This window comes from Neolamprologus brichardi, chromosome 11, assembly GCF_056152115.1.
Source record: "Neolamprologus brichardi isolate AB-2024 chromosome 11, ASM5615211v1, whole genome shotgun sequence".
Taxonomy (NCBI): Eukaryota; Metazoa; Chordata; class Actinopteri; order Cichliformes; family Cichlidae; genus Neolamprologus; species Neolamprologus brichardi.
The window spans coordinates 30637584-30781762 of record NC_142114.1 but is presented as its reverse complement, the minus strand read 5'-3'; the positions used below and the strand labels follow the sequence as shown (position 1 = coordinate 30781762).

Below are 144179 nucleotides of genomic sequence, written 5' to 3'. Positions count from 1 at the left end.
GTGTATTTTTTTTTTTTTTTTTTTTTTTTTACATACAGGTATAACAGAATAGCTTTAGTGTTGTTATTTATTTAAACTTGAGTATAAACTTATACAAAATGCAGCAAGATATTAAAAAAACGTTTTATTGATTAAAAACACTATATCGGATTCATATCGGTATCGGCAGATATCCAAATTTATGATATCGGTATCGGACATAAAAAAGTGGTATCGTGCCATCTCTAATTGAAACTAAAACAAACCGTGTCGCCTCAGTGAGTCTGTGTTTACAGCCTGATGCAAAAACTGTTCCAGACTAACAGCTGAGCTCAGAACAGGCTGCAGCTCGTGCAGGGCTTTGCTTGGACAGTGCTCCATGTGGGAGCGATGAAAGCATGATTGGAGAGCCTGAGAGTGATGGCCGGGGTCAGGAGGATCCTCAGTGAGGCAGAGCTGGAGACACTTTTGATATTTGTCTATAGTACTGTCAGACTTGATGTCAAAGATTTACAAACAGCATCATGTTGAACTGAATCTTCTGTTTTTCAGGATTTCAGAGCTTCCCCTCCCTGCTGTACAGACACTCTTTACACTGCCTCAAGAGATTCCGGTTAAATGACACCAAAGGTACGAACACCTCGATAAAAGCAGAGGTTGGTGTTGATGATTTAGGCTTCTGACCCAGAATCTACAGCCTGGCAAATTCAACCAAAGCTCAGACTGTGCAACGCTCCATCTCAGACTCTACGGGCCTCAGTTGGCACGTTAAAGGTTAAAGTTCATCACACAGCAACAGGAAAAAGCCTGAACAAGTGTGGCTTGTTTGGAAGGGCTGCAAAAAACCCCTCTTCTCTCTAAAACGCACATGGCAGCATGGATTAAGTTTGCAAAGTTGCACCTGAACAAAGACTTCTGGAACAAACGAGACCAGAGTGGAGATGTTTGGCGATAATGTACAGCAGCACAGTCAGATACAACCAAACATCATAGCAGCACAAACACCTCACACCAACTACAGCACGGTGATGCAGTCACAGCGTGACCGCGTGAGGCCGTCTGTCTGCTGAAGCGTGGACTGAACTGGGTCACCACGATGACCCGAGCACAGCAGCAGATCTGCAGCAGAATGGAGCTGCTGCAGTGGTGCAGTCAGAGTGTGGGATGCTGTGGTGGGACCTTCACAGAGCTGTGCATGAATAATCTTGCAAACCTCAGTGAGCTGAAGCAACGCTGTAAAGAAGAGTGGGTCAAAACTCTCCACAGTGATGTGAGAGACCGATAGTCACACAGGAAACTCCGAGTTACTGCTGCCGCTGCTCTACGAGCTCTGTCCACATTTACACTGTGTGTCTAATAACGGAGCAGTTTGACACAGGAAATCACACCACTGAGCTCATTTTAGTAGGAAACACAAGTCATCATGAAAAACACTATTCTTGCTTACCCAGTGTTTATTTAACTTAATGAAAATAAAAGGAGGAAGTGGGAGTTTGTTGGCAAAGACACCGAGCCCACACTGCATCAGTGTGTGCTGCAGATGCTGCAGGTTCATTTCAAGCAGAAGCTTCTGATCATCAAAAGCAGATAAATGTTTCCAATAAAAAAGCAACAGTGTGTGAGTGCACAGTGCGTCTCTCATGTTCACAGCCATGTTTGTCTGCTGCTCGTCCCTCACTGCGCGTTTGACTACAAACGCATTAAATTCACCATCTCAGTGTCAGTCTGTCCATCACCACAGTTTGAGTAAAAATAATCCAGTCAACTCATGAAACTAACAAAAACACAGAGACGCGTCTGTCTGTGAAAACGTTTTCACTTTTCTTTGGTTCACTTTGGTCTAACGGCTTCACCTCGTGCAGATCTGCAGGTATGATTTTTGAATTTTAAACAAAAAATACAGAGTTTGGCTCAAAGTCATATTTCAAATCTGCAGGAGAGACATCAGTGCCTCTGTGTGTGTGTGTGTGTGTGTGTGTGTGTGTGTGTGTGTGTGTGTGTGTGTGTGTGTGTGTGTGTGTGTGTGTGTGTGTGTGGGGTTACTGAGAACAGTGAGCGTGTGTGGCTGGAGTGTTGGTTTTACTCATCGTGTGCAGTGAAGTTTATTCTCCCATCAAACATGTGATGGTAGAATGAAGCTGTCAGCTTACACAGGAACATTAATAGTTAGCATGCGTCTGTTTACAGCTTACATCACATCAGCAAAGAGGTGGAACCTAACTTAACGTGGATGAAATGATAAATATGGCGAGGGTCCATGTTATTGGTCATTCTGCTGCAGCTGATTGGACCTGAGCCAGGTGAGAGTTTCTGCTTCTGATGTCAGAGGCGTGGAGCAGCAGACTCGTTCCCACCTGCAGAGGTGAGAGAGAACATTGGGGAGTCTGTTGGCCCTGAGCGTTGGTCAAACACATCTCACAGTACAGATACAGGAAGTGACTTGCAGGTGTTAGAAGAAAACTTGAAATACGTAATGAAAACCTTTATCCATCTCTTTCATCGTGGTTCCTACCAAAAGATCAAAAGGTCGATAATATCATAAGATTTTTAATTTGACATCTAAAAATGAGCAAAAACACTTTTTTGGCCTAAAATTCAGGAGTGAAAATGTGTTTGAATCGTTTCAGGTTTGAATGAAGAACTAAGCAAAAATTTAAAACATCATTTTCAGTTTCAGTGACCAAAAATTAGTCAAGTATGGAGCTTTGTGTCTGTGAGGATGAGCAAAAATGGGCAAGGGTCAAGTATTTGGAGATCATTTATCTGAATTTCAGGAACATGACTAGGGATGGGTACCGGTATTGTAACCAGACCGAAAAGCAGCGCACATTTCGGTGCTTCATTTCCTGAGATATCATACCCTTTGGATTCTAACCAATCATTTTACGTTTCCGAGGATAGTAGGCGGGTCCAGGTACGTACGTTCTTTTAGAGCAGAGCTAAAATGCCCAAGGTGAAGCGGTCAAAAGTCTGGCTGTACTTCACAGCAAAAGATGCAAACTCAGCAGCTGCAACAAGTGCTTTAAGCTGATACTGTGATGCTGTCAAAGGAGGTAACACCTCAAATCTGATGAAACACCTGGCGACGCATAGCGTTTTTTTAAAAGCCGAGAAATGCGCCGTATTTGATAGCTTGCTGCGAGACCTCACACCGAGCACATCTACTGCGGGTGTGGTGCCTGTTATCGACCCGGAGTTAGCAACATCCCCCAAAAACCCGAAGAGGAGAGTCCTGGCCCCTAGCCCTGCCAGTGTAGCAGAAATGATGAGGATGATGATGCAGCAGCAGCCGTTCTTCTCTGCGTGAGTAGCTTAATGTTGTTCGTGTGTAATTTACGTTGAGTAGGCTAACCACGTTATTACATTAATGCATGTAAGGTGAACTAGCAAACACCATCATAGCTACATGCAGCTGTCTTCTTGTTTGATGGCAGATACTCCCTTCACCCTGGACAAAAAGGCTAAAATGACCAAAGAAAAAGTGGAAAACAGTTAAACATGAGAGGTTTTTGGACAAAGTTTGTGTTTTTTCCATTGTTTAAGCTGCTTCCAGCCAAGAGTGATACCATATATGCCCCATAGCTGCAGAAAAGGCTAACATTGTTATCTTTTTACAAAAAAACAGTTAAACATGAGAGGTTTTTGGACAAAGTTTGTGTTCTCCATTCTTTAAGCACCGGCACCGTTTCAAAAGTACCGCTTTGGTACTGGTATCAGATAAAACCTAAACGATACCCATCCCTAAACATGACCACACCTCCATACATGCCTCTCTATATGTAACCTCCCACACACCACAGGCTGTCCGATCTGTTTTACGTGCCCCCCTTTTCAGTTCATTCTCTCCGCATTAGTACCTGGGGATCTGGCCCTGAGCTGCTGCCATGCTCCTCTGAGACCTTCCCCAGACCGCAGCCTCGATTCATGTTCAAGCCGTCTGCAATCATCTGCTGGAAACGCTGTCAAACCTGAATAAGGATGTGGTCCAAGCAAGTGAACCGATACTTGTGTGCCTGTTTAGCAAACCTAACCATATAGTCAATGCTCATTGACTATATGGGTCCTGGGTTAGGTCTGACTCAGAGCCTTCACTGCATGTTTCCAATGTTGAACAAATAAAGACTAACATCCATCCATTTTGTTCTTCAGTTTAGGGTCACAGAGGGGTTGGGTCTTATTCCAGCTTTCACAGGACGTGAGGTGGGGCACACCACGGTGTAAAAATAGGAGACAGATTTAGAAGAACTAATTACCCAACCTAGAAAGAACATGCAGACTCCACACGGAAAGGATTCAAACTCAGGACCTTCTTACGGTGAGCCGACAGTGCTAACCCTCTCGTCGCTATCCTTCCTGCACAAAAGCTAATGTTTACGCTGCACACAGAGTCTGCTGGGGCTTTACCTCCAACAACAAAGGAGGACCACAGAAACGAGCAGGCGTCTGAAGTGAGAGAGCGGCAGTCAGCACAAAGTTACTGAGATCAAAGTTACATCCACGTAGTTTATAATGAGAACAGTTTTTTTAAACAAAATAAATACAGGATTAAACAGCAGCGCGTTGAAGAGCACCTGACACTAAAAACACTTTGTGAGTCTCAAACTTGTGGGCACGGACACTTTTGACATCACCATCTGCATGTCCATCTTCAGTCTTTTCTGTGGTCTTTTTCTTCTTCCTGGCAGTTGTACCTCTTGTCCAACAGATCTACTCTCCCTCCTCTGCACATCTTCAAACCATCTCAGCCTCACCTGCCGCTCTGATCTACTCATTTCTAATCCTGCCCGTCCTGGTCACGCCCAATAAAGATCTCCAGCTCCACTTCCTGTCTGGTTTTTTTTTACTCCCTGCACTCCCATCTAGTTTCTTCATGTCTTGACTACCCCACTTTTCTTTGCTAACCTCTTTAGAATAATCAGTGCATTTACATATTACACAGATTCCAACTTCTTCAAAATTGTTGTAACATAAAATTAGGAAAGATATATATACGCTTCCTGTCTGACAGGAAGAGGGGCAGCTGCAGTGAAGCTTTAACATTTACTTCCTCCTCACTATGCTAGATTCCTTGATTGGATCAACACTCAGCACTGCTGTAATTTGCTTTTTAATAAGTCAATTGTAGACCAGGACGCATGACGCAGGAACTAAACTCAAGAAAAGGCTTTTAATGCTGCGAGTTTAGTTTTCCCTTTATTGTCTAACTCTGTGTCAGCTGTGAAACAGCTTTTAACAAAAGAAAAAAGGGAGGAAGTATTGACCACAGAGACATTAAACTCACCACCTCAGTGTGTGCTTGGTCACTCTGATGGTCACAGTGTCACTTCCTCACAGCTCATGGCCATGGCTGAAGGATAGAAACGTTCAATTTCAATTCAGTTTTATTTATTCAGCTGTTGTTAGAATTTATTTAATATTAATTTCTAGTATCAGCTGATGTTTGCTGGAGCCACAGCTGTAAAGCTGCTGGTCATGATGGTTTGGATATGTGGTGAGAGGGAAACATGAAACCAGGAGATGTCCTTACTGAATCATCAGAGCTGAACAGGTGATGGAGAAACAGGTTTACCTTTTAGGTGACATGAATGAGTTGAAGTTATGAAGTGTTTCTGAGACACAAATAACACCAGGATCCTTTTCTAAGCAGCTGACAGCTGGTAACTGTGCAGGGGCGGGTCTAGCAAAGCTTTTGCCAGGGGGGCAGGTAGGGCTTTAACAGGGAGAGGGGGGCACAAAGAAATACTTTTCTTTCTTATTCTCATTTAAAATGTCTCACTTTTATTAAATAATTATCTGAATCTTTCAACCAAAGTTTTTATCTGATGTAAAATGTATAGAAATCATACATATACCAACAAGACAGACATCACTGTCACAACAGCGTCTGTTTTCATTCAAAGGCTTTATGGCTTTTCCTATAATACCTGGTGGATGCAGTTTCCACTTTACCATCACGCTCTCGTCCTTTTGTACAATGAAAATACAGTAAATTAATACGATGAATACATGAATGATGAGATGATAGGTGATAGATGGACAAGCAGACTAACAATTCCAAGGAACAGTAGAAACGGTTCTCTACAAGAACTGGTCAGTATTTATTTTGACTCTCTCTCTCAGGTCAATCTTTCAGAACAAACTTCAGTTATTACTTCCTTCGTTGTTCTCTTGCACCCATTCCTACTTCCTAATGTTGTAGAGTTTTAACTCTCAAAGTGTCTTGAGCTGACTGTTGCTGTGATCTGATGCTATAAAAATAAAATTGAAAATAAAATGGACTTTTCACTGATAAATCGTGGCCAAACACACATGTAAAATATACTATGAAACATTTCAACAACATTTTTTATTTTTTATTGAAAATTAAACTGTTCTTCTTGTTTCTGCTCAGGAAATATTGTTAGCAGGTCAGCAGCAGAGAGCTGGAGATGTCTGGAAGCTCAGTTGAGTCACAGTATTGCACAGGTATAAAACACTCAGTGCAGTGCTTCTTCTTTTACATTTGTTCGCTAACTTGTTTAACTAAAACTCTGATTTATAAACTCCTTTGTTGGAAATTCAGAGCTGCAGTGTTTCTCCCTGCAGGCTGGAGCTGTGTCTCCCCCTTCTGGCAGTGAGAGTAATTACACAAACACTGTCAGTGCTGAGGATGAGAAAAAGCCTCACCAACGGTCACAGATGGCTTTCTCTGTCAGACTGTCATCCTTCTCTGTACACCGAGTCTCTTTTTATCTGAATCATCACAAACTTTTCTCTGTTTGCATCACTTGTCATGATTTGGAGTTTGAGCCTGTTTATCAGCACTGACCTGTCTGCTGCTGTCTTCTTCTCTTCCTCGTTATCTCATCGCTGCTGTTTGAACTCTGCTTCCTCTTGTAGCCTCCAGACGTCACTGAGGACCAATGAAGAAGAATGAGGCCAACGCCACTATCACCTGTAATATACCTGCTGCAGTCTCTTTTTATCGTAATCATCACAAACTGTTTTTCTTCACATTTGCTCTGTTCTCCTTGTTCTTTCAAAATAAATGAACACTCCTGCCACCATCAAAATAATAAAACTTAATTTAAAGGTTCTCCTCACAACCTTGTGTGTTCTGTAACTCCTCAGTAAGTCCGGCTGAAAATGAGCCCTGTCTGCTCCTTTCTGATTCAAAACTCTCACTGTGCCTCTTTAGTAAATCCCAACTGTAGCTTTTTAACTCTAAAAGTTGACTTGCACCTGCTGCAAAGCGTTAGGAAATCTGGCCATATTCCAACTCCAGTATGAAGAAGTGAAATTTTCCATCCATCTGCAGTCTAAGCAGCAGGGAGAGCAGGGTGATCCCAGCCAAGCAAAGAGCCAGATCTCTCCAGCGTGTCCTGGCTCTGCCCCGGAGCCTCCTCCCTGTAGGACATCCCTAGAAGACGTCACTTAAGTTAACCAGGATGCCAGTGATAGAGACAAATGACAGAGCTCCTCCAGTCTCTAAGACAAAGACCAGCGACACTCCAACCAAAGCTCATTTCATCTCACCCCGTGGAGATTTGCCCCGTCACTGTCACAACTACTACCATGACCTCACCTGCAGTGATGGGTGAGTCCTTCTCCTCTTCCCCGGATTCGATGTTCTCTGTGGAAGGCGTGGCAGTGGCCACTACCTTCTCCTCTCAAATCAAGTTACAGTTTGCTAGAATCATTTCAGGGACAGCTAAAAGTCTTGCTTCATGTCCTGTCCAAACTCCTATTGAATTTTCCTTTCAGCCGCTGCCTGGGCCACACTGGTCCATGTTGAGGCTGCAGCTCATGCTTCCACCATGTGGAAGAGGCCTCTGAAAGACCCTCCCGGGACATATATGTTTAGAAAACGCCAGGTCTGTCGGGAACCAAGCACCTGATTCAAGTCACCACCAAGTGCTGATCAGCTGAGCTTCTCTCTCTTCACCCGTGTGTCCAAGAAACTGCAGATCTGATGGTATGATGACAAAATCAACCACTGACCTGTAACTGAGAGTCCCGTTCAACACCATCAGTCACTGAATCATACACGCTCTCTTTCTAAGGAGTGCTGGAACATCACATTTTCTCTCTGCACTCATGTTAAAGTCAACTTTAACAGTTAACACCTGTTAATGTCGGTGTAAACCTGCCTCCACTGGTTTACACCGACCTCAGCAGGCATTTCCAACCTGCTAATCTCTGCTCTAAATCAGATTCCATAACAAAGTGGTTGAGTCGCAGCTTTGTGATTAAGTCTGCACAGTGTAGTGTTTCAGCTGTCGTCACATGCAAAGTGCCCACTCAGAGAGAAGGTTATAACCTACATGTGGCTGAAGCTTCCTGTTGGTGACCCATATTTGTCAGTAAACAGCTAACCACAGGAAGCTGCAGGCTGAATATTGCTCCATTACTTTATTACCTGCTGTCATAGAGCAGATATATTGACTGGACCCTTGATTAGCGATGCCCTGCTATTATCGGCTTGGACCCTTTTTGTATTCAGAGCTCTCATAGTCCTGAGATTCAGTAAGATGCTGGAAACATTCCTCAGAGACGTTAGTCCATAAGGACAGATAGTGTCATGAAATCAATATCCTTAGTGTCCTTATTTTCCTATTATATTGTTTTATGTACTTTAATAATAAAGGCTTGTAGAGCAAGGCCACTTTTGACTCACAAACTAAGTGCTCAGCCAGACTGAAAGACAGGAAGTTTTAGTGCACAGCCATATTAATGGATAAGACACAGAAAAGAGGAACTTTTCCATATAAGCAATGTTTGAGACTGTGTGACGTGTAAAGTAAAAAATAAAACCTATATGAGGCACAGTTTATGATTCTAATGTTAGAGCTCTTGCAACTGGCGTTTGGGCTGTGCAGGGGTCTCTCTTCCAGAAGATTATTGAATAAAAAGAAATATAAATGTTTTAACACACTATGAGTCGGTTTTCTCTGTTCTGTCATGGGGACAAAAGAATCGGGGTTAATAATAGCATCACACAAAGGCTGCAGGTCGCTGATGTGAATCTTCTGCTCCACCATATTTCAAAAGTGCTCTACTGGGCTGAAATCTGAATCCAGATCTCAGTTACTTGTCCAACAAGTAACCAGTTTGAGATGTTTGTAGCTTTGTGACATGTTACATGTCTGTTGAAAGGTTTTAGGCAGGTGAGAAAAAACGCTGTAAAGAAAGAACACTTTCAGAAATGGAAGTGCTAATCATTTATTATTATCAATCAGCAAAATGCAGTGAATGAACAAAAGAGAAATCACATCAATATTTGGTGGGACCAGCCTTTGCCTTCTTTTAGGTCCACTTGCACACAGTTTTTGAAGGAGCTCGGCTGGTAGGTTGTTCCAAACATCCCGGAGAACTAAGCACAGATCTTCTGTGGATGAAGGCTTCCTCACATCCTTCTGTCTCTTCCCTGAGTAAATGTGGTTATTCCGGCTGGACTTCTGTCAAAGCTGGGAAGGCGCCTAAAGAAAGCTCCAGCTGATCCAGGAGAGAAGGACAACCGAACCGAAGCAAAAACCTGTAGTGATCTCATGTGTCAGCAGTATCGGAGCAGTTGAGACGCATTTTTTCTAAACACCGGGTCTCTGTGGCTTTCAAACCCCAAAACACGCTGCGCCAAAAACTGGTCCACCCCAAGGATCGGGTCCCCCGACACAAACAGAGTAACATTAAGTGCCAGGATTTATACATCGGGGAAACCAAACAACCTCTGGCTACAACACAGAAGAGCGACCTCGTCAGGCCAGGACTCTGCAGTCTATTCACACCTACAGGCCAGTGGACACTCTTTCAATGATGAGGATGTAACATCCTGGACAGGGAGGGACGCTGGTTTGAGGGCGGAGTCAAGGAGGCCATTTACATGAAAAGGGAAAGACCATCTCTGAATCGAGGAGGGGGCCTAAGGGTCCATCTGTCACCATCTTACAATGCTGTGATTGCAGCCATTCCCCAACTCTCTGTGAATGGGACTCATGGCTCAACTTTTATATTTCTGAAAGCTTTCTTTGTTTGCAGCATTCTTCACACCTGCCTAAAACCTTGCACAGAGTACTCAAGGAGGCTGTGATGTTTGAATAACGCTCAGATGGTACTGATGAGCCCAAAGTGTAGCGTGAAAATGTCGAGACTCATCAGACCAGACTGTGAACTGTCGCCTCAGTTTCCTGTTTTTATCGGTGTTCAGAGATGCGTCTGCAAAGTGTGCAGGCGGCAATTTAAGATACTGTTTCCTTCTCGTGAGCTCAAAGCAGACCAAGCATTCCCTCAGTACCCCAAAGCATTTTCACCCAGAAAACTGTTACTCAATGGGTGTTTTCTATTTTAGGACTATGAGTACCTAATGAAGTGATCATTGAGTACATATACAGCACTATGGAAAGTGTAAAGTAACCACACATTTCTTTATAGTTTGCTTCCAGGGAGCCAGAGTTTCTTAATAGTTCTCCAGGATTCACAAACGTTTTTCTGTGTCGCCTAAACATCATTTGTTCTCAGCTGAACTCTTCGACTGTTTCTTCAATTAAATCTACAACAAATAGCAAAAATAATCACCAATAAGTTGATTCCTAAAGAGCTATGAGCAGACTACCTGAGATATTTCAGCACTGACAGAAACACAGAGCTGGAGATGGCAGAGCTGAAGTCGTTAAGATTTTCACTGGAGGTGATCCGATTGGACAGCAATTAGAAATGAGGAGATGAGAGGGACAGCTGAGCGGTTTGGAGACATGAGGCTGAGGTGTTATTGAGGATTTCCTAACCTAAGATTAGACAGGACAAGAGAGGATCCTGAAGTTTGGGAGGATTTAGTCGCGTCACACCAAATAACAAACAATACGTTCTGCACTAACCTGTGAATCACTCATGTAAATAAAGGCACTTAGCTCAGGGGCGTTTACCATAAACACCACTTCCTCCTCTTAGTAGGTGAGAGGCCACCTCCTGCAGCTGTAATGCAACACCTTTGACCAAAAACCACAGCCGGCCACTTGTCTCGATCTGTTTTCCACTCATACCTGTGAAGTAAGAAGGCTGCTAGTCATTGCTTTGACTTCTTCCCTCCAACCTTTACTTTTCTACCATGCGGTCTATAAATAGAAACATCAAAACAGTTTCCTGTAGAACACAGCTGTCCAACTCCAGGCCTCGAGGGCCGGCGTCCTGCAGGTTTTAGATGTGGGCTTGATCCATCACAGCTGATTTAAATGGCTACATTACCTCCTCAACATGTCTTGAAGTTCTTGAACTAACCATATGATTCAGGTGTGTTTACCCAGGCTGAGATCTGAAACCTGCAGGACACCGGCCCTCGAGGCCTGGAGTTCAAAAGCCCTGCTGTAGAAGATTCCTGGTTAGCTAACATCTGTAACACGACGCACTCCAAAAACAAAAAGCAGACAAACATACAGGTCTGCTGTGGTGTGTGAGAGGACACAACAAAGGCTTCTGTGCTGAGACCAGTTCTGTTTACATTATACAGAATATACAGTGGGGCAAAAAAGTATTTAGTCAGCCACCGATTGTGCAAGTTCCCCCACTTAAAATGATGACAGAGGTCAGTAATTTGCACCAGAGGTACACTTCAACTGTGAGAGACAGAATGTGAAAAAAAAATCCATGAATTCACATGGTAGGATTTGTAAAGAATTTATTCGTAAATCAGGGTGGAAAATAAGTATTTGGTCAATAACAAAAATACTACTCAATACTTTGTAACATAACCTTTGTTGGCAATAACAGAGGTCAAACGTTTACTATAGGTCTTTACCAGGTTTGCACACACAGTAGCTGGTATTTTGGCCCATTCCTCCATGCAGATCTTCTCAAGAGCAGTGATGTTTTGGGGCTGTCGCCGAGCAACACGGACTTTCAACTCCCGCCACAGATTTTCTATGGGGTTGAGGTCTGGAGACTGGCTAGGCCACTCCAGGACTTTCAGATGCTTCTTACGGAGCCACTCCTTTGTTGCCCGGGCGGTGTGTTTTGGATCATTGTCATGTTGGAAGACCCAGCCTCGTTTCATCTTCAAAGTTCTCACTGATGGAAGGAGGTTTTGGCTCAAAATCTCACGATACTTGGCCCCATTCATTCTGTCCTTAACACGGATCAGTCGTCCTGTCCCCTTGGCAGAAAAACAGCCCCATAGCATGATGTTTCCACCCCCATGCTTCACAGTAGGTATGGTGTTCTTGGGATGCAACTCAGTATTCTTCTTCCTCCAAACACGACGAGTTGAGTTTATACCAAAAAGTTCTACTTTGGTTTCATCTGACCACATGACATTCTCCCAATCCTCTGCTGTATCATCCATGTGCTCTCTGGCAAACTTCAGACGGGCCTGGACATGCACTGGCTTCAGCAGCGGAACACGTCTGGCACTGCGGGATTTGATTCCCTGCCGTTGTAGTGTGTTACTGATGGTGACCTTTGTTACTTTGGTCCCAGCTCTCTGCAGGTCGTTCACCAGGTCCCCCCGTGTGGTTCTGGGATCTTTGCTCACCGTTCTCATGATCATTTTGACCCCACGGGATGAGATCTTGCGTGGAGCCCCAGATCGAGGGAGATTATCAGTGGTCTTGTATGTCTTCCATTTTCTGATGATTGCTCCCACAGTTGATTTTTTCACACCAAGCTGCTTGCCTATTGTAGATTCACTCTTCCCAGTCTGGTGCAGGTCTACAATTCTTTTCCTGGTGTCCTTCGAAAGCTCTTTGGTCTTGACCATGGCGGAGTTTGGAGTCTGACTGGTTGAGGCTGTGGACAGGTGTCTTTTATACAGATGATGAGGTCAAACAGGTGCCATTCATACAGGTAACGAGTGGGGGACAGAAAAGCTTCTTACAGAAGACGTTACAGGTCTGTGAGAGCCAGGGATTTTCCTTGTTTGAGGTGACCAAATACTTATTTTCCACCCTGATTTACGAATAAATTCTTTACAAATCCTACCATGTGAATTCATAGATTTTTTTTTCACATTCTGTCTCTCACAGTTGAAGTGTACCTCTGGTGCAAATTACTGACCTCTGTCATCATTTTAAGTGGGGGAACTTGCACAATCGGTGGCTGACTAAATACTTTTTTGCCCCACTGTATTTAGATGATATCCAACTTCATCTGTCTGTGAATCACCACGACACAAATCTCTGTCACCCTGAGGCGAGTGTTGCTCTGTTTAACTATATAAATGTCCAATACTGAAATTGATTTAAATGTGTTTTCTGTCTTTTGAGGTTTGTTATATTTACCCAGGTTCTTTAACAGCACCTAAAATGCTTTTCTTTGTTGAAGGACTCATGAGGCTTCCACATATTTTTAGCGAGGTTTCTTCAGCAGAATGAGAGCATGAGCATGAAGGTAAATGCCAAAAGCATGATAATAATTAGTGACATGAAACATTAAACATGTGAAAGTAAAAGTAAAGCCCTTCTTGTTTCCCCCTCTCTTCAGCTGTCTGCACTTCTAGCAGTGAAGCTCTAACTTGTTGTTTTCTCCTCCCTGTACTTCAATAGTACTGTAACAGTAAATGTAGGAGCCAATTAAAGGTTAATTTTATTGGTACTGGTAAAATGATTAGAGGAGAAATATACATGTTTGATGTTAAGAATATAATTTCTAGTTAATTTCAAAATTCTGTTTTGTTAAAGGTGTAGAATATAGAAGTGTGACATTTTAATGCACTTTTTAGTATTTTGGGCTTCCGGCACACTGTAATTACGTAGTTGGGGAGTCGAATAAGCTGGAAGCAACACAGTTTTTTGACCGAGTCTTGCCATGTAAATTAAAAGTTTCAATAAACATCTTTTTTGCAAGAAAAGTACCTGGACTTGCTCGTGTTTCAAATGCATGTTGCCGGACTGACTCCTAAAGGTGGTACAGAAGAGTGAAACAGAGACGGAGTGCCGCCACTACAGTAAAGCTTTGAACAAACAGAGGAAGTGAAACACTGACCACAAAGACAAACCAGTGTCTCAGTCTGTCTGTCAGTGTCTTCATCAGCTCTGCTGCAGTTTGATTGCACGTTTAAAGAAGGAGTCATTCAGTCGGCTCATTAAAACGTAAGGATGGCAGTTTGGGACAAAAACAGTCTGTGGGGGCTCCTGTTCCTGCTGGCAGGTAAGACTCTGACTGTGATGATGATGAAGCTTCTGTTTTCACATCAAACTGTTGTTAAAGAACAAACTCCACTGTGACTGAAGCCTTTTTCGTGATATTTTGATTGTTTCACGTGTATGAAATGTTATCACTCTCAGAAACAACAGAACGAGAACACAGAATCAAAGACGTTTGAATCTTTAAATCTGAAGTTGATCTGGGGACACTTTTTGATTGCGTTTGATTCCAGATTCAAAGATCTGATTGTTTGAACTGAAACTTTGTTTTAGAGCTTCACACACAGCAGTCTGTATTTTCTGTCTCTAAACTGAGTCACTGTGTTCGAATCTCAGCTCTGTGTTTGCTCTTCTTTAGGTGCTGTGGGTCAAACTGTGATCTTTCCTTTCACGTCTACCTGTGCTGTCAGAGGATCCACTGTCACCCTCCCCTGCACCTTCACACCTCTGAAGTCTTTCAGTGATGGTCGGAAAGAAGTTCCACCAGAGCTCATCAGAGTCCTCTGGTATCAGAGCCAGCAGCATCAGCTCTGTCAGCTCACCAAACCATTTGTGTACGACAGTGATTCAAAAAATCACAAACAACGCTTTGAATATCTGGGAGACAAGAAGACAAACTGCACTTTACAGATCAGAGACGTGCAGCAGAGAGATCACGCAACCTTTTGCTTCAGTATGGAAGTCGATCACACAAAAGTACATTTTAATATCAGCAGAGGAGTGACTGTCAGAGTTGTTGGTAAGAACATGTTGTGCCAGCACAAACATCTGCTGTATAAATTATATTAGGAATCTACAGACGCAATTATATTTATCTTGTTGGTGATCTAAAGAACACCTCGCTGACTTTAGTCTGTGTTATAACCTCCAGAGATGTATCTGATCTAACAAGCGTCATAGAGTCAAACACCAGCAGTAATGAAGAACTTATAATAAATCATCACAAGTTTAACAAACAAAAGTTAAGTATCAGCAGTCCCTACATGAGTGAAACTTCATCTCTTAATAAAAAAATATCATTGAATAGAACAGAATTCAACTTTATTGTCATTGCACATGTCACAAGTACAAGGCAATGAAATGCGGTTTGCATCCATCCAGAAAGTTCTTTAGCCACAATATAGATATATTGCAAAATCTGGGTCTGTTATGGGTCTGTTACAATGTACATGGTATGAAGGTATGTTATGAATATGCTGTGACTATAAGTATGTACAGGCTGTAGTGAGTATACAAGCTATAAATATGAAAACTATACAGAAATATGAAATATGAACATACAAGTTATAAACAGGTGTAGAATTATAATTATCATATTGTAAAGAATGATTGTTTATACAGAATCATACAGTAGTGCAGTTAAGATCAGTGAGATATGTGGATAATTTCTACAGAGGCTATAAAGTGCTAGTGGTTGTGAGTGGTGGTTCAGTCCATGTTGTTATTGTGTGTTTGAGGGTACAGTTGTCCATTGTGTGTGTGTTCAGTTATAGGTGGTTGTGGGTGTGTGTATGTTCAGTCCATGTGTTAACGTGGGTCAGATGTCAGGAGGCAGAGTTCAGGAGTCTGACAGCTGTGGGGAAGAAGCTGTTCCGGTACCTGGTGGTCTTAGTCCGGAGGCTCCTGTAGCGCCTCCCAGAGGGCAGGAGGGTGAAGAGTCCATGTGATGGGTGACTGGGGTCTCTGATGATTTTCCCAGCCCTTTTCAGACACCGCTTCCTGTAGATGTCATTTATGGCAGGAAGTGGTGCTCCGGTGATGCGCTGGGCAGTTTTCACGACCCTCTGCAACGCCTTCCGGTCCGAGGCAGAGCAGTTCCCGTACCAGACTGTTATACAGTTGGTCAGGATGCTCTCGATGGTGCAGCGATAGAAGTTCACCAGGATGTCTGAGGACAGGTGGGTCTTCCTCAGAGTCCTCAAGAAGAAGAGGCGCTGGTGAGCCTTCTTGACCAGCTTGGAGCAGTTGGTCGTCCATCGAGATCCTCGGAGATGTGGACTCCCAGCCGTCCCCTTAATGTGGATGGGTGGATGTGGGTCAGCATTCCTCCTGTAGTCCACGATGAGCTCCTTGGTCTTCTCGGTGTTGAGCAGCAGGTTGTTTCTGTCGCACCACTCAGCCAGACGATCCACCTCCTCCCTGTAGGCGGCCTCAATCACCGTGGTGTCGTCTGCACACTTAATGATGATGTTGGCACCATCGGCAGGTCTGCAGTCGTGGGTGATCATACATGTGTGCACAGCTCACATGTCAGATGTTAGAGTGATTTTAGACTCCTCAAACTTACAACAGACGGCTGGTGTTTAGAATAAAGTTGAATAAATAGTAAAAACATAATTTGATTGTTTCTGAAGCAGTCTTACGGATCTCCACATACAGCATCAGCATCATATTCAAGATGTTTCTGCTCCCGCTCAAAAGGCTCGGATTTCCTCCTGGATTAAATATTTTCATATTAGTTGAAATTCAGAATAATCTGTTAAAATAATAAAGTCTCATCTTAACTTTGATCTCAGATAAACTTGCTCAGGAACAAATAACGCAAACAATAACAGCTGGAAATCATCTAAGTGACTTATATCATCTTTAACTTTCACTGAGTGGTGAAAGTCAGCGCGGGGTTTGAAAACTACGTGCTGGGAGTGAAACGCTCTCGCAAGCCTCGACTTCCTGCTCGACAGACAACTGCTGGGACATCTGGGCCGCGAGACCAGCAGGAACAAACATCTCTGAAAATGTTGGAGCAATTTTGCAAATAAGCAGTGTTTTGATAAATTGGTGAGATATTTGAGAGTAACATATGTATATATTGTGTCAAATAAGCATATTTGACACAATATATACATAGTATATAGTTTTAGCCGCTCTCATCTGCCATTGCTGCTTTTTGGGTTTCAGACAAAATGCATTCTGGGATACTTAGCTGCACCAAGTTCACCCAACTTCATCACGGATGTGCCCTCAATAGAGCCACAAGTCCACAATAAGACGAGTAAACATGAGCACGCCTACTGAGAAACGGCCTCTGAATTCTTGTCTAGCGTTGCGTTAACATGGCATCTGTGCAGATGCTTGCAAAGAGCCAAAGTTGTGTTAGCAGTACACCGCAGCCTGGCACGCAGATAACTGAAGAACTGTTGTAATGCGAGTAACAACATGATTGTAACTGTAATGTAGTTACTGAAATTAGTGAATTACTGAAAAATGTAACGTGGTCATACACAACACTGGTCCAGAGGGGGACACAATCGGACTGGATGTAAAACTTCATATTCTTCTGAAATCAAATGATCAATTCTGATACATCCTGTATTAAATTAATGAAACTGTTATGAATTCAGCACCATGGACAGCACATGAGTCTTAACACATGGTTTTAGTATTAGACCGACACAAGTCTCCTCCATGAAATCTATAAATCTATTAATTTGTTTTGGATTTACAGATTTCAGGCCATTTCCGGTTTGTTTTATCCTTTTTAATTTGTCTTCAAACAAGAATGCTACAGAAATGTTGTCACACAGTTTACAGTCCCACACTGAAGTTTGTTATTCTCCTTTTAGATTCGACCAGAATGAGAATAATCAGCTCCAGTGATGATAAAAAGTTGAGCAGAGGTGAAACCATCACACTGCTCTGTGCTTCAGTCTGCACTTTCCACCAACTGGAGGTCACCTGGTTCAAAGATGGCCACGCCCTCTCAGACACTGGCCCCTCTCTTGAGCTCGACTTCCTGACTGCAGAGGATTCTGGGAACTACACCTGTGCTCTGAAGGCCAACATGGAGACTCTCTCTGAGCCGCACAGCCTGCAGGTGACGGGAGAGGCAGGTTGGTGTGATCAGTTTCCTTTTTCCTCTGTCAAACAGCTGTGTGATGTTAAACTGATTAAAGCTGGTTTACTGTCCTGTACTGTTTACTAGCCCCCTGCTGGTTCTTGTCCACTTTAACAAGCACACTCCTCATTTGCATGTGTGCAGCACAGTGAAGGATGTTTAAGCTGCAATTAACTGAACATTGTTGAGTCAACAAGCAGGTCCTCACAAACTGATTTTTAAAAGAAATATTCACATTTACAGTCAGCTTGGAGGAACAATAACTCTTAGAGTGACATGCTTGCCTCATTGTCCTTCGACCATCAGCTAACTGGTGCAAAGATATCCACCTATACAGATTCTTTCACTTATCCAGTTCAGGTTTGCAGAGGGGTGGAGGTGAGACAGTACACAGGTGTCCAGAGTCCGTGAAAACACACAGAGAGGCATTCACGCTCGTATTCACACCTGCAGTCAATTAACCCACCTGTCAGCAGTCTGGAGTACCCAGAGAGAACCCAAAGAGATAAGGAAGAACATGAAAACACACAGAAAGGATGGGATTCAAACCAATAACCTTCTTGCTGTGAGGTGACAGTGCTACTACCACAGTTCTGCAGTGTGGGAAATGTATCATCTGCACCCTGTCTCATGGTTGTGTGTGGTACTAAATTAAATCAAGTGGCAGGAAGTGAACACAGAACACATCCTGCCACCAACAAACAGAGCTCTGCTATTTAGCAGCATTTTTCCAGCTTTATTCTTTTTCCAGGCTGAGTCACTGTGTTTGAATCTCAGCTCTGTGTTTGCTCTTCTTTAGGTGCTGTGGGTCAAACTGTGATCTTTCCTTTCACGTCTACCTGTGCTGTCAGAGGATCTACTGTCACCCTCCCCTGCACCTTCACACCACCTAAGTCTGTCGATCAGAGAGGAAGAGAAGTTCCACTAAAGATCGTCAGAGTCCTCTGGTATCAGAGCCACCGCTATCAGCTCTATCAGCTCACCAAACCATCTGTGTACGACAGTGATTCAACAAACAACGATCCTCGTTATCAATATCTGGGAGACATGGAGACAAACTGCACTTTACAGATCAGAGATGTTCAGCAGGGAGACCACGCAAGCTTTCGCTTCAAGATGGGAGTTAATCATCGTGGGGGACATTTTACTAACGGCACAGGAGTGACTGTCAGAGTTACTGGTGACAACAATCTCCTCAGTCTAAGACTAATATTCATCATTAATGTGTCTTTAAGTCAAACTGATCTATATTCTCATTTTAGATGGGATTCAGATGGGAATAATCAGCTCCAGTGATGATAACAAGTTCAGAAAAAAAGAAACCGTCACACTGCTCTGTGCTTCAGTCTGCACTTTTCATCACCTGGAGGTCACCTGGTTCAAAGATGGCTGCATCCTGTCAGAAACAGGCTCCTCCCTCCAGCTGAGCTCTCTGACTGCAGAGGATTCTGGGAACTACACCTGTGCTCTGAAGACCAACATGAAGACTCTCTCTGAGCCGCACAGCCTGCAGGTGGAGGCAGAGGCAGGTTGGTGTTCCTCTCTGAAAGAAGCTGTTTCTTTATTCAGTGGAGCCACTGCAGTGACTTTCAGCCTCCACTGCAGCTCAGACACACAATTAGGCTGTTCATGTTCCAACTAGCCTTTGAAGGAAATTAGTTCGGTCTGCATTTGTGCTATGTAACTGTTTTATAACTGTTTTTGTGTGAAGCACTTTGTTAGAAACTGTCCTTCTTAAATGTGCTATAGAAATAAAAATGGTTGCTGGTTGTGGCTACGGTGTAGAAACAAACCACAAGTATGTCACAGCACTGTGACGAGCAGATACCTTGTAAGCTGGAGAGGAAATGGTGTGTTCACGTGATCCAATGGGAGACAAGTTATTCTCTTAAGGGAGGTGGTCAAATCTCTATAAAAAAAGTTAATATTCAGTTCAGAAATGTCAAATCTTTTTCACAGGAGTCAAACTGGACAAAGTGGACAACCTGACAGTTGCCCATCTGCTTCTGTTCAGTGCTCACACAGTGCTCGTCATCTTTCTGGCATCAGTAATACTCAAAGGTAATTTACACCCTCTCATCATTCTGTTTTCTTCTCCTCCCTCCATCTGTTTCTTTACAGTCATTTTTCATACATGAACTTTTGAGGAGTGCCTGGGTTGCCTAACCGTTTGACCTACTTTCATAGTACCAAAGGTCAAAGTTGACTGTGAACAAACATTTTAAGAAACCTTATCAAGTAGAAAATATCACATGACGGGGCACAGAGAGAGCAGCACAACACTTGTTAGTCTTCCTCACATAAAAACGTTAGTCATGAAGCACCACAGGAACCATGTGCTCAAACCCATTCAATTCACCTCATCTATTAAATGTATTTTACTGTGTATGTTATACATTATATGGCATAGATTTTCACTGCGCTGTATATCACAGCAGATGACGCACAATTATATGTATCTGCAAAGCCAGACAACACAAATTTGTAAAGGTAATGTAATGTTTTGAAGACATAAAGACCTGGATGACCTCTAATGTCCTGCTTCTTTATTCAGATAAAGCTGATGTTATTGAACTCAGCCATAAAACTTTAGAAACCGCCTCACTCCTAGGCGGCTGCTTATCGGGGCCTGGAGCCTGGGGCTCGCTCGGGCCACTTCGGAGGTGGGGTACTCCCAGCCTCTCGGCCTGGGGCTCGGTCACTCAGGCACAGCTGGCTGCCGGCGGAGCTCACGGGCACGTCACTGCAACCCCCCCTGGCTTCTGCTCCGCGGCTGCTGAGTGACCCCTCATCTGGGACTCTCCTCAGCTCTTTCTGGGACAGTGGCGCAGCTGCCCCTCTGTTGGTCTTCCTTGGTCTCTTGTGTTCTGGGGGCCTCTGGATGTCTGGAGTTTTGATCTCCTCCATACCTGCTTCATGCCCTGGAGGACGGGGCAGTGGCCCCCCACACCCTCTAGCAGATCATTACATGAAGGAACCTTTTAAAAAAATACAAGCGCGTCCATGCTCACAGGTGTACACACGGGTGCTCACACACACAAACTACACCCTTTTTGGCTCCTACCTCAAAGCACACTGTGTGCTGTCGATCTTACGTGCTGCACAATAATGTTTAATATTTAGTATTTACTGTCATATTCCCATATATCATTGTGATGTTGTTTATTCCATTACTCTCGTTTTCTTCTGCTTGTTTTCTTTTTTCTTTCTCAACAGGTGATCCAGGTGATCGATAGATGTATTTTTTTTTCTGCTTATTCTGTTGGTTTTTGTTTTTTGCCCTTCTCCCCCGTCCCTCTTCTCAACTGTTTTTCTTTCCCTCCTTCTTTCTCCCTTTTCTTTCCCCCAGTCAAGTCTGTCCCGTATTCAGCAAGTGAAAATAAAATACACAATAAAAGGTGAATTAAACGGACCATTACGGCAAAGCTGGGATGGTCAATTTGGTAAAGAAAATCCGTTGGGCATCTTTCTTCGCCTTTAGACAATAATTCTGATGGCAAAAGAGCCAAACGGGACAGGCAAAAAAAAAAAAAAAAAAAAAAAAGAAATATCCTGTCTCAGGGTGAATAACTAGTTCATCGGTATTTTTTGGATAATGTAAATTCATTCATCTCTAACTGTTCTTGATTGTGTACAGGACGTGTTGTGTGCAGGTCAGGAGAGGGTCAGCAGCAGACAGCTGAGAGACTTGTGGCAGTTCAGGTGAGTCACATTATTACATAAAGTGTACATGATGGATAAAAGCTGACACACAGGAGTTGTGGATGTGGGCAGTTGGAAAAAACCCCATCTGACATTTTGTGATTTTCACCGATTTGATGGAGGCAGACGCAGAGGTCCATCACACACTCTTTGCAGCTCTGGAGTTTATTTCATGAATTATCAGCAGTGTTTCTCCCTGCAGGCTGGAGCTGTGTCTCCCCCTTCTGGCAGTGAGAGTAATTACACAAACACTGTCAGTGCTGAGGATGAGAAAAAGCCTCAGCAACGGTCACAGATGGCTTTCTCTGTCAGACTGTCATCCTTCTCTGTACACCGAGTCTCTTTTTATCTGAATCATCACAAACTTTTCTCTGTTTGCATCACTTGTCATGATTTGGAGTTTGAGCCTGTTTATCAGCACTGACCTGTCTGCTGCTGTCTTCTTCTTCTGTTGTAGCCTCCAGACGTCCCTGAGGAGCCGAGGACCAATGAAGAAGAACAAGGCCAGGCTGTGTGAATTCATCAGGATTATATTTAACAGACTTATTTCTCTCATGTAAAACAGTTAAAGTGCTCTTCTGCTTCAAGCTGTCAATAAAAATCAATCAGTAAGGCTCAACAGAAAGACTGTGAGCAGTTCACTGGTTTAAAATAAATCCACCTGTTTATGACCAGAATATCATCAGGAAGTCAAAACATGATGCACTGGAAGGTTTATGATAAAACATGTGTTGTTAAAACCTGATTGTGTGTATGCTGCTGTTATTGTGTGTGGAACTGATACTAAAGTACTCATCCGTCCAAAACCAGATATTTGTGTTTTATAATTGATTCTCCAATTAAAATATTGATAATTTAGTAATTTGCGCTAAATTTGTAGTTTATCATTAACAGGAACACAGTGGGAAACTACTTTATTGAGATCATCTAAATGATTGGTAGAACTACTTCTTCCACCTGTCATAGTGATGTGTCACATACGGAGGTGTAAATGTTCCATGGCTCACGTGTGCTGATGATAATAATGGATGATCGCAAACAGCAAAGACGCGGCTGGTGACACACGTGGTAAGACCACAAACCTCGTCTAACTCAAAAGCAAATCATAACACAGAATGTGATGATGTGTTTATGATGAAGTGAACTGAGATGATAACAGGGTTCTTGCTGATCGGAGCTGGCTTGGCCCTGGCTTATCAAAGATTAAAGTAAGCGGAATCGGCTGTTCAAACCTCCACAAGGATGCCCGCTGGGATTGAAGCGATGGGATGGGTTGTAACTTCTCAAAATGGGCTCGTTGAAGCAGCACAGATAAGATCTTGGAGAAGCTCACAGCTCTTCAACGGGAGATTGAGAGACCAGTGACGGACTGCTAGACCGGCAGATAGATTGTTTGTACTAAAGGAAAACAACCATCCTTTCATGCGGCCACCATATCGGCTCCAGCTGTGGTCTCAGGGCTGGAGCCGAACATAACAAATTCTCACCTTGATAACAGACCGTGTTTAGACTGTTCCTTCCTCCCCTACGCAAGGCCACCTGGGTTGGCTGGAAGACTGTTTACTTAGCCTGGCTGGGCAAAGGACACTCTCTCAGCTAAACTCAGGACACACTGATACACACTCATCCCCCCTTTCCAAATGCCTTCGATGCTTGTCTCCTCCCGGGGTAGATGGCGGGTTGACTAGACCAGCGCAGACATGCTGCAGGACCAGATGCGCTGTCTACACCGGCTCTCTCTTACACTTTACCCACCTCTGCTACCTGTCTTGTGTTTATATGGTGTACTGACAGTCATGTGCTTTTTTGTTCAACCTGTTTATGATCAGAAATAACAAGAAAGCCTTAAATTGAAAGGTCAGAAATGAAACTTACCCGGTAACGCCATACTGGACATCAGATCACGAGTCCAACATCATCATCAAGTTTGGGGATGACACAACCATCATAGGCCTCATCACAGGCAATGATGAGACGGCCTATAGAGAGGAGGTGATGGCGCTGTACGAGTGGTGTCTGGAAAATAACCTGACTCTCAACATCAGCAACACTAGAGAGATGATAGTGGAATACCGGAAACGACCAGTCAGGGAACAGCAGCCCATCCACATCAACGGTGTCAAGGTCGAAAGGGTCAGCAGCTTCAAGTTCCTTGGAGTCAACATCACCGAGGACTTCTCCTGGACCCTTCACACAGACACTGCTATCAGGAAAGCTCGCCAGCGGCTTTACTTCCTGAGGAGGCTGAGGAAGTTTAGCATGAACGCCAACATCACCTCAAATTTCTACAGGTGTGCAACTGAGAGCTTGCTGACGAGCTGCATTACAGTTTGGTACGAAGCTGCTCTGCCAGCAGCCGTAAATCACTACAGAGGGTGGTGAAGGCAGCAGAGCACATCACTGGCACGAGGCTTCCTGCCATTCAGGACATTTATCTCCAGCGATGCCTCCGTAAAGCTCACAGCATCATCAAGGACCACAGCCACCCATCAGCTGTTCTCCTTGTTACCATCTGGCAGACGTTACAGGAGTCTGTCTGCTCGGACTACAAGACTTAAACACAGTTTCTACCATCAAGCCATACGACACGTCAACCACAACACTTAAACACACACAACACAGCAATCAGAAGATGCAGCTTCACAAGTACTCTGTTTAATCTGCACTGGTCACTCCACTTTATTGATATTTATATATTAAAAAAGTGCAATACTGCCTAACAACTGCTACAAAAAAATAAAACAAAATTTTTGTACTGTTCAGTTTGTACTGCTGTTCATTCCTGTGCAATATCCCAACCAAAACAACTACTATCTTCATCTCATGCGCCCCCCCCCCCCGGTGCCAACTGGATGCTCAAGGCAAAAGCTGACGGGGATAACAGAAATTCTCCCTTAGATAACAAAACTGTGTTGTGACTCTTTCCCCTCACTCAAGGCCACCCACATTGATCGAAGATTGGGTGAAGGGAAGCTTTCTCTTGGTTGAACACACACGCGCACACATAAGCATGTACACTGACACAGACCTGCACTCACTCAGTTTGGATGTTATGTTCTGTGTAGCCTGTATAATAAATAAATAAATATGTAGCCCAGTAAAGCTACACAACATGGGGCTGTTCATTTACAAACACATGTCTAAGGCTACGTTCACTCTGCAGGTCTTAATGCTCAATTACGATTTTTTGATCAAATTTGATTTTTTTGTCTGCTCGTTCACACTACAAATAAAATGCGACAGCAAACGCGCTCTAGTGTGAACGCTCAAAGCGGCAAAAGAAGACGTCACACACAACGCGCTCTGTTTAGACCCAGAGCAACAGTATTGTTTGACTGATCGCCCTTAATATAAAGACTTCAGACTTTACGTTTCCCAATTTTTGTCATAAAGTTATTGTGTTATTTACATTTGGCCTAATAATGATCCTTATTGCTGTTTTAGAGGAGCGGTGCTTCAAAGGATAGTTGCAGATTTCTGTCAGAATCTGCAGATTATACAGAACAAATAAAATGTTCACGTTTCTCCAACGTTGTCTTCCCAACAGTTTCACTGACATCTACACGGGATGGACAGGAAGCGTTCACGATGTCTTCTCTGGCGCTGATAATCGGCGTCTGTCTTGTGTCAGTGACGTAAAAGACGGATTTAATGCGACATGACCATCAAACAGCAGCTTTCTAAAACATCGGATATGTATCGGATTCAGTACCACATAACAAAGGGACCCAGGTCGGATTTGAGTTTTTCACACTGTCGTACCATGACCGGATGTGGGTCGCATAGGGTCAAAAGCATCGCAAACCAATGACAGAGATGTTTACAAATTACTTATTTGACTTAAAATGCACAAAAGCAACAACTTGTATTTTCTCCCGTCTTTACCTGTTATGATGTCAACACCAAATGCAGTTTTTAAATGATGTTTTCATGGATTAAGGAAAAGCCGATCTCCAAACCTACCTACCTCTGATCACTTCAAAGATGGGAAATAAAATAAAGTCAAAAAGGTGGCAGACGCCAATATTACACAATCATTTGTGTAATATTGGCGACTATTTCTTTGGCAGACTATTTCTGTAACCTTGGTGAAAATTGTAGTGAAATATGTTTTAAAAAAATATGAAAACTGTTTTTTTTTTCTTGTCTTCAGGAGAATCAAACTGAACAAACCGAAGAAGAGCATTGCTTCGTCTCTGTCCCAGAGAACATCTTAGCTGATGTTGACAGCGAGGATCTCAGAGTTACATTCTATCAGGGTGGTGTTTATCCGTGTGTGATGGAGAGAGAGACGGGTCCCGGTCTGACCTTGTTATGTGTTTTTCAGCCAAACGTCCGGTGTTTTCCTCTGGACACGACGTCTGCTCAGGGTCCAGAATATCACACAGGGGCGTTTCACACCTGCTCAGAGGTCACAGAGGTGTTTCTCTGTCTTGTGTTTCCTCGTTATCGTGTGAGTGTGCTTCGCTGACATATTTATGGATCATTTCAGATGCAAAGAATGAGGGTATATGCATATTAAAACTGCAAAATCTAAAACTATTTTTTCTGACAGTCTATGTGAACAAAGAGCCAAATGTGTTTAAATGACAGAGAAACTGAGACAAACTTTATATATATATAAGGTGGACTTTGTTATCAAAGCCACTGTTTGTTTGTCAAAGATGGATCTATCCACCTCCGCTTCTTTGGTTGGTGTGTTTAACTGCGACTGCAGCTTATATGCTGACAAATCGCTCTCATTAGAAGGAACAGTTTGGCTCAGAGGTTTCCACACACTCATCATAGGCGTGACTGTCATGGTGACTTTGAGCTTATTGAACGCCTCCATAGAGAAACACAAACCAGTGTGGAGCCATAAAGCAGAAAAAGCCCACGCTATCACGCTAAACTACTGACCGGAACACGTGATTTGCAGTCACTGGTGAGTTGAGTAATTACCAGCAGCCTTCAGCTGTGCTGCTTCGTGTTTTCTGAGGATTACCTCCTTTTCAACATAGCTATAGATCATAATGATCCTTTGTGTGCCTTAAAAGCTGCTGTGAGAGCAACAAGAAGGAAATACACTATTACCAAGACGGTGCATCACATAACAGACAGCTGCTTTCTATCCAATTTTAGATTAAATGAGGTTAAGAACAGAAAGAGAATCTTCATGTTGGGATACGGAACATCAAAGCTCTGTTTACTGGGCTGGAAATCATAAACAGAAGCTGCAGTTTGGATCTTTGAGAAAAATTACAAATTTGTCATTGAAATAAACAGAAGATTATAAAAACTAAGGGTGTTGAGCTTAAAGTGTAATATTATAATAAATTGTTGAAGTACCACAATGTGGATCCCAAAAGGTTGATTCTGTTCATCTGGACGTTTCAGTGGGAGGAGCTGACTGCAGCCAGCTGAGCCTGAAGAGGTCACCTGGATGAGTGACAAAACGTTTCTCCCACTGAAAACATCCAGGTGAACAGAATCAACCTTTTGGGATTTCCTTACCTGGATGATTGAGCATGCACCAAGACACCACACTGTGTACATCAGTACAAGTTTGAAATGTTGCCAGTATTTCAGAGAACCATAAATAACAATAACAAATCTACAACATACATCTAACAAATGAAGTATTTTTATGGATTTTCTTTGTCCTGCTATACATAATCCTCTAAATATCTGCAGGTCCTGAACAGTTAAAGCTGAAAGTCTGCACTCCCCAAAATCAAACACTATCAAATAAAAACAGAGTCTCTATGCAAAATCCAATTAGTTCCCAGAACATTATAAAAATGGAGCAAAGCTTACTTAGTAAAACTACGTTAGGAAAACTTATTCATTGCAAGTATTCAGCGACTGTGCAGTACTAAATGTTTACTTTCGGACAAACAAAGTGCTACTAAATTAAAAACTATTTGTGCTAACTTACTTTTTTCTTTTTTTACAATCACATTATGTTTTATATTAATATAACACTGAATGCAAATATGATTAAAAAGAATAATTAACTACAGTTCTTGTAATGGTGTTAAAATCAGCCCAAATTTTATTTTCAAATGTAATAAAGTATATGAGCCAACATACTGGACACTGTTCTGCTTAACAACAAACAATTATATTACCATCATTGTTAGAATGTGACAATGAAACAAAGATTTAATTATTCTGAAACTACTTTCAGGCTTTCCACAACTTTGTTTTGTACTTACATTACTTATACAATCAAAATAAATGTATTTATTGTTCAGTCACAAGTGCAGTCTCTAGTTTTAAACACATTTGTTTTGCATTCAAACACAGAAGCTGGTATGCAGTAATATTTTAAGGATGGCTTGTTTCCAGTCCAGGCATTACTACCTGAATGACTGTCATGGATTTAGTTGATCCAAATGTTAAGTGCAGAAGAAAGTCTTTAACTTCCCTTAAGGACAGTGGCAGTGGATTTGGGTTGGAGATGCAATGAGCGTGAACCTGCAGGTGACCATCTTCAGTGACGGATGACTTATCTCTCCTGCTGTCATGCAGGCAAAGAATCTGATTTTTAGAACACCAACTTATTTGCTTTCTTAAAACATTTTTTTCTGCATTTGCTATTGAACAGACCCCAATTTAGACCATCTCAGGCTCCCTCCCCACAGGAGAGGTGTCCCACTTGTCAGTCTGGATAGCCCTGACCTTCACCCCACACACAATAATGTTATGAAAGCATATTTTTTAAAAAAGGGCTATGCGAACATGGCCAATTATATAAGATGTGGGGTTCATTTTTAAATAACATGACCTGAGAGGCAGCAGCAATGCTAGGCTAACACTAGCTAGCTAGCACCTGGTGCTAAACTGCGAGAAGCCACAAAAACAGTTTGAATAAGAGTAAACATTCACTCACCAAATCACTGTATCACGTGAAGAATCACAGCAATGGCAACAAGATTTTCCTGAGCTGAAGCTTCCACAGGTTTGCTCAACATATTCCACAGAGAAACGAAAAACGAAAAGCTAGCAACAAGCCTCCAACACAGTGCGTATGCTAGCGGCTAATCTAACTAACGAATTAACAACAAAGCGATTTTAGAACTATAAGATGATAAGCTGTGTGTCTTTTTTTATAACAGTGACATGGTTGTATTTACCTTAATTTAATGAGTAGTCAGTCGCGTAAAACAGCCGGGCTAGGTAAAAAGTGTAGAGGGGCGTGTTTGCGGTCACGTCCAGCGGGTGTGTGGGCGGGAGTGTTACACAGTCGCGCCACCTCAAGTCACTACTGCGCAGACTCTGGCTGTGTCCCATTTCAGGGTCTGCACGCTTGAAGTACGCGCGCTACGCGTACTACGTACGTGCGTACTATAAGTACCAGAAGTGCGGAAGTGAGAGGCTTGTGAAATGGGACGGTATATGCTTCGTCGCGCTGTTCAGGTTGCCTAGCAACCATGATACTAACCGCGAGAAACGTTTCATACAGCTTTGTGTGACAGAAATGAAGGAGAAAATTGTTTTGTTGGTTATTCATTGTTGTCATGACATCACTTTGATTAGTTGAGTATCTGAGGCTGAGACCACAGGACTGTAAAACATGATTCAAGGGCTTCATTTCTGTACTGAACAGTTATTTAAGATTAGCTAGTAAATAATAATTAGTTAATGTTGTTCATGAGACTAAAGTCATCTCACTGTGGTAATGTAAATATAATATGGCCAATATTATAGTATTGTCAGATTATTATGAGATATATATATATATATATATATATATATATATATATATATATATATATATATATATATATATATATAGATATATATATAGATAGATAGATATATATCACTGACTTTCAGCTTGTTGTGTTTGTGGATATATGACTGACTTTAATTATCCATAAAATCATCAGATTCTCTGTAAGATTAGGTCGACTATATATATATATTTAGAAGTAAAGGCTTTAAAACCAAGTTAACGCTGAAAGTACAAATATCACTAATGTCACACAACTTTGCCGACATGTGACCAAGAGTAATGTTTTAATGTTCTTCGTTATTAAACATTCGCACATAAATAAGCGACATCATATTCAGTACTTACCTTTGACAGTTCACTCTTCGGCCGCTCCCTTCCGCCGTGTTTTGCGGCAAAATTATCCACATCCACCACCGCGCTATGAATTGTGGGATATATGGGACCACGAAGCGTGCACCGGACCACGCTTGATATTTGGGGAAATCGACGGCGCATTTGAAGTACACTTCGAATTGGGACAGCCGTCGTCGCGTGGCGGTGACGTAACCGCACTTAAAATGCGTACTTCAAGCGTGCAGACCCTGATATGGGACACAGCTTCTGGCTCCAAATTTGCAAGATGGCAGCCTCCACAAGCGGGGTATTTTGGCTTCATTTTTGCACAATGGTAGGAGGCGGGGTCGCGTCGTCCATCTTTTCTACAGTCAATGGTTAAAACCATATCGTTTTATCCCTCCGCACTGAGAAGCAACATTTCCAGCGTACTCAATGAACTGAGTTGATCAGCTTCTTGAATTAAAAGAACTGCTAACTTACTTAAACTGAGTTCTAATAACAATTTGATTAGAAAACACAAACAAACCTAAAAATAAATTAAAAAAAAAAGAATTCAGGCTACTTAATATTTTTAATAAAACACAATATTAGATTTCACAGTGTGCAGAGAAACATTTATCAGTACTTGTCGCTCAGCTGTTGGGAGTTACCAGGGTGATTGTGACGTCACAGAGCCAGATCATTCCAAGGCCGAGAAGACCGGAAGTGAATTTAGGTCTAGCATGCGAGGTTTTCTGTTGCCAAATAACCGTGACAGCTACAGCGATGGTGGACGGCATTTTAGACAGAAATAGAGAAAATCTTTATTTAAGATCAATTGTTTGACTTTTAGCAAAGAAAACTGTTGTTTCAGCTCTGTGTGGTGTATCTGGGAGAACATTACATTTGAATCAGCGGCTACTCTGAGGTACTGTCCTACACAGTGCTCCCAGTAGCTGCCCATTGCTTCTATGAGTGAATGGGTTAAATGCAGAGAGGAATTTACCCACGGGGAACAATAAAGTATACATTAAAATAAAGTCAGAGATTTGATCCGTGTGTGTTTCAGATGAAATGAAGACAAACTGATGCAGTAAATATTCTTTTATTGATGACAAAACTGTGCAGTATAATTTACTTAAGATGTTGCAGATATGAGAGCATTAAACAGGCTGATGTTTGGAGGCTCTAACAGCAGAGAGATGATACAGAAACATGACATCTTTATAAAATACTGGCACACTTTACGAAGGGACAACTTTGTGTTTAAATAAGCTGCACACTTTTCCCATTGAAACCAGCACAATCCCACTGTGATGAAAACAATATTTGAACTAAATATATTCTGGATAAATCAAAGCATTATCAAAGTTGTCTGTGGTTCCCTTAGTTTTCCTTGGTTCCCTGTCAGATCCTGCAGGACAAACAGCAGTGAGTGTTTCCTGTATGCAGCTGTTACAGTTTGTGTTGGAGATACTTCTGCAGATACAGAAGCAAATATAGAGAAAGTGTTTTCAATGTTTTTAGCAGTCCCTTGACTACAGAGAGCTGTCTGCTCTCCTCTGCATCTCTCAGCTGCTGCTGGCTCCTCTTCCTCCTCCTCTTCCTCACACACTGTCCTGGTGTCTCATCAGGGGTGGAGAGCCTCCGTCTCCTCTCACCTTCTCAGGCTCTTCTGACTCTGGACACTTGCAGAAGGAAATCAACCACAGCAGTCAGCAACAAAAGCAGCAGAAGTTCATCAAATATGTGTGAACTTGCAGGATGAAAACACAGTTTTCTCGTATCATCACAAAGATACACTTTATGTGTTTTAATCAGAGAGAAACAGGACAGGATCCTGCAGAGTGTTGGTCTTTATAACAAAGGTGACAGACTCAGGTTGTTTGATATAAGCCTGACAACAACCGCAGGAAACAGGAGGAGGACTTCTCCATCTACTGTCTGTCTCATTATTAGTGCTTTATACAGGATGAGAGCTCTTTAAGGACAAACTGCAGCACAGCATGCTTGAGTCTGCGTCCTCACCGAAGTTCGCGGGCCAAATATTTACTCAACCGTCTGCTCGGTGTTTCCTGAACCGTTTAAGTACGTTTGGCTTCACAGCGACAAACAGAAACCTGAACTAACTAACGGACAAAAGAGCGCGTTAAACGCGACCTCACTAACGTCACGTAACTTAGCCGAAGGGTCGCTAAACGTGACTTTTTAAGACTTTTTATTACGCTAACATTTGTTCCGCGGTATATTTGAAGTGAGATAAAAGCCCAGCGCTTACTTTGAAGACAGTATTTCTGCGCTTCACTTCGGCCGCCCGCCATTTTTCTTCAAACGTTGACTCGCAGTGAATCCTGGGATATGGTGAGCGCGCGGCTTCTATCCGTGTGCTCGAGCGTTCTGTGTGACGTCACTGGCAGATCAAAGGAATTAGCTTCTGCTTTGATCGTCACAGCCACGTCACAGGCAGGGAAAGCCTTAAATAGGGGCTCTCACACAGAAACATTACTGCTCATCTGTTTGCAAATGTTCAACAGTCGGCGTTCTCCCAAACAAGGAAATTATCCAGCGGTTCTCTCAAACCCAGAAAATCTAATGTGCGATACAACCATGTCAACACTCAGTGTAAATGACAATTCAGTCGTGGTCACACCAGACCAGATTGTGCCACCTATCAACAGGTGCTTCGAAAGGCTCTCTGGAGCTCAGTGGAGCGTGATAGAAGGTGGCACATGCGACTCAGGCGTCCGAGCGGTGCTCGCTGATATGATTTGTGAAATCATTCAGATCGCCTCGAGCACAATCCTCAAAAATGCCCTTCCTGTTATTCAGGGTGGCATGACGAAGGAGGATCCGGAGCCTTCAGGTGCGGGGAAAATAAGCCCGTCCCTCGGAGTCTCCATCTCAGCCGCCATCGCCGGCGCTCTTAACGTCCCGGAACAGCGACATGAGAGCGCTGACGAGCTGACACGGATGGTCGAGGAAGAGATCTCCGAAAAGGTCAGCTCAACGGTCAAACTCATTAGAGAAAGCCCCGATCTCCCGCAAGACCCCGCCGTTTATGTCAGCGGCAAATGTAGTAATATTAAAAAGCTGCACCGCATGGTTTGCCACGCTGCCTCGTGCCTTAAAAGGCATGTAGCGCGTAAGCTGCGCTGCCGGTGCGCGTCGAGCGGCTCTGATTCCGGTACAGAAAGTACGGATTCAAAGATGTCCGTGCAATCAGCAATCACAGAGATTTCTGTGATCCTGTCATCAAGCTCAGATGGAGAGATGACAGATAAAGATGTGGACGACTCTAACAGTCAACATCTAACAGAAAAGGACGAAATAAAACGAGCTGCAGGAAGCCAAAGTTTCCGAGCTCCAACCCCAGTAGAAGCGTTTGCAGCTGACATCGTAAATGAGATAATTGGCAACATGGATGTAAGCAGTGAAGAGCACTGTGAGAGGTGTCACTTACCCAAACCTGCCTTTAATGCAGGATTAATTATCAACAAGATGAGAGACTTCTTCTCCAGATGTTTGCCATCCACCTCTCACTCCTGGCTCAAAGCACGCAAACAGCGCTTTTCCATGTTTGCGAGAAAACAATTTGCAAAAATGACAAAAGAGCTGAGAAAAGTAATAACGGCAAACAGAAATTTTTTTGTTTGTCTAAAAAACATTTTCAAGTACCCCAAAGGTGGCACAGTGCCCTCTGATAAAAGCATGGTTTCCAGCCGAAACACACTGCTCCGGTACATACGTTCCTCTCCCGTCGACTTTGACGCGATTAAATCAGACATTAATCAGTTTTGTAAGAAATTAACTAGTGGGGGAACCAGAGATTTTACTGTGGAGTTAACGGCAAAAATGTTTGATCTACTTATGACGGATCGACTGTATCAAGTCCCTGAACCTGTAAGGGGTAGATCCCTGTCTGACACTGTCATCTCCAGGACTCCACAACCAGCACATGGATCACAGCGTCCCTTTTCTGCCGAAGTCCTCTATGTGCTCGTAGAAGACGAAGTAGAAAAGTTTGTCCAAAAGCTTTTACTCTGGGTGGAGAACGAAGACCAAGATCAACTGATTGAGGACAAGGTTTCTGTGGTTGTGGAAGACATCCAGAACATTATTAAAAGAACAAGGACGCCAACAAAGGAAACAAGCACAGATTCAGATGGCAGTGGAAGAGAATCTGTTCCATTACCTGTAACAACAAAATCTGGGAGCATTACCCCTGAAAAATGCTGTCTGGCACCTAATAGGACACCTGATCAGTCACCTGATCAGGTGTCTGATCAGACAGCAAAATCTGGGAGCATTACCCCAGAAAAATGCTCTCTGGTACCTGATCAGACAGCAAAATCTGGGAGCATTACCCCAGAAAAATGCTCTCAGGAACTTGATCAGTCACGTCAGACACCAAAGTCTGGGAGCATTTCTCCCCAAAAACGCTCTGCCAGTGTTTCAGGCTCACTCAAGGATTCCTCTGACATGTCAGAGATGAGGTCTGTATCAGTGTCATCTTCTGATGCTGAGAAAATTTCCAGTGACCTCGCCCTTATCCTCATGATGAGAGTCATCAGAAAATCAAAACCTGCAACTCAACACTTTTTTGCCAGGGCAGCATGTACTACAAAAGAAGTAGACGCGGTCCTCAAGCGTCTGAGAGATGTGATGCAGCCTGAACTCAGCAGCACAGAGTCTGCCACAAGTCTGATGAATGACAAGAAAAAGTTCATCAAGAAAATGGCCAAATGCCTCATCAAGGAGTTTGGCTCCCCAGACAATGTGTTAAAGGCCGCGATGGCAGATGATGCGTCTTTTGATGAGGCTCTGATAAAGCATCTAAAAATGCTCCTCGGAGTCATCCCCAGTCCTCCCAAAAAGTCCAAAATTTCCAGGTTTTTTTCAGCGTTGGGAAAAACTCTGCGAAAACCCTTTAGGTGGTTCACTAAAGCCAGAGATGATTGAAATGACCATCCTGGCTTTTCCCCGCCGCCCTGCTTCTTTTAACATCTTGAAGCAGAATTTTAGCACCAAATCCAAATTTTAACAACTGTAGTTCACGCCATCTCGTCTCCTTTTTGATTTCCATCCCCCCAACCGGTCGCAGCGGATGGCCGCCCCTTCTGAGCCCGGTTCCGTTGGAAGTTTCTTCCTCTTAAAGGGAGTTTTTCTTCCCCACAGTCGCCTCGTGCTTGCTCAGAGGGGGATCATTTGATTGTTGGGGTTCTCTGTAGTACTGTAGGGTTTTGACCTTACAGTACAAACAGGGAGGAGACTTTGTGATTTGGTGCTTGATTATGCTAAAAATCTAATTTGGCATAAAATAAAAATTTAAAATAATCAAAAATACATTCCAACTTTGTTTGTGTTTTTCTTCTGTTGTCAGATATGTATAAAGTGTTGCACGTGTGATTTTAGTCATTTAGCATCAACATGTAGCCAACATGTGTCTGTTTGTGATCACGCTGCATCTGTTTTTGTCTGATTTGTGTCTTAGTCTTAGCATATCGTTAAATATCACATTTTTCTTGTCAAGTGTTTGAAGGAAACACTTTGGAGCCACTTGAATGAATGTACATAAAGACATTTACATGAAGACAAACTGATTTCAAGGAAATAAAAATGTTAAAATTTGAAACGCCGAACTGTCAAAGGTAAGTACTGAATATGACGTCACTTATTTATGTGTGAATGTTTAATAACGAAGAACATTAAAACATTACTATTGGCCACATGTCGGCAAAGTTATGTGACATTAGTGATGTTCAGACTTTCAGCGTTAACTTGGTTTTATATATATATATATATATATATATATATATATACACTGTAAAAACAATAACTAGTAATTGTTGATTTGATTAAAGTTTTCAAATTAAACTGACTTAGAAACAAAACTTTCCACTTACAACCTAAAAAAGCTCGTCTGCCCAACAAAATCTTCCATTGTTGTCCTAACTAAGATTTTCTAGAGAGCATAACAAAGATTATCAACTTTTGAGTAGATTTTTGAGTCAAGTTGGGAACCTGTGGGAAACCCCGTAGATGACTGGCACACGTGGTCTGTGCCAAGTTTGAACTGGACCAAACGAGCCTGAGCAGACCTGAGCTGTGTGATATATAGTGGTTTGTCAATGTGTTCTGGACTGAAAACCTGCTAAGAAAATTTGAAGAAACGTGGCCAAATTTGGATGGAAATTACAATTTTTCGACCATTACGGATTTTACCTGGTCTGAAGTTGGACTGTATTTTTTGACCATTTTTCGGACAGGACAAGCTGCCGACTATTTGCCCTAGCAGGTAAGCTAACGAGATCTATTATTAGGATTTTCTACAAGCGCCTAGGCTGCATCCTCCTCAGGACCCAGGAAGGTGGAATGAGTAAAACACTGAAAAAAAGCCAAACAATAACATATTTAAGTTATCTAAGTGACTTATATATCATGTTTAAGCTAGCGAAGGACCGCGCGGGGAGGGAATGATATGCCAGCTAGCTATCGAAGCCGGTGGTAACAGACGTCTCCGAAAACGTAGAAGCATTTTTGCAAATATGTGTTGTCTTATTAAACTGAGCAGATATTTGAAATTTACACAGCTACATTCTCGCCTGAAAATATCTTAAAAGTTTACTTTGTGACCCGAAAAAGGTAATAAGAGTAATATTAAAACTAAGTGGCTGCCGCCATTGTTGGAAACTAGAATCGGCTGCGCTGCGCTATGAATTCTGGCATAGGGTGGGCCACGAAGGATACACCTGACCCATCCTTCAAAGCTGTGGAAAGTATTGTATTGTTTTGAGAGCCTTTTTGTTGGTGGATAATTGATTTTATGTACAATTCCACGGGTAGACACGATCTGTACGGTCCGATTTTGCACATGCGCAGTAAGGATCAGAGAGTCCGATCTGTAACTCGTTTTTTTCTACATTATATTGAAATGTTTCATTATTGCAAACATTTTCTCTCAGGCGGAGAGAGGTCGTGGAGTGTCAGCCTATGGTGTCCAGTGTGTGTGTCCAGGAGAGATGACCTGCGCTGTTTTACTCTGTGGAGGTAAGACTGTCCTAATTTATTTATAATTTAATTATTATTCAAATTGGGCATGATTTATACTAGATTGACTATATTGAAGTAGTACAGTATTTGCTGGGACAATGCATTGGCCAACTTTATTATATTGTGCTACTATTCCAGTCAAGACCCTTGCCAGTGTTACATTGAAATCCTTAAACTTCTCTTTACACAGAAAATGTGTAAAGAAATTTCTTTCAAGAAAAGAGTCCCCATGCTAAATCGAAATTGTGAAACAGAAAGGCAATCTCATAATTTTGACTTAGCATGTTTTTTTTGTTTGTTTTCTTTTAGTGCTAGAAATAGGACTTCTATAGACTGAGATGGTTAGGGAAAGAATACCAAGGCAGGTCACAGAATCTGATTGGTCACAGATTTTGGTGCAACTTAGAACATAATATGTATTTGCATATTGATACTGGGTTTTGTGGAGGGTATTTCTATTCCTGTGCAAAATACGTATTCATGAGAGACTTTTGAAGTAGGTTTTGCTGTTGATAACACAGTCAGGCATATAACATGGTGCAGACTGTCCAAGACCGCTACCCAGGAATTTTCTGTGCTGAATAAATGACAATATTTTGGTGAATGTCTTGTTTAGATATCTGAGAAATTTCATCGGATCACAAGCAAAGACCTCCTGGGGACCTTCAATGCATCCCTTGACAAATTTGTGCCTGGCCTGCTGAAACTGTACCAGTCTAAGAAGAGAGCTCTTTGTGAGGAGATGGAAGACCTGGATAAACTTGATGAACAGGTGAGTGAAGTGCTTCTTTATCTGACATTTTTAGAAGAGAGTATACTTTTCTCTTAACAGAAACTGAAAAAGATGTTGGCTTCAAACAAAACACATCAGTGGACATGTCAATAAAAATTAATGTCATCAGTCATTGCTTTGTTCTTATTTGGCAGTATTTCTATTTAATTTGTAAATAGAAAGTAAAATTGTTAACATGATGTTGTTGTTGGGTTTTTTTTGTAAGTTTTGCGTGTTGCTGGGTCTGACCTGTGCTTTATTTTCATTACTATGAGAGTTCTGATTTTGCATTGTGTATAGTACACCATGTTACTACACTAATTGAAATTCTTGTTTTCCACTGAATACTTTTTAGGCATCTGACATTGTGTCCCACCGGCACTGAGAGGCCTGCCCATTTTCCTCAGAGAGGATGCAACAGAGGTTTTCCTGAAGTGCTTAGTAAGTACAAAAAAGTAATGCAAGTAAAACTAATTGCTATGAGATGTTTTTAAAGGATGAGTTAATCCAAAATGGAAATGTACACTTCCTCAGTGCAGTCCAGATAATTTTATAGTGGGGATTGCAGTTGTCATAACTCTCACTCCTTTTTTTTCTGCTGAGCAGCAGCTGGGCATTGTTAGTGGGTGTTCCATAGCAGAAAATATTTTTGTACAAAACTCACAAGGTGGCATTAATTAAAGGAAAATAAGCTTTTTGTTCTTAAAACCTCTATGAGTCAAATGACCAGCATGGTATAGAGGTTAAAGTTAAAATCTTTAGAAATTTGTTTTGTCTTTAGTTTTTCTTAGCTTTCAATAATTCATATTTTACTTTTCTTCAGGGCACTGACATTTTGGAACCAGTGTTGAACGGTGCATCAGTTGCCATCCTCACCATCCTACAAGATGACGATGCCGATACGTCTGTGCGAGAACATGCAGTTGTGTTGGAAGGGGACATCGTGCTACATAACATTCCAGATCTCTCTGCTGCCTTGGCACACCTTTTTGGCCTTCTGTATGCCCTCAACATTGATTATCCAAAGCAGATGAGTTACACCTTTAAAGCAATTGAGGCCATCTTATTTTGACCTGGTCGGACAATATGAAGGTGACGTGGATAAATCATTATTCGAAATGTAAGTTTTAGTCAGATGAATCTGTATTGTTGAGAATATATGGTGAAAATTTGTCTTGTAGTATTTTAAAAGATTTGTTAAAGTGTTTTCTACTTCACATGAAGCATAGAACTGGTGTTTTACCTGATTCCTCTTCATTGATGGTAACATTTCTAATAACTTTTAACTTCCATAGTTCATCATAGTAAGCCCATGTAAAATGTGAATGTCTGGGTACATAGGCAATCGTTTGTGGAATTACCCTATTTAAGGTGCAATAGTTATGTTCAGCTTTTACAAGACGGTCAGGGTATGTGCGTGAATTATTAAGTTGCTGGACACTTTTCTTTTTTGGTTCTGGACTCTGGAATTTTAACATCTCTGCTGGGGTGCTCAAAGCACACAAAAGAAACTGGCAACACGTTTTTGTTTGTTTATTTCTTTTTCTTTCTTTCTTTTTTTTTAACAGAAATTCACCCTACTGCCCATGACATTCTGAAATGTACTGAAAGCACTGTTGAACAAAATAAATAAGCTTTTAGATAACATTGAATTGTGCTTTGTTTTATTCTATATCTATTTATTGAGTGTTCTTTCAAGTATAATCACAGCATACATTTTTCTTTGTTTATATAGGTACATTTTCAACTCACTGGAGTAAGAATTGTATGATTACTCAACAAGAATATCCTTGTTTGGTGAAGGCAGAAAAACATGGCATTGAAACCAGAATTTCTTCGTTAGACTTCCAGGATTATCCTAATTAGGTGAACAAGAAGAACCAAGTTGGCAGAACTTGTAAATCTTAGTTAAGTCAACAACAGTTGCAAAAGTTGAGAAAACTCAAATCTCTTGCATCATGTTGCCTTGAAATTTTAAGTTTTCTCAACTTTTTCTTTTTTACAGTGTATATATATCATAATAATCTGACAATACTGTATTGGCCATATTATATTTACATTACCACAGTGAGATGATTTTAGTCTCATGAACAACATTAGCTAATTGTTATTTACTAACTAATCTTGAAATGACTGTTCAGTACAGAAATGAAGCCCAACAATCATGTTTTACAGTCCTGTGGTCTCAGCCTCAGATACTCAACTAATCACAGTGATGTGATGACAAAAATGAATGACCAACAAAACATTTTTCTCCTTCATTTCTGTCACACAAAGCTGTATGTAACGTTTCTCGCGGTTAGTATCATGGTTGCTAGGCAACCTGAACAGCGCGACGAAGGCTAGACCGTCCCATTTCACAAGCCTCTCACTTCCGCACTTCTCGTACTTATACGCACCGTACACGTAGTGCGCGTACTTCAAGCGTACAGACCCTGAATTGGGACACAGCCGCAGTGAATCCTGGGATATGTGGCTTCTATTTTTTTTTTCTTTTAACTTTATTGAAATTATAAAGCGAACAGTCAGTCATTCCAGTTCAGTTTGTACAGTACACATACAAGGCAAATAAGAGTAACAATATACAGTACAATGAAATAAGAAGGATAAATAACTAAAGGAAAGAATAAAAAAAGGGGGGGGGAATGTGACAGACTTCATAACAACTTTGTACTTGAAAGTTGTGACAGCTCATTCATTAAACATTTCTGAATGAATTTCAATCAATGACAAACCTTTTTTATTGGAAGTTAATTTAAGAGAGTTTAAGTAATATTCAATTTCAATCAAAAACAAATTAAATGATGGGGTTGAGTTTTGAAATTTACATTTATGTATATGGAATTTCCCTAATAAGATATAAAGATTGACAATGGCACATATTTTTTTTTCTTTAGTTTCAAAATAAGTGATAATGTTCTTCCCTTCAATTTTGATTTCGTATGTTGTCTTGCACAGTATATAATTTTCAAGCTCTCTCCAAAATGTAGCACTATATGAACAGCCATAAAACAAATGAGTAACACTTTCAAGTTTAGTTTTACAAAAGGTACATTTTCTATCAATGTCACAGAATCTTGAAATGTACGTGTTGGATGGATATATGTTATGTAATATTTTCAAATGTAATTCTCTAACTTTGTTTGTAATACAAAATCGAAAAGGAACAAGCCGCCACGCTTTATCCCAGTTGATATCATCAAAAATAGAGTTCCAAAAAAACTTCCCTCTTGGAGTTATTTTCTTCGCATTATACAAACATTCTCTAATATGTTTATTGGTGCATTTCTTGCTTAAGAAATCAATACCATTTATATAAAGAGTGTTAACGGATGCATGTGGTGTGTTCTGTTTTTTGTAGCTTTTCATCAACTCAGTCAGTCCGCTGGGAACGGACTTCATTACAGAGCTAAAATCTTTAAATTTGATAGGGAATGTTTTTTCTGTAATAAAGTCATAGTAACTAAGTAGCTGGCCTTCAGAGTCAAATAAGTCTTTTAAATAGATTATATTTTTATCAATCCAATTCTGCAAATACAGTGACTTGTTCCTCTTAGTAATACATTCGTTATTCCAGATAATAGATCTATGTGGAGAAAAGTTATGTGAATAACATAATTTCCAAGCCAACAATGCCTGTTGATAAAATGCAGACAATTTAACTGGTAACTTTGATATACTGTAATTACAAGACAATAGGAACTGTAAACCTCCAACATTTCTAAAAATGTTATGTGGAATGAAATGCCATAATGATCCAGGAGATTTTAAGCATTCTTTTAGCCATTTCACCTTAAATGTATAGTTCAGGTCCATGAAGTCCAGAAGGCCAAAACCACCTTTATCTTTAGGTCCACAAAGCAATGATTTTTTTAGATGATGGTGCTTATTCTTCCATACAAAGTTAACAAATAAGTTATTAACATTTTTACATGTGGAATCATACACATTAAGAGAAAGGGCTGGATACACAAATCTGGAAACACCTTCAGCTTTAGTCAAAAGGATTCTACCAAAAATTGATAGGTCTCTTTGGAGCCATAAGTTCAGTATAGTTTTAGTTTTTTCCATCCTGGGAGAAAAGTTGAGTTGTTGACGCTCTGTGTCATTCTTACGGACATGAATACCAAGGTATCTAACACAGTTTTTGACAGGAATATGGTACAAGGATTTGACATTTGATTGGTACAAACATAAAATTTCACATTTAGATTTATTTAGTTTTAATCCAGAGGCAATTGAGAAATCATTTATTAATGAAATAGCATTTTCAATCTGATCTTTGTTTTTTAAGAATAAAACGGTGTCATCTGCTAGTTGAGTCACTCTGATTTCTTTACCAAAAATAGATAAACCTTTAATGACTGGGCTATTCAAAATGTGTAATGAAAGTAGTTCAGCCACAATCAGAAATAAAAAGGGTGAAACTGGGCAACCCTGGTGAACAGATCTCATGACTGGAAATCTTTTAGTAGTATTTGGATATAGTATAACACAACTGTCAATATTTTTATAAAACATTTCGATAGTTGACACAAAGTTTGGACCAAAACCAAAGGTTTTGAGTGCTTTAAATAAGAAATAATGTTCTACCGTATCGAAAGCTTTATAAAAATCAAGAAACACAATAAGGGAATCATCATCTATATTGTCAGAGTAGTCTAATAGGTCAAAAATAAGCCTTATGTTTGAACTGATATGGCGATTGGTCATAAATCCGGTTTGCGTTTCAGCTATGATCTCATCAAGATTTTTCTTTAATCTTTTGGCATAGACCAATGAGATAATCTTATAATCTATGTTCAAAAGCGTGATAGGTCTCCAATTTTCTATAACAAGAAGATCTTTATCAAGTTTAGGAATTAAAGTTATAATATCCTGTTTCATGCTTGTGGACATTTCTTTTCCATCAAGGCATTCCTTAAACAATTCTAATAAAGGATCAACAATGATATCCCAGAACTGTAAATAAAATTCCACTGACAAACCATCATTACCTGGAGATTTGCCCTTTTTCATTGTTTGAATTGCCTCTGAAATTTCTGATTTTGTTATGGGACGTTCACAATTAGTTTTGAAGTTTTCTGAGATAGTTGGTGCAAAATTTTTAACTGACTCAATAAATCTATCACAATCATTGATATTACAATTTGATTTGTATATATCTTTGTAGAATGAACCAACATGTTGTGAGATATCTAAATAATTAGTGGTTATGTTATTATCAATCTTAAGAGTAGATATATTGTTTCTTCTTTGGTTTTGTTTCTCAAGAGCAAAAAAGTAACTAGAATTTCTTTCACCTAGTTCTTGCCATTTTGCTTTGGACCTTATAAAAGCCCCTTTAGCCATGTTAATATATGCATTATCTATTTCTTCCTTTAGTCTTTTCAATTTAATTTCTTCATCATCTGATAGGGCATCTTTCTTCATTAATATGTTTAATTCATTCATAATACTGATTTCTTTAGTGTCATTTCTTTTTTTAATTTCTTTGCCTCGCCTTATTGCTGCTTCCCTTACCTTGAATTTGAAAAATTCCCATTTTAGTGTGTGATTCATATTGGTATCCCCGAATATCTGTTCTGCCGTTTTTTCCACTATACTACAAAATGTATCATCATTCAATAAATTATTATTTAGCTTCCAAAAACCACGTAGTTTACTTTGACTTTGTTTATTGCCAACTAAGTGAATTGTGATCAATTTGTGATCAGTCAATGGAGCAAAATCATGAGAAGATTCTGAAACAAAATGTAAACATGAAGAAGATATTAACCACAAATCAATTCTGGATTGTAGAGATCTATTCGCATTGCTCCAGGTAAACTCTTTTGTATCAGAGTTGAAGAATCTCCATACATCTATAACTGCAAGTTGTTCACAGAAAAATGCAGTGCTTTTAAATTTTGAGTGTTGAGATGTTCTTATTGGTACTCTATCTATAAGATCGTCTGGAGCATCATTATAATCTCCTCCATGAATCATGTGGGCTCCCTTATATTTTGATTTTAAAAAATCAAGTTTCTCAGATAATTGTATGCACATAGATTTGGCCTGAGTTGTGTTGTTATGACTGTATAAATTACAGACTATAAAGAAGGTGTTGTCCAATTTGAAAATCAGAATAATCCATCTGCCTTCATCTGAAGACAATGATTCAATAATATTACCTTTAAAGTTGTTAAGGAGAATGGCTACGCCTGCCGAATGTTGAGAGGCGTGGCAAAAATAACACGGATCACCCCACTGTGCTTTCCAGAATTTTACATCATTATCACTCGAATGAGTTTCTTGTAGAAAAATCAAATCAGCATTTTTCCGTCTGCAGGAAATGAAAACTGACTTTCTTTTGGTACTGTCACGAATACCTCGAACATTAAGGGATAGTATTTTCATGGAACTGAAATGTAAGTCTGTCATAAGAGAAGAAGGGAATGAATAAAGTGAACTGGATGTCTGTTAAATTAACTAGAAACTTATAAGGTGCTAAGGTATAAACACCTAAAGAAGATACTCTCAAACGGGAACACTAAATGTTGAGTACCTAAGTAAAAGTCTTCAGACTCTGTTTGTTTTCCTTTTCCTCATTGAAGTGACCCAAATGCTTAAGCAAATTAACATTTATACACCAATAAAGGTAGGATGTTTAACTACTCACACTGTAAAACATAAGCAAGTCCAAACATAACCATAATAATGTTTGCCAAATATTGGTACAACTAACTTGGAGGTATAAAAGTTTTATAGAAAATTTAAAGAGGATATTATTGGTTGTAAACATATTACCTAATGAACCTGAGGTATTTCAAGCAAAAACAAAACAAAAAACAATATACAAGTGACTCAAAATTATTAAATATTGAACAGTAACATTGGGAGCCTGAGGTAGTTGAAATACCTGTTAATGTTAGGTAACTTACAGAGTGAACTTAAAGTATTTCAGTCATCTTGCTGATCTTTTAATAACCTCTTATTTATGCAGTGTGTCTTACACCATCAATGATGGCCACAGGACCAATCCATTTGGTCTTCTTTCCCTCGTCACGGGCTTGTTTGACAGTTGGCCACAGTTTATTTCTGCACGGTCTCTCCATGTAGGTGAGATCCTCAGCCAACCTGAGATTCTTCTTCTTCATTACATCAGAGTTGAGGGAAACTCTCCACACTTTGTGTCGGAAGGTGCGCATGGTGAACTGTATGATGATGGGGCGTGAGCGGTTTTCATCTCTTGTTCGACCAACTCTGTGAACAGTATCTATCATGAACTCGAATGTGTTTTTTTCCTCTGGGATGATCAGGGCGATTATATCCATCACCTCTTTTCTTATGTCTTCGTTACTATGCTCTGGGAGATTCAGCAAACGCAGGTTCCACCGCCGACTACATCTCTCCGTCTCCTCTTGTTTCTCTTGAAGTGCAGCAATGCGATCTTTCAGCTTCTTCACAGCAACCTCTGTCTCTTTGCTCTGTATTTCAAGACCTTTCACGTGATCCCGCACGGCAATAATCTCCGCCGTGTTTTTGTTCACCATTTGTTCGAATTTGGAGAATCTGTCATTCAGCCCATTAATAGCTTTCAAGATGTCGGCATTGGATACAGCTTCCTCTCTCACCTCGTGCACTTCGATGCGGCTCTTCTTTGGGTTGGGGCTGTTAAGAGGGGTCTGAGGGAGAGGTTTGCATAAGCTTGCAAAGGTTTTGTCTGGCTCCAAGTCCATTATCAGTCCTTCCTTTCTTCTTGTCTCTTTTTTGGCCATTTTGCAAGCTTATCCTGCGGCTATTAGCTAAATGTTTCTATACAAGCTAACACTTCACCGTGTCAGAATTCGGCAGGGAAAAAAAAAACTCAGTTCGGCCTGGTTTTATGTTGTAAAGATGTCCTGTACGTGTGCAAAACACAAGTGCAATGAGTCACTTCTAATAAAGGAATTATCTGAGTCCGTTTAGATCATTTAAAACGTTAGGTACTCATCAGAAATTCACGAGCTTACAGAGAAGCGTCCACACAGGTCGCCATCTTGGCTCCTCCCCCGAGCGCGCGGCTTCTATCCGTGTGCTCGTGCGTTCTGTGTGACGTCACTGGCAGATCAAAGGAATTAGCTTCTGCTTCGATCGTCACAGCCACGTCACAGGCAGGGAAAGCCTTAAATAGGGGCTCTCACACAGAAACATTACTGCTCATCTGTTTGCAAATGTTCAACAGTCGGCGTTCTCCCAAACAAGGAAATTATCCAGCGGTTCTCTCAAACCCAGAAAATCTAATGTGCGATACAACCATGTCAACACTCGGTGTAAATGACAATTCAGTCGTGGTCACACCAGACCAGATTGTGCCACCGATCAACAGGTGCTTCGAAAGGCTCTCTGGAGCTCAGTGGAGCGTGATAGAAGGTGGCACATGCGACTCAGGCGTCCGAGCGGTGCTCGCTGATATGATTTGTGAAATCATTCAGATCGCCTCTAGCACAATCCTCAAAAATGCCCTTCCTGTTATTCAGGGTGGCATGACGAAGGAGGATCCGGAGCCTTCAGGTGCGGGGAAAATAAGCCCGTCCCTCGGAGTCTCCATCTCAGCCGCCATCGCCGGCGCTCTTAACGTCCCGGAACAGCGACATGAGAGCGCTGACGAGCTGACACGGATGGTCGAGGAAGAGATCTCCGAAAAGGTCAGCTCAACGGTCAAACTCATTAGAGAAAGCCCCGATCTCCCGCAAGACCCCGCCGTTTATGTCAGCGGCAAATGTAGTAATATTAAAAAGCTGCACCGCATGGTTTGCCACGCTGCCTCGTGCCTTAAAAGGCATGTAGCGCGTAAGCTGCGCTGCCGGTGCGCGTCGAGCGGCTCTGATTCCGGTACAGAAAGTACGGATTCAAAGATGTCCGTGCAATCAGCAATCACAGAGATTTCTGTGATTCTGTCATCAAGCTCAGATGGAGAGATGACAGATAAAGATGTGGACGACTCTAACAGTCAACATCTAACAGAAAAGGACGAAATAAAACGAGCTGCAGGAAGCCAAAGTTTCCGAGCTCCAACCCCGGTAGAAGCGTTTGCAGCTGACATCGTAAATGAGATAACTGGCAACATGGATGTAAGCAGTGAAGAGCACTGTGAGAGGTGTCACTTACCCAAACCTGCCTTTAATGCAGGATTAATTATCAACAAGATGAGAGACTTCTTCTTCAGACTGTTGCCTTTCACCCCTCGCCCCGAGCTCGAACGCAAACAGCGCTTTTTCATGTTTGCGAGAAAACAATTTGAAAAAATGACAAAAGAGCTGAGAAAAGTAATAACGGCAAAAAGAAATTTTTTTGTTTGTCTAAAAAACATTTTCAAGTTCCCCAAAGGTGGCACAGTGCCCTCTGATAAAAGCATGGTTTCCAGCCGAAACACACTGCTCCGGTACATACGTTCCTCTCCCGTCGACTTTGACGCGATTAAATCAGACATTAATCGGTTATATGAGAAATTAACTAGTGGGGGAACCAGAGATTTTACTGTGGAGTTAACGGCAAAAATGTTTGATCTACTTATGACGGATCGACTGTATCAAGTCCCCGAACCTGTAATGGGTAGATCCCTGTCTGACACTGTCATCTCCAGGACTCCACAACCAGCACATGGATCACAGCGTCCCTTTTCTGCCGAAGTCCTCTATGTGCTCGTAGAAGACGAAGTAGAAAAGTTTGTGCAAAAGCTTTTACTCTGGGTGGAGAACGACAACCAAGATCAACTGATTGAGGACAATATTTCTGAGGCTGTGGAAGACATCCAGAAAATTATTAAAAGAACAAGGACGCCAACAAAGGAAACAAACACAGATTCAGATGGCAGTGGAAGAGAATCTGTGCCATTACCTGTAACAACAAAATCTGGGAGCATTACCCCAGAAAAATGCTGTCAGGCACCTGATCAGACACCTGATCAGACACCTAATCAGGTGTCTGATCAGGTGTCTGATCAGACACCAAAATCTGGGAGCATTACCCCAGAAAAATGCTCTCAGGCACCTGATCAGACACCAAAATCTGGGAGCATTACCCCAGAAAAATGCTCTCAGGCACCTGATCAGTCACGTCAGACACCAAAATCTGGGAGCATTTCTCCCCAAAAACGCTCTGCCAGTGTTTCAGGCTCACTCAAGGATTCCTCTGACATGTCAGAGATGAGGTCTGTATCAGTGTCATCTTCTGATGCTGAGAAAATTTCCAGTGACCTCGCCCTTATCCTCATGATGAGAGTCATCAGAAAATCAAAACCTGCAACTCAACACTTTTTTGCCAGGGCAGCATGTACTACAAAAGAAGTAGACGCGGTCCTCAAGCGTCTGAGAGATGTGATGCAGCCTGAACTCAGCAGCACAGAGTCTGCCACAAGTCTGATGAATGACAAGAAAAAGTTCATCAAGAAAATGGCCAAATGCCTCATCAAGGAGTTTGGCTCCCCAGACAATGTGTTAAAGGCTGCGATGGCAGATGATGCGTCTTTTGATGAGGCTCTGATAAAGCATCTAAAAATGCTCCTCGGAGTCATCCCCAGTCCTCCCAAAAAGTCCAAAATTTCCAGGTTTTTTTCAGCGTTGGGAAAAACTCTGGGAAAACCCTTTAGGTGGTTCACTAAAGCCAGAGATGATTGAAATGACCATCCTGGCTTTTCCCCGCCGCCCTGCTTCTTTTAACATCTTGAAGCAGAATTTTAGCACCAAATCCAAATTTTAACAACTGTAGTTCACGCCATCTCGTCTCCTTTTTGATTTCCATCCCCCCAACCGGTCGCAGCGGATGGCCGCCCCTTCTCAGCCCGGTTCCGTTGGAAGTTTCTTCCTCTTAAAGGGAGTTTTTCTTCCCCACAGTCGCCTCGTGCTTGCTCAGAGGGGGATCATTTGATTGTTGGGGTTCTCTGTAGTACTGTAGGGTTTTGACCTTACAGTACAAACAGGGAGGAGACTTTGTGATTTGGTGCTTGATTATGCTAAAAATCTAATTTGGCATAAAATAAAAATTTTAAATAATCAAAAATACATTCCAACTTTGTTTGTGTTTTTCTTCTGTTGTCAAATATGTAGAAAGTGTTGCACGTGTGATTTTAGTCATTTAGCATCAACATGTAGCCAACATGTGTCTGTTTGTGATCACGCTGCATCTGTTTTTGTCTGATTTGTGTCTTACTTTAGTCAATTTACATCTATTTTGTGGCCCAAATGTGTGGATCCTGTGTGACATGGCTCTGTTTTGTCTTAATGCTTCACTTTGGTTGTTGATGTTTGTGATCATTTTGATTCTAGATGTAGACCTGCCATCTGAAAATTAGCACCTCGCCCACTTGGAGCATTTGTTCTTTAGTCCAGGGGTTAACACATGTTTTCTTTCAAAAAGGGGAAATACCTCGGTTACTTTACTACTGACCAAAGAAATGATGACATATACAGACAACGATGTAAGCTCTGTGTGCAGGCAAATACTGTTTGACACAAATTCAGCTTTTGTTTAAGTGATTTTGTTGATTTATGTTTGTTGCATACGTTATATACTGCCCCCTTTTGGTCAGGAGACCTAGAGGGGGTAGTGCCAGTCAGATGTTTGTGGGTGTTTGGACTTTTAAGGCACTTTGAAGAAAGTTAATGTTCACTTTTAGAGAACGACTGGATGGCTCTAGTAACAGTAATTTTAGCGCTCACAGATCCGACAGTGAGCGGTTCCTGTTACTCATGCAGTCTGAGGAAGCAGCGGTTGAAGTGTTTGTGTATTTATTGATTTCTTTTAAGTCACTGTGTATTTGATGTATATTATGGTTTATAAGTCCTGTCAGCCCTGTGCTGAGAGGGCTGTGCTCATCCACCCGTCCTGTTCTAATGAAGCCAAATTTCAGGAACACCTTCTTTAGATCTGTTCAGTTTTATTTAGAGATGGACCGATCCGACATGACGTATGGGAATCGGTCCGATACTGACCTAAATTACTGGATCGGACATCGGAGAGAAATAAAAAAATGTAATCCGATCCATTAAATATAATGAAAGTACCTCACAAAACTTGCGACATGGCGTGACTCGGCTCATAACCGTAGCACGTCGGAGCAGTATGTGTCACGTGATAGAGCGGCTGTAGCGTGCGAGACCTGACGGCGGTCTGGTTGAGCATTTGGAGTTAGGGCGATTTTAGCCCATTTTTGGGGGTGCTGAAGCATTAATGATATATTTTTATGTGGTTCAGCTACAACTCTACTAAAACCTCAGCCAGTAACAGGTCGGCCAACTTTTGGACCGTCCAGTTGTCCGTATGACTGCCGCAGTACGTGCATCACATTTGTGCACTCTCAGTGTCAAAGACTGTGGAGTGAGGAGCTGTAAAGAGAAGCAGATGCTCTGTTTCTAAAAATGTTTGAAGCTTGTTTCAAAGATTCTGTACTGCAGCTTTAAATGTTCTCCAAAAGCACACAGACACTTATCAGTGTTTCTCAAACTTTTTACAGTGTGTACCACCTGATAAAATGTCGAGCTCTCCTAAGGACCACTATGAAAGCATGAAACTCATAAATCTGACAACACAAAATTAATGTCTGCAGTAAAGATTTTTTCATACATTGTATACATACTACCACAGGCAAAGTTGCCTCCATTTTTATAGTTTTAATTAATATTTTGTAATAATTTATTTGTAATAATTTATTCTGTTACCTTTTACTCACTATGAGCATCATTTATTATTCTCCTCCAGTAATTAAGTATATGTTTTTTTTTTTTATTCCAATCCATTCTTCTTTTGCAGCATTTAAATAACCTTTATCAAATCTGATGGTTTTGTTACAGACTTTTCAAAAAAGTGTTTTGCTTTTCTTTCACAAATGTGCGATTAAATTGTGTTCAAATGTACAAAACAGTGATGTCATGTTTTGTGACGAGGACCCAGGCACAGAGAGACTTGATGAATTTAAGAATCTCATGATTTAATAAAGAAATTTGCAGACTTGCACAGAGATGGTAAAATTATGATGAGTGATAATGGAGATGAAGACAACAGACGATGAGGACAGGGAGGAACAGGTTTAAATGCACCAAGGAGGCAGTCAGAGAGAACTCGGGACAACTGGAGACATTTAAGGATGCAGGGACTGACAGAGACAGGGAGGACGTCTCATCGTGATGAGTAAAGTTTATCTTGCCTGGCTGGGCAGCTCTCTGGATGCTCAGCACCCCCAAAGCTCTGATCCTAGAATCGCCCCTGATTTGGAGCCTCGCTACCAACCCGGCATTTCATCTCCGACAAAGTTATCGCAGAGAGTGTGTAAGTGTGTAAGTTCATCTCTGAATGTTTGTAAAGCATTCCCACGTTGAGCTTAACCGATATATGGAGCGACTGCCTCCCCCTCCCTCTCCTGTTGCTGCTTCAATCATGATCAATGATCAGCTGATCAATGATCAGCTGATCGTCTCTCTTCTTTGTTTTTGGCCCACTTTGCGCCTGAAAGAGGAAACCAGCGGCTGAACAACAGCAGCACGTTTAAGCTTGATAAGCTGTTGTTAGAATTTATTTAATATTACTTTCTACACCAGGATCTTTTTCTATGCAGCTGACGTAACTGTGCAGGGGCGGGTCTAGCATGGTTTAGCCAGGGGGGCCGGGTTAAACCATGCGGGGGCACAAAGACATACTTTTCTTTCTTATTCTCATTTAAAATGTCGAGCTTTTAATAAATAATTATCTGAATCTTACAAAGTTTTAATCTGATGTAAAATGTATAGAAGTCCATTACTGTATATATTAACTATTAAGTCTAATATATGTAGCCCTGTCTGCAATTATTCAGGCTTGCAGTATAAAGAAAAAAGTCTACTGTTATAAAAAATGGTTAAAATATAAATAGTTGATAAAAGGTTTAAAAATCACATGCTTTGGTACAAATGTAATTTCATTTACAGTTAAGAGTCCAATAAATAAAAGGGTTTCATGATTTAGAGTTCATTTCCTGTGCAGAATCAATATGTCGGGGTGTAACCTAAACTTATTTACCCATCTAATGTCAGTTATCTTAATGTTGTATTGTCATTGGTTGTTTGTGCTGACGAGCCAGTCAATGTCATTCTTCTCTGTTATGGGGGCGGGACGAGTGGTAAGGTTTGTGTGAATCTGTGGGAGCGGACACAGAAGCTAAGTCCGAAGAGAGATGTCATAAGGCAAACGTGGTGTGGGTTTTACATCTAAGAGTATCATTGAGGTCGACTACCCGTGGTCCTGATATAACTTATTTGTGATCTGCAAGAGGTAAATGAGTCTGTGTGCCTTGACATTTGTACTGTAACTATTCGTTATAGTGGTAAAATGGCGCGATGTGTGATGCTAACTAGCGGCTTGCTAATTAGCGCAGCTTACTGCGTTATGTGCTGTGATGCCATGCTGTATGTTTAGCTCTGTGATTTTCAGTCAAAGCATGCTAATGCTAAATCGTTATGTGATAGCATTTGGTATTGTAGCTCAAGTGTTTTAATATGTTTAGAAGCCGAGGGACGCTCTGAAAGGAGAGGGAGAGAGAGGTTTCTGCCCGGATGGACCCTGCTGTTTTCTCGCCCCTGACTGTCTTCACTACTGGTGAACTAACTGCCCGTTTCTGATTGCCCCACTAACAAACTCATTGGACTCGTGAGTACTAACTGGGACTAAAGTGCACGTATTTTGTTTATGGCTCAGTTTGAGTGAAGCGGCCATCAGTTTTAGGCCTCACCGCACCTGAACTTCGAATCAGGCCTGCAACAAGCACCGTGCGGCAGGTGTAGTGTGGACAGGTTAAAGTGTGTGTGTGTGGGCCCACTGTTACAGATTTGGTTTAAATTGAGAAAAGTGTGTAGTTGTTATTAAAGGTTGAAATTCATCCCTGTTAAAGGTGTGAGCTGTTGTAACTGAAATAACAGTTGGCACATAAGAGAGTTATTTTGTTTTGATAATCTTTTATTTATAATCCATGTAGTCACTTTTACAGTATTTTTGTTTGTTTATTTGAATTCAATTCGTTTTATAAGAGTAACTGTTTATTTTATTCATTTCTTTGCTGTCTAAATAAATACCCTGTGAGGGATTTAATTTGTGTAAAATACAGTTGTGGTGGTCCTTATTAATTCAATTAGAGGGTATCAAGTATCATGATTAGTAGCACTACGAACCCATGCCCAGTCTCATTGTACTATATACTCTAGCTTTACCATAGCTACGTGGGACCTGGGTTACATATATATTCTGTTAAGCTACTTTTTCCTTTGGGAAGGTACCATCTGTGCAGTCTGCAATTCTGTTGAAGAAAGATGTTGAATCTATTTGATCTATTTAATTTAATCTATTTGAATGCACCGCTGTGTGGACAGGTACTCTGGTCTTAATGTGGAGTTTTATAAAACTGTGAAACAGAAAATATTTGATCTGAATTGATTTTGAAAATGACGTCACACAGCTGTCTCGTCGCTTTCACAGATTTTTCTGTGAACAGATGAGCAGCAGAAGTTTTCAGCATTTTACATTCAGATGTTTCACAAACTGTTGGATTGTCTGTCTGGGATTTCATAGCCAGTCATGTGACTGCTGTCCCGCCAATCAGCTTCACTGTATGTGAGACGTCTTATTGTTTAGCATTAAACTTCATGTTGTCTCAGCCTTTATGATGTGTGTTACTGGCATCAGATTCAAAATAAGAGCATAAAAATGAAGCAACTGAAAGTTCTGACAGGGACAATAAAATATCAATAGACTTTATTGAATAGAGTTTACAATGAAGATGGATGCAGAGCCATGACTGCAGTTTACAGACTCAAACAGCAGCAGAGACATTTCTGAGACAGAAAAATGTATATTTAATATCATAATAGAGCATAAATGCCCGACTCACTGACATATACGGCATATCTACTGTTATATTGCTGGGAGCTCATTTGAAATATAAAGTATGAAGTCAAAAAGCTCAGACATCAGGCTGCTCTGAACACTCAGCTTCACCTTTTTCTCCTCTTGAACTTTCATATGTAGAGACAGGATATCATGAACATTTATATCTGAGACACAGAAGGTCCGCTCACCTGCTCACCTGCAAACTTTAGCTTCACCAATCAGAAGAAACAAAGAAGCATAAAACATCAGACACTCTGTGATCTGAGCTCAGGATAAAGAAGGATGATTTCCAACTGTCAGTCATGCAAAGCTACGCTGTTACAGTCCAGCAGTCAGAGTACAGAGATGGAAATAAGTTGAATTACACAGCAGATCATCTGAGGAACATCAGCCAATAACGTTCAGACTAAACCGACCCACAGTCTTCCTCCTCACAGTAACCGGCTGTCTCCTCCTCTCTGTGGAAAACCTTCCCATCAGGCTGCGTCCTCCACCTCAGCTTCACCTCCTCTCTGATGCCTTGCTCCACCAGCTTCTCCCTCACCTGAAACACAGTTTTCACACATTAACAGAAGCTCCTCATTTATCAGCCGTTGTTTCTGTAGTGAGCAGAAAACGTTGTTCGTGCTGTTTCTGGGGGAAATGAACTGAATGAACTGGCTGGGGATGAAACTGAAGAATTAGGCCTCATTGCCTGTCATTGGTTCACTTCGTCTCCTCACAGTAATCTGAAATTAAATCTTCAAGTTACCAGTTAAAAAAAGGTTAAATAATACAAATGGTTGGGATTGCATTAAACGAGCCCCGTATCTCTGCAGCTGTGTGCTGTCACGTGTCCCTGAACCTGCACAGACTCACTGCTCTCTATCATTTCACAGTAGTTATAGCGGTCTGTTCCTTGTATCGGGGCCCGTGTGACCTCTGACCTGCTGCAGGATGGATTCTTGCACTGTGGGGTCATTCAGGTCTGCAGATCCCGCCCTCAGCTGAACCTTCACTGACCTCGAGACTGAAGGTTTGACATCTGCAGAGAAAGAAAAGCCCGATGAGCCCAGGAGGACCAGACTGTGCAGAAACACAGAGGACAGACTCACTCCTAGACCTCTACAGGTCTACCTAAAAAATCAGTCAGACATCTACAGCTCATTCAGAGCTCTGCTGCTCGAGTCCTCACTAAGACCAAAAAAGTGGACCACATCAGTCCAGCTCTGAGGTCTTTACACTGGCTGCCTGTCCGACAGAGGAGAGACTTTAAAGTTCTGATGCTGGTCTATAAAGCTCTGAATGGTTTAGGACCAAAATACATCAGTGACCTCCTGACCCAGTATGAACCTTCCAGATCCCTCAGGTCATCTGGATTTATTTATTTTATTAGAATACCAGACAATGAATGTGTGAGATTATGAAATAAATCAAACATATGAATAACATACCGACACGATGAGACGTCTGTGCAGCTGTGACACTGTCAGAACTCTTCATCTGATATAAATGTCATCCTCGCTCCTCCTCCCACGTCCATCAGAGACTTTGTAAAAGTGGTTTTAGAAAGTAGCCCAGTGTTCATTAAAGTGCATTTGATTAAAGATGCTCAGAGTCGTTAACTGAAGATGACTTATTCAAAGTTATTACAGATGCAAACAGACTGACGTCTGGCAGAACGGGCTGTGAACTGGAGCTAGACGAGGTCACGGGCGTCGAACTATGAAACTAGGACTGAGGTTAAACGCAGTAAACGGGCCGTTCAGTTTCAGGCTTCAGTGTCTGTGAGAGGAAGAACATGCTCCTCCTCCTCCTGACTGGAGGTCAGCGTGTCTGCTGCATCATCAGCAAAGATGGACGCACTTGGAAATGTTTGTGTCTTTATTTGAATCCAAGGCCGAGCTTTGCTTGCTGTGCATGTGTTTGCATGGATACAGCGCTGATTCTCTGCCCGACCACTTCAGTGTTGGTCTTTATAACAAAGGTGACAGACTCAGGTTGTTTGATATAAGCCTGACAACAACCGCAGGAAACAGGAGGAGGACTTCTCCATCTACTGTCTGTCTCATTATTAGTGCTTTATACAGGATGAGAGCTCTTTAAGGACAAACTGCAGCACAGCATGCTTGAGTCTGCGTCCTCACCGCAGTTCGCGGGCCAGATATTTGCTCAACCGTCTGCTCGGTGTTTCCTGAACCGTTTAAGTACGTTTGGCTTCACAGCGACAAACAGACGGAGCTTCGGCAGAAACCTGAACTAACTAACGGACCAAAGAGCGCGTTAAACGCGACCTCACTAACGTCACGTAACTTAGCCGAAGGGTCGCTAAACGTGACTTTTTAAGACTTTTTATTACGCTAACATTTGTTCCGCGGTATATTTGAAGTGAGATAAAAGCCCAGCGCTTACTTTGAAGACGGTATTTCTGCGCTTCACTTCGGCCGCCCGCCATTTTTCTTCAACCATTGACTCGAGAGAGCTGCCCGGCCAGGCAAGATAAACCTGTCTCTGTCAGTCCCTGCATCCTTAAATGTTGTCCCGAGTTCTCTCTGACTGTCACTTTGGTGCATTTAAACCCCTGTTCCTCTCTGTCCTCGTCGTCTGTTGTCTTCGTCTCCGTCATCAGTCATCATAATTTTACCATCTCTGTGCAAGTCTGCAAATTTCTTTATTAAATCATATGATTCTTAAATTCATCAAGTCTCTCTGTGCCTGGGTCCTCGTCACAAAACATGACATCACTGTTTTGTACATTTTAACACAATTTAATCGCACATTTGTGAAAGAAAAGCAAAAAACTTTTTTGAAAAGTCTGTAATAAAACCATCAATCTGATAAAGGTTATTAAAATGCTGCAAAAGAAGAATGGATTGGAATAAAAAAAAAAATACATATCCTAACCTTAATTACTGGGAGAATAATGAATGATGCTCATAGTAAAAACTAAACTGAGTGCATTTTTTGGACAGAGATTAACTTGTATAATGTATACGATGTATAATATAATACAGATACATAAAAAACACTCCCAAAACAGAATTATTACAAAATATTAATTAAAACTATAAAAATGGAGGCAACTTTGCCTGTGGTAGAATGTATACAATGTATGAAAAAATCTTTATTGCAGATGCTAATTTTACTAATTTAATAATGCTAATTTTGTGTTGTCAGATTTATGAGTTTCATGCTCTCATAGTGGTCCTTAGGAGAGCTTGACATTTTTATCAGGTGGTACACACTGTAAAAAGTTTGAGAAACACTGATAATTGTATGTGTGCTTTTGGAAAACATTTAAAGCTGCAGTACAGAATCTTTGAAACAAGCTTAAAACATTTTTAGAATATAAACAGAGCATCTGCTTCTCTTTACAGCTCAAAGGAGCTTGCAAAGAAAAGCGTCTTTACCTCAGCCTTAGAGGGAACATGTTCCCTCTAAGGCTGAAAGGAAAAAGAAGGAACACACACATGTAAAATAATAAATAAATCTTAGTTAAGTCAACAACAGTTGCAAAAGTTGAGAAAACTCAAATCTCTTGCATCATGTTGCCTTGAAATTTTAAGTTTTCTCAACTTTTTCTTTTTTACAGTGTATATATATCATAACAATCTGACAATACTATAATATTGGCCATATTATATTTACATTACCACAGTGAGATGATTTTAGTCTCGTGACCAACATTAGCTAATTGTTATTTACTAACTAATCTTAAATAACTGTTCAGTACAGAAATGAAGCCCAACAATCATGTTTTACAGTCCTGTGGTCTCAGCCTCAGATACTCAACTAATCACAGTGATGTCATGACAAAAATGAATGACCAACAAAACATTTTTCTCCTTCATTTCTGTCAAACAAAGCTGTAACGTTTCTCGTGGTTAGTATCATGGTTGCTAGGCAACCTGAACAGCGCGACGAAGGCTAGACCGTCCCATTTCACAAGCCTCTCACTTCCGCACTTCTCGTACTTATAGTACGCACCGTACGTAGTGCGCGTACTTCAAGCGTGCGGTCTCTTAATTGGGACACAGCCGCAGTGAATCCTGGGATATGGTGAGCGCGCGGCTTCTATCCGTGTGCTCGTGCGTTCTGTGTGACGTCACTGGCAGATCAAAGGAATTAGCTTCTGCTTCGATCGTCACAGCCACGTCACACGCAGGGAAAGCCTTAAATAGGGGCTCTCACACAGAAACATTACTGCTCATCTGTTTGCAAATGTTCAACAGTCGGCGTTCTCCCAAACAAGGAAATTATCCAGCGGTTCTCTCAAACCCAGAAAATCTAATGTGCGATACAACCATGTCAACACTCAGTGTAAATGACAATTCAGTCGTGGTCACACCAGACCAGATTGTGCCACCGATCAACAGGTGCTTCGAAAGGCTCTCTGGAGCTCAGTGGAGCGTGATAGAAGGTGGCACATGCGACTCAGGCGTCCAAGCGGTGCTCGCTGATATGATTTGTGAAATCATTCAGATCGCCTCTAGCACAATCCTCAAAAATGCCCTTCCTGTTATTCAGGGTGGCATGACGAAGGAGGATCCGGAGCCTTCAGGTGCGGGGAAAATAAGCCCGTCCCTCGGAGTCTCCATCTCAGCCGCCATCGCCGGCGCTCTTAACGTCCCGGAACAGCGACATGAGAGTGCTGACGAGCTGACACGGATGGTCAAGGAAGAGATCTCCGAAAAGGTCAGCTCAACGGTCAAACTCATTAGAGAAAGCCCCGATCTCCCGCAAGACCCCGCCGTTTATGTCAGCGGCAAATGTAATAATATTAAAAAGCTGCACCGCATGGTTTGCCACGCTACCTCGTGCCTTAAAAGGCATGTAGCGCGTAAGCTGCGCTGCCGGTGCGCGTCGAGCGGCTCTGATTCCGGTACAGAAAGTACGGATTCAAAGATGTCCGTGCAATCAGCAATCACAGAGATTTCTGTGATCCTGTCATCACGCTCAGATGGAGAGATGACAGATAAAGATGTGGACGACTCTAACAGTCAACATCTAACAGAAAAGGACGAAATAAAACGAGCCGCAGGAAGCCAAAGTTTCCGAGCTCCAACCCCAGTAGAAGCGTTTGCAGCTGACATTGTAAATGAGATAACTGGCAACATGGATGTAAGCAGTGAAGAACACTGTGAGAGGTGTCACTTACCCAAACCTGCCTTTAATGCAGGATTAATTATCAACAAGATGAGAGACTTCTTCTTCAGACTGTTGCCTTTCACCCCTCGCCCCGAGCTCGAACGCAAACAGCGCTTTTCCATGTTTGCGAGAAAACAATTTGCAAAAATGACAAAAGAGCTGAGAAAAGTAATAACGGCAAACAGAAATTTTTTTGTTTGTCTAAAAAACATTTTCAAGTTCCCCAAAGGTGGCACAGTGCCCTCTGATAAAAGCATGGTTTCCAGCCGAAACACACTGCTCCGGTACATACGTTCCTCTCCCGTCGACTTTGACGCGATTAGATCAGACGTTAATCGGTTATATGAGAAATTAACTAGTGGGGGAACCAGAGATTTTACTGTGGAGTTAACGGCAAAAATGTTTGATCTACTTATGACGGATCGACTGTATCAAGTCCCCGAACCTGTAATGGGTAGATCCCTGTCTGACACTGTCATCTCCAGGACTCCACAACCAGCACATGGATCACAGCGTCCCTTTTCTGCCGAAGTCCTCTATGTGCTCGTAGAAGACGAAGTAGAAAAGTTTGTCCAAAAGCTTTTACTCTGGGTGGAGAACGACAACCAAGATCAACTGATTGAGGACAATATTTCTGAGGCTGTGGAAGACATCCAGAAAATTATTAAAAGAACAAGGACGCCAACAAAGGAAAAAAGCACAGATTCAGATGGCAGTGGAAGAGAATCTGTTCCATTACCTGTAACAACAAAATCTGGGAGCATTACCCCAGAAAAATGCTCTCAGGCACCTGATCAGACACCAAAATCTGGGAGCATTACCCCTGAGAAATGCTCTCTGGTACCTGATCAGACACCAAAATCTGGGAGCATTACCCCTGAAAAATGCTCTCAGGCACCTGATCAGACACCAAAATCTGGGAGCATTACCCCAGAAAAATGCTCTCTGGTACCTGATCAGACACCAAAATCTGGGAGCATTACCCCAGAAAAATGCTCTCAGGCACCTGATCAGTCACGTCAGACACCAAAATCTGGGAGCATTTCTCCCCAAAAACGCTCTGCCAGTGTTTCAGGCTCACTCAAGGATTCCTCTGACATGTCAGAGATGAGGTCTGTATCAGTGTCATCTTCTGATGCTGAGAAAATTTCCAGTGACCTCGCCCTTATCCTCATGATGAGAGTCATCAGAAAATCAAAACCTGCAACTCAACACTTTTTTGCCAGGGCAGCATGTACTACAAAAGAAGTAGACGCGGTCCTCAAGCGTCTGAGAGATGTGATGCAGCCTGAACTCAGCAGCACAGAGTCTGCCACAAGTCTGATGAATGACAAGAAAAAGTTCATCAAGAAAATGGCCAAATGCCTCATCAAGGAGTTTGGCTCCCCAGACAATGTGTTAAAGGCTGCGATGGCAGATGATGCGTCTTTTGATGAGGCTCTGATAAAGCATCTAAAAATGCTCCTCGGAGTCATCCCCAGTCCTCCCAAAAAGTCCAAAATTTCCAGGTTTTTTTCAGCGTTGGGAAAAACTCTGGGAAAACCCTTTAGGTGGTTCACTAAAGCCAGAGATGATTGAAATGACCATCCTGGCTTTTCCCCGCCGCCCTGCTTCTTTTAACATCTTGAAGCAGAATTTTAGCACCAAATCCAAATTTTAACAACTGTAGTTCACGCCATCTCGTCTCCTTTTTGATTTCCATCCCCCCCAACCGGTCGCAGCGGATGGCCGCCCCTTCTGAGCCCGGTTCCGTCGGAAGTTTCTTCCTCTTAAAGGGAGTTTTTCTTCCCCACAGTCGCCTCGTGCTTGCTCAGAGGGGGATCATTTGATTGTTGGGGTTCTCTGTAGTACTGTAGGGTTTTGACCTTACAGTACAAACAGGGAGGAGACTTTGTGATTTGGTGCTTGATTATGCTAAAAATCTAATTTGGCATAAAATAAAAATTTTAAATAATCAAATTTTTCAATTTTTCCAATATATATATATAATGTTCTGATATAATCCAGACAATACATGAATTAAATTTTTTAAAGGTAACAATTGTCATCTTCAACAAAATGTCAACATTTAACAAATGTGCAGTTGCATGCGAACAGAAAAACATACATTTTGGCAAATATAGCATCCAGGTTATACAATTCTGTACCTTGGGTTTAAATACGAAAATCAAAAATTTCAGCCAATCAGTTCATATTGTCTGACCTTTCCACTGCATAGGCATAAAAATGGTCAGTCCTGATAAGCAGTGTATTTGACAAAGATGCCAAATGAGGTTTCTCACCTCTGTGAACAGAGACTCTCTACATTTTGGACAGGTGAACATTTTACTTGCATCCTTTAATCTGTGCAATCAGCTCCAGTACTTTGGTTTTCCTTTGGGTGGACAGCGGCAGTTCATAGACAAACTCAAAGAAGGTGAGGACGGAGCCAAGTAGTGCTGGATAGGACAAGTTACATACCCAGTACAGTTTGAAAAGCTTATCCAAGCACACGTCAGGCCACCATTCAGAGAAATGGTTACTCTGTCATTCTTAGCAACAATGATGTACTGCCTGGTTGCCCTCTTTAGATCACCGATGCATATCAGCTGGGGTTGGTGTGTTGTGGATGATGCTTCAGGATCACTGCAAAGCGATGCAATACTTGTTCCAGGCTTGGAGATGGGGAAGATAAAGATAGATTTTTAGAGAAGTATTCAGTGAGGTGTAGACAAATGCTTTCCTCAGGTAAATACCGTGAGAACTTTACTGAATACATACCAGTGCAAAATCAACCAAGTGCGTTATAGCTGATTTAAGGCTGCAACGACTGGCGCCAACTGGTGGGAGCAGGTGTGTTAACACACGGCGGGGGTGGGGGTGGGGTGCTCTTGTTTCCAGGGCAGCTACTGATTTGAGCTTCAGAATGATACTGGCTTCCCATTTTCGCAAAAAGAGGTCCACCTTTCCTCCTGTAAGATTGCCAAACTCCAAGTCCAGCTTATGGAAAGAAAAAAAGTGTTTAAGTTTAAAATGAAGCATTAAATACATTAAATCAAAAGTACATTCTGCCCATTTGGTAGCTGTATGGCTAAAATCAAACTTTACAGTATCACATTTCTGTTACCCATTCCACATCAAGCTTACCTACACAGTGAAACATAACAATTTACTTGGAGTGGTATTTGAATACAATCCATTATTCCTTAATTTTAGCTATGATTTGGGTCCCATCAGACCCTGAGAAAAAATTAGGACTTTTTAGCTGATGTTCAACTTTCTAGCAGACAATTTCTTATTTTGTCTGTCTGCGGTTTGTCCTGTAGAGCTTTTTTGCGGAAAATAGTGCTGCTGAAAGCAGAGTTTCATACAGATTTAGGTGATTTTTTGTAGGGTTTTCACTTCCACGAGCAGCACTTTCTGCATTGTCATTTGATGTCTCTACTATTAGATAGTCATTTGGTGGTACGACTAAGATTTTGGACCATGTGAAAAGTGATGCTCATTGTAATCAGTGCCCAGTGAGTAATGATCCAACTCTGAAGTTATAAAACTTTCAAAATATTCACTAGGAGCTCATAAACATACCTCCAAATGTATCGACTCCTGTTACATACTTTGTATGCAAAACACAACTGAGTGGAGAAGGAGTACATAAACCATTACCAGGGAACCAAGCAACTTACCAGACTTGGCATGTCCAACAACCGTGGGTACTCTCCGAATATTCCAGGCTCTGCGACTGGTGTATGTTTCCTCCATGCCTGACATGATAATTGGAAGGTTCTCAGCTGAGGGCCGCAATAACTTGGGTGACCCACTCATCTGTGCTGCTGGTATTCCCATCCTCTCGCCTGAGCTTCTTGTCTTCACCACAGTCATCTGTTACTTTCCGCTTCTTATAACGTCTCTGCCCCTGGTCGAGATTCCGTCTAATGTTGCGCAGTTTAGTCTCTAGGAATCCACAATGAGAGACTGGATCATAATAATGCTCCTTAGTTAGAAAGGACAGAGGTATATGGGTAACAGCTGAGCAATTTTAACTGAGAAAAAAGGCTCTAATAAATAATTAGATAAAGGTTAAATGATACACAGTAAGTGGGAACAAGTGCAATTTACAGTATGTAGTGGAATTTACATTATTAAAATGCTAAATTTACTTACAAATCCTTCCCCCTGTCCTGCCACTCAGGGATGGAAAAGTGGTGATGATGCTTTTTGCTACAGTTAGCTTCTCTGCACTAAGAGGGTAACTGGAAAACAAAGGTAAACTTTTTTACTTCTGTGCACCTCAACATTTTTAAAGGAAAACATTCATTGCAAAATTTTAACAAAGTACAGTAAAGTGCTATACTTACTAACCACACCTCTCCACCAAATCCCCAATGCAAGTCTTCACAAGGAGCTTCCTCAATGGCACCAACAGGTTTCATACTCCTTAAGAATCTGTGGGGCTTTCCTGAGTGACTTCAGGGGTTGACTTTGTTCTTCTGTGGTAATGGTAGACTGTGTAAAGGCAACACCAGACACTTTACCTCTCTGCAATAATCTTCAAAGTTATGACAGCAAATTTCCACAGAGCATAGAAGCACGAGTTTACTCAAAAAGCTGCAGCAGAATTACCTTAATTACCGTGATTATAACGCAATGACTAAAAGAAATTCTGAATAATAAATAAATTGATTTTATCTTCTAGTTGCTATTTGGTGGATAAATCTGATCCTGACTAATAGTTAATAACTGTTAAAACACATTTCATGACTTAGGAAACTGGAGAAATGCAAAGTGTACCTGATTTTGTCTAATCTCCCCAAGAGAGGTTTCCATCGGTGGCCGTCCGGCTGACAGGACGATATGGAATCTATCAAAGTCCTTAATGTCTACCTCACTGTCAACATCAATATATTCCATGAAATCAGTGTTATACTTTAGCAACCTATCAAGCACACAGCCCATGTGCTGAGCTTGGCTTTGACCTATGATGTCTGTGGCACTGCTGACAATAAGAATTTTACAATTTTACAAATTTCTTTCTCATCTATAAAAGTGGTTACAAGGACTTTGACAGATTCTAAGTTGTCATATGTGTGCTGAAAAAATGAAACACATGACTAAATAAGTAAGATAATTTACATGGTCAAGTTGCTGTTGTTTTTTGTTTTTTTTAATAACACTGACTATTACTTCCTCACAAGTTCTGCATAAAAAAGAAACTATATCAGAGCATGTTTCCAGCAAGAAGCCTTAAAAAAGAATGTGCACATAATTTAGTTAATCATACTAGATGCAAAAACTGCTTTAACTGCTTGAAAAAATAATTATCTCTGTCAATATGAGGTATATTTCATGTTAACGTTACTCAGTCTTTATTCCTATTCTGTGCTAGTAAACGAATGGTCGCGGTGATAACTACATTTGCTCTATTCAGAGCTAACGACAATATTGTCATTTTACTCAACACTGCTACGGTTAGGTGCCGACTCTGGCGTTGCTCATAGACAACAAAATGCCTGTCGGAGCCGCTAGCCAACTACCACACTGGTTCTAAGAGCAATTTCTGAATACTCTAATACATAAATAAAGTAAATAGATAAATACATGAATAAAGTAATACATAAAAATACTACCAAAACACATTAACTCTAATGAAGTATGGCACGAAAGCCAAGAACTAATAATAAAATTAAGAGTAGGATATGTTAGCAAGACTGTTACATTAAGGTTAGCTAGGTATAGTTAAGCAGTAATTAACTTAAACTCAAAACTCCTACATAACTCCTATATTTTATATAAATTCACATTCTTCCAGAAACCCGGCATATTTTCAGTACATTAAGATAAACTGGTAAATGATACTTACTGTAAGGTCTGACAACATACTAGGCGACGTAACGTCCATCTTTGCCTCCTTTGTCTCAGTGGCGCGAAAGATAGCGCCCCCTTCCCGCCGCTGGTATGTCATGTTGCTGGGCAGATTTTGTTTCAATTTTCAGCATGTGTATTCTTACTCATTTAATTTCCTACTTTTGCTTCAATTGTATTCACATGTTACGGTCAAAATTAAGCTTGTTATTTGTGGATACTTCTGCTTATAGTATAGCCATAGCCATTAATTGGTATGCCACACATATTGAGAAATAAAAAAATTAATCCTCTTTCAGAATTTTAGTACACCATACACAACTTGGTCCACATTACATTATAAAATGTTTTATTTGTTGAAAGTAATGAGGAAAGGATTATGGAAAACAAACAATAACTAAACATTTTATTTATTCAGTTAATATAGTTATAATACATTGTTAATCTACAGTTTATTTCACTAAACAAAGGGCTAGCATCAAATTACTGAGCTGCTAATTTTAGGTCCTGTTGTTAGATTCTGAAAATAACACACAAAATGTGTTAAACTGTGCAACACATCAAGTGTGTTAAGCGTTTTACACATTTTTTCAATGTTTACACATTTTCTTACACATGTTATGTTAAAATTCACACAAAATGTGTTAATAGTGTAACAACACATTTTTTGTGTCATTTTGTAACACATCCTTTCTAAGAGTGCACATGTCGGCAAAGTTATGTGACATTAGTGATGTTCAGACTTTCAGCATTAACTTGGTTATATATATATATATATATATATATATATATATATATATATATCACAATAATCTGACAATACTATAATATTGGCCATATTATATTTGCTATGCTAGTGCTAGCGGCGCTAACGGCTGCAGACAGGAAGATACTGCCAGCACCGGAAACGTGCTCGTCATCTCCGAGCATGAAGTAAGGAGAGCCTTCAAGAGAGTGAACACCAGGAAAGCAGCAGGACCAGACGGCATCCCAGGTCGTATCCTCAGAGCCTGCGCATACCAGCTAGCTCCTGTGTTCACTGAGATATTCAACATCTCTTTATCTCAGTCGGTGATCCCCACATGCTTCAAAGAGTCCATCATTGTTCCTGTCCCAAAGAAACCCCACCCTGCTTCTCTCAATGACTATCGCCCTGTAGCCCTCACCTCAGTAGTGATGAAGTGCTTTGAACGCCTGGTCAGAGACTTCATCATTTCTTCACTACCAGACACACTGGACCCACTACAGTTCGCTTACCGTCCAAATCGTTCCACAGACGATGCCATCTATCATCTCCTCCACACATCACTTACTCACTTGGACACTAGAAGGGGGAATTATGTTAAAATGCTCTTCATAGACTACAGCTCTGCATTTAATACCATAATTCCCTCCACACTCACCACCAAGCTGGAGCATCTGGGACTCAGCTCATCTATGTGTCAGTGGATCTCCAACTTCCTAACTGGCAGACCACAGGCAGTAAGGATGGGCGGACATGTCTCAGCCTCCACCATTCTCAGCACTGGAGCCCCCCAGGGGTGTGTTCTGAGCCCCCTGCTGTACTCCTTGTACACATATGACTGTGTGGCCACTACCAGCTCCACCACCATCATCAAGTTTGCTGACGACACCGTCGTGGTGGGCCTGATCTCTGACAACAACGAGACGCCCTACCTGAAGGAGATTAGGAATCTGGAGAACTGGTGCCAGAGGAACAACCTCCTTCTAAACGTCAGTAAGACAAAGGAGTTGATAGTGGACTTCAGCACTAAGCAGGAGAGGAACTACCAGACCCCCGTCATCAACGAGTGCCCAGTGGAGAGAGTGGACAGCTTCAAATACCTCGGAGTTCACATCACGCAGGACCTGTCATGGTCCTGTCACATCAACACCGTGGTGAAAAAGGCCTGTCAGCGTCTCTACCACCTCAGACGCTTGAGAGACTTCCGACTGCCCCCCAAGGTGCTCAGGAACTTTTACTCCTGCACCATAGAGAGCATCCTGACGGGAAACATCTTAACCTGGTTCGGGAACAGCACCATGCAGGACAGACGAGCTCTACAGAGGGTTGTGCGTTCAGCTGAGCGCACCATCCGCTCCGAGCTCCCTGACCTGCACTCAATCTACAGCAGGCGGTGCTGGACCAAGGCCAGGAAGATCGTGAAGGACCTCAGCCATCCCAACAACGGACTGTTCTCTCTGTTGAGGTCAGGAAAGAGATTCCGCTCCCTGAAGACCAACACAGAGAGACTGAGGAGGAGCTTCTTCCCGCAGGCGATACGGTCTCTCAATCACACCACCACACAGTACTGACCCACACATATAGTTCTTACACACACACTGGACATTCTGGACATTTGTTTACACTTCATCACTTTAAGCATATTTGCACTGCACAAGACACTGTATAATGTGGATTGCAGCTGCTGTTATTGTGTGTATATATATTTATATTTCTCTTACATTCTTATAAATGTCTATACTTTGTATTTTGTTGTACAGTTATCTTATTTTCAACTTTAATTTATATATTTTATCTTATTCTTTCCCAGTTAAATTTACCCTTCATTCTTTTTGTGTTGTACAGTTATCTCATTCTTAACTTAATTTTTTTATATTTTATTTTATTCCTTCCTGGTTAAATTTACCCTTTTTTTATTTTCATATTTATTTATTTCCTATCTTATTCATAGCCTTTTCTTTTTCTTTAGGTCACGAGCAGTTGTCCAAGCATTTCACTACATATCATACTGTGTATGACTGTGTATGTGACAAATAAAAAATTTGAATTTGAATTTGAATTTGAATTTACACTACCACAGTGAGATGATTTTAGTCTCGTGACCAACATTAGCTAATTGTTATTTACTAACTAATCTTAAATAACTGTTCAGTACAGAAATGAAGCCCAACAATCATGTTTTACAGTCCTGTGGTCTCAGCCTCAGATACTCAACTAATCACAGTGATGTCATGACAAAAATGAATGACCAACAAAACATTTTTCTCCTTCATTTCTGTCAAACAAAGCTGTAACGTTTCTCGCGGTTAGTATCATGGTTGCTAGGCAACCTGAACAGCGCGACGAAGGCTAGACCGTCCCATTTCACAAGCCTTTCACTTCCGCACTTCTCGTACTTATAGTACGCACGTACGTAGAACGCGTAGTGCGCGTACTTCAAGCGTGCGGTCACTCAATTGGGACGCAGCCGCAGTGAATCCTGGGATATGGTGAGCGCGCGGCTTCTATCCGTGTGCTCGTGCGTTCTGTGTGACGTCACTGGCAGATCAAAGGAATTAGCTTCTGCTTCGATCGTCACAGCCACGTCACAGGCAGGGAAAGCCTTAAATAGGGGCTCTCACACAGAAACATTACTGCTCATCTGTTTGCAAATGTTCAACAGTCGGCGTTCTCCCAAACAAGGAAATTATCCAGCGGTTCTCTCAAACCCAGAAAATCTAATGTGCGATACAACCATGTCAACACTCAGTGTAAATGACAATTCAGTCGTGGTCACACCAGACCAGATTTTGCCACCTATCAACAGGTGCTTCGAAAGGCTCTCTGGAGCTCAGTGGAGCGTGATAGAAGGTGGCACATGCGACTCAGGCGTCCGAGCGGTGCTCGCTGATATGATTTGTGAAATCATTCAGATCGCCTCTAGCACAATCCTCAAAAATGCCCTTCCTGTTATTCAGGGTGGCATGACGAAGGAGGATCCGGAGCCTTCAGGTGCGGGGAAAATAAGCCCGTCCCTCGGAGTCTCCATCTCAGCCGCCATCGCCGGCGCTCTTAACGTCCCGGAACAGCGACATGAGAGCGCTGACGAGCTGACACGGATGGTCGAGGAAGAGATCTCCGAAAAGGTCAGCTCAACGGTCAAACTCATTAGAGAAAGCCCCGATCTCCCGCAAGACCCCGCCGTTTATGTCAGCGGCAAATGTAGTAATATTAAAAAGCTGCACCGCATGGTTTGCCACGCTGCCTCGTGCCTTAAAAGGCATGTAGCGCGTAAGCTGCGCTGCCGGTGCGCGTCGAGCGGCTCTGATTCCGGTACAGAAAGTACGGATTCAAAGATGTCCGTGCAATCAGCAATCACAGAGATTTCTGTGATTCTGTCATCAAGCTCAGATGGAGAGATGACAGATAAAGATGTGGACGACTCTAACAGTCAACATCTAACAGAAAAGGACGAAATAAAACGAGCTGCAGGAAGCCAAAGTTTCCGAGCTCCAACCCCAGTAGAAGCGTTTGCAGCTGACATCGTAAATGAGATAACTGGCAACATGGATGTAAGCAGTGAAGAGCACTGTGAGAGGTGTCACTTACCCAAACCTGCCTTTAATGCAGGATTAATTATCAACAAGATGAGAGACTTCTTCTTCAGACTGTTGCCTTTCACCCCTCGCCCCGAGCTCGAACGCAAACAGCGCTTTTTCATGTTTGCGAGAAAACAATTTGAAAAAATGACAAAAGAGCTGAGAAAAGTAATAACGGCAAACAGAAATTTTTTTGTTTGTCTAAAAAACATTTTCAAGTTCCCCAAAGGTGGCACAGTGCCCTCTGATAAAAGCATGGTTTCCAGCCGAAACACACTGCTCCGGTACATACGTTCCTCTCCCGTCGACTTTGACGCGATTAGATCAGACGTTAATGGTTATATGAGAAATTAACTAGTGGGGGAACCAGAGATTTTACTGTGGAGTTAACGGCAAAAATGTTTGATCTACTTATGACGGATCGACTGTATCAAGTCCCCGAACCTGTAATGGGTAGATCCCTGTCTGACACTGTCATCTCCAGGACTCCACAACCAGCACATGGATCACAGCGTCCCTTTTCTGCAGAAGTCCTCTATGTGCTCGTAGAAGACGAAGTAGAAAAGTTTGTCCAAAAGCTTTTACTCTGGGTGGAGAACGACAACCAAGATCAACTGATTGAGGACAATATTTCTGAGGCTGTGGAAGACATCCAGAAAATTATTAAAAGAACAAGGACGCCAACAAAGGAAAAAAGCACAGATTCAGATGGCAGTGGAAGAGAATCTGTTCCATTACCTGTAACAACAAAATCTGGGAGCATTACCCCAGAAAAATGCTCTCAGGCACCTGATCAGACACCAAAATCTGGGAGCATTACCCCTGAGAAATGCTCTCTGGTACCTGATCAGACACCAAAATCTGGGAGCATTACCCCTGAAAAATGCTCTCAGGCACCTGATCAGACACCAAAATCTGGGAGCATTACCCCAGAAAAATGCTCTCTGGTACCTGATCAGACACCAAAATCTGGGAGCATTACCCCTGAAAAATGCTCTCTGGTACCTGATCAGACACCAAAATCTGGGAGCATTACCCCAGAAAAATGCTCTCAGGCACCTGATCAGTCACGTCAGACACCAAAATCTGGGAGCATTTCTCCCCAAAAACGCTCTGCCAGTGTTTCAGGCTCACTCAAGGATTCCTCTGACATGTCAGAGATGAGGTCTGTATCAGTGTCATCTTCTGATGCTGAGAAAATTTCCAGTGACCTCGCCCTTATCCTCATGATGAGAGTCATCAGAAAATCAAAACCTGCAACTCAACACTTTTTTGCCAGGGCAGCATGTACTACAAAAGAAGTAGACGCGGTCCTCAAGCGTCTGAGAGATGTGATGCAGCCTGAACTCAGCAGCACAGAGTCTGCCACAAGTCTGATGAATGACAAGAAAAAGTTCATCAAGAAAATGGCCAAATGCCTCATCAAGGAGTTTGGCTCCCCAGACAATGTGTTAAAGGCTGCGATGGCAGATGATGCGTCTTTTGATGAGGCTCTGATAAAGCATCTAAAAATGCTCCTCGGAGTCATCCCCAGTCCTCCCAAAAAGTCCAAAATTTCCAGGTTTTTTTCAGCGTTGGGAAAAACTCTGGGAAAACCCTTTAGGTGGTTCACTAAAGCCAGAGATGATTGAAATGACCATCCTGGCTTTTCCCCGCCGCCCTGCTTCTTTTAACATCTTGAAGCAGAATTTTAGCACCAAATCCAAATTTTAACAACTGTAGTTCACGCCATCTCGTCTCCTTTTTGATTTCCATCCCCCCCAACCGGTCGCAGCGGATGGCCGCCCCTTCTCAGCCCGGTTCCGTTGGAAGTTTCTTCCTCTTAAAGGGAGTTTTTCTTCCCCACAGTCGCCTCGTGCTTGCTCAGAGGGGGATCATTTGATTGTTGGGGTTCTCTGTAGTACTGTAGGGTTTTGACCTTACAGTACAAACAGGGAGGAGACTTTGTGATTTGGTGCTTGATTATGCTAAAAATCTAATTTGGCATAAAATAAAAATTTTAAATAATCAAAAATACATTCCAACTTTGTTTGTGTTTTTCTTCTGTTGTCAAATATGTAGAAAGTGTTGCACGTGTGATTTTAGTCATTTAGCATCAACATGTAGCCAACATGTGTCTGTTTGTGATCACGCTGCATCTGTTTTTGTCTGATTTGTGTCTTACTTTAGTCAATTTACATCTATTTTGTGGCCCAAATGTGTGGATCCTGTGTGACATTGTTCTGTTTTGTCTTAATGCTTCACTTTGGTTGTTGATGTTTGTGATCATTTTGATTCTAGATGTAGACCTGCCATCTGAAAATTAGCACCTCGCCCACTTGGAGCATTTGTTCTTTAGTCCAGGGGTTAACACATGTTTTCTTTCAAAAAGGGGAAATACCTCGGTTACTTTACTACTGACCAAAGAAATGATGACATATACAGACAACGATGTAAGCTCTGTGTGCAGGCAAATACTGTTTGACACAAATTCAGCTTTTGTTTAAGTGATTTTGTTGATTTATGTTTGTTGCATACCGTTATTTACTGCCCCCTTGTGGTCAGGAGACCTAGAGGGGGTAGTGCCAGTCAGATGTTTGTGGGTGTTTGGACTTTTAAGGCACTTTGAAGAAAGTTAATGTTCACTTTTAGAGAACGACTGGATGGCTCTAGTAACAGTAATTTTAGCGCTCACAGATCCGACAGTGAGCGGTTCCTGTTACTCATGCAGTCTGAGGAAGCAGCGGTTGAAGTGTTTGTGTATTTATTGATTTCTTTTAAGTCACTGTGTATTTGATGTATATTATGGTTTATAAGTCCTGTCAGCCCTGTGCTGAGAGGGCTGTGCTCATCCACCCGTCCTGTTCTAATGAAGCCAAATTTCAGGAACACCTTCTTTAGATCTGTTCAGTTTTATTTAGAGATGGACCAATCCGACATGACGTATGGGAATCGGTCCGATACTGACCTAAATTACTGGATCGGACATCGGAGAGAAATAAAAAAATGTAATCCGATCCATTAAATATAATGAAAGTACCTCACAAAACTTGCGACATGGCGTGACTCGGCTCATAACCGTAGCACGTCGGAGCAGTATGTGTCACGTGATAGAGCGGCTGTAGCGTGCGAGACCTGACGGCGGTCTGGTTGAGCATTTGGAGTTAGGGCGATTTTAGCCCATTTTTGGGGGTGCTGAAGCATTAATGATATATTTTTATGTGGTTCAGCTACAACTCTACTAAAACCTCAGCCAGTAACAGGTCGGCCAACTTTTGGACCGTCCAGTTGTCCGTATGACTGCCGCAGTACGTGCATCACATTTGTGCACTCTCAGTGTCAAAGACTGTGGAGTGAGGAGCTGTAAAGAGAAGCAGATGCTCTGTTTCTAAAAATGTTTGAAGCTTGTTTCAAAGATTCTGTACTGCAGCTTTAAATGTTCTCCAAAAGCACACAGACACTTATCAGTGTTTCTCAAACTTTTTACAGTGTGTACCACCTGATAAAATGTCGAGCTCTCCTAAGGACCACTATGAAAGCATGAAACTCATAAATCTGACAACACAAAATTAATGTCTGCAGTAAAGATTTTTTCATACATTGTATACATACTACCACAGGCAAAGTTGCCTCCATTTTTATAGTTTTAATTAATATTTTGTAATAATTTATTTGTAATAATTTATTCTGTTACCTTTTACTCACTATGAGCATCATTTATTATTCTCCTCCAGTAATTAAGTATATGTTTTTTTTTTTTATTCCAATCCATTCTTCTTTTGCAGCATTTAAATAACCTTTATCAAATCTGATGGTTTTGTTACAGACTTTTCAAAAAAGTGTTTTGCTTTTCTTTCACAAATGTGCGATTAAATTGTGTTCAAATGTACAAAACAGTGATGTCATGTTTTGTGACGAGGACCCAGGCACAGAGAGACTTGATGAATTTAAGAATCTCATGATTTAATAAAGAAATTTGCAGACTTGCACAGAGATGGTAAAATTATGATGAGTGATAATGGAGATGAAGACAACAGACGATGAGGACAGGGAGGAACAGGTTTAAATGCACCAAGGAGGCAGTCAGAGAGAACTCGGGACAACTGGAGACATTTAAGGATGCAGGGACTGACAGAGACAGGGAGGACGTCTCATCGTGATGAGTAAAGTTTATCTTGCCTGGCTGGGCAGCTCTCTGGATGCTCAGCACCCCCAAAGCTCTGATCCTAGAATCGCCCCTGATTTGGAGCCTCGCTACCAACCCGGCATTTCATCTCCGACAAAGTTATCGCAGAGAGTGTGTAAGTGTGTAAGTTCATCTCTGAATGTTTGTAAAGCATTCCCACGTTGAGCTTAACCGATATATGGAGCGACTGCCTCCCCCTCCCTCTCCTGTTGCTGCTTCAATCATGATCAATGATCAGCTGATCAATGATCAGCTGATCGTCTCTCTTCTTTGTTTTTGGCCCACTTTGCGCCTGAAAGAGGAAACCAGCGGCTGAACAACAGCAGCACGTTTAAGCTTGATAAGCTGTTGTTAGAATTTATTTAATATTACTTTCTACACCAGGATCTTTTTCTATGCAGCTGACGTAACTGTGCAGGGGCGGGTCTAGCATGGTTTAGCCAGGGGGGCCGGGTTAAACCATGCGGGGGCACAAAGACATACTTTTCTTTCTTATTCTCATTTAAAATGTCGAGCTTTTAATAAATAATTATCTGAATCTTACAAAGTTTTAATCTGATGTAAAATGTATAGAAGTCCATTACTGTATATATTAACTATTAAGTCTAATATATGTAGCCCTGTCTGCAATTATTCAGGCTTGCAGTATAAAGAAAAAAGTCTACTGTTATAAAAAATGGTTAAAATATAAATAGTTGATAAAAGGTTTAAAAATCACATGCTTTGGTACAAATGTAATTTCATTTACAGTTAAGAGTCCAATAAATAAAAGGGTTTCATGATTTAGAGTTCATTTCCTGTGCAGAATCAATATGTCGGGGTGTAACCTAAACTTATTTACCCATCTAATGTCAGTTATCTTAATGTTGTATTGTCATTGGTTGTTTGTGCTGACGAGCCAGTCAATGTCATTCTTCTCTGTTATGGGGGCGGGACGAGTGGTAAGGTTTGTGTGAATCTGTGGGAGCGGACACAGAAGCTAAGTCCGAAGAGAGATGTCATAAGGCAAACGTGGTGTGGGTTTTACATCTAAGAGTATCATTGAGGTCGACTACCCGTGGTCCTGATATAACTTATTTGTGATCTGCAAGAGGTAAATGAGTCTGTGTGCCTTGACATTTGTACTGTAACTATTCGTTATAGTGGTAAAATGGCGCGATGTGTGATGCTAACTAGCGGCTTGCTAATTAGCGCAGCTTACTGCGTTATGTGCTGTGATGCCATGCTGTATGTTTAGCTCTGTGATTTTCAGTCAAAGCATGCTAATGCTAAATCGTTATGTGATAGCATTTGGTATTGTAGCTCAAGTGTTTTAATATGTTTAGAAGCCGAGGGACGCTCTGAAAGGAGAGGGAGAGAGAGGTTTCTGCCCGGATGGACCCTGCTGTTTTCTCGCCCCTGACTGTCTTCACTACTGGTGAACTAACTGCCCGTTTCTGATTGCCCCACTAACAAACTCATTGGACTCGTGAGTACTAACTGGGACTAAAGTGCACGTATTTTGTTTATGGCTCAGTTTGAGTGAAGCGGCCATCAGTTTTAGGCCTCACCGCACCTGAACTTCGAATCAGGCCTGCAACAAGCACCGTGCGGCAGGTGTAGTGTGGACAGGTTAAAGTGTGTGTGTGTGGGCCCACTGTTACAGATTTGGTTTAAATTGAGAAAAGTGTGTAGTTGTTATTAAAGGTTGAAATTCATCCCTGTTAAAGGTGTGAGCTGTTGTAACTGAAATAACAGTTGGCACATAAGAGAGTTATTTTGTTTTGATAATCTTTTATTTATAATCCATGTAGTCACTTTTACAGTATTTTTGTTTGTTTATTTGAATTCAATTCGTTTTATAAGAGTAACTGTTTATTTTATTCATTTCTTTGCTGTCTAAATAAATACCCTGTGAGGGATTTAATTTGTGTAAAATACAGTTGTGGTGGTCCTTATTAATTCAATTAGAGGGTATCAAGTATCATGATTAGTAGCACTACGAACCCAGGCCCAGTCTCATTGTACTATATACTCTAGCTTTACCATAGCTACGTGGGACCTGGGTTACATATATACTCTGTTAAGCTACTTTTTCCTTTGGGAAGGTACCATCTGTGCAGTCTGCAATTCTGTTGAAGAAAGATGTTGAATCTATTTGATCTATTTAATTTAATCTATTTGAATGCACCGCTGTGTGGACAGGTACTCTGGTCTTAATGTGGAGTTTTATAAAACTGTGAAACAGAAAATATTTGATCTGAATTGATTTTGAAAATGACGTCACACAGCTGTCTCGTCGCTTTCACAGATTTTTCTGTGAACAGATGAGCAGCAGAAGTTTTCAGCATTTTACATTCAGATGTTTCACAAACTGTTGGATTGTCTGTCTGGGATTTCATAGCCAGTCATGTGACTGCTGTCCCGCCAATCAGCTTCACTGTATGTGAGACGTCTTATTGTTTAGCATTAAACTTCATGTTGTCTCAGCCTTTATGATGTGTGTTACTGGCATCAGATTCAAAATAAGAGCATAAAAATGAAGCAACTGAAAGTTCTGACAGGGACAATAAAATATCAATAGACTTTATTGAATAGAGTTTACAATGAAGATGGATGCAGAGCCATGACTGCAGTTTACAGACTCAAACAGCAGCAGAGACATTTCTGAGACAGAAAAATGTATATTTAATATCATAATAGAGCATAAATGCCCGACTCACTGACACATACGGCATATCTACTGTTATATTGCTGGGAGCTCATTTGAAATATAAAGTATGAAGTCAAAAAGCTCAGACATCAGGCTGCTCTGAACACTCAGCTTCACCTTTTTCTCCTCTTGAACTTTCATATGTAGAGACAGGATATCATGAACATTTATATCTGAGACACAGAAGGTCCGCTCACCTGCTCACCTGCAAACTTTAGCTTCACCAATCAGAAGAAACAAAGAAGCATAAAACATCAGACACTCTGTGATCTGAGCTCAGGATAAAGAAGGATGATTTCCAACTGTCAGTCATGCAAAGCTACGCTGTTACAGTCCAGCAGTCAGAGTACAGAGATGGAAATAAGTTGAATTACACAGCAGATCATCTGAGGAACATCAGCCAATAACGTTCAGACTAAACCGACCCACAGTCTTCCTCCTCACAGTAACCGGCTGTCTCCTCCTCTCTGTGGAAAACCTTCCCATCAGGCTGCGTCCTCCACCTCAGCTTCACCTCCTCTCTGATCCCTTGCTCCACCAGCTTCTCCCTCACCTGAAACACAGTTTTCACACATTAACAGAAGCTCCTCATTTATCAGCCGTTGTTTCTGTAGTGAGCAGAAAACGTTGTTCGTGCTGTTTCTGGGGGAAATGAACTAAATGAACTGGCTGGGGATGAAACTGAAGAATTAGGCCTCGTTGCCTGTCATTGGTTCACTTCGTCTCCTCACAGTAATCTGAAATTAAATCTTCAAGTTACCAGTTAAAAAAAGGTTAAATAATACAAATCGTTGGGATTGCATTAAACGAGCCCCGTATCTCTGCAGCTGTGTGCTGTCACGTGTCCCTGAACCTGCACAGACTCACTCTCTATCATTTCACAGTAGTTATAGCGGTCTGTTCCTTGTATCGGGGCCGTGTGACCTCTGACCTGCTGCAGGGTGGATTCTTGCACTGTGGGGTCGTTCAGGTCTGCAGATCCCGCCCTCAGCTGAACCTTCACTGACCTCAGGACTGAAGGTTTGACATCTGCAGAGAAAGAAAAGCCCGATGAGCCCAGGAGGACCAGACTGTGCAGAAACACAGAGGACAGACTCACTCCTAGACCTCTACAGGTCTACCTAAAAAATCAGTCAGACATCTACAGCTCATTCAGAGCTCTGCTGCTCGAGTCCTCACTAAGACCAAAAAAGTGGACCACATCAGTCCAGCTCTGAGGTCTTTACACTGGCTGCCTGTCCGACAGAGGAGAGACTTTAAAGTTCTGATGCTGGTCTATAAAGCTCTGAATGGTTTAGGACCAAAATACATCAGTGACCTCCTGACCCAGTATGAACCTTCCAGATCCCTCAGGTCATCTGGATTTATTTATTTTATTAGAATACCAGACAATGAATGTGTGAGATTATGAAATAAATCAAACATATGAATAACATACCGACACGATGAGACGTCTGTGCAGCTGTGACACTGTCAGAACTCTTCATCTGATATAAATGTCATCCTCGCTCCTCCTCCCACGTCCATCAGAGACTTTGTAAAAGTGGTTTTAGAAAGTAGCCCAGTGTTCATTAAAGTGCATTTGATTAAAGATGCTCAGAGTCGTTAACTGAAGATGACTTATTCAAAGTTATTACAGATGCAAACAGACTGACGTCTGGCAGAACGGGCTGTGAACTGGAGCTAGACGAGGTCACGGGCGTCGAACTATGAAACTAGGACTGAGGTTAAACGCAGTAAACGGGCCGTTCAGTTTCAGGCTTCAGTGTCTGTGAGAGGAAGAACATGCTCCTCCTCCTCCTGACTGGAGGTCAGCGTGTCTGCTGCATCATCAGCAAAGATGGACGCACTTGGAAATGTTTGTGTCTTTATTTGAATCCAAGGCCGAGCTTTGCTTGCTGTGCATGTGTTTGCATGGATACAGCGCTGATTCTCTGCCCGACCACTTCAGTGTTGGTCTTTATAACAAAGGTGACAGACTCAGGTTGTTTGATATAAGCCTGACAACAACCGCAGGAAACAGGAGGAGGACTTCTCCATCTACTGTCTGTCTCATTATTAGTGCTTTATACAGGATGAGAGCTCTTTAAGGACAAACTGCAGCACAGCATGCTTGAGTCTGCGTCCTCACCGCAGTTCGCGGGCCAGATATTTGCTCAACCGTCTGCTCGGTGTTTCCTGAACCGTTTAAGTACGTTTGGCTTCACAGCGACAAACAGACGGAGCTTCGGCAGAAACCTGAACTAACTAACGGACCAAAGAGCGCGTTAAACGCGACCTCACTAACGTCACGTAACTTAGCCGAAGGGTCGCTAAACGTGACTTTTTAAGACTTTTTATTACGCTAACATTTGTTCCGCGGTATATTTGAAGTGAGATAAAAGCCCAGCGCTTACTTTGAAGACGGTATTTCTGCGCTTCACTTCGGCCGCCCGCCATTTTTCTTCAACCATTGACTCGAGAGAGCTGCCCGGCCAGGCAAGATAAACCTGTCTCTGTCAGTCCCTGCATCCTTAAATGTTGTCCCGAGTTCTCTCTGACTGTCACTTTGGTGCATTTAAACCCCTGTTCCTCTCTGTCCTCGTCGTCTGTTGTCTTCGTCTCCGTCATCAGTCATCATAATTTTACCATCTCTGTGCAAGTCTGCAAATTTCTTTATTAAATCATATGATTCTTAAATTCATCAAGTCTCTCTGTGCCTGGGTCCTCGTCACAAAACATGACATCACTGTTTTGTACATTTTAACACAATTTAATCGCACATTTGTGAAAGAAAAGCAAAAAACTTTTTTGAAAAGTCTGTAATAAAACCATCAATCTGATAAAGGTTATTAAAATGCTGCAAAAGAAGAATGGATTGGAATAAAAAAAAAAATACATATCCTAACCTTAATTACTGGGAGAATAATGAATGATGCTCATAGTAAAAACTAAACTGAGTGCATTTTTTGGACAGAGATTAACTTGTATAATGTATACGATGTATAATATAATACAGATACATAAAAAACACTCCCAAAACAGAATTATTACAAAATATTAATTAAAACTATAAAAATGGAGGCAACTTTGCCTGTGGTAGAATGTATACAATGTATGAAAAAATCTTTATTGCAGATGCTAATTTTACTAATTTAATAATGCTAATTTTGTGTTGTCAGATTTATGAGTTTCATGCTCTCATAGTGGTCCTTAGGAGAGCTTGACATTTTTATCAGGTGGTACACACTGTAAAAAGTTTGAGAAACACTGATAATTGTATGTGTGCTTTTGGAAAACATTTAAAGCTGCAGTACAGAATCTTTGAAACAAGCTTAAAACATTTTTAGAATATAAACAGAGCATCTGCTTCTCTTTACAGCTCAAAGGAGCTTGCAAAGAAAAGCGTCTTTACCTCAGCCTTAGAGGGAACATGTTCCCTCTAAGGCTGAAAGGAAAAAGAAGGAACACACACATGTAAAATAATAAATAAATCTTAGTTAAGTCAACAACAGTTGCAAAAGTTGAGAAAACTCAAATCTCTTGCATCATGTTGCCTTGAAATTTTAAGTTTTCTCAACTTTTTCTTTTTTACAGTGTATATATATCATAACAATCTGACAATACTATAATATTGGCCATATTATATTTACATTACCACAGTGAGATGATTTTAGTCTCGTGACCAACATTAGCTAATTGTTATTTACTAACTAATCTTAAATAACTGTTCAGTACAGAAATGAAGCCCAACAATCATGTTTTACAGTCCTGTGGTCTCAGCCTCAGATACTCAACTAATCACAGTGATGTCATGACAAAAATGAATGACCAACAAAACATTTTTCTCCTTCATTTCTGTCAAACAAAGCTGTAACGTTTCTCGTGGTTAGTATCATGGTTGCTAGGCAACCTGAACAGCGCGACGAAGGCTAGACCGTCCCATTTCACAAGCCTCTCACTTCCGCACTTCTCGTACTTATAGTACGCACCGTACGTAGTGCGCGTACTTCAAGCGTGCGGTCTCTTAATTGGGACACAGCCGCAGTGAATCCTGGGATATGGTGAGCGCGCGGCTTCTATCCGTGTGCTCGTGCGTTCTGTGTGACGTCACTGGCAGATCAAAGGAATTAGCTTCTGCTTCGATCGTCACAGCCACGTCACACGCAGGGAAAGCCTTAAATAGGGGCTCTCACACAGAAACATTACTGCTCATCTGTTTGCAAATGTTCAACAGTCGGCGTTCTCCCAAACAAGGAAATTATCCAGCGGTTCTCTCAAACCCAGAAAATCTAATGTGCGATACAACCATGTCAACACTCAGTGTAAATGACAATTCAGTCGTGGTCACACCAGACCAGATTGTGCCACCGATCAACAGGTGCTTCGAAAGGCTCTCTGGAGCTCAGTGGAGCGTGATAGAAGGTGGCACATGCGACTCAGGCGTCCGAGCGGTGCTCGCTGATATGATTTGTGAAATCATTCAGATCGCCTCTAGCACAATCCTCAAAAATGCCCTTCCTGTTATTCAGGGTGGCATGACGAAGGAGGATCCGGAGCCTTCAGGTGCGGGGAAAATAAGCCCGTCCCTCGGAGTCTCCATCTCAGCCGCCATCGCCGGCGCTCTTAACGTCCCGGAACAGCGACATGAGAGTGCTGACGAGCTGACACGGATGGTCAAGGAAGAGATCTCCGAAAAGGTCAGCTCAACGGTCAAACTCATTAGAGAAAGCCCCGATCTCCCGCAAGACCCCGCCGTTTATGTCAGCGGCAAATGTAATAATATTAAAAAGCTGCACCGCATGGTTTGCCACGCTACCTCGTGCCTTAAAAGGCATGTAGCGCGTAAGCTGCGCTGCCGGTGCGCGTCGAGCGGCTCTGATTCCGGTACAGAAAGTACGGATTCAAAGATGTCCGTGCAATCAGCAATCACAGAGATTTCTGTGATTCTGTCATCACGCTCAGATGGAGAGATGACAGATAAAGATGTGGACGACTCTAACAGTCAACATCTAACAGAAAAGGACGAAATAAAACGAGCCGCAGGAAGCCAAAGTTTCCGAGCTCCAACCCCAGTAGAAGCGTTTGCAGCTGACATCGTAAATGAGATAACTGGCAACATGGATGTAAGCAGTGAAGAACACTGTGAGAGGTGTCACTTACCCAAACCTGCCTTTAATGCAGGATTAATTATCAACAAGATGAGAGACTTCTTCTTCAGACTGTTGCCTTTCACCCCTCGCCCCGAGCTCGAACGCAAACAGCGCTTTTCCATGTTTGCGAGAAAACAATTTGCAAAAATGACAAAAGAGCTGAGAAAAGTAATAACGGCAAACAGAAATTTTTTTGTTTGTCTAAAAAACATTTTCAAGTTCCCCAAAGGTGGCACAGTGCCCTCTGATAAAAGCATGGTTTCCAGCCGAAACACACTGCTCCGGTACATACGTTCCTCTCCCGTCGACTTTGACGCGATTAGATCAGACGTTAATCGGTTATATGAGAAATTAACTAGTGGGGGAACCAGAGATTTTACTGTGGAGTTAACGGCAAAAATGTTTGATCTACTTATGACGGATCGACTGTATCAAGTCCCCGAACCTGTAATGGGTAGATCCCTGTCTGACACTGTCATCTCCAGGACTCCACAACCAGCACATGGATCACAGCGTCCCTTTTCTGCCGAAGTCCTCTATGTGCTCGTAGAAGACGAAGTAGAAAAGTTTGTCCAAAAGCTTTTACTCTGGGTGGAGAACGACAACCAAGATCAACTGATTGAGGACAATATTCTGAGGCTGTGGAAGACATCCAGAAAATTATTAAAAGAACAAGGACGCCAACAAAGGAAAAAAGCACGGATTCAGATGGCAGTGGAAGAGAATCTGTTCCATTACCTGTAACAGCAAAATCTGGGAGCATTACCCCAGAAAAATGCTCTCAGGCACCTGATCAGTCACGTCAGACACCAAAGTCTGGGAGCATTTCTCCCCAAAAACGCTCTGCCAGTGTTTCAGGCTCACTCAAGGATTCCTCTGACATGTCAGAGATGAGGTCTGTATCAGTGTCATCTTCTGATGCTGAGAAAATTTCCAGTGACCTCGCCCTTATCCTCATGATGAGAGTCATCAGAAAATCAAAACCTGCAACTCAACACTTTTTTGCCAGGGCAGCATGTACTACAAAAGAAGTAGACGCGGTCCTCAAGCGTCTGAGAGATGTGATGCAGCCTGAACTCAGCAGCACAGAGTCTGCCACAAGTCTGATGAATGACAAGAAAAAGTTCATCAAGAAAATGGCCAAATGCCTCATCAAGGAGTTTGGCTCCCCAGACAATGTGTTAAAGGCTGCGATGGCAGATGATGCGTCTTTTGATGAGGCTCTGATAAAGCATCTAAAAATGCTCCTCGGAGTCATCCCCAGTCCTCCCAAAAAGTCCAAAATTTCCAGGTTTTTTTCAGCGTTGGGAAAAACTCTGCGAAAACCCTTTAGGTGGTTCACTAAAGCCAGAGATGATTGAAATGACCATCCTGGCTTTTCCCCGCCGCCCTGCTTCTTTTAACATCTTGAAGCAGAATTTTAGCACCAAATCCAAATTTTAACAACTGTAGTTCACGCCATCTCGTCTCCTTTTTGATTTCCATCCCCCCCAACCGGTCGCAGCGGATGGCCGCCCCTTCTGAGCCCGGTTCCGTCGGAAGTTTCTTCCTCTTAAAGGGAGTTTTTCTTCCCCACAGTCGCCTCGTGCTTGCTCAGAGGGGGATCATTTGATTGTTGGGGTTCTCTGTAGTACTGTAGGGTTTTGACCTTACAGTACAAACAGGGAGGAGACTTTGTGATTTGGTGCTTGATTATGCTAAAAATCTAATTTGGCATAAAATAAAAATTTTAAATAATCAAATTTTTCAATTTTTCCAATATATATATATAATGTTCTGATATAATCCAGACAATACATGAATTAAATTTTTTAAAGGTAACAATTGTCATCTTCAACAAAATGTCAACATTTAACAAATGTGCAGTTGCATGCGAACAGAAAAACATACATTTTGGCAAATATAGCATCCAGGTTATACAATTCTGTACCTTGGGTTTAAATACGAAAATCAAAAATTTCAGCCAATCAGTTCATATTGTCTGACCTTTCCACTGCATAGGCATAAAAATGGTCAGTCCTGATAAGCAGTGTATTTGACAAAGATGCCAAATGAGGTTTCTCACCTCTGTGAACAGAGACTCTCTACATTTTGGACAGGTGAACATTTTACTTGCATCCTTTAATCTGTGCAATCAGCTCCAGTACTTTGGTTTTCCTTTGGGTGGACAGCGGCAGTTCATAGACAAACTCAAAGGAAGGTGAGGACGGAGCCAAGTGGTGCTGGATAGGACAAGTTACATACCCAGTACAGTTTGAAAAGCTTATCCAAGCACACGTCAGGCCACCATTCAGAGAAATGGTTACTCTGTCATTCTTAGCAACAATGATGTACTGCCTGGTTGCCCTCTTTAGATCACCGATGCATATCAGCTGGGGTTGGTGTGTTGTGGATGATGCTTCAGGATCACTGCAAAGCGATGCAATACTTGTTCCAGGCTTGGAGATGGGGAAGATAAAGATAGATTTTTAGAGAAGTATTCAGTGAGGTGTAGACAAATGCTTTCCTCAGGTAAATACCGTGAGAACTTTACTGAATACATACCAGTGCAAAATCAACCAAGTGCGTTATAGCTGATTTAAGGCTGCAACGACTGGCGCCAACTGGTGGGAGCAGGTGTGTTAACACACGGCGGGGGTGGGGGTGGGGTGCTCTTGTTTCCAGGGCAGCTACTGATTTGAGCTTCAGAATGATACTGGCTTCCCATTTTCGCAAAAAGAGGTCCACCTTTCCTCCTGTAAGATTGCCAAACTCCAAGTCCAGCTTATGGAAAGAAAAAAAGTGTTTAAGTTTAAAATGAAGCATTAAATACATTAAATCAAAAGTACATTCTGCCCATTTGGTAGCTGTATGGCTAAAATCAAACTTTACAGTATCACATTTCTGTTACCCATTCCACATCAAGCTTACCTACACAGTGAAACATAACAATTTACTTGGAGTGGTATTTGAATACAATCCATTATTCCTTAATTTTAGCTATGATTTGGGTCCCATCAGACCCTGAGAAAAAATTAGGACTTTTTAGCTGATGTTCAACTTTCTAGCAGACAATTTCTTATTTTGTCTGTCTGCGGTTTGTCCTGTAGAGCTTTTTTGCGGAAAATAGTGCTGCTGAAAGCAGAGTTTCATACAGATTTAGGTGATTTTTTGTAGGGTTTTCACTTCCACGAGCAGCACTTTCTGCATTGTCATTTGATGTCTCTACTATTAGATAGTCATTTGGTGGTACGACTAAGATTTTGGACCATGTGAAAAGTGATGCTCATTGTAATCAGTGCCCAGTGAGTAATGATCCAACTCTGAAGTTATAAAACTTTCAAAATATTCACTAGGAGCTCATAAACATACCTCCAAATGTATCGACTCCTGTTACATACTTTGTATGCAAAACACAACTGAGTGGAGAAGGAGTACATAAACCATTACCAGGGAACCAAGCAACTTACCAGACTTGGCATGTCCAACAACCGTGGGTACTCTCCGAATATTCCAGGCTCTGAGACTGGTGTATGTTTCCTCCATGCCTGACATGATAATTGGAAGGTTCTCAGCTGAGGGCCGCAATAACTTGGGTGACCCACTCATCTGTGCTGCTGGTATTCCCATCCTCTCGCCTGAGCTTCTTGTCTTCACCACAGTCATCTGTTACTTTCCGCTTCTTATAACATCTCTGCCCCTGGTCGAGATTCCGTCTAATGTTGCGCAGTTTAGTCTCTAGGAATCCACAATGAGAGACTGGATCATAATAATGCTCCTTAGTTAGAAAGGACAGAGGTATATGGGTAACAGCTGAGCAATTTTAACTGAGAAAAAAGGCTCTAATAAATAATTAGATAAAGGTTAAATGATACACAGTAAGTGGGAACAAGTGCAATTTACAGTATGTAGTGGAATTTACATTATTAAAATGCTAAATTTACTTACAAATCCTTCCCCCTGTCCTGCCACTCAGGGATGGAAAAGTGGTGATGATGCTTTTTGCTACAGTTAGCTTCTCTGCACTAAGAGGGTAACTGGAAAACAAAGGTAAACTTTTTTACTTCTGTGCACCTCAACATTTTTAAAGGAAAACATTCATTGCAAAATTTTAACAAAGTACAGTAAAGTGCTATACTTACTAACCACACCTCTCCACCAAATCCCCAATGCAAGTCTTCACAAGGAGCTTCCTCAATGGCACCAACAGGTTTCATACTCCTTAAGAATCTGTGGGGCTTTCCTGAGTGACTTCAGGGGTTGACTTTGTTCTTCTGTGGTAATGGTAGACTGTGTAAAGGCAACACCAGACACTTTACCTCTCTGCAATAATCTTCAAAGTTATGACAGCAAATTTCCACAGAGCATAGAAGCACGAGTTTACTCAAAAAGCTGTAGCAGAATTACCTTAATTACCGTGATTATAACGCAATGACTAAAAGAAATTCTGAATAATAAATAAATTGATTTTATCTTCTAGTTGCTATTTGGTGGATAAATCTGATCCTGACTAATAGTTAATAACTGTTAAAACACATTTCATGACTTAGGAAACTGGAGAAATGCAAAGTGTACCTGATTTTGTCTAATCTCCCCAAGAGAGGTTTCCATCGGTGGCCGTCCGGCTGACAGGACGATATGGAATCTATCAAAGTCCTTAATGTCTACCTCACTGTCAACATCAATATATTCCATGAAATCAGTGTTATACTTTAGCAACCTATCAAGCACACAGCCCATGTGCTGAGCTTGGCTTTGACCTATGATGTCTGTGGCACTGCTGACAATAAGAATTTTACAATTTTACAAATTTCTTTCTCATCTATAAAAGTGGTTACAAGGACTTTGACAGATTCTAAGTTGTCATATGTGTGCTGAAAAAATGAAACACATGACTAAATAAGTAAGATAATTTACATGGTCAAGTTGCTGTTGTTTTTTGTTTTTTTTAATAACACTGACTATTACTTCCTCACAAGTTCTGCATAAAAAAGAAACTATATCAGAGCATGTTTCCAGCAAGAAGCCTTAAAAAAGAATGTGCACATAATTTAGTTAATCATACTAGATGCAAAAACTGCTTTAACTGCTTGAAAAAATAATTATCTCTGTCAATATGAGGTATATTTCATGTTAAAGTTACTCAGTCTTTATTCCTATTCTGTGCTAGTAAACGAATGGTCGCGGTGATAACTACATTTGCTCTATTCAGAGCTAACGACAATATTGTCATTTTACTCAACACTGCTACGGTTAGGTGCCGACTCTGGCGTTGCTCATAGACAACAAAATGCCTGTCGGAGCCGCTAGCCAACTACCACACTGGTTCTAAGAGCAATTTCTGAATACTCTAATACATAAATAAAGTAAATAGATAAATACATGAATAAAGTAATACATAAAAATACTACCAAAACACATTAACTCTAATGAAGTATGGCACGAAAGCCAAGAACTAATAATAAAATTAAGAGTAGGATATGTTAGCAAGACTGTTACATTAAGGTTAGCTAGGTATAGTTAAGCAGTAATTAACTTAAACTCAAAACTCCTACATAACTCCTATATTTTATATAAATTCACATTCTTCCAGAAACCCGGCATATTTTCAGTACATTAAGATAAACTGGTAAATGATACTTACTGTAAGGTCTGACAACATACTAGGCGACGTAACGTCCATCTTTGCCTCCTTTGTCTCAGTGGCGCGAAAGATAGCGCCCCCTTCCCGCCGCTGGTATGTCATGTTGCTGGGCAGATTTTGTTTCAATTTTCAGCATGTGTATTCTTACTCATTTAATTTCCTACTTTTGCTTCAATTGTATTCACATGTTACGGTCAAAATTAAGCTTGTTATTTGTGGATACTTCTGCTTATAGTATAGCCATAGCCATTAATTGGTATGCCACACATATTGAGAAATAAAAAAATTAATCCTCTTTCAGAATTTTAGTACACCATACACAACTTGGTCCACATTACATTATAAAATGTTTTATTTGTTGAAAGTAATGAGGAAAGGATTATGGAAAACAAACAATAACTAAACATTTTATTTATTCAGTTAATATAGTTATAATACATTGTTAATCTACAGTTTATTTCACTAAACAAAGGGCTAGCATCAAATTACTGAGCTGCTAATTTTAGGTCCTGTTGTTAGATTCTGAAAATAACACACAAAATGTGTTAAACTGTGCAACACATCAAGTGTGTTAAGCGTTTTACACATTTTTTCAATGTTTACACATTTTCTTACACATGTTATGTTAAAATTCACACAAAATGTGTTAATAGTGTAACAACACATTTTTTGTGTCATTTTGTAACACATCCTTTCTAAGAGTGCACATGTCGGCAAAGTTATGTGACATTAGTGATGTTCAGACTTTCAGCATTAACTTGGTTATATATATATATATATATATATATATATATATATATCACAATAATCTGACAATACTATAATATTGGCCATATTATATTTACACTACCACAGTGAGATGATTTTAGTCTCGTGACCAACATTAGCTAATTGTTATTTACTAACTAATCTTAAATAACTGTTCAGTACAGAAATGAAGCCCAACAATCATGTTTTACAGTCCTGTGGTCTCAGCCTCAGATACTCAACTAATCACAGTGATGTCATGACAAAAATGAATGACCAACAAAACATTTTTCTCCTTCATTTCTGTCAAACAAAGCTGTAACGTTTCTCGCGGTTAGTATCATGGTTGCTAGGCAACCTGAACAGCGCGACGAAGGCTAGACCGTCCCATTTCACAAGCCTTTCACTTCCGCACTTCTCGTACTTATAGTACGCACGTACGTAGAACGCGTAGTGCGCGTACTTCAAGCGTGCGGTCACTCAATTGGGACGCAGCCGCAGTGAATCCTGGGATATGGTGAGCGCGCGGCTTCTATCCGTGTGCTCGTGCGTTCTGTGTGACGTCACTGGCAGATCAAAGGAATTAGCTTCTGCTTCGATCGTCACAGCCACGTCACAGGCAGGGAAAGCCTTAAATAGGGGCTCTCACACAGAAACATTACTGCTCATCTGTTTGCAAATGTTCAACAGTCGGCGTTCTCCCAAACAAGGAAATTATCCAGCGGTTCTCTCAAACCCAGAAAATCTAATGTGCGATACAACCATGTCAACACTCAGTGTAAATGACAATTCAGTCGTGGTCACACCAGACCAGATTTTGCCACCTATCAACAGGTGCTTCGAAAGGCTCTCTGGAGCTCAGTGGAGCGTGATAGAAGGTGGCACATGCGACTCAGGCGTCCGAGCGGTGCTCGCTGATATGATTTGTGAAATCATTCAGATCGCCTCTAGCACAATCCTCAAAAATGCCCTTCCTGTTATTCAGGGTGGCATGACGAAGGAGGATCCGGAGCCTTCAGGTGCGGGGAAAATAAGCCCGTCCCTCGGAGTCTCCATCTCAGCCGCCATCGCCGGCGCTCTTAACGTCCCGGAACAGCGACATGAGAGCGCTGACGAGCTGACACGGATGGTCGAGGAAGAGATCTCCGAAAAGGTCAGCTCAACGGTCAAACTCATTAGAGAAAGCCCCGATCTCCCGCAAGACCCCGCCGTTTATGTCAGCGGCAAATGTAGTAATATTAAAAAGCTGCACCGCATGGTTTGCCACGCTGCCTCGTGCCTTAAAAGGCATGTAGCGCGTAAGCTGCGCTGCCGGTGCGCGTCGAGCGGCTCTGATTCCGGTACAGAAAGTACGGATTCAAAGATGTCCGTGCAATCAGCAATCACAGAGATTTCTGTGATTCTGTCATCAAGCTCAGGTGGAGAGATGACAGATAAAGATGTGGACGACTCTAACAGTCAACATCTAACAGAAAAGGACGAAATAAAACGAGCTGCAGGAAGCCAAAGTTTCCGAGCTCCAACCCCAGTAGAAGCGTTTGCAGCTGACATCGTAAATGAGATAACTGGCAACATGGATGTAAGCAGTGAAGAGCACTGTGAGAGGTGTCACTTACCCAAACCTGCCTTTAATGCAGGATTAATTATCAACAAGATGAGAGACTTCTTCTTCAGACTGTTGCCTTTCACCCCTCGCCCCGAGCTCGAACGCAAACAGCGCTTTTTCATGTTTGCGAGAAAACAATTTGAAAAAATGACAAAAGAGCTGAGAAAAGTAATAACGGCAAACAGAAATTTTTTTGTTTGTCTAAAAAACATTTTCAAGTTCCCCAAAGGTGGCACAGTGCCCTCTGATAAAAGCATGGTTTCCAGCCGAAACACACTGCTCCGGTACATACGTTCCTCTCCCGTCGACTTTGACGCGATTAGATCAGACGTTAATCGGTTATATGAGAAATTAACTAGTGGGGGAACCAGAGATTTTACTGTGGAGTTAACGGCAAAAATGTTTGATCTACTTATGACGGATCGACTGTATCAAGTCCCCGAACCTGTAATGGGTAGATCCCTGTCTGACACTGTCATCTCCAGGACTCCACAACCAGCACATGGATCACAGCGTCCCTTTTCTGCAGAAGTCCTCTATGTGCTCGTAGAAGACGAAGTAGAAAAGTTTGTCCAAAAGCTTTTACTCTGGGTGGAGAACGACAACCAAGATCAACTGATTGAGGACAATATTTCTGAGGCTGTGGAAGACATCCAGAAAATTATTAAAAGAACAAGGACGCCAACAAAGGAAAAAAGCACAGATTCAGATGGCAGTGGAAGAGAATCTGTTCCATTACCTGTAACAACAAAATCTGGGAGCATTACCCCAGAAAAATGCTCTCAGGCACCTGATCAGACACCAAAATCTGGGAGCATTACCCCAGAAAAATGCTCTCAGGCACCTGATCAGACACCAAAATCTGGGAGCATTACCCCAGAAAAATGCTCTCAGGCACCTGATCAGTCACGTCAGACACCAAAATCTGGGAGCATTACCCCTGAAAAATGCTCTCTGGTACCTGATCAGACACCAAAATCTGGGAGCATTACCCCAGAAAAATGCTCTCAGGCACCTGATCAGTCACGTCAGACACCAAAATCTGGGAGCATTTCTCCCCAAAAACGCTCTGCCAGTGTTTCAGGCTCACTCAAGGATTCCTCTGACATGTCAGAGATGAGGTCTGTATCAGTGTCATCTTCTGATGCTGAGAAAATTTCCAGTGACCTCGCCCTTATCCTCATGATGAGAGTCATCAGAAAATCAAAACCTGCAACTCAACACTTTTTTGCCAGGGCAGCATGTACTACAAAAGAAGTAGACGCGGTCCTCAAGCGTCTGAGAGATGTGATGCAGCCTGAACTCAGCAGCACAGAGTCTGCCACAAGTCTGATGAATGACAAGAAAAAGTTCATCAAGAAAATGGCCAAATGCCTCATCAAGGAGTTTGGCTCCCCAGACAATGTGTTAAAGGCTGCGATGGCAGATGATGCGTCTTTTGATGAGGCTCTGATAAAGCATCTAAAAATGCTCCTCGGAGTCATCCCCAGTCCTCCCAAAAAGTCCAAAATTTCCAGGTTTTTTTCAGCGTTGGGAAAAACTCTGGGAAAACCCTTTAGGTGGTTCACTAAAGCCAGAGATGATTGAAATGACCATCCTGGCTTTTCCCCGCCGCCCTGCTTCTTTTAACATCTTGAAGCAGAATTTTAGCACCAAATCCAAATTCTAACAACTGTAGTTCACGCCATCTCGTCTCCTTTTTGATTTCCATCCCCCCAACCGGTCGCAGCGGATGGCCGCCCCTTCTCAGCCCGGTTCCGTCGGAAGTTTCTTCCTCTTAAAGGGAGTTTTTCTTCCCCACAGTCGCCTCGTGCTTGCTCAGAGGGGGATCATTTGATTGTTGGGGTTCTCTGTAGTACTGTAGGGTTTTGACCTTACAGTACAAACAGGGAGGAGACTTTGTGATTTGGTGCTTGATTATGCTAAAAATCTAATTTGGCATAAAATAAAAATTTTAAATAATCAAAAATACATTCCAACTTTGTTTGTGTTTTTCTTCTGTTGTCAAATATGTAGAAAGTGTTGCACGTGTGATTTTAGTCATGTAGCATCAACATGTAGCCAACATGTGTCTGTTTGTGATCACGCTGCATCTGTTTTTGTCTGATTTGTGTCTTACTTTAGTCAATTTACATCTATTTTGTGGCCCAAATGTGTGGATCCTGTGTGACATTGTTCTGTTTTGTCTTAATGCTTCACTTTGGTTGTTGATGTTTGTGATCATTTTGATTCTAGATGTAGACCTGCCATCTGAAAATTAGCACCTCGCCCACTTGGAGCATTTGTTCTTTAGTCCAGGGGTTAACACATGTTTTCTTTCAAAAAGGGGAAATACCTCGGTTACTTTACTACTGACCAAAGAAATGATGACATATACAGACAACGATGTAAGCTCTGTGTGCAGGCAAATACTGTTTGACACAAATTCAGCTTTTGTTTAAGTGATTTTGTTGATTTATGTTTGTTGCATACCGTTATTTACTGCCCCCTTGTGGTCAGGAGACCTAGAGGGGGTAGTGCCAGTCAGATGTTTGTGGGTGTTTGGACTTTTAAGGCACTTTGAAGAAAGTTAATGTTCACTTTTAGAGAACGACTGGATGGCTCTAGTAACAGTAATTTTAGCGCTCACAGATCCGACAGTGAGCGGTTCCTGTTACTCATGCAGTCTGAGGAAGCAGCGGTTGAAGTGTTTGTGTATTTATTGATTTCTTTTAAGTCACTGTGTATTTGATGTATATTATGGTTTATAAGTCCTGTCAGCCCTGTGCTGAGAGGGCTGTGCTCATCCACCCGTCCTGTTCTAATGAAGCCAAATTTCAGGAACACCTTCTTTAGATCTGTTCAGTTTTATTTAGAGATGGACCGATCCGACATGACGTATGGGAATCGGTCCGATACTGACCTAAATTACTGGATCGGACATCGGAGAGAAATAAAAAAATGTAATCCGATCCATTAAATATAATGAAAGTACCTCACAAAACTTGCGACATGGCGTGACTCGGCTCATAACCGTAGCACGTCGGAGCAGTATGTGTCACGTGATAGAGCGGCTGTAGCGTGCGAGACCTGACGGCGGTCTGGTTGAGCATTTGGAGTTAGGGCGATTTTAGCCCATTTTTGGGGGTGCTGAAGCATTAATGATATATTTTTATGTGGTTCAGCTACAACTCTACTAAAACCTCAGCCAGTAACAGGTCGGCCAACTTTTGGACCGTCCAGTTGTCCGTATGACTGCCGCAGTACGTGCATCACATTTGTGCACTCTCAGTGTCAAAGACTGTGGAGTGAGGAGCTGTAAAGAGAAGCAGATGCTCTGTTTCTAAAAATGTTTGAAGCTTGTTTCAAAGATTCTGTACTGCAGCTTTAAATGTTCTCCAAAAGCACACAGACACTTATCAGTGTTTCTCAAACTTTTTACAGTGTGTACCACCTGATAAAATGTCGAGCTCTCCTAAGGACCACTATGAAAGCATGAAACTCATAAATCTGACAACACAAAATTAATGTCTGCAGTAAAGATTTTTTCATACATTGTATACATACTACCACAGGCAAAGTTGCCTCCATTTTTATAGTTTTAATTAATATTTTGTAATAATTTATTTGTAATAATTTATTCTGTTACCTTTTACTCACTATGAGCATCATTTATTATTCTCCTCCAGTAATTAAGTATATGTTTTTTTTTTTTATTCCAATCCATTCTTCTTTTGCAGCATTTAAATAACCTTTATCAAATCTGATGGTTTTGTTACAGACTTTTCAAAAAAGTGTTTTGCTTTTCTTTCACAAATGTGCGATTAAATTGTGTTCAAATGTACAAAACAGTGATGTCATGTTTTGTGACGAGGACCCAGGCACAGAGAGACTTGATGAATTTAAGAATCTCATGATTTAATAAAGAAATTTGCAGACTTGCACAGAGATGGTAAAATTATGATGAGTGATAATGGAGATGAAGACAACAGACGATGAGGACAGGGAGGAACAGGTTTAAATGCACCAAGGAGACAGTCAGAGAGAACTCGGGACAACTGGAGACATTTAAGGATGCAGGGACTGACAGAGACAGGGAGGACGTCTCATCGTGATGAGTAAAGTTTATCTTGCCTGGCTGGGCAGCTCTCTGGATGCTCAGCACCCCCAAAGCTCTGATCCTAGAATCGCCCCTGATTTGGAGCCTCGCTACCAACCCGGCATTTCATCTCCGACAAAGTTATCGCAGAGAGTGTGTAAGTGTGTAAGTTCATCTCTGAATGTTTGTAAAGCATTCCCACGTTGAGCTTAACCGATATATGGAGCGACTGCCTCCCCCTCCCTCTCCTGTTGCTGCTTCAATCATGATCAATGATCAGCTGATCAATGATCAGCTGATCGTCTCTCTTCTTTGTTTTTGGCCCACTTTGCGCCTGAAAGAGGAAACCAGCGGCTGAACAACAGCAGCACGTTTAAGCTTGATAAGCTGTTGTTAGAATTTATTTAATATTACTTTCTACACCAGGATCTTTTTCTATGCAGCTGACGTAACTGTGCAGGGGCGGGTCTAGCATGGTTTAGCCAGGGGGGCCGGGTTAAACCATGCGGGGGCACAAAGACATACTTTTCTTTCTTATTCTCATTTAAAATGTCGAGCTTTTAATAAATAATTATCTGAATCTTACAAAGTTTTAATCTGATGTAAAATGTATAGAAGTCCATTACTGTATATATTAACTATTAAGTCTAATATATGTAGCCCTGTCTGCAATTATTCAGGCTTGCAGTATAAAGAAAAAAGTCTACTGTTATAAAAAATGGTTAAAATATAAATAGTTGATAAAAGGTTTAAAAATCACATGCTTTGGTACAAATGTAATTTCATTTACAGTTAAGAGTCCAATAAATAAAAGGGTTTCATGATTTAGAGTTCATTTCCTGTGCAGAATCAATATGTCGGGGTGTAACCTAAACTTATTTACCCATCTAATGTCAGTTATCTTAATGTTGTATTGTCATTGGTTGTTTGTGCTGACGAGCCAGTCAATGTCATTCTTCTCTGTTATGGGGGCGGGACGAGTGGTAAGGTTTGTGTGAATCTGTGGGAGCGGACACAGAAGCTAAGTCCGAAGAGAGATGTCGTAAGGCAAACGTGGTGTGGGTTTTACATCTAAGAGTATCATTGAGGTCGACTACCCGTGGTCCTGATATAACTTATTTGTGATCTGCAAGAGGTAAATGAGTCTGTGTGCCTTGACATTTGTACTGTAACTATTCGTTATAGTGGTAAAATGGCGCGATGTGTGATGCTAACTAGCGGCTTGCTAATTAGCGCAGCTTACTGCGTTATGTGCTGTGATGCCATGCTGTATGTTTAGCTCTGTGATTTTCAGTCAAAGCATGCTAATGCTAAATCGTTATGTGATAGCATTTGGTATTGTAGCTCAAGTGTTTTAATATGTTTAGAAGCCGAGGGACGCTCTGAAAGGAGAGGGAGAGAGAGGTTTCTGCCCGGATGGACCCTGCTGTTTTCTCGCCCCTGACTGTCTTCACTACTGGTGAACTAACTGCCCGTTTCTGATTGCCCCACTAACAAACTCATTGGACTCGTGAGTACTAACTGGAACTAAAGTGCACGTATTTTGTTTATGGCTCAGTTTGAGTGAAGCGGCCATCAGTTTTAGGCCTCACCGCACCTGAACTTCGAATCAGGCCTGCAACAAGCACCGTGCGGCAGGTGTAGTGTGGACAGGTTAAAGTGTGTGTGTGTGGGCCCACTGTTACAGATTTGGTTTAAATTGAGAAAAGTGTGTAGTTGTAATCAAAGTTGTTATTAAAGGTTGAAATTTATCCCTGTTAAAGGTGTGAGCTGTTGTAACTGAAATAACAGTTGGCACATAAGAGAGTTATTTTGTTTTGATAATCTTTTATTTATAATCCATGTAGTCACTTCTACAGTATTTTTGTTTGTTTATTTGAATTCAATTCGTTTTATAAGAGTAACTGTTTATTTTATTCATTTCTTTGCTGTCTAAATAAATACCCTGTGAGGGATTTAATTTGTGTAAAATACAGTTGTGGTGGTCCTTATTAATTCAATTAGAGGGTATCAAGTATCATGATTAGTAGCACTACGAACCCATGCCCAGTCTCATTGTACTATATACTCTAGCTTTACCATAGCTACGTGGGACCTGGGTTACATATATATTCTGTTAAGCTACTTTTTCCTTTGGGAAGGTACCATCTGTGCAGTCTGCAATTCTGTTGAAGAAAGATGTTGAATCTATTTGATCTATTTAATTTAATCTATTTGAATGCACCGCTGTGTGGACAGGTACTCTGGTCTTAATGTGGAGTTTTATAAAACTGTGAAACAGAAAATATTTGATCTGAATTGATTTTGAAAATGACGTCACACAGCTGTCTCGTTGCTTTCACAGATTTTTCTGTGAACAGATGAGCAGCAGAAGTTTTCAGCATTTTACATTCAGATGTTTCACAAACTGTTGGATTGTCTGTCTGGGATTTCATAGCCAGTCATGTGACTGCTGTCCCGCCAATCAGCTTCACTGTATGTGAGACGTCTTATTGTTTAGCATTAAACTTCATGTTGTCTCAGCCTTTATGATGTGTGTTACTGGCATCAGATTCAAAATAAGAGCATAAAAATGAAGCAACTGAAAGTTCTGACAGGGACAATAAAATATCAATAGACTTTATTGAATAGAGTTTACAATGAAGATGGATGCAGAGCCATGACTGTAGTTTACAGACTCAAACAGCAGCAGAGACATTTCTGAGACAGAAAAATGTATATTTAATATCATAATAGAGCATAAATGCCCGACTCACTGACATATACGGCATATCTACTGTTATATTGCTGGGAGCTCATTTGAAATATAAAGTATGAAGTCAAAAAGCTCAGACATCAGGCTGCTCTGAACACTCAGCTTCACCTTTTTCTCCTCTTGAACTTTCATATGTAGAGACAGGATATCATGAACATTTATATCTGAGACACAGAAGGTCCGCTCACCTGCTCACCTGCAAACTTTAGCTTCACCAATCAGAAGAAACAAAGAAGCATAAAACATCAGACACTCTGTGATCTGAGCTCAGGATAAAGAAGGATGATTTCCAACTGTCAGTCATGCAAAGCTACGCTGTTACAGTCCAGCAGTCAGAGTACAGAGATGGAAATAAGTTGAATTACACAGCAGATCATCTGAGGAACATCAGCCAATAACGTTCAGACTAAACCGACCCACAGTCTTCCTCCTCACAGTAACCGGCTGTCTCCTCCTCTCTGTGGAAAACCTTCCCATCAGGCTGCGTCCTCCACCTCAGCTTCACCTCCTCTCTGATCCCTTGCTCCACCAGCTTCTCCCTCACCTGAAACACAGTTTTCACACATTAACAGAAGCTCCTCATTTATCAGCCGTTGTTTCTGTAGTGAGCAGAAAACGTTGTTCGTGCTGTTTCTGGGGGAAATGAACTAAATGAACTGGCTGGGGATGAAACTGAAGAATTAGGCCTCGTTGCCTGTCATTGGTTCACTTCGTCTCCTCACAGTAATCTGAAATTAAATCTTCAAGTTACCAGTTAAAAAAAGGTTAAATAATACAAATGGTTGGGATTGCATTAAACGAGCCCCGTATCTCTGCAGCTGTGTGCTGTCACGTGTCCCTGAACCTGCACAGACTCACTCTCTATCATTTCACAGTAGTTATAGCGGTCTGTTCCTTGTATCGGGGCCGTGTGACCTCTGACCTGCTGCAGGGTGGATTCTTGCACTGTGGGGTCGTTCAGGTCTGCAGATCCCGCCCTCAGCTGAACCTTCACTGACCTCAGGACTGAAGGTTTGACATCTGCAGAGAAAGAAAAGCCAGATGAGCCCAGGAGGACCAGACTGTGCAGAAACACAGAGGACAGACTCACTCCTAGACCTCTACAGGTCTACCTAAAAAATCAGACATCTGCAGCTCATTCAGAGCTCTGCTGCTCGAGTCCTCACTAAGACCAAAAAAGTGGACCACATCAGTCCAGCTCTGAGGTCTTTACACTGGCTGCCTGTCCGTCAGAGGAGAGACTTTAAAGTTCTGATGCTGGTCTATAAAGCTCTGAATGGTTTAGGACCAAAATACATCAGTGACCTCCTGACCCAGTATGAACCTTCCAGATCCCTCAGGTCATCTGGATTTATTTATTTTATTAGAATACCAGACAATGAATGTGTGAGATTATGAAATAAATCAAACATATGCATAACATACCGACACGATGAGACGTCTGTGCAGCTGTGACACAGTCAGAACTCTTCATCTGATATAAATGTCATCCTCGCTCCTCCTCCCACGTCCATCAGAGACTTTGTAAAAGTGGTTTTAGAAAGCAGCCCAGTGTTCATTAAAGTGCATTTGATTAAAGATGCTCAGAGTCGTTAACTGAAGATGACTTATTCAAAGTTATTACAGATGCAAACAGACTGACGTCTGGCAGAACGGGCTGTGAACTGGAGCTAGACGAGGTCACGGGCGTCGAACTATGAAACTAGGACTGAGGTTAAACGCAGTAAACGGGCCGTTCAGTTTCAGGCTTCAGTGTCTGTGAGAGGAAGAACATGCTCCTCCTCCTCCTGACTGGAGGTCAGCGTGTCTGCTGCATCATCAGCAAAGATGGATGCACTTGGAAATGTTTGTGTCTTTATTTGAATCCAAGGCCGAGGTTTGCTTGCTGTGCATGTGTTTGCATGGATACAGCGCTGATTCTCTGCCCGACCACTTCAGTGTTGGTCTTTATAACAAAGGTGACAGACTCAGGTTGTTTGATATAAGCCTGACAACAACCGCAGGAAACAGGAGGAGGACTTCTCCATCTACTGTCTGTCTCATTATTAGTGCTTTATACAGGATGAGAGCTCTTTAAGGACAAACTGCAGCACAGCATGCTTGAGTCTGCGTCCTCACCGCAGTTCGCGGGCCAGATATTTGCTCAACCGTCTGCTCGGTGTTTCCTGAACCGTTTAAGTACGTTTGGCTTCACAGCGACAAACAGACGGAGCTTCGGCAGAAACCTGAACTAACTAACGGACCAAAGAGCGCGTTAAACGCGACCTCACTAACGTCACGTAACTTAGCCGAAGGGTCGCTAAACGTGACTTTTTAAGACTTTTTATTACGCTAACATTTGTTCCGCGGTATATTTGAAGTGAGATAAAAGCCCAGCGCTTACTTTGAAGACGGTATTTCTGCGCTTCACTTCGGCCGCCCGCCATTTTTCTTCAACCGTTGACTCGAGAGAGCTGCCCGGCCAGGCAAGATAAACCTGTCTCTGTCAGTCCCTGCATCCTTAAATGTTGTCCCGAGTTCTCTCTGACTGTCACTTTGGTGCATTTAAACCCCTGTTCCTCTCTGTCCTCGTCGTCTGTTGTCTTCGTCTCCGTCATCAGTCATCATAATTTTACCATCTCTGTGCAAGTCTGCAAATTTCTTTATTAAATCATATGATTCTTAAATTCATCAAGTCTCTCTGTGCCTGGGTCCTCGTCACAAAACATGACATCACTGTTTTGTACATTTTAACACAATTTAATCGCACATTTGTGAAAGAAAAGCAAAAAACTTTTTTGAAAAGTCTGTAATAAAACCATCAATCTGATAAAGGTTATTAAAATGCTGCAAAAGAAGAATGGATTGGAATAAAAAAAAAAATACATATCCTAACCTTAATTACTGGGAGAATAATGAATGATGCTCATAGTAAAAACTAAACTGAGTGCATTTTTTGGACAGAGATTAACTTGTATAATGTATACGATGTATAATATAATACAGATACATAAAAAACACTCCCAAAACAGAATTATTACAAAATATTAATTAAAACTATAAAAATGGAGGCAACTTTGCCTGTGGTAGAATGTATACAATGTATGAAAAAATCTTTATTGCAGATGCTAATTTTACTAATTTAATAATGCTAATTTTGTGTTGTCAGATTTATGAGTTTCATGCTCTCATAGTGGTCCTTAGGAGAGCTTGACATTTTTATCAGGTGGTACACACTGTAAAAAGTTTGAGAAACACTGATAATTGTGTGTGTGCTTTTGGAAAACATTTAAAGCTGCAGTACAGAATCTTTGAAACAAGCTTAAAACATTTTTAGAATATAAACAGAGCATCTGCTTCTCTTTACAGCTCAAAGGAGCTTGCAAAGAAAAGCGTCTTTACCTCAGCCTTAGAGGGAACATGTTCCCTCTAAGGCTGAAAGGAAAAAGAAGGAACACACACATGTAAAATAATAAATAAATCTTAGTTAAGTCAACAACAGTTGCAAAAGTTGAGAAAACTCAAATCTCTTGCATCATGTTGCCTTGAAATTTTAAGTTTTCTCAACTTTTTCTTTTTTACAGTGTATATATATCATAACAATCTGACAATACTATAATATTGGCCATATTATATTTACATTACCACAGTGAGATGATTTTAGTCTCGTGACCAACATTAGCTAATTGTTATTTACTAACTAATCTTAAATAACTGTTCAGTACAGAAATGAAGCCCAACAATCATGTTTTACAGTCCTGTGGTCTCAGCCTCAGATACTCAACTAATCACAGTGATGTCATGACAAAAATGAATGACCAACAAAACATTTTTCTCCTTCATTTCTGTCAAACAAAGCTGTAACGTTTCTCGTGGTTAGTATCATGGTTGCTAGGCAACCTGAACAGCGCGACGAAGGCTAGACCGTCCCATTTCACAAGCCTCTCACTTCCGCACTTCTCGTACTTATAGTACGCACGTACGTAGTACGCGTAGTGCGCGTACTTCAAGCGTGCGGTCTCTTAATTGGGACGCAGCCGCAGTGAATCCTGGGATATGGTGAGCGCGCGGCTTCTATCCGTGTGCTCGTGCGTTCTGTGTGACGTCACTGGCAGATCAAAGGAATTAGCTTCTGCTTCGATCGTCACAGCCACGTCACAGGCAGGGAAAGCCTTAAATAGGGGCTCTCACACAGAAACATTACTGCTCATCTGTTTGCAAATGTTCAACAGTCGGCGTTCTCCCAAACAAGGAAATTATCCAGCGGTTCTCTCAAACCCAGAAAATCTAATGTGCGATACAACCATGTCAACACTCAGTGTAAATGACAATTCAGTCGTGGTCACACCAGACCAGATTTTGCCACCTATCAACAGGTGCTTCGAAAGGCTCTCTGGAGCTCAGTGGAGCGTGATAGAAGGTGGCACATGCGACTCAGGCGTCCGAGCGGTGCTCGCTGATATGATTTGTGAAATCATTCAGATCGCCTCTAGCACAATCCTCAAAAATGCCCTTCCTGTTATTCAGGGTGGCATGACGAAGGAGGATCCGGAGCCTTCAGGTGCGGGGAAAATAAGCCCGTCCCTCGGAGTCTCCATCTCAGCCGCCATCGCCGGCGCTCTTAACGTCCCGGAACAGCGACATGAGAGCGCTGACGAGCTGACACGGATGGTCAAGGAAGAGATCTCCGAAAAGGTCAGCTCAACGGTCAAACTCATTAGAGAAAGCCCCGATCTCCCGCAAGACCCCGCCGTTTATGTCAGCGGCAAATGTAGTAATATTAAAAAGCTGCACCGCATGGTTTGCCACGCTGCCTCGTGCCTTAAAAGGCATGTAGCGCGTAAGCTGCGCTGCCGGTGCGCGTCGAGCGGCTCTGATTCCGGTACAGAAAGTACGGATTCAAAGATGTCCGTGCAATCAGCAATCACAGAGATTTCTGTGATTCTGTCATCAAGCTCAGATGGAGAGATGACAGATAAAGATGTGGACGACTCTAACAGTCAACATCTAACAGAAAAGGACGAAATAAAACGAGCTGCAGGAAGCCAAAGTTTCCGAGCTCCAACCCCAGTAGAAGCGTTTGCAGCTGACATCGTAAATGAGATAACTGGCAACATGGATGTAAGCAGTGAAGAGCACTGTGAGAGGTGTCACTTACCCAAACCTGCATTTAATGCAGGATTAATTATCAACAAGATGAGAGACTTCTTCTTCAGACTGTTGCCTTTCACCCCTCGCCCCGAGCTCGAACGCAAACAGCGCTTTTCCATGTTTGCGAGAAAACAATTTGCAAAAATGACAAAAGAGCTGAGAAAAGTAATAACGGCAAAAAGAAATTTTTTTGTTTGTCTAAAAAACATTTTCAAGTTCCCCAAAGGTGGCACAGTGCCCTCTGATAAAAGCATGGTTTCCAGCCGAAACACACTGCTCCGGTACATACGTTCCTCTCCCGTCGACTTTGACGCGATTAGATCAGACGTTAATCGGTTATATGAGAAATTAACTAGTGGGGGAACCAGAGATTTTACTGTGGAGTTAACGGCAAAAATGTTTGATCTACTTATGACGGATCGACTGTATCAAGTCCCCGAACCTGTAATGGGTAGATCCCTGTCTGACACTGTCATCTCCAGGACTCCACAACCAGCACATGGATCACAGCGTCCCTTTTCTGCCGAAGTCCTCTATGTGCTCGTAGAAGACGAAGTAGAAAAGTTTGTCCAAAAGCTTTTACTCTGGGTGGAGAACGACAACCAAGATCAACTGATTGAGGACAATATTCTGAGGCTGTGGAAGACATCCAGAAAATTATTAAAAGAACAAGGACACCAACAAAGGAAAAAAGCACGGATTCAGATGGCAGTGGAAGAGAATCTGTTCCATTACCTGTAACAGCAAAATCTGGGAGCATTACCCCAGAAAAATGCTCTCTGGAACCTGATCAGTCACGTCAGACACCAAAGTCTGGGAGCATTTCTCCCCAAAAACGCTCTGCCAGTGTTTCAGGCTCACTCAAGGATTCCTCTGACGTGTCAGAGATGAGGTCTGTATCAGTGTCATCTTCTGATGCTGAGAAAATTTCCAGTGACCTCGCCCTTATCCTCATGATGAGAGTCATCAGAAAATCAAAACCTGCAACTCAACACTTTTTTGCCAGGGCAGCATGTACTACAAAAGAAGTAGACGCGGTCCTCAAGCGTCTGAGAGATGTGATGCAGCCTGAACTCAGCAGCACAGAGTCTGCCACAAGTCTGATGAATGACAAGAAAAAGTTCATCAAGAAAATGGCCAAATGCCTCATCAAGGAGTTTGGCTCCCCAGACAATGTGTTAAAGGCTGCGATGGCAGATGATGCGTCTTTTGATGAGGCTCTGATAAAGCATCTAAAAATGCACCTCGGAGTCATCCCCAGTCCTCCCAAAAAGTCCAAAATTTCCAGGTTTTTTTCAGCGTTGGGAAAAACTCTGCGAAAACCCTTTAGGTGGTTCACTAAAGCCAGAGATGATTGAAATGACCATCCTGGCTTTTCCCCGCCGCCCTGCTTCTTTTAACATCTTGAAGCAGAATTTTAGCACCAAATCCAAATTTTAACAACTGTAGTTCACGCCATCTCGTCTCCTTTTTGATTTCCATCCCCCCCAACCGGTCGCAGCGGATGGCCGCCCCTTCTGAGCCCGGTTCCGTCGGAAGTTTCTTCCTCTTAAAGGGAGTTTTTCTTCCCCACAGTCGCCTCGTGCTTGCTCAGAGGGGGATCATTTGATTGTTGGGGTTCTCTGTAGTACTGTAGGGTTTTGACCTTACAGTACAAACAGGGAGGAGACTTTGTGATTTGGTGCTTGATTATGCTAAAAATCTAATTTGGCATAAAATAAAAATTTTAAATAATCAAATTTTTCAATTTTTCCTATATATATATAATGTTCTGATATAATCCAGACAATACATGAATTAAATTTTTTAAAGGTAACAATTGTCATCTTCAACAAAATGTCAACATTTAACAAATGTGCAGTTGCATGCGAACAGAAAAACATACATTTTGGCAAATATAGCATCCAGGTTATACAATTCTGTACCTTGGGTTTAAATACGAAAATCAAAAATTTCAGCCAATCAGTTCATATTGTCTGACCTTTCCACTGCATAGGCATAAAAATAGTCAGTCCTGATAAGCAGTGTATTTGACAAAGATGCCAAATGAGGTTTCTCACCTCTGTGAACAGAGACTCTCTACATTTTGGACAGGTGAACATTTTACTTGCATCCTTTAATCTGTGCAATCAGCTCCAGTACTTTGGTTTTCCTTTGGGTGGACAGCGGCAGTTCATAGACAAACTCAAAGAAGGTGAGGACGGAGCCAAGTGGTGCTGGATAGGACAAGTTACATACCCAGTACAGTTTGAAAAGCTTATCCAAGCACACGTCAGGCCACCATTCAGAGAAATGGTTACTCTGTCATTCTTAGCAACAATGATGTACTGCCTGGTTGCCCTCTTTAGATCACCGATGCATATCAGCTGGGGTTGGTGTGTTGTGGATGATGCTTCAGGATCACTGCAAAGCGATGCAATACTTGTTCCAGGCTTGGAGATGGGGAAGATAAAGATAGATTTTTAGAGAAGTATTCAGTGAGGTGTAGACAAATGCTTTCCTCAGGTAAATACCGTGAGAACTTTACTGAATACATACCAGTGCAAAATCAACCAAGTGCGTTATAGCTGATTTAAGGCTGCAACGACTGGCGCCAACTGGTGGGAGCAGGTGTGTTAACACACGGCGGGGGTGGGGGTGGGGTGCTCTTGTTTCCAGGGCAGCTACTGATTTGAGCTTCAGAATGATACTGGCTTCCCATTTTCGCAAAAAGAGGTCCACCTTTCCTCCTGTAAGATTGCCAAACTCCAAGTCCAGCTTATGGAAAGAAAAAAAGTGTTTAAGTTTAAAATGAAGCATTAAATACATTAAATCAAAAGTACATTCTGCCCATTTGGTAGCTGTATGGCTAAAATCAAACTTTACAGTATCACATTTCTGTTACCCATTCCACATCAAGCTTACCTACACAGTGAAACATAACAATTTACTTGGAGTGGTATTTGAATACAATCCATTATTCCTTAATTTTAGCTATGATTTGGGTCCCATCAGACCCTGAGAAAAAATTAGGACTTTTTAGCTGATGTTCAACTTTCTAGCAGACAATTTCTTATTTTGTCTGTCTGCGGTTTGTCCTGTAGAGCTTTTTTGCGGAAAATAGTGCTGCTGAAAGCAGAGTTTCATACAGATTTAGGTGATTTTTTGTAGGGTTTTCACTTCCACGAGCAGCACTTTCTGCATTGTCATTTGATGTCTCTACTATTAGATAGTCATTTGGTGGTACGACTAAGATTTTGGACCATGTGAAAAGTGATGCTCATTGTAATCAGTGCCCAGTGAGTAATGATCCAACTCTGAAGTTATAAAACTTTCAAAATATTCACTAGGAGCTCATAAACATACCTCCAAATGTATCGACTCCTGTTACATACTTTGTATGCAAAACACAACTGAGTGGAGAAGGAGTACATAAACCATTACCAGGGAACCAAGCAACTTACCAGACTTGGCATGTCCAACAACCGTGGGTACTCTCCGAATATTCCAGGCTCTGAGACTGGTGTATGTTTCCTCCATGCCTGACATGATAATTGGAAGGTTCTCAGCTGAGGGCCGCAATAACTTGGGTGACCCACTCATCTGTGCTGCTGGTATTCCCATCCTCTCGCCTGAGCTTCTTGTCTTCACCACAGTCATCTGTTACTTTCCGCTTCTTATAACGTCTCTGCCCCTGGTCGAGATTCCGTCTAATGTTGCGCAGTTTAGTCTCTAGGAATCCACAATGAGAGACTGGATCATAATAATGCTCCTTAGTTAGAAAGGACAGAGGTATATGGGTAACAGCTGAGCAATTTTAACTGAGAAAAAAGGCTCTAATAAATAATTAGATAAAGGTTAAATGATACACAGTAAGTGGGAACAAGTGCAATTTACAGTATGTAGTGGAATTTACATTATTAAAATGCTAAATTTACTTACAAATCCTTCCCCCTGTCCTGCCACTCAGGGATGGAAAAGTGGTGATGATGCTTTTTGCTACAGTTAGCTTCTCTGCACTAAGAGGGTAACTGGAAAACAAAGGTAAACTTTTTTACTTCTGTGCACCTCAACATTTTTAAAGGAAAACATTCATTGCAAAATTTTAACAAAGTACAGTAAAGTGCTATACTTACTAACCACACCTCTCCACCAAATCCCCAATGCAAGTCTTCACAAGGAGCTTCCTCAATGGCACCAACAGGTTTCATACTCCTTAAGAATCTGTGGGGCTTTCCTGAGTGACTTCAGGGGTTGACTTTGTTCTTCTGTGGTAATGGTAGACTGTGTAAAGGCAACACCAGACACTTTACCTCTCTGCAATAATCTTCAAAGTTATGACAGCAAATTTCCACAGAGCATAGAAGCACGAGTTTACTCAAAAAGCTGCAGCAGAATTACCTTAATTACCGTGATTATAACGCAATGACTAAAAGAAATTCTGAATAATAAATAAATTGATTTTATCTTCTAGTTGCTATTTGGTGGATAAATCTGATCCTGACTAATAGTTAATAACTGTTAAAACACATTTCATGACTTAGGAAACTGGAGAAATGCAAAGTGTACCTGATTTTGTCTAATCTCCCCAAGAGAGGTTTCCATCGGTGGCCGTCCGGCTGACAGGACGATATGGAATCTATCAAAGTCCTTAATGTCTACCTCACTGTCAACATCAATATATTCCATGAAATCAGTGTTATACTTTAGCAACCTATCAAGCACACAGCCCATGTGCTGAGCTTGGCTTTGACCTATGATGTCTGTGGCACTGCTGACAATAAGAATTTTACAATTTTACAAATTTCTTTCTCATCTATAAAAGTGGTTACAAGGACTTTGACAGATTCTAAGTTGTCATATGTGTGCTGAAAAAATGAAACACATGACTAAATAAGTAAGATAATTTACATGGTCAAGTTGCTGTTGTTTTTTGTTTTTTTTAATAACACTGACTATTACTTCCTCACAAGTTCTGCATAAAAAAGAAACTATATCAGAGCATGTTTCCAGCAAGAAGCCTTAAAAAAGAATGTGCACATAATTTAGTTAATCATACTAGATGCAAAAACTGCTTTAACTGCTTGAAAAAATAATTATCTCTGTCAATATGAGGTATATTTCATGTTAAAGTTACTCAGTCTTTATTCCTATTCTGTGCTAGTAAACGAATGGTCGCGGTGATAACTACATTTGCTCTATTCAGAGCTAACGACAATATTGTCATTTTACTCAACACTGCTACGGTTAGGTGCCGACTCTGGCGTTGCTCATAGACAACAAAATGCCTGTCGGAGCCGCTAGCCAACTACCACACTGGTTCTAAGAGCAATTTCTGAATACTCTAATACATAAATAAAGTAAATAGATAAATACATGAATAAAGTAATACATAAAAATACTACCAAAACACATTAACTCTAATGAAGTATGGCACGAAAGCCAAGAACTAATAATAAAATTAAGAGTAGGATATGTTAGCAAGACTGTTACATTAAGGTTAGCTAGGTATAGTTAAGCAGTAATTAACTTAAACTCAAAACTCCTACATAACTCCTATATTTTATATAAATTCACATTCTTCCAGAAACCCGGCATATTTTCAGTACATTAAGATAAACTGGTAAATGATACTTACTGTAAGGTCTGACAACATACTAGGCGACGTAACGTCCATCTTTGCCTCCTTTGTCTCAGTGGCGCGAAAGATAGCGCCCCCTTCCCGCCGCTGGTATGTCATGTTGCTGGGCAGATTTTGTTTCAATTTTCAGCATGTGTATTCTTACTCATTTAATTTCCTACTTTTGCTTCAATTGTATTCACATGTTACGGTCAAAATTAAGCTTGTTATTTGTGGATACTTCTGCTTATAGTATAGCCATAGCCATTAATTGGTATGCCACACATATTGAGAAATAAAAAAATTAATCCTCTTTCAGAATTTTAGTACACCATACACAACTTGGTCCACATTACATTATAAAATGTTTTATTTGTTGAAAGTAATGAGGAAAGGATTATGGAAAACAAACAATAACTAAACATTTTATTTATTCAGTTAATATAGTTATAATACATTGTTAATCTACAGTTTATTTCACTAAACAAAGGGCTAGCATCAAATTACTGAGCTGCTAATTTTAGGTCCTGTTGTTAGATTCTGAAAATAACACACAAAATGTGTTAAACTGTGCAACACATCAAGTGTGTTAAGTGTTTTACACATTTTTTCAATGTTTACACATTTTCTTACACATGTTATGTTAAAATTCACACAAAATGTGTTAATAGTGTAACAACACATTTTTTGTGTCATTTTGTAACACATCCTTTCTAAGAGTGCACATGTCGGCAAAGTTATGTGACATTAGTGATGTTCAGACTTTCAGCATTAACTTGGTTATATATATATATATATATATATATATATATATATATATATATATATCACAATAATCTGACAATACTATAATATTGGCCATATTATATTTACACTACCACAGTGAGATGATTTTAGTCTCGTGACCAACATTAGCTAATTGTTATTTACTAACTAATCTTAAATAACTGTTCAGTACAGAAATGAAGCCCAACAATCATGTTTTACAGTCCTGTGGTCTCAGCCTCAGATACTCAACTAATCAAAGTGATGTCATGACAAAAATGAATGACCAACAAAACATTTTTCTCCTTCATTTCTGTCAAACAAAGCTGTAACGTTTCTCGCGGTTAGTATCATGGTTGCTAGGCAACCTGAACAGCGCGACGAAGGCTAGACCGTCCCATTTCACAAGCCTTTCACTTCCGCACTTCTCGTACTTATAGTACGCACGTACGTAGAACGCGTAGTGCGCGTACTTCAAGCGTGCGGTCACTCAATTGGGACGCAGCCGCAGTGAATCCTGGGATATGGTGAGCGCGCGGCTTCTATCCGTGTGCTCGTGCGTTCTGTGTGACGTCACTGGCAGATCAAAGGAATTAGCTTCTGCTTCGATCGTCACAGCCACGTCACAGGCAGGGAAAGCCTTAAATAGGGGCTCTCACACAGAAACATTACTGCTCATCTGTTTGCAAATGTTCAACAGTCGGCGTTCTCCCAAACAAGGAAATTATCCAGCGGTTCTCTCAAACCCAGAAAATCTAATGTGCGATACAACCATGTCAACACTCAGTGTAAATGACAATTCAGTCGTGGTCACACCAGACCAGATTTTGCCACCTATCAACAGGTGCTTCGAAAGGCTCTCTGGAGCTCAGTGGAGCGTGATAGAAGGTGGCACATGCGACTCAGGCGTCCGAGCGGTGCTCGCTGATATGATTTGTGAAATCATTCAGATCGCCTCTAGCACAATCCTCAAAAATGCCCTTCCTGTTATTCAGGGTGGCATGACGAAGGAGGATCCGGAGCCTTCAGGTGCGGGGAAAATAAGCCCGTCCCTCGGAGTCTCCATCTCAGCCGCCATCGCCGGCGCTCTTAACGTCCCGGAACAGCGACATGAGAGCGCTGACGAGCTGACACGGATGGTCGAGGAAGAGATCTCCGAAAAGGTCAGCTCAACGGTCAAACTCATTAGAGAAAGCCCCGATCTCCCGCAAGACCCCGCCGTTTATGTCAGCGGCAAATGTAGTAATATTAAAAAGCTGCACCGCATGGTTTGCCACGCTGCCTCGTGCCTTAAAAGGCATGTAGCGCGTAAGCTGCGCTGCCGGTGCGCGTCGAGCGGCTCTGATTCCGGTACAGAAAGTACGGATTCAAAGATGTCCGTGCAATCAGCAATCACAGAGATTTCTGTGATTCTGTCATCAAGCTCAGGTGGAGAGATGACAGATAAAGATGTGGACGACTCTAACAGTCAACATCTAACAGAAAAGGACGAAATAAAACGAGCTGCAGGAAGCCAAAGTTTCCGAGCTCCAACCCCAGTAGAAGCGTTTGCAGCTGACATCGTAAATGAGATAACTGGCAACATGGATGTAAGCAGTGAAGAGCACTGTGAGAGGTGTCACTTACCCAAACCTGCCTTTAATGCAGGATTAATTATCAACAAGATGAGAGACTTCTTCTTCAGACTGTTGCCTTTCACCCCTCGCCCCGAGCTCGAACGCAAACAGCGCTTTTTCATGTTTGCGAGAAAACAATTTGAAAAAATGACAAAAGAGCTGAGAAAAGTAATAACGGCAAACAGAAATTTTTTTGTTTGTCTAAAAAACATTTTCAAGTTCCCCAAAGGTGGCACAGTGCCCTCTGATAAAAGCATGGTTTCCAGCCGAAACACACTGCTCCGGTACATACGTTCCTCTCCCGTCGACTTTGACGCGATTAGATCAGACGTTAATCGGTTATATGAGAAATTAACTAGTGGGGGAACCAGAGATTTTACTGTGGAGTTAACGGCAAAAATGTTTGATCTACTTATGACGGATCGACTGTATCAAGTCCCCGAACCTGTAATGGGTAGATCCCTGTCTGACACTGTCATCTCCAGGACTCCACAACCAGCACATGGATCACAGCGTCCCTTTTCTGCAGAAGTCCTCTATGTGCTCGTAGAAGACGAAGTAGAAAAGTTTGTACAAAAGCTTTTACTCTGGGTGGAGAACGACAACCAAGATCAACTGATTGAGGACAATATTTCTGAGGCTGTGGAAGACATCCAGAAAATTATTAAAAGAACAAGGACGCCAACAAAGGAAAAAAGCACAGATTCAGATGGCAGTGGAAGAGAATCTGTTCCATTACCTGTAACAACAAAATCTGGGAGCATTACCCCAGAAAAATGCTGTCTGGCACCTGATCAGACACCAAAATCTGGGAGCATTACCCCAGAAAAATGCTCTCAGGCACCTGATCAGACACCAAAATCTGGGAGCATTACCCCTGAGAAATGCTCTCTGGTACCTGATCAGACACCAAAATCTGGGAGCATTACCCCTGAAAAATGCTCTCAGGCACCTGATCAGACACCAAAATCTGGGAGCATTACCCCAGAAAAATGCTCTCTGGTACCTGATCAGACACCAAAATCTGGGAGCATTACCCCAGAAAAATGCTCTCTGGTACCTGATCAGACACCAAAATCTGGGAGCATTACCCCTGAAAAATGCTCTCAGGCACCTGATCAGACACCAAAATCTGGGAGCATTACCCCAGAAAAATGCTCTCTGGTACCTGATCAGACACCAAAATCTGGGAGCATTACCCCAGAAAAATGCTCTCTGGTACCTGATCAGACACCAAAATCTGGGAGCATTACCCCTGAAAAATGCTCTCTGGTACCTGATCAGACACCAAAATCTGGGAGCATTACCCCAGAAAAATGCTCTCTGGCACCTGATCAGTCACGTCAGACACCAAAATCTGGGAGCATTTCTCCCCAAAAACGCTCTGCCAGTGTTTCAGGCTCACTCAAGGATTCCTCTGACATGTCAGCGATGAGGTCTGTATCAGTGTCATCTTCTGATGCTGAGAAAATTTCCAGTGACCTCGCCCTTATCCTCATGATGAGAGTCATCAGAAAATCAAAACCTGCAACTCAACACTTTTTTGCCAGGGCAGCATGTACTACAAAAGAAGTAGATGCGGTCCTCAAGCGTCTGAGAGATGTGATGCAGCCTGAACTCAGCAGCACAGAGTCTGCCACAAGTCTGATGAATGACAAGAAAAAGTTCATCAAGAAAATGGCCAAATGCCTCATCAAGGAGTTTGGCTCCCCAGACAATGTGTTAAAGGCTGCGATGGCAGATGATGCGTCTTTTGATGAGGCTCTGATAAAGCATCTAAAAATGCTCCTCGGAGTCATCCCCAGTCCTCCCAAAAAGTCCAAAATTTCCAGGTTTTTTTCAGCGTTGGGAAAAACTCTGGGAAAACCCTTTAGGTGGTTCACTAAAGCCAGAGATGATTGAAATGACCATCCTGGCTTTTCCCCGCCGCCCTGCTTCTTTTAACATCTTGAAGCAGAATTTTAGCACCAAATCCAAATTTTAACAACTGTAGTTCACGCCATCTCGTCTCCTTTTTGATTTCCATCCCCCCCAACCGGTCGCAGCGGATGGCCGCCCCTTCTGAGCCCGGTTCCGTTGGAAGTTTCTTCCTCTTAAAGGGAGTTTTTCTTCCCCACAGTCGCCTCGTGCTTGCTCAGAGGGGGATCATTTGATTGTTGGGGTTCTCTGTAGTACTGTAGGGTTTTGACCTTACAGTACAAACAGGGAGGAGACTTTGTGATTTGGTGCTTGATTATGCTAAAAATCTAATTTGGCATAAAATAAAAATTTTAAATAATCAAAAATACATTCCAACTTTGTTTGTGTTTTTCTTCTGTTGTCAAATATGTAGAAAGTGTTGCACGTGTGATTTTAGTCATTTAGCATCAACATGTAGCCAACATGTGTCTGTTTGTGATCACGCTGCATCTGTTTTTGTCTGATTTGTGTCTTACTTTAGTCAATTTACATCTATTTTGTGGCCCAAATGTGTGGATCCTGTGTGACATTGCTCTGTTTTGTCTTAATGCTTCACTTTGGTTGTTGATGTTTGTGATCATTTTGATTCTAGATGTAGACCTGCCATCTGAAAATTAGCACCTCGCCCACTTGGAGCATTTGTTCTTTAGTCCAGGGGTTAACACATGTTTTCTTTCAAAAAGGGGAAATAGCTCGGTTACTTTACTACTGACCAAAGAAATGATGACATATACAGACAATGATGTAAGCTCTATGTGCAGGCAAATACTGTTTGACACAAATTCAGCTTTTGTTTAAGTGATTTTGTTGATTTATGTTTGTTGCATACGTTATATACTGCCCCCTTTTGGTCAGGAGACCTAGAGGGGGTAGTGCCAGTCAGATGTTTGTGGGTGTTTGGACTTTTAAGGCACTTTGAAGAAAGTTAATGTTCACTTTTAGAGAACGACTGGATGGCTCTAGTAACAGTAATTTTAGCGCTCACAGATCCGACAGTGAGCGGTTCCTGTTACTCATGCAGTCTGAGGAAGCAGCGGTTGAAGTGTTTGTGTATTTATTGATTTCTTTTAAGTCACTGTGTATTTGATGTATATTATGGTTTATAAGTCCTGTCAGCCCTGTGCTGAGAGGGCTGTGCTCATCCACCCGTCCTGTTCTAATGAAGCCAAATTTCAGGAACACCTTCTTTAGATCTGTTCAGTTTTATTTAGAGATGGACCAATCCGACATGACGTATGGGAATCGGTCCGATACTGACCTAAATTACTGGATCGGACATCGGAGAGAAATAAAAAAATGTAATCCGATCCATTGAATATAATGAAAGTACCTCACAAAACTTGCGACATGGCGTGACTCGGCTCATAACCGTAGCACGTCGGAGCAGTATGTGTCACGTGATAGAGCGGCTGTAGCGTGCGAGACCTGACGGCGGTCTGGTTGAGCATTTGGAGTTAGGGCGATTTTAGCCCATTTTTGGGGGTGCTGAAGCATTAATGATATATTTTTATGTGGTTCAGCTACAACTCTACTAAAACCTCAGCCAGTAACAGGTCAGCCAACTTTTGGACCGTCCAGTTGTCCGTATGACTGCCGCAGTACGTGCATCACATTTGTGCACTATCAGTGCCAAAGACTGTGGAGTGAGGAGCTGTAAAGAGAAGCAGATGCTCTGTTTCTAAAAATGTTTTAAGCTTGTTTCAAAGATTCTGTACTGCAGCTTTAAATGTTCTCCAAAAGCACACAGACACTTATCAGTGTTTCTCAAACTTTTTACAGTGTGGACCTGAGAAAATGTCGAGCTCTCCTAAGGACCACTATGAAAGCATGAAACTCATAAATCTGACAACACAAAATTAGTATTATTAAAATAGTAAAATTAGTATCTGCAGTAAAGATTTTTTCATACATTGTATACATTCTACCACAGGCAAAGTTGCCTCCATTTTTATAGTTTTAATTAATATTTTGTAATAATTTATTCTGTTTTGGGAGTATTATTGTATGTATCCCAGAAATGCACTCAGTTTACCTTTTACTCACTATGAGCATCATTTATTATTCTCCTCCAGTAATTAAGTATATGTTGTTTTTTTTTTTTATTCCAATCCATTCTTCTTTTGCAGCATTTAAATAACCTTTATCAAATCTGATGGTTTTGTTACAGACTTTTCAAAAAAGTGTTTTGCTTTTCTTTCACAAATGTGGGATTAAATTGTGTTAAAATGTACAAAACAGTGATGTCATGTTTTGTGACGAGCACCCAGGCACAGAGAGACTTGATGAATTTAAGAATCTCATGATTTAATAAAGAAATTTGCAGACTTGCACAGAGATGGTAAAATTATGATGAGTGATAACAGAGACGAAGACAACAGACGATGAGGACAGAGAGGAACAGGGGTTTAAATGCACCAAGGAGACAGTCAGAGAGAACTCGGGACAACTGGAGACATTTAAGGATGCAGGGACTGACAGAGACAGGGAGGACGTCTCATCGTGACGAGTAAAGTTTACCTTGCCTGGCTGGGCAGCTCTCTGGGTGCTCAGCACCCCCAAAGCTCTGATCCTAGAATCGCCCCTGATTTGGAGCCTCGCTACCAACCGACAAAGTTATCGCAGAGAGTGTGTAAGTGTGTAAGTTCATCTCTGAATGTTTGTAAAGCATTCCCACGTTGAGCTTAACCGATATATGGAGCGACTGCCTCCCCCTCCCTCTCCTGTTGCTGCTTCAATCATGATCAATGATCAGCTGATCGTCTCTCTTCTTTGTTTTTGTCTCACTTTGCGCCTGAAAGAGGAAACCAGCGGCTGAACAACAGCAGCACGTTTAAGCTTGATAAGCTGTTGTTAGAATTTATTTAATTTTACTTTCTACACCAGGATCTTTTTCTATGCAGCTGACGTAACTGTGCAGGGGCGGGTCTAGCATGGTTTAGCCAGGGGGGCTGGGTTAAACCATGCGGGGGCACAAAGACATACTTTTCTTTCTTATTTTCATTTAAAATGTCGAGCTTTTAATAAATAATTATCTGAATCTTACAAAGTTTTAATCTGATGTAAAATGTATAGAAGTCCATTACTGTATATATTAACTATTAAGTCTAATATATGTAGCCCTGTCTGCAATTATTCAGGCTTGCAGTATAAAGAAAAAAGTCTACTGTTATAAAAAAATGGTTAAAATATAAATAGTTGATAAAAGGTTTAAAAATCACATGCTTTGGTACAAATGTAATTTCATTTACAGTTAAGAGTCCAATAAATAAAAGGGTTTCATGATTTAGAGTTCATTTCCTGTGCAGAATCAATATGTCGGGGTGTAACCTAAACTTATTTACCTATCTAATGTCAGTTATCTTAATGTTGTATTGTAGTTGGTTGTTTGTGCTGACGAGCCAGTCAATGTCATTCTTCTCTGTTATGGGGGCGGGACGAGTGGTAAGGTTTGTGTGAATCTGTGGGAGCGGACACAGAAGCTAAGTCCGAAGAGAGAGATGTCATAAGGCAAACGTGGTGTGGGTTTTACATCTAAGAGTATCATTGAGGTCGACTACCCGTGGTCCTGATATTTCTTATTTGTGATCTGCAAGAGGTAAATGAGTCTGTGTGCCTTGACATTTGTACTGTAACTATTCGTTATAGTGGTAAAATGGCGCGATGTGTGATGCTAACTAGCGGCTTGCTAATTAGCGCAGCTTACCGCGTTATGTGCTGTGATGCCATGCTGTATGTTTAGCTCTGTGATTTTCAGTCAAAGCATGCTAATGCTAAATCGTTATGTGATAGCATTTGGTATTGTAGCTCAAGTGTTTTAATATGTTTAGAAGCCGAGGGACGCTCTGAAAGGAGAGGGAGAGAGAGGTTTCTGCCCGGATGGACCCTGCTGTTTTCTCGCCCCTGACTGTCTTCACTACTGGTGAACTAACTGCCCGTTTCTGATTGCCCCACTAACAAACTCATTGGACTCGTGAGTACTAACTGGAACTAAAGTGCACGTATTTTGTTTATGGCTCAGTTTGAGTGAAGCGGCCATCAGTTTTAGGCCTCACCGCACCCGAACTTCGAATCAGGCCTGCAACAAGCACCGTGCGGCAGGTGTAGTGTGGACAGGTTAAAGTGTGTGTGTGTGGGCCCACTGTTACAGATTTGGTTTAAATTGAGAAAAGTGTGTAGTTGTAATCAAAGTTGTTATCAAAGGTTGAAATTCATCCCTGTTAAAGGTGTGAGCTGTTGTAACTGAAATAACAGTTGGCACATAAGAGAGTTATTTTGTTTTGATAATCTTTTATTTATAATCCATGTAGTCACTTTCACAGTATTTTTGTTTGTTTATTTGAATTCAATTCGTTTTATAAAAGTAACTGTTTGTTTTATTCATTTCTTTGCTGTCTAAATAAATACCCGGTGAGGGATTTAATTTGTGTAAAATACAGTTGTGGTGGTCCTTATTAATTCAATTAGAGGGTATCAAGTATCATGATTAGTAGCACTACGAACCCAGTCTCATTGTACTATATACTCTAGCTTTACCATAGCTACGTGGGACCTGGGTTACATATATACTCTGTTAAGCTACTTTTTCCTTTGGGAAGGTACCATCTGTGCAGTCTGCAATTCTGTTGAAGAAAGATGTTGAATCTATTTGATCTATTTAATTTAATCTATTTGAATGCACCGCTGTGTGGACAGCTACTCTGGTCTTAATGTGGAGTTTTATCAGACTGTGAAACAGAAAATATTTGATCTGAATTGATTTTGAAAATGACGTCACACAGCTGTCTCGTTGCTTTCACAGATTTTTCTGTGAACAGATGAGCAGCAGAAGTTTTCAGCATTTTACATTCAGATGTTTCACAAACTGTTGGATTGTCTGTCTGGGATTTCATAGCCGGTCATGTGACTGCTGTCCCGCCAATCAGCTTCACTGTATGTGAGACGTCTTATTGTTTAGCATTAAACTTCATGTTGTCTCAGCCTTTATGATGTGTGTTACTGGCATCAAATTCAAAATAAGAGCATAAAAATGAAGCAACTGAAAGTTCTGACAGGCACAATAAAATATCAACAGACTTTATTGAATAGAGTTTACAATGAAGATGGATGCAGAGCCATGACTGTAGTTTACAGACTCAAACAGCAGCAGAGACATTTCTGAGACAGAAAAATGTATATTTAATATCATAATAGAGCATAAATGCCCGACTCGCTGACATATACGGCATATCTACTGTTATATTGCTGGGAGCTCATTTGAAATATAAAGTATGAAGTCAAAAAGCTCAGACATCAGGCTGCTCTGAACACTCAGCTTCACCTTTTTCTCCTCTTGAACTTTCATATGTAGAGACAGGATATCATGAACATTTATATCTGAGACACAGAAGGTCCGCTCACCTGCTCACCTGCAAACTTTAGCTTCACCAATCAGAAGAAACAAAGAAGCATAAAACATCAGACACTCTGTGATCTGAGCTCAGGATAAAGAAGGATGATTTCCAACTGTCAGTCATGCAAAGCTACGCTGTTACAGTCCAGCAGTCAGAGTACAGAGATGGAAATAAGTTGAATTACACAGCAGATCATCTGAGGAACATCAGCCAATAACGTTCAGACTAAACCGACCCACAGTCTTCCTCCTCACAGTAACCGGCTGTCTCCTCCTCTCTGTGGAAAACCTTCCCATCAGGCTGCGTCCTCCACCTCAGCTTCACCTCCTCTCTGATGCCTTGCTCCACCAGCTTCTCCCTCACCTGAAACACAGTTTTCACACATTAACAGAAGCTCCTCATTTATCAGCCGTTGTTTCTGTAGTGAGCAGAAAACGTTGTTCGTGCTGTTTCTGGGGGAAATGAACTGAATGAACTGGCTGGGGATGAAACTGAAGAATTAGGCCTCGTTGCCTGTCATTGGTTCACTTCGTCTCCTCACAGTAATCTGAAATTAAATCTTCAAGTTACCAGTTAAAAAAAGGTTAAATAATACAAATGGTTGGGATTGCATTAAACGAGCCCCGTATCTCTGCAGCTGTGTGCTGTCACGTGTCCCTGAACCTGCACAGACTCACTGCTCTCTATCATTTCACAGTAGTTATAGCGGTCTGTTCCTTGTATCGGGGCCCGTGTGACCTCTGACCTGCTGCAGGATGGATTCTTGCACTGTGGGGTCGTTCAGGTCTGCAGATCCCGCCCTCAGCTGAACCTTCACTGACCTCGAGACTGAAGGTTTGACATCTGCAGAGAAAGAAAAGCCCGATGAGCCCAGGAGGACCAGACTGTGCAGAAACACAGAGGACAGACTCACTCCTAGACCTCTACAGGTCTACCTAAAAAATCAGTCAGACATCTACAGCTCATTCAGAGCTCTGCTGCTCGAGTCCTCACTAAGACCAAAAAAGTGGACCACATCAGTCCAGCTCTGAGGTCTTTACACTGGCTGCCTGTCCGACAGAGGAGAGACTTTAAAGTTCTGATGCTGGTCTATAAAGCTCTGAATGGTTTAGGACCAAAATACATCAGTGACCTCCTGACCCAGTATGAACCTTCCAGATCCCTCAGGTCATCTGGATTTATTTATTTTATTAGAATACCAGACAATGAATGTGTGAGATTATGAAATAAATCAAACATATGAATAACATACCGACACGATGAGACGTCTGTGCAGCTGTGACACTGTCAGAACTCTTCATCTGATATAAATGTCATCCTCGCTCCTCCTCCCACGTCCATCAGAGACTTTGTAAAAGTGGTTTTAGAAAGTAGCCCAGTGTTCATTAAAGTGCATTTGATTAAAGATGCTCAGAGTCGTTAACTGAAGATGACTTATTCAAAGTTATTACAGATGCAAACAGACTGACGTCTGGCAGAACGGGCTGTGAACTGGAGCTAGACGAGGTCACGGGCGTCGAACTATGAAACTAGGACTGAGGTTAAACGCAGTAAACGGGCCGTTCAGTTTCAGGCTTCAGTGTCTGTGAGAGGAAGAACATGCTCCTCCTCCTCCTGACTGGAGGTCAGCGTGTCTGCTGCATCATCAGCAAAGATGGACGCACTTGGAAATGTTTGTGTCTTTATTTGAATCCAAGGCCGAGCTTTGCTTGCTGTGCATGTGTTTGCATGGATACAGCGCTGATTCTCTGCCCGACCACTTCAGTGTTGGTCTTTATAACAAAGGTGACAGACTCAGGTTGTTTGATATAAGCCTGACAACAACCGCAGGAAACAGGAGGAGGACTTCTCCATCTACTGTCTGTCTCATTATTAGTGCTTTATACAGGATGAGAGCTCTTTAAGGACAAACTGCAGCACAGCATGCTTGAGTCTGCGTCCTCACCGCAGTTCGCGGGCCAGATATTTGCTCAACCGTCTGCTCGGTGTTTCCTGAACCGTTTAAGTACGTTTGGCTTCACAGCGACAAACAGACGGAGCTTCGGCAGAAACCTGAACTAACTAACGGACCAAAGAGCGCGTTAAACGCGACCTCACTAACGTCACGTAACTTAGCCGAAGGGTCGCTAAACGTGACTTTTTAAGACTTTTTATTACGCTAACATTTGTTCCGCGGTATATTTGAAGTGAGATAAAAGCCCAGCGCTTACTTTGAAGACGGTATTTCTGCGCTTCACTTCGGCCGCCCGCCATTTTTCTTCAACCATTGACTCGAGAGAGCTGCCCGGCCAGGCAAGATAAACCTGTCTCTGTCAGTCCCTGCATCCTTAAATGTTGTCCCGAGTTCTCTCTGACTGTCACTTTGGTGCATTTAAACCCCTGTTCCTCTCTGTCCTCGTCGTCTGTTGTCTTCGTCTCCGTCATCAGTCATCATAATTTTACCATCTCTGTGCAAGTCTGCAAATTTCTTTATTAAATCATATGATTCTTAAATTCATCAAGTCTCTCTGTGCCTGGGTCCTCGTCACAAAACATGACATCACTGTTTTGTACATTTTAACACAATTTAATCGCACATTTGTGAAAGAAAAGCAAAAAACTTTTTTGAAAAGTCTGTAACAAAGCCATCAATCTGATAAAGGTTATTAAAATGCTGCAAAAGAAGAATGGATTGGAATAAAAAAAAAAATACATATCCTAACCTTAATTACTGGGAGAATAATGAATGATGCTCATAGTAAAAACTAAACTGAGTGCATTTTTTGGACAGAGATTAACTTGTATAATGTATACGATGTATAATATAATACAGATACATAAAAAACACTCCCAAAACAGAATTATTACAAAATATTAATTAAAACTATAAAAATGGAGGCAACTTTGCCTGTGGTAGAATGTATACAATGTATGAAAAAATCTTTATTGCAGATGCTAATTTTACTAATTTAATAATGCTAATTTTGTGTTGTCAGATTTATGAGTTTCATGCTCTCATAGTGGTCCTTAGGAGAGCTTGACATTTTTATCAGGTGGTACACACTGTAAAAAGTTTGAGAAACACTGATAATTGTATGTGTGCTTTTGGAAAACATTTAAAGCTGCAGTACAGAATCTTTGAAACAAGCTTAAAACATTTTTAGAATATAAACAGAGCATCTGCTTCTCTTTACAGCTCAAAGGAGCTTGCAAAGAAAAGCGTCTTTACCTCAGCCTTAGAGGGAACATGTTCCCTCTAAGGCTGAAAGGAAAAAGAAGGAACACACACATGTAAAATAATAAATAAATCTTAGTTAAGTCAACAACAGTTGCAAAAGTTGAGAAAACTCAAATCTCTTGCATCATGTTGCCTTGAAATTTTAAGTTTTCTCAACTTTTTCTTTTTTACAGTGTATATATATCATAACAATCTGACAATACTATAATATTGGCCATATTATATTTACATTACCACAGTGAGATGATTTTAGTCTCGTGACCAACATTAGCTAATTGTTATTTACTAACTAATCTTAAATAACTGTTCAGTACAGAAATGAAGCCCAACAATCATGTTTTACAGTCCTGTGGTCTCAGCCTCAGATACTCAACTAATCACAGTGATGTCATGACAAAAATGAATGACCAACAAAACATTTTTCTCCTTCATTTCTGTCAAACAAAGCTGTAACGTTTCTCGTGGTTAGTATCATGGTTGCTAGGCAACCTGAACAGCGCGACGAAGGCTAGACCGTCCCATTTCACAAGCCTCTCACTTCCGCACTTCTCGTACTTATAGTACGCACCGTACGTAGTGCGCGTACTTCAAGCGTGCGGTCTCTTAATTGGGACACAGCCGCAGTGAATCCTGGGATATGGTGAGCGCGCGGCTTCTATCCGTGTGCTCGTGCGTTCTGTGTGACGTCACTGGCAGATCAAAGGAATTAGCTTCTGCTTCGATCGTCACAGCCACGTCACACGCAGGGAAAGCCTTAAATAGGGGCTCTCACACAGAAACATTACTGCTCATCTGTTTGCAAATGTTCAACAGTCGGCGTTCTCCCAAACAAGGAAATTATCCAGCGGTTCTCTCAAACCCAGAAAATCTAATGTGCGATACAACCATGTCAACACTCAGTGTAAATGACAATTCAGTCGTGGTCACACCAGACCAGATTGTGCCACCGATCAACAGGTGCTTCGAAAGGCTCTCTGGAGCTCAGTGGAGCGTGATAGAAGGTGGCACATGCGACTCAGGCGTCCGAGCGGTGCTCGCTGATATGATTTGTGAAATCATTCAGATCGCCTCTAGCACAATCCTCAAAAATGCCCTTCCTGTTATTCAGGGTGGCATGACGAAGGAGGATCCGGAGCCTTCAGGTGCGGGGAAAATAAGCCCGTCCCTCGGAGTCTCCATCTCAGCCGCCATCGCCGGCGCTCTTAACGTCCCGGAACAGCGACATGAGAGTGCTGACGAGCTGACACGGATGGTCAAGGAAGAGATCTCCGAAAAGGTCAGCTCAACGGTCAAACTCATTAGAGAAAGCCCCGATCTCCCGCAAGACCCCGCCGTTTATGTCAGCGGCAAATGTAATAATATTAAAAAGCTGCACCGCATGGTTTGCCACGCTACCTCGTGCCTTAAAAGGCATGTAGCGCGTAAGCTGCGCTGCCGGTGCGCGTCGAGCGGCTCTGATTCCGGTACAGAAAGTACGGATTCAAAGATGTCCGTGCAATCAGCAATCACAGAGATTTCTGTGATCCTGTCATCACGCTCAGATGGAGAGATGACAGATAAAGATGTGGACGACTCTAACAGTCAACATCTAACAGAAAAGGACGAAATAAAACGAGCCGCAGGAAGCCAAAGTTTCCGAGCTCCAACCCCAGTAGAAGCGTTTGCAGCTGACATCGTAAATGAGATAACTGGCAACATGGATGTAAGCAGTGAAGAACACTGTGAGAGGTGTCACTTACCCAAACCTGCCTTTAATGCAGGATTAATTATCAACAAGATGAGAGACTTCTTCTTCAGACTGTTGCCTTTCACCCCTCGCCCCGAGCTCGAACGCAAACAGCGCTTTTCCATGTTTGCGAGAAAACAATTTGCAAAAATGACAAAAGAGCTGAGAAAAGTAATAACGGCAAACAGAAATTTTTTTGTTTGTCTAAAAAACATTTTCAAGTTCCCCAAAGGTGGCACAGTGCCCTCTGATAAAAGCATGGTTTCCAGCCGAAACACACTGCTCCGGTACATACGTTCCTCTCCCGTCGACTTTGACGCGATTAGATCAGACGTTAATCGGTTATATGAGAAATTAACTAGTGGGGGAACCAGAGATTTTACTGTGGAGTTAACGGCAAAAATGTTTGATCTACTTATGACGGATCGACTGTATCAAGTCCCCGAACCTGTAATGGGTAGATCCCTGTCTGACACTGTCATCTCCAGGACTCCACAACCAGCACATGGATCACAGCGTCCCTTTTCTGCCGAAGTCCTCTATGTGCTCGTAGAAGACGAAGTAGAAAAGTTTGTCCAAAAGCTTTTACTCTGGGTGGAGAACGACAACCAAGATCAACTGATTGAGGACAATATTCTGAGGCTGTGGAAGACATCCAGAAAATTATTAAAAGAACAAGGACGCCAACAAAGGAAAAAAGCACGGATTCAGATGGCAGTGGAAGAGAATCTGTTCCATTACCTGTAACAGCAAAATCTGGGAGCATTACCCCAGAAAAATGCTCTCAGGCACCTGATCAGTCACGTCAGACACCAAAGTCTGGGAGCATTTCTCCCCAAAAACGCTCTGCCAGTGTTTCAGGCTCACTCAAGGATTCCTCTGACATGTCAGAGATGAGGTCTGTATCAGTGTCATCTTCTGATGCTGAGAAAATTTCCAGTGACCTCGCCCTTATCCTCATGATGAGAGTCATCAGAAAATCAAAACCTGCAACTCAACACTTTTTTGCCAGGGCAGCATGTACTACAAAAGAAGTAGACGCGGTCCTCAAGCGTCTGAGAGATGTGATGCAGCCTGAACTCAGCAGCACAGAGTCTGCCACAAGTCTGATGAATGACAAGAAAAAGTTCATCAAGAAAATGGCCAAATGCCTCATCAAGGAGTTTGGCTCCCCAGACAATGTGTTAAAGGCTGCGATGGCAGATGATGCGTCTTTTGATGAGGCTCTGATAAAGCATCTAAAAATGCTCCTCGGAGTCATCCCCAGTCCTCCCAAAAAGTCCAAAATTTCCAGGTTTTTTTCAGCGTTGGGAAAAACTCTGGGAAAACCCTTTAGGTGGTTCACTAAAGCCAGAGATGATTGAAATGACCATCCTGGCTTTTCCCCGCCGCCCTGCTTCTTTTAACATCTTGAAGCAGAATTTTAGCACCAAATCCAAATTTTAACAACTGTAGTTCACGCCATCTCGTCTCCTTTTTGATTTCCATCCCCCCCAACCGGTCGCAGCGGATGGCCGCCCCTTCTGAGCCCGGTTCCGTCGGAAGTTTCTTCCTCTTAAAGGGAGTTTTTCTTCCCCACAGTCGCCTCGTGCTTGCTCAGAGGGGGATCATTTGATTGTTGGGGTTCTCTGTAGTACTGTAGGGTTTTGACCTTACAGTACAAACAGGGAGGAGACTTTGTGATTTGGTGCTTGATTATGCTAAAAATCTAATTTGGCATAAAATAAAAATTTTAAATAATCAAATTTTTCAATTTTTCCAATATATATATATAATGTTCTGATATAATCCAGACAATACATGAATTAAATTTTTTAAAGGTAACAATTGTCATCTTCAACAAAATGTCAACATTTAACAAATGTGCAGTTGCATGCGAACAGAAAAACATACATTTTGGCAAATATAGCATCCAGGTTATACAATTCTGTACCTTGGGTTTAAATACGAAAATCAAAAATTTCAGCCAATCAGTTCATATTGTCTGACCTTTCCACTGCATAGGCATAAAAATGGTCAGTCCTGATAAGCAGTGTATTTGACAAAGATGCCAAATGAGGTTTCTCACCTCTGTGAACAGAGACTCTCTACATTTTGGACAGGTGAACATTTTACTTGCATCCTTTAATCTGTGCAATCAGCTCCAGTACTTTGGTTTTCCTTTGGGTGGACAGCGGCAGTTCATAGACAAACTCAAAGGAAGGTGAGGACGGAGCCAAGTGGTGCTGGATAGGACAAGTTACATACCCAGTACAGTTTGAAAAGCTTATCCAAGCACACGTCAGGCCACCATTCAGAGAAATGGTTACTCTGTCATTCTTAGCAACAATGATGTACTGCCTGGTTGCCCTCTTTAGATCACCGATGCATATCAGCTGGGGTTGGTGTGTTGTGGATGATGCTTCAGGATCACTGCAAAGCGATGCAATACTTGTTCCAGGCTTGGAGATGGGGAAGATAAAGATAGATTTTTAGAGAAGTATTCAGTGAGGTGTAGACAAATGCTTTCCTCAGGTAAATACCGTGAGAACTTTACTGAATACATACCAGTGCAAAATCAACCAAGTGCGTTATAGCTGATTTAAGGCTGCAACGACTGGCGCCAACTGGTGGGAGCAGGTGTGTTAACACACGGCGGGGGTGGGGGTGGGGTGCTCTTGTTTCCAGGGCAGCTACTGATTTGAGCTTCAGAATGATACTGGCTTCCCATTTTCGCAAAAAGAGGTCCACCTTTCCTCCTGTAAGATTGCCAAACTCCAAGTCCAGCTTATGGAAAGAAAAAAAGTGTTTAAGTTTAAAATGAAGCATTAAATACATTAAATCAAAAGTACATTCTGCCCATTTGGTAGCTGTATGGCTAAAATCAAACTTTACAGTATCACATTTCTGTTACCCATTCCACATCAAGCTTACCTACACAGTGAAACATAACAATTTACTTGGAGTGGTATTTGAATACAATCCATTATTCCTTAATTTTAGCTATGATTTGGGTCCCATCAGACCCTGAGAAAAAATTAGGACTTTTTAGCTGATGTTCAACTTTCTAGCAGACAATTTCTTATTTTGTCTGTCTGCGGTTTGTCCTGTAGAGCTTTTTTGCGGAAAATAGTGCTGCTGAAAGCAGAGTTTCATACAGATTTAGGTGATTTTTTGTAGGGTTTTCACTTCCACGAGCAGCACTTTCTGCATTGTCATTTGATGTCTCTACTATTAGATAGTCATTTGGTGGTACGACTAAGATTTTGGACCATGTGAAAAGTGATGCTCATTGTAATCAGTGCCCAGTGAGTAATGATCCAACTCTGAAGTTATAAAACTTTCAAAATATTCACTAGGAGCTCATAAACATACCTCCAAATGTATCGACTCCTGTTACATACTTTGTATGCAAAACACAACTGAGTGGAGAAGGAGTACATAAACCATTACCAGGGAACCAAGCAACTTACCAGACTTGGCATGTCCAACAACCGTGGGTACTCTCCGAATATTCCAGGCTCTGAGACTGGTGTATGTTTCCTCCATGCCTGACATGATAATTGGAAGGTTCTCAGCTGAGGGCCGCAATAACTTGGGTGACCCACTCATCTGTGCTGCTGGTATTCCCATCCTCTCGCCTGAGCTTCTTGTCTTCACCACAGTCATCTGTTACTTTCCGCTTCTTATAACGTCTCTGCCCCTGGTCGAGATTCCGTCTAATGTTGCGCAGTTTAGTCTCTAGGAATCCACAATGAGAGACTGGATCATAATAATGCTCCTTAGTTAGAAAGGACAGAGGTATATGGGTAACAGCTGAGCAATTTTAACTGAGAAAAAAGGCTCTAATAAATAATTAGATAAAGGTTAAATGATACACAGTAAGTGGGAACAAGTGCAATTTACAGTATGTAGTGGAATTTACATTATTAAAATGCTAAATTTACTTACAAATCCTTCCCCCTGTCCTGCCACTCAGGGATGGAAAAGTGGTGATGATGCTTTTTGCTACAGTTAGCTTCTCTGCACTAAGAGGGTAACTGGAAAACAAAGGTAAACTTTTTTACTTCTGTGCACCTCAACATTTTTAAAGGAAAACATTCATTGCAAAATTTTAACAAAGTACAGTAAAGTGCTATACTTACTAACCACACCTCTCCACCAAATCCCCAATGCAAGTCTTCACAAGGAGCTTCCTCAATGGCACCAACAGGTTTCATACTCCTTAAGAATCTGTGGGGCTTTCCTGAGTGACTTCAGGGGTTGACTTTGTTCTTCTGTGGTAATGGTAGACTGTGTAAAGGCAACACCAGACACTTTACCTCTCTGCAATAATCTTCAAAGTTATGACAGCAAATTTCCACAGAGCATAGAAGCACGAGTTTACTCAAAAAGCTGCAGCAGAATTACCTTAATTACCGTGATTATAACGCAATGACTAAAAGAAATTCTGAATAATAAATAAATTGATTTTATCTTCTAGTTGCTATTTGGTGGATAAATCTGATCCTGACTAATAGTTAATAACTGTTAAAACACATTTCATGACTTAGGAAACTGGAGAAATGCAAAGTGTACCTGATTTTGTCTAATCTCCCCAAGAGAGGTTTCCATCGGTGGCCGTCCGGCTGACAGGACGATATGGAATCTATCAAAGTCCTTAATGTCTACCTCACTGTCAACATCAATATATTCCATGAAATCAGTGTTATACTTTAGCAACCTATCAAGCACACAGCCCATGTGCTGAGCTTGGCTTTGACCTATGATGTCTGTGGCACTGCTGACAATAAGAATTTTACAATTTTACAAATTTCTTTCTCATCTATAAAAGTGGTTACAAGGACTTTGACAGATTCTAAGTTGTCATATGTGTGCTGAAAAAATGAAACACATGACTAAATAAGTAAGATAATTTACATGGTCAAGTTGCTGTTGTTTTTTGTTTTTTTTAATAACACTGACTATTACTTCCTCACAAGTTCTGCATAAAAAAGAAACTATATCAGAGCATGTTTCCAGCAAGAAGCCTTAAAAAAGAATGTGCACATAATTTAGTTAATCATACTAGATGCAAAAACTGCTTTAACTGCTTGAAAAAATAATTATCTCTGTCAATATGAGGTATATTTCATGTTAACGTTACTCAGTCTTTATTCCTATTCTGTGCTAGTAAACGAATGGTCGCGGTGATAACTACATTTGCTCTATTCAGAGCTAACGACAATATTGTCATTTTACTCAACACTGCTACGGTTAGGTGCCGACTCTGGCGTTGCTCATAGACAACAAAATGCCTGTCGGAGCCGCTAGCCAACTACCACACTGGTTCTAAGAGCAATTTCTGAATACTCTAATACATAAATAAAGTAAATAGATAAATACATGAATAAAGTAATACATAAAAATACTACCAAAACACATTAACTCTAATGAAGTATGGCACGAAAGCCAAGAACTAATAATAAAATTAAGAGTAGGATATGTTAGCAAGACTGTTACATTAAGGTTAGCTAGGTATAGTTAAGCAGTAATTAACTTAAACTCAAAACTCCTACATAACTCCTATATTTTATATAAATTCACATTCTTCCAGAAACCCGGCATATTTTCAGTACATTAAGATAAACTGGTAAATGATACTTACTGTAAGGTCTGACAACATACTAGGCGACGTAACGTCCATCTTTGCCTCCTTTGTCTCAGTGGCGCGAAAGATAGCGCCCCCTTCCCGCCGCTGGTATGTCATGTTGCTGGGCAGATTTTGTTTCAATTTTCAGCATGTGTATTCTTACTCATTTAATTTCCTACTTTTGCTTCAATTGTATTCACATGTTACGGTCAAAATTAAGCTTGTTATTTGTGGATACTTCTGCTTATAGTATAGCCATAGCCATTAATTGGTATGCCACACATATTGAGAAATAAAAAAATTAATCCTCTTTCAGAATTTTAGTACACCATACACAACTTGGTCCACATTACATTATAAAATGTTTTATTTGTTGAAAGTAATGAGGAAAGGATTATGGAAAACAAACAATAACTAAACATTTTATTTATTCAGTTAATATAGTTATAATACATTGTTAATCTACAGTTTATTTCACTAAACAAAGGGCTAGCATCAAATTACTGAGCTGCTAATTTTAGGTCCTGTTGTTAGATTCTGAAAATAACACACAAAATGTGTTAAACTGTGCAACACATCAAGTGTGTTAAGCGTTTTACACATTTTTTCAATGTTTACACATTTTCTTACACATGTTATGTTAAAATTCACACAAAATGTGTTAATAGTGTAACAACACATTTTTTGTGTCATTTTGTAACACATCCTTTCTAAGAGTGCACATGTCGGCAAAGTTATGTGACATTAGTGATGTTCAGACTTTCAGCATTAACTTGGTTATATATATATATATATATATATATATATATCACAATAATCTGACAATACTATAATATTGGCCATATTATATTTACACTACCACAGTGAGATGATTTTAGTCTCGTGACCAACATTAGCTAATTGTTATTTACTAACTAATCTTAAATAACTGTTCAGTACAGAAATGAAGCCCAACAATCATGTTTTACAGTCCTGTGGTCTCAGCCTCAGATACTCAACTAATCACAGTGATGTCATGACAAAAATGAATGACCAACAAAACATTTTTCTCCTTCATTTCTGTCAAACAAAGCTGTAACGTTTCTCGCGTTAGTATCATGGTTGCTAGGCAACCTGAACAGCGCGACGAAGGCTAGACCGTCCCATTTCACAAGCCTTTCACTTCCGCACTTCTCGTACTTATAGTACGCACGTACGTAGAACGCGTAGTGCGCGTACTTCAAGCGTGCGGTCACTCAATTGGGACGCAGCCGCAGTGAATCCTGGGATATGGTGAGCGCGCGGCTTCTATCCGTGTGCTCGTGCGTTCTGTGTGACGTCACTGGCAGATCAAAGGAATTAGCTTCTGCTTCGATCGTCACAGCCACGTCACAGGCAGGGAAAGCCTTAAATAGGGGCTCTCACACAGAAACATTACTGCTCATCTGTTTGCAAATGTTCAACAGTCGGCGTTCTCCCAAACAAGGAAATTATCCAGCGGTTCTCTCAAACCCAGAAAATCTAATGTGCGATACAACCATGTCAACACTCAGTGTAAATGACAATTCAGTCGTGGTCACACCAGACCAGATTTTGCCACCTATCAACAGGTGCTTCGAAAGGCTCTCTGGAGCTCAGTGGAGCGTGATAGAAGGTGGCACATGCGACTCAGGCGTCCGAGCGGTGCTCGCTGATATGATTTGTGAAATCATTCAGATCGCCTCTAGCACAATCCTCAAAAATGCCCTTCCTGTTATTCAGGGTGGCATGACGAAGGAGGATCCGGAGCCTTCAGGTGCGGGGAAAATAAGCCCGTCCCTCGGAGTCTCCATCTCAGCCGCCATCGCCGGCGCTCTTAACGTCCCGGAACAGCGACATGAGAGCGCTGACGAGCTGACACGGATGGTCGAGGAAGAGATCTCCGAAAAGGTCAGCTCAACGGTCAAACTCATTAGAGAAAGCCCCGATCTCCCGCAAGACCCCGCCGTTTATGTCAGCGGCAAATGTAGTAATATTAAAAAGCTGCACCGCATGGTTTGCCACGCTGCCTCGTGCCTTAAAAGGCATGTAGCGCGTAAGCTGCGCTGCCGGTGCGCGTCGAGCGGCTCTGATTCCGGTACAGAAAGTACGGATTCAAAGATGTCCGTGCAATCAGCAATCACAGAGATTTCTGTGATCCTGTCATCAAACTCAGATGGAGAGATGACAGATAAAGATGTGGACGACTCTAACAGTCAACATCTAACAGAAAAGGACGAAATAAAACGAGCTGCAGGAAGCCAAAGTTTCCGAGCTCCAACCCCAGTAGAAGCGTTTGCAGCTGACATCGTAAATGAGATAACTGGCAACATGGATGTAAGCAGTGAAGAGCACTGTGAGAGGTGTCACTTACCCAAAGCTGCCTTTAATGCAGGATTAATTATCAACAAGATGAGAGACTTCTTCTTCAGACTGTTGCCTTTCACCCCTCGCCCCGAGCTCGAACGCAAACAGCGCTTTTTCATGTTTGCGAGAAAACAATTTGAAAAAATGACAAAAGAGCTGAGAAAAGTAATAACGGCAAACAGAAATTTTTTTGTTTGTCTAAAAAACATTTTCAAGTTCCCCAAAGGTGGCACAGTGCCCTCTGATAAAAGCATGGTTTCCAGCCGAAACACACTGCTCCGGTACATACGTTCCTCTCCCGTCGACTTTGACGCGATTAGATCAGACGTTAATCGGTTATATGAGAAATTAACTAGTGGGGGAACCAGAGATTTTACTGTGGAGTTAACGGCAAAAATGTTTGATCTACTTATGACGGATCGACTGTATCAAGTCCCCGAACCTGTAATGGGTAGATCCCTGTCTGACACTGTCATCTCCAGGACTCCACAACCAGCACATGGATCACAGCGTCCCTTTTCTGCCGAAGTCCTCTATGTGCTCGTAGAAGACGAAGTAGAAAAGTTTGTACAAAAGCTTTTACTCTGGGTGGAGAACGACAACCAAGATCAACTGATTGAGGACAATATTTCTGAGGCTGTGGAAGACATCCAGAAAATTATTAAAAGAACAAGGACGCCAACAAAGGAAAAAAGCACAGATTCAGATGGCAGTGGAAGAGAATCTGTTCCATTACCTGTAACAACAAAATCTGGGAGCATTACCCCAGAAAAATGCTGTCTGGCACCTGATCAGACACCAAAATCTGGGAGCATTACCCCAGAAAAATGCTCTCAGGCACCTGATCAGACACCAAAATCTGGGAGCATTACCCCAGAAAAATGCTCTCAGGCACCTGATCAGACACCAAAATCTGGGAGCATTACCCCTGAGAAATGCTCTCTGGTACCTGATCAGACACCAAAATCTGGGAGCATTACCCCTGAAAAATGCTCTCAGGCACCTGATCAGACACCAAAATCTGGGAGCATTACCCCAGAAAAATGCTCTCTGGTACCTGATCAGACACCAAAATCTGGGAGCATTACCCCAGAAAAATGCTCTCTGGTACCTGATCAGACACCAAAATCTGGGAGCATTACCCCTGAAAAATGCTCTCAGGCACCTGATCAGACACCAAAATCTGGGAGCATTACCCCAGAAAAATGCTCTCTGGTACCTGATCAGACACCAAAATCTGGGAGCATTACCCCAGAAAAATGCTCTCTGGTACCTGATCAGACACCAAAATCTGGGAGCATTACCCCTGAAAAATGCTCTCTGGTACCTGATCAGACACCAAAATCTGGGAGCATTACCCCAGAAAAATGCTCTCAGGCACCTGATCAGTCACGTCAGACACCAAAATCTGGGAGCATTTCTCCCCAAAAACGCTCTGCCAGTGTTTCAGGCTCACTCAAGGATTCCTCTGACATGTCAGCGATGAGGTCTGTATCAGTGTCATCTTCTGATGCTGAGAAAATTTCCAGTGACCTCGCCCTTATCCTCATGATGAGAGTCATCAGAAAATCAAAACCTGCAACTCAACACTTTTTTGCCAGGGCAGCATGTACTACAAAAGAAGTAGATGCGGTCCTCAAGCGTCTGAGAGATGTGATGCAGCCTGAACTCAGCAGCACAGAGTCTGCCACAAGTCTGATGAATGACAAGAAAAAGTTCATCAAGAAAATGGCCAAATGCCTCATCAAGGAGTTTGGCTCCCCAGACAATGTGTTAAAGGCTGCGATGGCAGATGATGCGTCTTTTGATGAGGCTCTGATAAAGCATCTAAAAATGCTCCTCGGAGTCATCCCCAGTCCTCCCAAAAAGTCCAAAATTTCCAGGTTTTTTTCAGCGTTGGGAAAAACTCTGGGAAAACCCTTTAGGTGGTTCACTAAAGCCAGAGATGATTGAAATGACCATCCTGGCTTTTCCCCGCCGCCCTGCTTCTTTTAACATCTTGAAGCAGAATTTTAGCACCAAATCCAAATTTTAACAACTGTAGTTCACGCCATCTCGTCTCCTTTTTGATTTCCATCCCCCCAACCGGTCGCAGCGGATGGCCGCCCCTTCTGAGCCCGGTTCCGTTGGAAGTTTCTTCCTCTTAAAGGGAGTTTTTCTTCCCCACAGTCGCCTCGTGCTTGCTCAGAGGGGGATCATTTGATTGTTGGGGTTCTCTGTAGTACTGTAGGGTTTTGACCTTACAGTACAAACAGGGAGGAGACTTTGTGATTTGGTGCTTGATTATGCTAAAAATCTAATTTGGCATAAAATAAAAATTTTAAATAATCAAAAATACATTCCAACTTTGTTTGTGTTTTTCTTCTGTTGTCAAATATGTAGAAAGTGTTGCACGTGTGATTTTAGTCATTTAGCATCAACATGTAGCCAACATGTGTCTGTTTGTGATCACGCTGCATCTGTTTTTGTCTTATTTGTGTCTTACTTTAGTCAATTTACATCTATTTTGTGGCCCAAATGTGTGGATCCTGTGTGACATTGCTCTGTTTTGTCTTAATGCTTCACTTTGGTTGTTGATGTTTGTGATCATTTTGATTCTAGATGTAGACCTGCCATCTGAAAATTAGCACCTCGCCCACTTGGAGCATTTGTTCTTTAGTCCAGGGGTTAACACATGTTTTCTTTCAAAAAGGGGAAATAGCTCGGTTACTTTACTACTGACCAAAGAAATGATGACATATACAGACAATGATGTAAGCTCTATGTGCAGGCAAATACTGTTTGACACAAATTCAGCTTTTGTTTAAGTGATTTTGTTGATTTATGTTTGTTGCATACGTTATATACTGCCCCCTTTTGGTCAGGAGACCTAGAGGGGGTAGTGCCAGTCAGATGTTTGTGGGTGTTTGGACTTTTAAGGCACTTTGAAGAAAGTTAATGTTCACTTTTAGAGAACGACTGGATGGCTCTAGTAACAGTAATTTTAGCGCTCACAGATCCGACAGTGAGCGGTTCCTGTTACTCATGCAGTCTGAGGAAGCAGCGGTTGAAGTGTTTGTGTATTTATTGATTTCTTTTAAGTCACTGTGTATTTGATGTATATTATGGTTTATAGGTCCTGTCAGCCCTGTGCTGAGAGGGCTGTGCTCATCCACCCGTCCTGTTCTAATGAAGCCAAATTTCAGGAACACCTTCTTTAGATCTGTTCAGTTTTATTTAGAGATGGACCAATCCGACATGACGTATGGGAATCGGTCCGATACTGACCTAAATTACTGGATCGGACATCGGAGAGAAATAAAAAAATGTAATCCGATCCATTGAATATAATGAAAGTACCTCACAAAACTTGCGACATGGCGTGACTCGGCTCATAACCGTAGCACGTCGGAGCAGTATGTGTCACGTGATAGAGCGGCTGTAGCGTGCGAGACCTGACGGCGGTCTGGTTGAGCATTTGGAGTTAGGGCGATTTTAGCCCATTTTTGGGGGTGCTGAAGCATTAATGATATATTTTTATGTGGTTCAGCTACAACTCTACTAAAACCTCAGCCAGTAACAGGTCAGCCAACTTTTGGACCGTCCAGTTGTCCGTATGACTGCCGCAGTACGTGCATCACATTTGTGCACTATCAGTGCCAAAGACTGTGGAGTGAGGAGCTGTAAAGAGAAGCAGATGCTCTGTTTCTAAAAATGTTTTAAGCTTGTTTCAAAGATTCTGTACTGCAGCTTTAAATGTTCTCCAAAAGCACACAGACACTTATCAGTGTTTCTCAAACTTTTTACAGTGTGGACCTGAGAAAATGTCGAGCTCTCCTAAGGACCACTATGAAAGCATGAAACTCATAAATCTGACAACACAAAATTAGTATTATTAAAATAGTAAAATTAGTATCTGCAGTAAAGATTTTTTCATACATTGTATACATTCTACCACAGGCAAAGTTGCCTCCATTTTTATAGTTTTAATTAATATTTTGTAATAATTTATTCTGTTTTGGGAGTATTATTGTATGTATCCCAGAAATGCACTCAGTTTACCTTTTACTCACTATGAGCATCATTTATTATTCTCCTCCAGTAATTAAGTATATGTTGTTTTTTTTTTTTATTCCAATCCATTCTTCTTTTGCAGCATTTAAATAACCTTTATCAAATCTGATGGTTTTGTTACAGACTTTTCAAAAAAGTGTTTTGCTTTTCTTTCACAAATGTGGGATTAAATTGTGTTAAAATGTACAAAACAGTGATGTCATGTTTTGTGACGAGCACCCAGGCACAGAGAGACTTGATGAATTTAAGAATCTCATGATTTAATAAAGAAATTTGCAGACTTGCACAGAGATGGTAAAATTATGATGAGTGATAACAGAGACGAAGACAACAGACGATGAGGACAGAGAGGAACAGGGGTTTAAATGCACCAAGGAGACAGTCAGAGAGAACTCGGGACAACTGGAGACATTTAAGGATGCAGGGACTGACAGAGACAGGGAGGACGTCTCATCGTGACGAGTAAAGTTTACCTTGCCTGGCTGGGCAGCTCTCTGGGTGCTCAGCACCCCCAAAGCTCTGATCCTAGAATCGCCCCTGATTTGGAGCCTCGCTACCAACCGACAAAGTTATCGCAGAGAGTGTGTAAGTGTGTAAGTTCATCTCTGAATGTTTGTAAAGCATTCCCACGTTGAGCTTAACCGATATATGGAGCGACTGCCTCCCCCTCCCTCTCCTGTTGCTGCTTCAATCATGATCAATGATCAGCTGATCGTCTCTCTTCTTTGTTTTTGTCTCACTTTGCGCCTGAAAGAGGAAACCAGCGGCTGAACAACAGCAGCACGTTTAAGCTTGATAAGCTGTTGTTAGAATTTATTTAATTTTACTTTCTACACCAGGATCTTTTTCTATGCAGCTGACGTAACTGTGCAGGGGCGGGTCTAGCATGGTTTAGCCAGGGGGGCTGGGTTAAACCATGCGGGGGCACAAAGACATACTTTTCTTTCTTATTTTCATTTAAAATGTCGAGCTTTTAATAAATAATTATCTGAATCTTACAAAGTTTTAATCTGATGTAAAATGTATAGAAGTCCATTACTGTATATATTAACTATTAAGTCTAATATATGTAGCCCTGTCTGCAATTATTCAGGCTTGCAGTATAAAGAAAAAAGTCTACTGTTATAAAAAATGGTTAAAATATAAATAGTTGATAAAAGGTTTAAAAATCACATGCTTTGGTACAAATGTAATTTCATTTACAGTTAAGAGTCCAATAAATAAAAGGGTTTCATGATTTAGAGTTCATTTCCTGTGCAGAATCAATATGTCGGGGTGTAACCTAAACTTATTTACCTATCTAATGTCAGTTATCTTAATGTTGTATTGTAGTTGGTTGTTTGTGCTGACGAGCCAGTCAATGTCATTCTTCTCTGTTATGGGGGCGGGACGAGTGGTAAGGTTTGTGTGAATCTGTGGGAGCGGACACAGAAGCTAAGTCCGAAGAGAGATGTCATAAGGCAAACGTGGTGTGGGTTTTACATCTAAGAGTATCATTGAGGTCGACTACCCGTGGTCCTGATATAACTTATTTGTGATCTGCAAGAGGTAAATGAGTCTGTGTGCCTTGACATTTGTACTGTAACTATTCGTTATAGTGGTAAAATGGCGCGATGTGTGATGCTAACTAGCGGCTTGCTAATTAGCGCAGCTTACCGCGTTATGTGTTGTGATGCCATGCTGTATGTTTAGCTCTGTGATTTTCAGTCAAAGCATGCTAATGCTAAATCGTTATGTGATAGCATTTGGTATTGTAGCTCAAGTGTTTTAATATGTTTAGAAGCCGAGGGACGCTCTGAAAGGAGAGGGAGAGAGAGGTTTCTGCCCGGATGGACCCTGCTGTTTTCTCGCCCCTGACTGTCTTTACTACTGGTGAACTAACTGCCCGTTTCTGATTGCCCCACTAACAAACTCATTGGACTCGTGAGTACTAACTGGAACTAAAGTGCACGTATTTTGTTTATGGCTCAGTTTGAGTGAAGCGGCCATCAGTTTTAGGCCTCACCGCACCCGAACTTCGAATCAGGCCTGCAACAAGCACCGTGCGGCAGGTGTAGTGTGGACAGGTTAAAGTGTGTGTGTGTGGGCCCACTGTTACAGATTTGGTTTAAATTGAGAAAAGTGTGTAGTTGTAATCAAAGTTGTTATCAAAGGTTGAAATTCATCCCTGTTAAAGGTGTGAGCTGTTGTAACTGAAATAACAGTTGGCACATAAGAGAGTTATTTTGTTTTGATAATCTTTTATTTATAATCCATGTAGTCACTTTCACAGTATTTTTGTTTGTTTATTTGAATTCAATTCGTTTTATAAAAGTAACTGTTTGTTTTATTCATTTCTTTTCTGTCTAAATAAATACCCGGTGAGGGATTTAATTTGTGTAAAATACAGTTGTGGTGGTCCTTATTAATTCAATTAGAGGGTATCAAGTATCATGATTAGTAGCACTACGAACCCAGTCTCATTGTACTATATACTCTAGCTTTACCATAGCTACGTGGGACCTGGGTTACATATATACTCTGTTAAGCTACTTTTTCCTTTGGGAAGGTACCATCTGTGCAGTCTGCAATTCTGTTGAAGAAAGATGTTGAATCTATTTGATCTATTTAATTTAATCTATTTGAATGCACCACTGTGTGGACAGCTACTCTGGTCTTAATGTGGAGTTTTATCAGACTGTGAAACAGAAAATATTTGATCTGAATTGATTTTGAAAATGACGTCACACAGCTGTCTCGTCGCTTTCACAGATTTTTCTGTGAACAGATGAGCAGCAGAAGTTTTCAGCATTTTACATTCAGATGTTTCACAAACTGTTGGATTGTCTGTCTGGGATTTCATAGCCGGTCATGTGACTGCTGTCCCGCCAATCAGCTTCACTGTATGTGAGACGTCTTATTGTTTAGCATTAAACTTCATGTTGTCTCAGCCTTTATGATGTGTGTTACTGGCATCAAATTCAAAATAAGAGCATAAAAATGAAGCAACTGAAAGTTCTGACAGGCACAATAAAATATCAACAGACTTTATTGAATAGAGTTTACAATGAAGATGGATGCAGAGCCATGACTGTAGTTTACAGACTCAAACAGCAGCAGAGACATTTCTGAGACAGAAAAATGTATATTTAATCTCATAATAGAGCATAAATGCCCGACTCACTGACATATACGGCATATCTACTGTTATATTGCTGGGAGCTCATTTGAAATATAAAGTATGAAGTCAAAAAGCTCAGACATCAGGCTGCTCTGAACACTCAGTTTCACCTTTTTCTCCTCTTGAACTTTCATATGTAGAGACAGGATATCATGAACATTTATATCTGAGACACAGAAGGTCCGCTCACCTGCTCACCTGCAAACTTTAGCTTCACCAATCAGAAGAAACAAAGAAGCATAAAACATCAGACACTCTGTGATCTGAGCTCAGGATAAAGAAGGATGATTTCCAACTGTCAGTCATGCAAAGCTACGCTGTTACAGTCCAGCAGTCAGAGTACAGAGATGGAAATAAGTTGAATTACACAGCAGATCATCTGAGGAACATCAGCCAATAACGTTCAGACTAAACCGACCCACAGTCTTCCTCCTCACAGTAACCGGCTGTCTCCTCCTCTCTGTGGAAAACCTTCCCATCAGGCTGCGTCCTCCACCTCAGCTTCACCTCCTCTCTGATCCCTTGCTCCACCAGCTTCTCCCTCACCTGAAACACAGTTTCACACATTAACAGAAGCTCCTCATTTATCAGCCGTTGTTTCTGTAGTGAGCAGAAAACGTTGTTCGTGCTGTTTCTGGGGGAAATGAACTAAATGAACTGGCTGGGGATGAAACTGAAGAATTAGGCCTCGTTGCCTGTCATTGGTTCACTTCGTCTCCTCACAGTAATCTGAAATTAAATCTTCAAGTTACCAGTTAAAAAAAGGTTAAATAATACAAATGGTTGGGATTGCATTAAACGAGCCCCGTATCTCTGCAGCTGTGTGCTGTCACGTGTCCCTGAACCTGCACAGACTCACTGCTCTCTATCATTTCACAGTAGTTATAGCGGTCTGTTCCTTGTATCGGGGCCGTGTGACCTCTGACCTGCTGCAGGGTGGATTCTTGCACTGTGGGGTCGTTCAGGTCTGCAGATCCCGCCCTCAGCTGAACCTTCACTGACCTCAGGACTGAAGGTTTGACATCTGCAGAGAAAGAAAAGCCCGATGAGCCCAGGAGCACCAGACTGTGCAGAAACACAGAGGACAGACTCACCTCTGAAGCAGAGGAAGGGGCGTTGGTCACTACAGTTACGACTGTTGAAGGAGCCTGTTGATCCGACTATTGTGGCACAGTTTAGACTGTTATCAGGCTGCCAGAGCCCCCACGGCAGGTTGGAGGCTTTGCTCGAGTTTGACCACGTCCAGTAATTTCTGTACAGTCCAATCCAGGCATAAAGAGAAAATGGCAACATGAAATCTATCTGGTTGTTGTCCTGCGTGTTGTTGATGGTGCTCAGGTCTGTGTACGTCTGTCTGCAGTGAGACTGAGCATCAGACCAGGTCATAAAGTTCTTCACCAGGATGTGTTTGTTAGTCGCAGCTGAAACAAAAGATCAGACGGATTCAAACCTGCAGCCAGTGGCGGTCCTAGCCTGTTTGGCGCTCTGCTTTCACAGATGCCAACAGACTAAAACTGATCCACAAGGCCAGTAATGTTGTGGGGATGGAGCTGGACTCTGTTAGGGTGGTGTCTGAGAGGCAGATGTTGCCCAAGATAAGGACAATCATGGATAATACCTCCCACCCACTCCATGACACGCTGGCTAGTCAGGAGCACGTTCAGCGAGAGACTGAGATTACCCATGATGCACCACTGAACGACACAGGAAGTCATTGCTGCCTGTTGCCATCTCCCTGTACAACTCCTCCATCTAACACACTGTAAACACTGCAATAGCTACACCCTTTTTACACACACTCTGCTCTGGAATATTCTTAATATTTATTTATAATCACCTCTGTTAATCCTCAATATTTATAACTGAGTGATCTGTATATATTAGTGCTGTTTCTTAAATATTAAAATCTGTAACATAATGTATTGTTTGGAGTTTAGTCTGTTACTGTTACTATTTTTACCATTTCTTCCATTCTGCCATTATCCAATCACACATCTGCTTACCTGCATCTTTTGCTCGTTTCTCTGCTTTTCTCTTTTTTCTAAACTGAGCACCTGATGGCTTTGAACTGTTCTTGTCCATCTTCCATTGGTTTTAATTTTGCACTCCAGTATGAACACCCATCTCAACTCGAGGATCACCACAACATCACCTAACACACCCTACACCTTAGTTCACAGATTCACTTTGTCTAAGGTTTATTTCTGGGATTTCACACAACCCAGGATTCAAATCATGAATACATAATTTACAACATTATAAATGAAATGTGCTCTATTTAGAAGCAGCCGCCCCCCCCCCCCTTTTCGACGGGTTGTGTGTGAGACTTTAAATCATCAAACTGTAAATTTTAAATTGTTATTGATCCCTTTACCCCGAGTCCTAAAGTGTATATTTATTTTCTTACTCTTCTTATATATATTGTTTGTTTACTTGCACTGCTGTAACTGGAGCCTCGTCGTCTCGTCTCTCTATATACTGGACTGTATGTAGCAGAGATGACAATAAAGTTTACTTTGACTTCAGCAGCGAGCAGGCGCACCGAGGGCTCTCACTCACTTTCGCTCACTTTCGCTGATAGAATTTCAAAAAAACATCATGCAAATTATAAGTCTGCATCATGATGTCTGGTGTTTCGGTGCCCATGCCATCCCCAAAATGCGCTGGCATGATGTCGGGGCAGCATGAGTACAAGCAACCTTTTTTTTGCCGATACCCGTGATGCCACCCTGGGCAGCCGTCCATCTCACCCACATCAAAAACCGCAAGTGTCTGCAGCTGAAATGTTTGTTTGTCAAACCCTGATACCAAAGTCTGAAACACTCACCGTCATAGCAGACAAAGTAATATTTATCTGAGCACGGTGAAGTGAACCATGATCCAGATGAATATATTGTAACACACTCCCCAGTCCCTGGCTGTCCCCATGACCATTTAAACCAGGATGGCTGAACTGCACCAGTTTGAGACCATTTCCAGCCGCTCTTGGAGAGTCCAATCCACGCCTCGGTGCTCCCCGCCCTTTTCTGAGCTTCCTGGATGAGAGCTGAGCTGTTAACGGTGGCGAGGTCAGTGTACTCATCTCTGCAGTATTGCTGAGCATCGTTCCAGGACTTCCGCAGGTCAACCAGGTGGAGTTGTCTGACTAACTGATCAGACTGAAGATGGCAGACCATCATGTAACCTGAGAGGACACGAGTCAATCAGCGCGGTCACAGACTCACCTCAGCTCGAATTTAGTCATCAGGAGAATTTACAGACATTTGAACAATGTTGTGGTCTGTTAATATATATTAACATATGTTAATATATATTAACATATGTTAATATATGTTAATATATCAACATATATTAATATATGTTGATATATTAACATATATTAACATATATTAATATATGTTGATATATTAACATATATTAACATATGTTAATATATAATATATATAATATATATATATAATATAATAATATATATATCAACATATATTAACATATGTTAATATATGTTGATATATGTTGATATATCAACATATATCAACATATATGTTGATATATCAACATATATCAACATATATGTTGATATATCAACATATATTAATATATCAACATATGTTAATATATCAACATATGTTAATATATATGTTGATATATCAACATATGTTAATATATATGTTGATATATCAACATATGTTAATATATATGTTGATATATCAACATATGTTAATATATATGTTGATATATCAACATATATATCAACATATGTTAATATATATGTTGATATATCAACATATGTTAATATATATGTTGATATATCAACATATATCAACATATATGTTGATATATGTGTCCTTCAAAGGATGTGTAACTCGTGTACTGGTTAAAAGGTGTTTACGGTGCCTGTGGACACCTACACACTGGTTTCCTGCTCCAGGGCGAAACTCTCACATCAGGTTAAAAAGCTGCTTTAACAGTGCTAAGCTTGTTTTTCACTCTGGCCTTATTGCACATGTATTTGGACGATTTTTCCTCTTCAGTGTGCACAATGAAGGAAAACGACGTGTTAGTGGTCGAGGCTCAAAGCTGAACAACACTTGCACACGGACGTGCTAAAAGCAGTCAGGATCTTTTTCAGCGAGCTGACGGGTTTGCAGCGTTTCAGGCTTTCAGTCAGATTTCTACACAGAAAATTAAATCAAGACGTGTTTTTCTCAGCAGTGCACACAAACAGCCACGTTCATGCACTCTCTCTTCCCTCCTTTCTTTCTTTCTTTACTCTTTTACTTCACTTTATACAAACGGTTACAAACTGCCGACTATTAAACTGTCAATCAAACTTCTAACTGGAGCCAAAGAAACCTTTAGAAGTTTAGTTGACATGACAAAGATCTTTGGAGATTGTACGAGTGTTTCTGTGACTGCTTGAAGCTCGTTTACAGACACCTTTAAAATAATCCCTATGGAGCAGTTCAGTTTGTGCTTTCTTTGATTTTCTGATGTCAAACGTTTTATTCAAACTATAAATGAGGCGACTGAGATGAGTCTACAGACCTGAGAGCAGCAGCAGGGTCAGTCCACACCTCTTCATGACTGAGAGCTGAAAAACTGTGAAGACGTCCTCATGAATCTCATCTGCAGCTGCTCGTTCATTATTAATCACAACACTTAAAGCAGCATCAACAAAGAGGCAGACGTCTCTGTCATTCACTCCATTTCTATCTAATCTGATCGTTCAAACAAAACTATCAAACATATTTAACATTTGAAACGTTCAACTTTAAAACTGTTGTCTTCAATTATCATCATTTTGTTTATTAGAATAGCAGACAATGAATGTGTGAGATTATGAAATAAATCAAACATGAATAACATACCGACACGATGAGACGTCTGTGCAGCTGTGACACAGTCAGAACTCTTCATCTGATATAAATGTCATCCTCGCTCCTCCTCCCACGTCCATCAGAGACTTTGTAAAAGTGGTTTTAGAAAGCAGCCCAGTGTTCATTAAAGTGCATTTGATTAAAGATGCTCAGAGTCGTTAACTGAAGATGACTTATTCAAAGTTATTACAGATGCAAACAGACTGACGTCTGGCAGAACGGGCTGTGAACTGGAGCTAGACGAGGTCACGGGCGTCGAACTATGAAACTAGGACTGAGGTTAAACGCAGTAAACGGGCCGTTCGGTTTCAGGCTTCGGTGTCTGTGAGAGGAAGAACGTGCTCCTCCTCCTCCTGACTGGAGGTCAGCGTGTCTGCTGCATCATCAGCAAAGATGGACAGACTTGGAAATGTTTGTGTCTTCATTTGAATCCAAGGCCGAGGTTTGCTTGCTGTGCATGTGTTTGCATGGATACAGCGCTGATTCTCTGCCCGACCACTTCAGTCTTATTTGACTAATGTTGTCATTATTAGAATTGGGACAAAAGAGCGTTCAAGCTCCACTCCTCCAAACAAATCAGTGATGATGAAGACACAACACGACACATTTCACATGTCAGTTCCAATCATAGAGAACAAATAGTTTTTATTTTGTTCTTTGTTTGTTTGGCTTCAGCGTGTTTTTGAATGATATTACAGTTTTAGTGCATCTCCTCTAAAAGTGCAAAACTTGCTCTGAGAGTCTCACACAGCACCACTTCCAAAGATGGAGGCTCGGTCACATACAAATAAAATGCACTGATTTTAAAGTCACCACTAAATTAAAGTATTAAAAAGACGTCATCAAAGTCTACAACTGTGTTTGGTTGCACTGATGGATCTTTTGCTGGAGAAAAGAATCCAGGTTTGTTTTTGTTTTTACCAGAATCTCAACCAGAGACATGGACACAGGAAGTTTAGCTTGAAGAAATGGAAGAAAATGAATGAATGGATGGAAACACAGTAAACACAGTTCTTCTGTTCACAGGAACAGGCCCGCTCAGGGACACAGGTGAGGGCTTCTTCTGGAGCTGAGTGCAAGGCAGATGTCAGAGAGATGATTATCACCACAACAATGATCTGGGAGAGAGTGTAGGCTCGAAGTGGTCCTCGTGTACAGAGGGGTGATGAGCTGCCAGAAGACAGGCGTGACAGCTAAAGTGAAGGAAACCAGCTAACCAGCAGGTGGAGCCAAAGGTGAGTCTGGCCAACATGAGAGAGAGAAAGAAGAAGCCAGGCCTGCCCTGGATCATGAAAAAGGTGGGCTGTATCCCAATTCAGGGTCTGCAGCCTTAAAGTACGCAGCCTCAACGACCGCGTACTTAAAGACCGCTAAGGCCGGAAGTGCGAGGCTTGTGAAATGGGACGGTCTTGCCTCCGTCGCGCTGCCCAGGTTGCCTAGCAACCATGATACTAACAGCTGGAAACGTTTCATACAGCTTTGTTTGACAGACATGAAGGAGAAAATCTTTTGTTCATTTGTTTGTTTGTTTCTAACAAACAAACAAATGTTTGTTTGTTAGAAACAAATGAGCTTTGATCATTCTCTGTAAGATTAAGCTCAGAAATTGTATATTTCAAAGTAAAGGCTTTAAAACCAAGTTAGTACAAACGTCACTAATGTCACATAACTTTGCCGACATGTGGCCAACAGTAATGTTTTAATGTTCTTCGTTATTCAACATTTGCACATAAATAAGTGACATAATATTCAGGACTTAGTTTACTCAGTTTGATCTGAATTAAGAAGCAGAAAGTTAGCGGCCATCCAGGTCTTAACTCATTGGTGTGTGTTATCTGGCTTCATGGACAGATAGAGCTGGGTGTCATCTGCATAGCAGTGTAAATGTATGCTATGTCTTCTAATGATGCTGCCTAAGGGAAGCATGTATAATGTAAACAGAATTGGTCCTAGCACTGAACCCTGTGGAACTCCATAATTAACCTCAGTGTGTGAAGAGGACTCTCCATTTACATGCACAAACTGGAGTCTGTTAGATAGATATGATACAAACCACTGCAGCACAGTACCTGTAATACCTACAACATGTTCTAATCGCTCTAATAGGATATTATGGTCGACAGTATCGAACACTGCACTGAGGTCTAGCAGGACAAGCACAGAGATGAGTCCACTGTCAGAGGCCATAAGAAGATCATTTGTAACCTTCACTTAAGCTGTTTCTGTGCTGTGATGAGCTCTGAAACCTGACTGAAACAAAAGATGTGAAGTGATGATTACTACAGAGAAAACAATCAAGAAGTAGGAAAGTCTAGAAAAAATAAATTCTTAATATTAAATATTTGTAATACAAAAACTGCCAAATCAGTACAATTAGAAGTTAAAATGTGTCTTCAGTCGGTCAGCACAGATCATTTTAGATGAAGAGTTGAATCTGAGCACTCTTTTATCAGAGTTATAATATAATTACAGCTTTACTCAAATAACCACAAAGTGGTGAGGCAGAGAGTCTGTGCTGTATCCATGCAAACACACGAAATGCTTCTGCTTTAGATTCAAATGAAGATGCCAAGATTTCCGTCTGTACTGACAAATGATGATAAGATTCAAAAGTTTTAACACAACTTCATTTTAATGGAGTAAAACTGAAGAGAGAAGTAAAATAAATCAACTGACCCAACTTCCATCTCTTCGATTTAACAGCTTCACACTTTTGACCTCATTCACAGTCTGTTCTGGTCGGAGAGTCGTTTGCATCTGAAATGAGTGTGAATAAGTCAACTTCAGATTTATATGCCTGCTTTTGCATTCAGAAATGACTCCATAAATCTTTTAACCAAATAGACTTTAATGAACACTTCTATCTAAGAACATGTGCCGGGTTTTTCCATCGTTATTGATGACTTTCTGAGAGAGGAGGAAGAGGAGGGAGGGACAGATGTATATTTAGAGAGTCTGGGTGTCTCGTGGACAAACACACATCTCCTCACTGCAGGTACGTTCTGAGATTCTCTTTTGTCTCATATTCATGTGAAGTGATGAGTAATAATTCATGTTGATGGAAGAATCATTCAATAACACAAAGTTCAGTCTGTAATATCTGTACATTGGCTTCATTGGGCCACATTGGTGCATTGGGTCTTCAAGTCTGGTTTGAGTGATTTAACAGGAATTTAACTCTGTTTCAAGTTCATGACAGAGCTGCTGCTGTCAGCTGGTGGGTCAGTTTAGAAGGTCCCATCGATCATTAATTGTCCCAATTTGGA

General features: G+C 41.5%; 7 protein-coding genes, 3 long non-coding RNA genes and 6 pseudogenes across 12 annotated transcripts; 9 read left to right on the top strand and 7 right to left on the bottom strand.

Annotated features, from left to right (window-relative positions):
• The first annotated feature begins 14036 nt into the window (after window positions 1–14036).
• On the top strand, window positions 14037–22141 carry LOC102794951 (CD276 antigen-like). The gene is made up of 9 exons (XM_087848018.1): window positions 14037–14091; window positions 14446–14826; window positions 17651–17917; window positions 18680–19102; window positions 19185–19451; window positions 19882–19983; window positions 21560–21624; window positions 21827–21952; window positions 22082–22141. Exons 1-9 carry the CDS (start codon window positions 14040–14042, stop codon window positions 22139–22141), a joined length of 1743 nt encoding a protein of 580 aa, XP_087704144.1. The 5' UTR covers window positions 14037–14039.
• Window positions 22142–30880: 8739 nt separating this feature from the next.
• On the bottom strand, window positions 30881–55804 carry LOC148100748 (uncharacterized). Its single transcript, XR_015719795.1, has 2 exons — window positions 55746–55804; window positions 30881–31347 (listed from the first exon to the last, which is right to left on the bottom strand). It is a non-coding gene; the product is annotated as an uncharacterized LOC148100748 (long non-coding RNA).
• Window positions 32109–48505, top strand: LOC148100749 (uncharacterized). The gene is made up of 4 exons (XM_087847899.1): window positions 32109–34615; window positions 37326–37481; window positions 38305–38480; window positions 45571–48505. The coding sequence occupies exons 1-4, from the start codon at window positions 32183–32185 to the stop codon at window positions 48119–48121; spliced, it is 5316 nt and encodes a 1771-aa protein (XP_087704025.1). The 5' UTR covers window positions 32109–32182; the 3' UTR covers window positions 48122–48505.
• Window positions 55805–57489: 1685 nt separating the features above from the next.
• On the top strand, window positions 57490–70661 carry LOC148100745 (uncharacterized; annotated as a pseudogene).
• Window positions 62403–62963, bottom strand: LOC148100747 (uncharacterized). Its single transcript, XR_015719794.1, has 3 exons — window positions 62819–62963; window positions 62625–62701; window positions 62403–62414 (listed from the first exon to the last, which is right to left on the bottom strand). It is a non-coding gene; the product is annotated as an uncharacterized LOC148100747 (long non-coding RNA).
• On the bottom strand, window positions 63478–64625 carry LOC148100746 (uncharacterized). The gene is made up of 2 exons (XR_015719793.1): window positions 64321–64625; window positions 63478–63550 (listed from the first exon to the last, which is right to left on the bottom strand). It is a non-coding gene; the product is annotated as an uncharacterized LOC148100746 (long non-coding RNA).
• An 8881-nt stretch (window positions 70662–79542) lies between the features above and the next one.
• On the top strand, window positions 79543–82370 carry LOC148100744 (uncharacterized; annotated as a pseudogene).
• Window positions 82371–84304: 1934 nt separating this feature from the next.
• On the bottom strand, window positions 84305–86359 carry LOC148100743 (uncharacterized; annotated as a pseudogene).
• A 1230-nt stretch (window positions 86360–87589) lies between these two features.
• On the top strand, window positions 87590–90581 carry LOC148100742 (uncharacterized). Its single transcript, XM_087848564.1, has one exon. The coding sequence runs from the start codon at window positions 87684–87686 to the stop codon at window positions 90195–90197; it is 2514 nt and encodes an 837-aa protein (XP_087704690.1). The 5' UTR covers window positions 87590–87683; the 3' UTR covers window positions 90198–90581.
• Window positions 90582–99478: 8897 nt separating this feature from the next.
• On the top strand, window positions 99479–102305 carry LOC148100741 (uncharacterized; annotated as a pseudogene).
• Window positions 102306–102600: 295 nt separating this feature from the next.
• Window positions 102601–106292, bottom strand: LOC148100740 (uncharacterized; annotated as a pseudogene).
• Window positions 106293–107434: 1142 nt separating this feature from the next.
• Window positions 107435–110840, top strand: LOC148100739 (uncharacterized). The gene has a single exon (XM_087848563.1). The coding sequence runs from the start codon at window positions 107462–107464 to the stop codon at window positions 110453–110455; it is 2994 nt and encodes a 997-aa protein (XP_087704689.1). The 5' UTR covers window positions 107435–107461; the 3' UTR covers window positions 110456–110840.
• An 8916-nt stretch (window positions 110841–119756) lies between these two features.
• On the top strand, window positions 119757–122584 carry LOC148100738 (uncharacterized; annotated as a pseudogene).
• Window positions 122383–126573, bottom strand: LOC118455332 (uncharacterized). Its single transcript, XM_087848014.1, is given in 9 exon segments — window positions 122383–123286; window positions 123393–123611; window positions 124298–124565; window positions 124776–124864; window positions 124970–125033; window positions 125036–125117; window positions 125403–125627; window positions 125630–125701; window positions 126472–126573. Coding segments are annotated over 7 exon segments (636 nt in total). The 3' UTR covers window positions 122383–123286; window positions 123393–123611; window positions 124298–124563.
• A 1123-nt stretch (window positions 126574–127696) lies between these two features.
• On the top strand, window positions 127697–131157 carry LOC148100737 (uncharacterized). The gene has a single exon (XM_087848562.1). The coding sequence runs from the start codon at window positions 127726–127728 to the stop codon at window positions 130771–130773; it is 3048 nt and encodes a 1015-aa protein (XP_087704688.1). The 5' UTR covers window positions 127697–127725; the 3' UTR covers window positions 130774–131157.
• A 4919-nt stretch (window positions 131158–136076) lies between these two features.
• On the bottom strand, window positions 136077–140953 carry LOC148100736 (putative C-type lectin domain family 20 member A). Of its 3 annotated transcripts, XM_087847871.1 has the most exons (6): window positions 140905–140953; window positions 140582–140635; window positions 138861–139217; window positions 137128–137454; window positions 136960–137057; window positions 136077–136579 (listed from the first exon to the last, which is right to left on the bottom strand). In XM_087847871.1, exons 1-6 carry the CDS (start codon window positions 140951–140953, stop codon window positions 136442–136444), a joined length of 1023 nt encoding a protein of 340 aa, XP_087703997.1. In that variant the 3' UTR covers window positions 136077–136441. The 3 variants fall into 3 exon arrangements, with proteins under 3 accessions (XP_087703997.1, XP_087703999.1, XP_087703998.1); XM_087847873.1 differs by lacking the exon at window positions 140905–140953 and having other exon boundaries at window positions 140582–140636; XM_087847872.1 differs by lacking the exon at window positions 140905–140953 and having other exon boundaries at window positions 137113–137454; window positions 140582–140618.
• Between the last annotated feature and the right edge of the window lie 3226 nt (window positions 140954–144179).

What these genes read in the sequence shown, in the direction of transcription:
- LOC102794951 (XM_087848018.1), top strand. Translation starts at nt 14,040, where the DNA reads ATGGCAGTTTGGGACAAAAACAGTCTGTGGGGGCTCCTGTTCCTGCTG. An exon ending in AGTGACTGTCAGAGTTACTG is followed by an intron (nt 19,103 to 19,184) that starts GTGACAACAATC and finishes TTCTCATTTTAG; the next exon opens with ATGGGATTCAGATGGGAATA. An exon ending in TCAGACTGTCATCCTTCTCT is followed by an intron (nt 21,953 to 22,081) that starts GTACACCGAGTC and finishes CTTCTGTTGTAG; the next exon opens with CCTCCAGACGTCCCTGAGGA.
- LOC148100749 (XM_087847899.1), top strand. Translation starts at nt 32,183, where the DNA reads ATGTTCAACAGTCGGCGTTCTCCCAAACAAGGAAATTATCCAGCGGTT. An exon ending in TCACTAAAGCCAGAGATGAT is followed by an intron (nt 34,616 to 37,325) that starts TGAAATGACCAT and finishes TGTCTTGTTTAG; the next exon opens with ATATCTGAGAAATTTCATCG. An exon ending in TGGATAAACTTGATGAACAG is followed by an intron (nt 37,482 to 38,304) that starts GTGAGTGAAGTG and finishes ACTTTTCTTCAG; the next exon opens with GGCACTGACATTTTGGAACC.
- LOC148100742 (XM_087848564.1), top strand. Translation starts at nt 87,684, where the DNA reads ATGTTCAACAGTCGGCGTTCTCCCAAACAAGGAAATTATCCAGCGGTT.
- LOC148100739 (XM_087848563.1), top strand. Translation starts at nt 107,462, where the DNA reads ATGGTGAGCGCGCGGCTTCTATCCGTGTGCTCGTGCGTTCTGTGTGAC.
- LOC148100737 (XM_087848562.1), top strand. Translation starts at nt 127,726, where the DNA reads ATGGTGAGCGCGCGGCTTCTATCCGTGTGCTCGTGCGTTCTGTGTGAC.
- LOC148100736 (XM_087847871.1), bottom strand. Translation starts at nt 140,953, where the DNA reads ATGAAGAGTTCTGACTGTGTCACAGCTGCACAGACGTCTCATCGTGTC. An exon ending in TTACTTTGTCTGCTATGACG is followed by an intron (nt 137,455 to 138,860) that starts GTGAGTGTTTCA and finishes CTTTTGTTTCAG; the next exon opens with CTGCGACTAACAAACACATC. An exon ending in CCCCTTCCTCTGCTTCAGAG is followed by an intron (nt 137,058 to 137,127) that starts GTGAGTCTGTCC and finishes CTTTCTCTGCAG; the next exon opens with ATGTCAAACCTTCAGTCCTG.